The 144,179-nt window shown below is 38.8% G+C and overlaps 2 protein-coding genes, 1 long non-coding RNA gene and 1 pseudogene across 6 annotated transcripts; 2 read left to right on the forward strand and 2 right to left on the reverse strand.

The window, feature by feature from the left end:
* Window positions 1–37,173: 37,173 nt before the first annotated feature.
* On the reverse strand, window positions 37,174–107,944 carry Prrx1 (paired related homeobox 1). Of its 2 annotated transcripts, XM_021244676.2 has the most exons (5): window positions 107,499–107,944; window positions 54,277–54,452; window positions 49,588–49,769; window positions 45,604–45,675; window positions 37,174–40,472 (listed from the first exon to the last, which is right to left on the reverse strand). In XM_021244676.2, exons 1-4 carry the CDS (start codon window positions 107,737–107,739, stop codon window positions 45,621–45,623), a joined length of 654 nt encoding a protein of 217 aa, XP_021100335.1. In that variant the 5' UTR covers window positions 107,740–107,944; the 3' UTR covers window positions 37,174–40,472; window positions 45,604–45,620. The 2 variants fall into 2 exon arrangements, with proteins under 2 accessions (XP_021100335.1, XP_004865301.1); XM_004865244.3 differs by lacking the exon at window positions 45,604–45,675 and having other exon boundaries at window positions 107,499–107,926.
* A 1,458-nt stretch (window positions 107,945–109,402) lies between these two features.
* Window positions 109,403–112,731, forward strand: LOC110345860 (uncharacterized). Of its 3 annotated transcripts, none has more exons than XM_021244712.2 (5): window positions 109,403–109,532; window positions 110,257–110,399; window positions 111,136–111,296; window positions 111,789–111,922; window positions 112,575–112,731. In XM_021244712.2, exons 2-5 carry the CDS (start codon window positions 110,258–110,260, stop codon window positions 112,675–112,677), a joined length of 540 nt encoding a protein of 179 aa, XP_021100371.2. In that variant the 5' UTR covers window positions 109,403–109,532; window position 110,257; the 3' UTR covers window positions 112,678–112,731. The 3 variants fall into 3 exon arrangements, with proteins under 3 accessions (XP_021100371.2, XP_087063056.1, XP_087063055.1); XM_087206930.1 differs by lacking the exon at window positions 109,403–109,532 and adding an exon at window positions 109,705–110,107; XM_087206929.1 differs by lacking the exon at window positions 109,403–109,532 and having other exon boundaries at window positions 109,705–110,399.
* Window positions 112,732–130,153: 17,422 nt separating this feature from the next.
* Window positions 130,154–131,974, reverse strand: LOC101718776 (uncharacterized; annotated as a pseudogene).
* A 1,622-nt stretch (window positions 131,975–133,596) lies between these two features.
* On the forward strand, window positions 133,597–134,377 carry LOC110345882 (uncharacterized). The gene is made up of 3 exons (XR_002389521.2): window positions 133,597–133,808; window positions 133,899–134,012; window positions 134,202–134,377. It is a non-coding gene; the product is annotated as an uncharacterized LOC110345882 (long non-coding RNA).
* The last annotated feature ends 9,802 nt before the right edge of the window (window positions 134,378–144,179 follow it).

Raw genomic sequence — 144,179 nt, forward strand, 5'->3', positions numbered from 1 at the left:
TCAAAATATATCATGTACTTTAAAACCTCCTTAGGCAGAAATCTTATAAAGTAGCTCAGTAGCCAGCCATGATTCCATGTCGAAAAAAAAATGTCAGATACCACCTCTCATCAGCTAATGTTTGTCATGGCATTTTTCATCTGAAAATGTGCTTTGTATGTGTGAATGCCCAATAAATGCTAGTTGATAGTGACAATGAGAACTGATGAACTGAAATCACCTTTGGCATTGACATTGTCAGCATTCACATAAGTAGCATATAATAAAGAATGCTTCCCGAGCATTTGGGGTCTATAACAGTCACTTTTGAACCCATTATGATTGGGGCCCAAGAGCTGATAGCACAAGGCCATATACACACATGCCAGTCATTCCAATGAAAACTGAAAAATTCAGTCAATCATCTGAGGTTTTATTCACATGACACCAAACATCTGGTGACTGAGCGTTCCCAGTTTTCACTCAGATGGTGCCATGGAGATGCTTATGGCTACTCTTAGAGACCATAATGTTGCAAGACAAATAAGCTTTTACATAGCATGCCATGATTGGGACACAAGTATATTTCATTCATTCATTCATTCTGTCAGTAATGTTTGTAAGAGGGAGTGCTCTGTATTGTGTTGGCAATAACTCTTTTGGTTTAAGAGAACAAATACACACAGAAGCACTCGCAGCCCATAGCCTAGTAGAGAAGACAGTGATGCTAATGCAAGGTTAGAAAGTTTATCGTAGAGGTACAAACAAAATGCCAAGGGAATGCAAAGCAAAAAGGATACTATCACTTACTATCACTGCCTAAGAGAGTTTGAAAAGCTTCAAAGAAGAGCTGATATCTGAACAAAAGCTTATGACGACTAGACAGAGTAGATATAATGTTCTAGGTGAAAAAAATTAGAGTGGATCTTATACAAATACAGAGATCATCAAAAACACTTTGTAGGGGAAAAGAAGAAAGTGAGATGAAATGGAACAGAAGTATGGTAGCAGCATCTATCTTGACCTTGTGGGTTAGAAAGCCAGGCTTCAGCAGCTCCCCTCCAGCTGGTTGCTTTCCAAAGAACAGGAAGACCATGGCCAAGAGAAATGGCTTACTCGGAGCCAAGAACTCACCCTTCCCAGACCCATCTGGCTTCTTGGGATCCAGAATTCCCTGCCCACTTGGCTTCAGTTGAGTGTGACACAGGCTTTTCCCCAAAGTCTGTGCTCTCAAAGGCAGATCATACTGATGTGAACACCTCTATAGGGTATGAATGAGTCAGAATGTGTGAGCTGGAGTCGACAGCATATGTATGGGGCCCTCACACTGCAGGTTGAGGATTATAGGAAGAGGGCAAGCAGGCTGCTGCCAAACTGACATGAAAGCCAGCTATCCTGATCCCACCACTCAAGAATAGACTCCCCGGAGTCCTAGAATTGTAGATCGTTAAACAGGGAGAATTACCAACCTGGGGATAATGCAGTATGTGTATTTCCATGTGTTACCTTGTTTTACAGCTTTTAAATATTTAAATGTGTGGCACATGAGTCTCCATTGATACTCTTAACCAGGTTTTGTAAACATTAGGAACAGTTCTATATTTAGAGAGACTTGTAAGAGATGAAGCTGGCAAAAGGTTGAAACTAGACCCAGAGGGGTTTCTTTTACATGACAGGGTTAGCAGGCATACTTTTAAAAATAGATACATGAGCTATTTAATGGCTCAGGTCCTTTACTTTCACATTTCCTTCAAGTCTTCTTGCCTTCACTTGTCTTTTTTTTCTAAACTATTATACCTATTACCTACAATACATAACTTTTCTATAGAATATATAATTGCTTAATACTATCAATCATATCTCCCCAATCTGACTATAACCTTTAATCTTTGGATTGGGACTAGCTTGTTCTTCAAGAATTCCACAGACAAGCAAATATTTCTAATAAATTTTAACTTAATAAATGAGTGGTCTTGTAATACAAATAGTACATGATGCTGAAGGCCATATGATCACAACTGAGCCAATGGTTCTCTCTCACTGCAAGACTGGTGGGTGATCATCTCCCAATAGCAAGAGGTTATGGAGGAGATGTCATCTGCAAAGGCAGAGGAGAAAAAGGCAGAGGAATCCTTCACTTCAAATGAGATAAGGGAGTTGTGTAAAATATGAAAAACAGTGCCAAATTTTGTAGAAAAGCACCACTTGAATAAGGCTGTAGCAGTGTGAATAATGAATCTGTTTAATGACAATGCAATATCACATTTCCACAAAATTCTCAAAAGGAGGCAAAAGCAAGTGTCATTGGATAGGTTCCTTGTTAAAGTTGCATGAAAAGAAAAAGATTCCATTGAGCCAACAGATAGCAGTGATTCCATTAGTGATAGTGAAAGTCATCCTACACAATAAACTTCTTCACTCTTGCCTCCCTCATACCAGTCATGAAGAGTTTTCAAAGGTAAATGCAGGTTAATTTGTTTATTTTTCTTTATATTTTGTATTCTCTTTATAATTTTGTATTATAGTATTGTAATCATTTTTATATGAATGTTTTTGAGTTGTAGAACGAATCATTTGAGTTTTTGTTATTTCTTATAGGAAAATTCACTTTGATATACAAATGTTTTGGATTACCAGCATGTTTCCAGAATGAATTATGGTCACAAACCAAGATTTTACTGTATTTCCTTTTTATCTTCCATGGATATCGTGCATAGTTTTAAGGTGGTAGCTTCACAAATAACTGCTTAGTGATTCATTTTTTTAAAAAACTGTTGATGAAAACAAATTTCCATGTCACAACTGAGCCATGTTGTGTTACCAATCCTTTTATATTTCTGCACCCCTTAAGGACTGACTATATAATTTGCAGGACCTGATTAAAAATGAAAAGGTGAAGCCTCTTGGTCAAAAATTAAGAATTTCAAGAAGGTGACAGCAGAACATTAGCAAAGCATGGGTCCTTCTGAGTGTGGGGCCATGTGTGACTGCAGAGGCCTGCTTCTCTTTACTCACGGAAGACAAGATGCCTTTCCTGCAGGCCTATTTAGTGCGGCCGTGAAAAGATTCTTTTTACATATTCCAAAAGTATGGTCCGGTGGTAAATGAGATGATTTTAGATGGTACACAGATGGATATTTGTTTAGAGTTGTTATTATGTACCAGTGTGTTATGATATATGTAATAGTTATGTAAATGCACTTTAAGGAAATATAATTTGCACATCAATCAATAATTTATGTTTATTATTGTTTGAGACAAGGCTGTTAAAAATGGGCCAAATTAAAGAAAAATATTAAGTAAATAAGAATACAGGTGGTATGCAGATGTAGCAGAAAATATAAAATGGTACTTAAATGACTGAAGTTTGGAAATAGTGGAAAAATTGGATGGTTAAGGTGACCTGATGACCTTTAAAGTATTTGGTAGAATTCTTTGGCCATACCTGACCTTTTCTTTTCTGTTCTAGCTGATCTTTTTTATGTTTTCCCGTTAGGATAGTAAAAGATTTTTGGTTTTGAAGAAAGGCCATTGACTCTGGAACCTACTTGGAGGCAGTCACCATTATTCTGGATCTCAAAGTTCATGCTCCACATTCCCCACACCCTTTCTTGACCCTATCTTGTAGACCAGGAAGACCTTTTGTAAGAGACAGCATACTATACTTGGAACCAACCACAAAGCCATTCCTATCAATTTTTCAGCCAGCTTTAAAGTACTTCTAACATTGTTTACACTCTTTACTCAATATTGTTGATGTCTAAAACCTGTTTGTTTAAAAAGTAATATTTTAAATAGTTATTCCAATTATTGTTCTTCTCATACTTATACATGGGTACACAAAGTTTAGCAAAGATTATATGAGATAATTACCTGAATTTATATCCCTTATTTATCTATAATGAATTAAATGGTATAAAGAATAAGTTCTAATCTTATTTGATCATGTCAATGATCCAGTAAATATTAGTATTTCCATATTGTATGAGTCTCAGAAAGCCAGGTGGCCTGTGAAAGGCCACCTGGAGGTCAAGACCCTGAAGGAAGGTTTATTTTCAGGTCTTTTGATTCCCAAGTTCAAAACATTTTCACCATTCAAAGGCTCAGGCACTTAACACAAATGCCCCAGTATTCCATTCTAGAATAATATTTCTTCTTAAATACACCAAGACTACTGCTCCAGATTCTGAAAGGTGTTAATCTTTTAGATTTAGAGAACAACAAATCAGAATTTCTGGGAATTCACAATAATTCTAAAAGTCTTAAATTATTCTGAAGTACGTCCAACTTTATATTCTTTACTCATTATTATGGTCTAAAACATATTTGTTTAATAAATTATATTTACTATTAACATACATTATTAATAAATAATAAATGTTACTTGGCACTAAAAAACATAACCTACAGTTAATATTCAAACACTGGAAAGTATCAGAAAACAAATTGGGTAAAATATAAATAAGATAGCATTTAGATTATCTAACAAGATCAATAGCAGTACAGAGGATCGCAGAGTGATATTACCAGTTTAAGGATCTATTTTGCTTCCAAATTCCATTATTTCTTGAAGTACTGCTAAGGGAATTTGTGTGAAATATTCCATATGATTAGGCCTACTAACATTTATTTTTTTTGCAAGAATGACTCGTGCTTAACTGCAGAGATGGCTATAAGTAGACATTGATATCATGGAAGCAGCTCCAAGCAAAACTGACTGATCACACTATAATCCTGTCATCATTTCCTGAGACTTCTTTGACTCTGTAAACTCTCTTTATTAAGTTTAATTCTCTCAGCAGACACTACTTTTTCATGTTCTCCAAGTTTCTCAGCTAGTTTTCCCTGATATTCAGGATTAGAAAAGCATATTACAATTAAAGAAATGGAAACATTACCTAGGACAGGCAGCCATCTGGGATCATGAGCACTTGGGTGGAACAATTAGGTCAAATTATTTGTGTTCCAAAAAAGAAGGGCAACAAATAATGTTTGTAACAGCACTTCCTCTTTTTTGAAGTAAAGGAACTTTTTAAAGCTTATATTAGGTAATGAGTTTTCTGCATGGAATTAAAGTTCACTATCTTCCAAGAACTATTATTGAGGAGTTGATTGCTAGTTGCTTGTTTAGACTTTCTGTGGCTGTCAGATTATTGCTGAGTGGGGGCCTCATAAACAAGAAGCTCCCTAGCATGTCCTCTCCAGACCAAACAGACATGTGTTTCCCATTTAAACATTTCATTGCCCCAACTGAAAACAAATCAGCTGTGTCTTTGGGATATTAAGGGGAGAAGGTTGGGATTTATTCCTGGACAAGCCTGAGGAAAACATTACCCTAATGGATGAAATATGTTTGTACTAAAGACTTCTTTAAGAGAGTTGAATTGGTCTTTCCCAACTTGATCTCCTCTTTCTTAAAAAGGGAGAAAATGCAGAAAAGCCCATTAGTATTATCTGGCTTTGTCCATAAATGAAGAGTAATGGATAAACCTTGCTTTGGTTTAGATAAGCATCAAAAGCAGTCACTGTCTTTAGGGATAATTCACACACCTTCAACCATGTGGTCTAGAAGTCTCATTCTGTCTTGGCTGTATATAGCAATAGAAACCCACTTCCTGTTTTCTCAAGCCAAATTCCTTCACCAATTCAACTTTTCCCAAGAAAGCTCTCCCCGATTTCTCAATGCTCAATGTGGTCAGCAAGAAAATTGGTTCTGGAAAAAATATTTCCCTTTCTGCATTGAAAATAATGGTCTTTTTAAGATTGCAAGCCCACTGTGGAGGAATTTTGGCTTCTTTTATGTTTGTACCCTAATGGAGCACAGGAAATAGGAAAAATAGATTATTTTCCTTGGCAAAACTGAGATATGCTTGGTTTAGCAATTTGACAATTTTTAAGAGTTCAAGCTGAGCAAAACAACGTGAAACCACTCTCAAAACTGTAGGCCAGTTTCTGAAGCATAATGAGGAAAATTCAACCTCACTAATGATACTACTCTGAATTCTATGTGATAGGGCTGCAGAGTAAGCTGAATCTCTCTCTCTCTCTCTCTCTCTCTCTCTCTCTCTCTCTCTCTCTCTCTCTCTCTCTCTCTCTCATATTTTGCCTAAGAAGGTTTAGAAACTCAAAGAACTTTGAGAGTTGCAAAGTTCGCAGTGTGCCTAAAGAACAGCACTGTGTTAAGCTGTCAGAAGCTGTCAACCTGACATACCACTTAGGCTTGAAAAAATATAAAAATAGTGTATAAAAGGGCATTTAAACATTATTCTTATACAGATATGTGATTTGAATCTAGAATGAGATATAGAAATCACTTTTCCATCACTCAAATTTGTGACCCTCTATCTGGAGAGTCTGACATGTAACCTTCTTATTTGAGGTTTGCCCCTAGAACCAAGTAGAATTGTATCACCTAGCAGAGAAAGTTTTAGCAGAATCACTTGAAGTTAGCCTGTGGTTTCATCTAAAGTATTTTTCAGCTTTGATATTCCATAGTATGAAGTCTACCTTTTTCTTTTAATTTTTAATGACTTTAGATTTTCCTCATAATTGTCATTCTGTGATTCAGACTGATACCTTACATGACAATATAATTCACAGTAGTGTGAAATGGCTGCATATTATCTCATATTCAAAAATATATTCAGTTTGCATTTAGCACCAAACTATTGTCTTCCAATAGGAGACTGCGTGCTTATATTTCGGGAAATTTCAAAATGAACTTATCGATACATTATTCCCAAATATAAATATATATATGAATATTATATATTCAGATATAATAATTACTGTCATAATAATGCTTGTTATTTCTTGTTTCAGACCTTAGTCAATGTCCTTTAAGCCTCGAGAGCAATTCTGAACATATATTTCCTGAAATTAATTAACATATACCAAGAATTTACAGTTCAAGCCATTGGTCAACAACTTCTACTCCCTAGGTTTCAGTTTCTACAATTCACAACTTTTCTCTCAGGGTCATTCATAGAGCTTCTACAATATACTTTATTGATCTATCTTCCATTTTTCTCAGAGTTTTAAAATCACACTGTTTTTAAACCAACTTTATTGAGGCATAATTTTGTAAATCAAAACCATGGGTTTGCCCATCCTTAGATGGAAAATACATAGAAATTGTGTTTGTACTATCATTGTCTAAACAAAACAGCATAACAGCTACTTTTGATTTACACTATTTATTATATTAGAAATATTTTAAAAATATAAAGAAGAATGTGGTTGTGTTATATCAAATATGACAGCATTTTATGAAACCTAAGTATTAATAGATTTTGATGTCTGCCAAGGGGCCTGGAAACATTACCCCATGAACACCAAAGGATGATTTTATAAGGAAATGTGAATATTTTATGAGTACAGTTAGATGAGCTCTGACCAATGTGTGTGGTCAAGTAAACCACCACCAAAGTCAAGACTGAGAACAATTCCAACACCCTAGGAGGATCCTGTGATCCTTGTAATCAGTTCTCCAGCCACAGCCTCAGGCAACCTCCTGAATTTCTTTTTATTTCTCTACATTATATCTGCCTTTTCCAGACTCTCATTTAATGGACTCAAACACATGTACTTTTTTGCTTCTATCTACTTATACTGAACATAACATCTTAAAACTCAATTAAATTCATACTTCCAAGCAAGTATCCCATTGTATGCATATACCACAAATATGTTTACTTACTCACCTGCTGTGATTACTAAGGTAATTTCTATTGGGGCTGTTATGACCAAAAGTGCTATAAACCCTGGGTGTAAGTCTTTATATAGACAAATGTTTTTCATTTCTCTTGAATAAATACTTAGTAGAATTTCTTAGTCCTGTGCTAATCATTTTCAGCTAAATAAGAAATGGCACACTGCTCTCCAAATAATTGAATAATTTTTCATTCCCACAAGCAGTGTATAATATTTCTAGTTGTTCCACTTTCTCACAAATAGTTGGGAGTACCAATCTCTAATTTTTCTCATTCCAGTGGGTATCGAGTAGAAATTAGGCTAGTAGAGTGTTTTCTTTTTCCCACTTTTTTTCCAGGACATATTGGTTATATATATATATATATATATATATATATATACCAATGGGTTTCATTTTACCAGATATGCACAGCACATAACGTATTTTTATTATTCCCCCACCTTGCCTACCTTGTCCTTAGTTTCACCTTGACAGAGATTTCAAGGTGTATAGTAATGTGTTTTGATCATGTTCATGCCCCTCCCACTCTTCCCTTTCTCTTGTTTAGTAATAGTCTTCTTTCTATTTTCTTGTCATCTTTTTTAGATTCCACATATTAGGGCTAACATGCAATATTTGTTTTTCTGCACCTGGTTTATTTCACTCAGCGTGATAATCTCCAGTGCCCTCCATTTTTCTGCAAATGACAAATTTTTATTCTTTTTTTATGGCCGAGTAATACTCCATGTGAATATGTATCACACAGTCTTTATTCATCTGTTGATGGGCACCAAGGCTAGTTCCATACCTTGGCTATTGTATAATTATACCACAATAAACATGAGTGTATAGGTATTCCTGTGATATGCTGAGTTTAATTTTTTGAGGTATATACCAAGAAGTTATATAGCTGGATCAAATGGTAGTTCTATTTTTAATTATTTGATGTACCTCCATATTAATTTCTGTGTAATGTTAATGTGGTTTAATTAATTTGTATTCCCATTAGTAGTGTAGAAAGGTTCCTTTCTTCCACCCATCCTATTTCTAGTATTCATTGTTTATTGTATTCTTGATGACAACCATTCTGACTGGAGTAAGAAGGAATCACAATGAAGTTTTGATTCATATTTCCTTAATTGCTAAAGATGTTGAACATTTTTTTCTTATACTAACAGGCTATTTATACTTTTTTTTAGAAGTATCTCTTCAATCCTTTGCCTATCTATTGATTGGACTATTTTAAGTTTTTGATGTTGATTTTTTAGTTCTTTATATAGACTAGATGTTTGTCCTGCCAGAAGCATTGCTGATGAAGACTTTCACCCATTCTGTAGACTGACTCTTCACTGTTGTTTCCCTTGCCATGCAGAAACTTTTTAGTTTGATGCAGTTTCATTTGTTGATTCTTGCTGTTGTTTCTTATGCTATTGGAGACCTTTTCAAGAAGTCTTTGCCTCCCAGCCTATGCCTATGGCTTCAATTGTTTCCCATATGTTTTCTTTTAAAAGTTTCAACGTTTCAGGTTTTATACTAGGTTTTTGATTCATGTAGAATCAATTTTTGGGAGAGAGATAGAGATATAGTTTCAATCTTCTTCAAGTGGATATTAGGTTTTCCCAGCACCATTTGTTAAAGAGGTTGTCTTTTCTACGATGTTATATTTTTGGCTTCTTTGCCCAGAATCAGATGGTTGTAGTTGCATGAGTTTGTTTTTGTGTCCTCTAACCTATTCTATTTGTCTTTGTGTCTACGTTGCACCAGTACCATGCTGTTTTTGTTACTACAGCTTTGCAGTATAATTTTAAATTGAGTATTGTGATACCTCCAGCCTTGCTCTTGTTGTTTAGGATTGCTTTGGTGATTCTGTTTTGTGTTTCCAATAATTTTATGGGGTTTTTTTCTAGTTTTGTGAAGAATGTCATTGATATTTTATTGAAGATTGCATGGAATCTGTAGATTGATTTTGGTAACATGGCAATTTTAACAATATTAATTCTCCCAGTCCTTGACCATGGGAGGTGTTTCAGTCTTCTAGTGTCTTCTTCAATTTCTTTCTTCAGTGTTCTGAAATTTTCAGTGTAGAGGTCTTTCCTTTCTTTGATTATTTTATCTCTAGGTATTTTTAAGCTATTGTGAATGGGATTGCTTTCTTGATTTTTTTTAACAGGTAATCCAGTATTGGCATACAGAAAAGCTACTATTTCTTGTGTTTATTTTATATCATATACTTGGCTGAATTTGTTTATCAGTTCTAAAAGTCTTTTGGTGGAATCTTTAGGATCTTCTAAGTATAAGATCATATCATCTACAAACAAGGGTAATTTGACTTCTTCTCCCATTGTATCTCTCTTATTGGTACCTCTTGCCTAATAACTGTGGCTAAAATTTCAAGAAATACATTGAATGGGAGTGGTAAGAAAGTGCTTGCCTCATTCCTGATTTTGGAGGAAATGCTTTCAGTTTTTCCCCATTTAGAATTATGTTGGTTTTGAGTTTGTCATATTTGGCCTTTACTACTACATTGAGGAATTATCTTTCAATACCTAATTTCTTCAGTGCATTCCTTACATGAAGGGATGATTAATTTTCACAAATGCTTTTTCTGCATTGATTGAGATGCTCATGTGATTTTTATCCTTAATTCACTTATTTGGTGTGCTATGTTTATTAATTTGAAAATTTTGAATGATCCTTTTATCTATGGAATTAAGTCAAGTTGATCATGGTGAATGATCTTTTTAATGTGTTGTTGAATTCAGTTTGCAAGTATTTTGCTAAAGATTTTTGCATCTGTATTTGTCAAGGAAATTGATCTGTAGTCTTTTGTTGTTGTGTCCATGTTCAGTTTTGTTGTCAGGCTGAGTGTGGCCTCATAGAACAACTTTGGAAGAATTAAATCTCTTTCTATTTTATGGAGTAATTAGAGGAGCACTGGTGTTAGTCCTTCTTTAAAGATCTAATAAAATCCAGCAACCAACCCCTCTGATCTTTGTTGGAGACTTCTTATTATTGCTTTCATCTCATTGCTTGTTATTGATCTGTTTAGGTTTTTTATATCCTCTTGGTTGAGTTTTGGTAGGTCATGTATCTAGAAATTTATCCATTTCTTCTGATTTCTCCAATTGATTGGTATACAGGTTCTTAAAGTAGTCCTCAATAATCCTCTAAATTGTAGTGGTATCTCTTGTAATATCTTCCATTTATCTCTAATTGTATTGATTTTGATCTTCTCTCTCTTTCTTTTGGTTAGTTTGGCTAAGGGTTTATCAGTCTTGTCTTTTCAATGAAACTGTTCAGTTGATTCTGTGTATTATTCTTTTAGTTTATATCTCATTAATTTCAGCTCTAATTTTTTGGGGGGGTACCAGGGATCGAACTCAGGACCTTGTGCTTGCAAGACAGGCACTAGAACCACTGAGCTAAATCCCCAGTCCCCTTCAGCTCTAATCTTTATTATTTCATTGCTTCTGTTGGGTCTGGTTTTCATTTGTTCTTTTTTTTTCAGGACCTTGAGACACAGCGGTAGATTATTTATTTGAGATTTCTCTATGATATTTTGATATAGGGACTCATAGATTTAGACTTCCATCTTGAAATTGCCTTTGCTGTATCCCAGAGATTCTGGTATGTTATATTTCCATTTTCATTTAATTCAGAAATTTTAAAATTTCCTCTCTGATTTCTTCAGTGACTCACTAATCATTCAAAAGTGAATTGTTCAATCTCCATGTGGTTGTATAGTTCCTGTGGTTTCTCTTGCTGCAGATTTCTAGTTTCATTCCATTATGATATGATAAGATATAAGAAAATATTTCAATTTTTTGTATTGATAAAGCTTACCTTATGACCCCAAATATGACCTATTTTGAAGAACATTTCATGAGCTGCTTAGAAGAATATGTATTCTGTAGTTGTTAGATGAAATATTCTGTAGATATCTGTTAAGTCCATTTGACTACAGTGGACTTTAATGTTTCTTTCTTTCTTTTTTTTGTTGGTGACTTAACTTTTGATGAGAGTGCAATATTGAAGTCATCCATTGTTGATGTATTGGCACCTGACCATCTCTCCGTATTGAGTAGTATTTGTTTTCTGGAATTGGACACATTCATGTTTGGTGCATATATATTTACAAATGCTATATCTTCTTGGTGAATTGTTGTCTTTACCAATATATACCAATGCCCTTTTTGTCTCATCTGACTAATTTTATCATGAGGTCTGCTTTGTCAGATATGGGTATAGCTACTCCTACTTGCTTTTGAGTTCCATTTGCATGGAATATTTTCCCCATTCTTTCACTTTTAATACATGTAAATGTTTGCCAGTGAGGTATGTTTCTTGCAAGCAACAATGAAATGAGTCTTATTGACCAGTCAGTATCTTTTAATTGGAAATAAGACCACTTATATTTAGAGTTATTATCAAAAGATATGTACACTATGTACTAATTCCTGTCATTTTGTTATTTTTTTGATGTTTGATTCTTTCCTTATTCTCAATAGCCTGTCTACTTTTCCTATTATTTGGGTAAGATTCCTTTATATATTTTCTGCAATGTCATAATGGTCATGAATTTGTTTAGTTTATTCTTATCTTGGAAGGTCTTTATTTCTCCTTCAATTTATGAATGGTAGCCTTGCTGGATATACTATTGTGGGTGACCAGTTTTCTTTTAGGGATTGAAATACAGTATTGTCTAACCTCCTGTCCTTTAGGGTTTCTGGAGAGAAGTCTGCAGTTATTCTGATGTGTTTGCCTCTGAATGGAGTGATGTGGTATTTCTTCCTTGCTGCTTTCAATATCCATGTTTTATATTCTTGTCATTTTAACTGTCATGTGATGTGGAAATTTTTTTTCTTGTCATGGCTGTTTTGGGGCTCTGAATCCCTCCTGTACTTGTATGTCTATATTGCTCCCAAGATTTTGGAACTTTTATCTTATTATTTCATTAAACACATTTCCTATGCCATTAGTCTGAACTTTGGTGCCCTCCTCTACACACAAAAAATTCGTAAATCTGATCTTTTAACAATGTTCCAATGTTCTTAGGTGTTTTGTCCTTAATTTCTCATTTTTTTCTTTATTAGTTTCTGCATGCAATAGCTCCTCAACCTTATTTCATGTTCTGAAATTATGTCTTCTTCTTGGTCCTGTCTATTCATGAGGCTTTCCACTGAGACTTTATTTGACTTATCATGTATTTGATTTCCAGGATTTCAGTTTAGTTCTTCCATTGAATCTCTATGTCTTTGTTGAATTGCTCCTTCATATTCTTCATTGTCTTCCTTAATTCATTCAGCTGTCCGTTTATATATTTACAGTCATCAATTGTTTTATACATCAGCCTTTTGAATTCTTTGGCATTTAATCCACTTTCATGTCTTTCATTAAGTTAAATGAAGGGATGGGGAAAAGGAAAATGGAAGAAGAAAAATTTGCAAAAGACAGAAGAGGAAGATGAGAAGGAAGAGAAGATAAAAATGTGTTTAAAAATCCAAATGAAGAATAAGAAAGTAAATGGAATTAGGTAAAAGTAACAGAAAAAACAAATAAGATAAAAAGGAAGACAGAGGAAAAAACAAACAAATTAAAAAAGAGAAAGAAATGAGTCCAAAATATTCCTCCTCACCTAAGTATTTGAATGGATGGTTGCTTTCCAGGGCCTGCAGTATCAGAATCCACCAGATAAGGGTGAAATAGTGGGCTTGGGCTTGTTGAGTTTTCACACTACTTTTTGTTGTATGAGTACTGAGTCCTGCTCCACCTTTCCCATGGGGTGGGGTCAGTCAGTGGTATGATGTCTACCTCTGGGATGTACTCACTCCAGGGGGTTTTAGTGTTTGTTTGTGTTCTTATGTGTGCCCCAAGCCATTGCTATTCCTGACCAACTTTGCAGATAATGGGCTAGTCATGTGCCTGACTTCTTTTCCCATCTATACATTCTGGAATGTGACAAATGTCCAAGCTGTGACATATCCCTGCTCACATTGGCAGATGGAGAAAGCAAAGAGACTGCTGAGTTCTGTTCTGGAAATAGGCAGTGAGGGGAGCCAAACAGTCCACTGGATTCAATCCCAGCCCCCTCCTAAAACCACACAGAACTAGCCAAGCTTCTCCCTTCAGAGGATGAGATCACCATATCCTCCATAGCCTGAACTCACTGCTCCTCAGACTTCTCAGAGTGTCTGGAACTAGCCCTCCCCCTCTCTGCAATTGTCCCTTGTGGCTGTCTCCTACCAAGTCACTCCAGTAGGGTGACCCCAGAGATCTTGATGTGTAGTCATTCACTAATTCTGAATCCCAGAGTAGTTCAATATTAAACAATAAGCCCCTCTCAAAATGACTGCTGATTATAGCACTCCTAAATATGGTAGGTGCTGCACAGGATTTCTTCTCCAATGCTAGCATACCATGTGTAGGGAGTCGCTGTAAGGGTAAATGCCCACACTGAAACTTATAATGACCATGGATTTTTCCTGGGACTAGCACTGCAAATCTGTTGTTTATCGCTTGGGCTACTGACCACCTTCAGGCTTACCTTGTGTTTGTGGAGTCAAGTTAACTTCCCTGAGCATTGGATTTAGCATTCCATACTGTTCCTTTCCCTGTGTTGTCTTTAGATTCTCTATGATTTTTAGTATTCCCACTGCCTCTTTTCTGATTCCCAGAATTATTCTTCTCTTTCTCTTTGCTAAGTTGTTATTTTCCAGGTGTCTCAATCCAAGGTCTTAGAGAGGCTGTGATTTGCTTCAAGAGTCTACTATACCATCTTCAAGATTATTTCTCCAGGTAGGGTTTTCCCTCCTGGGATTAGGATGCCACTAACCCATTATCTGATATGTATTTAAAATGAGGAACATCTTGAAACTAATCCTATAATTTTATTACATTAGGAATTATTTCAGAGCTTTGAGTCATTCAAAATTTTGGTAAGCCTGGAATTTTCATGTTTATATGAATAATGGATTAAAATATTGAGCAACAGTAGACCTATAACAAAGCCATAAAGAATGCTAATGAAGAAACATAATTTTGGATATGCTATTCAGCTAGTTAAAAATTTCTAGTCCAGTTCTTTTTCATTTCTTTCTATTAGGAAATGAGAAAAATATTCAAAAATCCTTTTGGATATTTAAGTCTCTAGCTACCAGATTGAGGATAAAACTAGCAAGTAGAAGAATAAAGAAGTACTGCCTCAAAAAGTTTCCTAAATTTTCACTGGCCTCCAAAAATGAAGATGAGCATTGTTCTTTACAGTCTCCTAACTACTGATTTACCCTACTAATTTAAAAAAAGTATCATAAAGATATCCTATTCTCGGGGCCGGGGATTTAGGTCAGTGGTTTCGCTGCCTGCTGCATGAGCGCAAGGACCCAAATTCAATTCCTGGTACCAAAAACAAAAAAAAAAGATATTCTCTTGTCCCCATATTCCTTTCTATCATCTTTCTCTTCCTTAAAAACCATCCTCACAACAGTTTTCTGGGAAGCAAAATGAAACATGATTGAACAAATTTCAGTAGAGGGCTTGGGTTTTCCAAAAGACCAAACAGACATTGCTTCAGTAAGTTGAACTTCACTGACTTTTCTAATGGGTCCTTAGAAAATTAGTGCTGTCAGGATACATAGTACATTTTTTAGGACATACAGATGGACAAATCTCCACACCCCACAGCCCTGTACAATTTTACATTATAAAGTCTAAGTGAATGAGGGTCACATTAGCTTTCAGGGAGCCCAGTTGCTAAATTTCCTCAAGTTGACATAACAAAAGACCAGAGGAGACATGACCATAGTGAATCTGAATCTCAGATCATCAAACTATTATATAATACCCTACATGATTACTACTTATAGTTCAGTGTAGTACACTCAAGCATCTTTTTCAACCTCTGTGGGCCAACATAAGAAACTTGCTCTTACCCTTACATAATAATCTCTGTTATCCCTAACAGGGAACTTTGCCTTAAAGTCTATATTATCTGTCATTAATATGAATATGTTAGCTGCTAGGAGGAATATACATGGCTAAGCACCTGTGCTCACGGGTAGAATTTGCTGCCCTTTTAAGTATTCCTAACATCACTTTATGTTTTATGTTTGCTTGTTGTTTGTTTGTTTCAAATAAGATCCTCCAGACAAATGCATAAGGAACAGGCAAAATCACTCAATTACTCGTCTAGTAACTGAGGGGTACTCCTAGTAACTCAAGGGTAAAGTTTGCTCATTATACTCTCGTTACAATGCTAAACTCTCTGCCCTTGGGCATTCCCACCTACCTTTTTTGGATATGTGATGTATAAAGAATCATGATTTCAAAGTCAGCATGTGCAGGAATGTGGCCACCTCTATATAGCCAGATGAGTCTTTCCAATATGCACGAATTCTCTAGTAAAATCTTCTTGTTCCTGTGTTAGAGGAGACACCACTTTGGCAGTTATCCTTAGTGTTTTCCTTGCTTCTTGAAGTAATAAATCTTTCTTCACTATTTTATCTTGTGGTCATGCTTATTGGCTTTGCATTCATTAAGTGGCAACTGCATTGTGTTTGATTAAAGATAGATCAAGTTCCTTTTGCCCTGTATTCCACTGATAAATATTTTCTCATATTTTTAATCTTCAAAATTCTGTCTTTGTGTTTTATACAACTACTGACAACAGAATACTTGCACAATTTAAAAAACTCCAAGACAGGCAGGTCTGCAGAGGTCATGGCAACATCTCAAGTCGGGAGGAACACGCCAAATCAACCCGCTGCAGACAGGCAGGTCTGCGGACACCATAGCAATGTTGTGAGTCACTGGGAACACGCCCAATCAGCCCGTGCCCTGGCAGCAATCCACTGGACAACCCCCCACCCCCGCTCCTCTGTACAGCCACCTGGTTCCACACTACAAAGATGCAGAGGACACCGGACCACCAGACCACTGTACTGGGTAAGTTGGAGTCATCTTCACCTCCCATCAGGACCAGGACTATCTTCAAGGGAAGAGCAGCTGGAACCTGCAATACAACTTTGCAGAGTTCAACCCTACAGGAGGACAGGGAGCTCAACTTGGGACTTGCAGCCAGAAATCTGCCTGAATCTCACGGGTCTGCGACTAGCTTGCTGAGACTCATTGACTTATATCTGCACACTGCTACCCACATTGTCTATTGTGACAGCAGAGACATACCCTGAAAGAGGCCCTTCATATTCATTTTTTTTTATTCCCAAAATTAGTATTATTAGTTTGGGTTTTTTTTCTCTTTTCTTTTCTTTTGGTCCTCTTATCTTTAATTATTTTTCCTACTCTTTGCAAATATTTGTTTTTCCTCTCCTTTTCTTTTCTTCTTTCTTTTCTCTTTCCTTTCTCTTTCTCTTACACTCACTCTCTTGTTCTCCCACATTGTTCATCTTCCCTTTTTGTCCCTATTTTGGTGCTCATTTGGAGTTCTTCTTTATTTTCCTATTATTCTCTTTTTCCTTCTCACCTGTGTCCTCTGGCCACACTGCTAACCTTCCCCTGTCCTTCTTCCCATTTCTCCCTCCCTCCCCAACCCCTTCTAACTCCCCATCTCAAAGGGTAAAGTTGTTATATTGAAGAGTTTATTCACTGTATGTTGAGTTGGTCCTCGATCTTGATTTAATTCACACAGCTAAAGGTGATAGATTACTAACTACCACAAAATGTCATTTTCAAAGATGTACTTGATGCAATGGTGTTGCTGCTTGTATCACTTGGGCTAAGGTGTTGTTATTGATCTAGTCAATGAACCTTCCTAGTATAAGGAAAATGAGATAGCCTCAGAGTCATTAGAGACTCAAAACTTAAAGACCAGCTATGTCTGGAAGACATCTCTGAGGAGCAATCATTCCATAAGGGCTCTAATTACAAGCAACAAAGATACCTACAATAAGCAATTTCAAACTATCCAGGAGTTAAACCAAGGACAGTACCAAAAACATTTAAGCAAGGCACAAACTCAGACTTTCACCTCACCAAGGGTAAATCCTGGGGGAAATAAGATGGAAAAGTCCCATAACCAACCACCTGGATACCCTGAACTGATAGCACAGGAAGTAACAAAACAGATGAATGAGGCTCTAGAAAAATTCAAAGCAGAAATAATCTCTCAGATATCCACAGAGATGGTGAGCAGAGTGAAAGACATGATTAGAGGATCTAGAACAGAAACAGATAAAAAAATAGATGAGCTCAGAAACATGCTGGAAGCCATGAATACCCAGCATAAGAAAGAAATGGAAACCATAATCGCCCAACATAAGAAAGAAATGGAATCCATGAAACAGATTCAAACAGATATTCAGGAGATCAAAAACTCCATTGAAAGTATCCACAGCAGATTAAGGGAATCTGAAGATAGAATATCAGATATAGAAGACAGGATCGCAGTTAGAGACCATGAAAAGAGAGATTTCTTAAAAATAGTAAGGGAGCACAAGAAATCAATCCAACAACTGCTAGACGATGCAAAGAAGAATAACATAAGACTGATAGGAGTCCATGAAAAAACAGGAGAAAGCACAATTGACATAAAAAAACTGTTCACAGAAGTAATAGTGGAAAACTTCCAGACAGAGGTAGAGAATTGGACATACAGATAAATAAGGCATATAGAACTCCAACTAGCCATGATCAAAAACAATCTACATCTAGACATATAATACTCAAGATCCCAGAAACCCAACAGAAAAACAAAATCTTACAAGCAGTTAGAGAATAGAAATAAATCACCTACAAAAGAAAGCCAATCAGAATCAAAGCAGACTTCTCAACACAAACTCTCAAATCAAGGAGAGCCTAGAGTGAAGTATTTCAAGCCCTAAAAGAAAATAACTTCCAACCTAGACTGTTGTATCCTACAAAATTATCTTTCAAAATTGATGGGGAAATTAGATACTTCCATGACAAAGAACACCTGAGAAATTTCATGAACACCAAATCAGCACTACAAGCAATTCTAAACAATATCCTAGAAAAAAAGCAATGAAGGTCACAACTCCATGAGGCCCAACAGAGGGAAGCCACCAGGCAAGGTAAGACACTAAAGGGAAAGGAGGAAAAATAAGAAATAAAAGAGCCAACAAAAGTAAAACATCATGACAAGGATAAATCAATATGTACCAATTATAACCCTCAATGTTAATGGCCTCAGTTCACCAATCAAAAGAAATAGACTGGCAGAATGGATTAAAAAGGAAAATCGAACAATATGCTGTATACAAGAAACACACCTAACTCAAAAAGAAACTCATAGACTGAAAGTAAAAGGATGGAAAACAGTTCTCCATGCCACAGGAACCCAGAAGAAAGCAGGGGTAGCAATCTTATTTGCAGACAAAGTAGATTTCAAACCAAAACTAATTAAGAGAAACAAATTTGGTCATTCCATCCTTGTGAAGGGACCAATTCAAGAGGAAGAGATGACAATCCTAAATATATATGCACCAAATACAAATGCCCCCAACTATACAAAACAAATATTAGTAGACATGAAAAACCAAATAAACACTAACACAATTGTAGAGGGGGACCTCAATACCCCACTATCACAAATAGATAGATCATCTAGACAAAAAATTAACAAGGAAATTCTAGAACTGAACAAAGCTATAGGACAAATGGACTTAATAGATGTTTATAGAGTGTTCCACCCCACAAAATCGGAATACACATTATTTTCAGCTGCACACAGGTCATTCTCCAGAATAGACCACATGCTAGCTCATAGGACATATCTAAGTAAATGTAAAAGAATTGAAGTTACCTCCTGTATATTATCAGACCATAGTGCAATAAAATTGGAGATCAATAACATAAGAAACCAGAAAACCCCAACAAACACATGGAAACTGAATAGCACCCTCTTGAACAACCCATGGGTCACAGAAGTAATTGAAGAAAATAAACAGTTTCTACAAGTAAATGAAAATGTCAGTACAACATACAGGAATCTATGGGACACAATGAAAGAAGTTCTATATGGGAAATTCATAACAGTGAATGCCCATATTAGGAAAACAGAGAAAACTCAGATAAGTAACCTAATGCAGAACCTCAAGCTCCTAGAAAAAGAAGAGCATAACGAATCCAAAGTTCATACAAGAGGGGAAATTATAAAGATTAGGGCAGAAATCAATGCAATGGAAAATAAAAGAAAAATAACAAAAAAAATCAATGAATCAAAGAGTTGGTTTTTTGAAAGAATAAATAAAATCAATAAACCTTTAGCCAAGCTTATCAAAAGGAAAGAAAAGGCACAAATACATGCAATTAAGAATGAAAAAGGTGAAGTCACAACAGATCCAACAGAAATCCAGAGGATCATCAATACCTACTTTGAGAACCTCTAATCCGATAAAATGGAAAACACAGAAGAAATGGGCAGATTCCTAGATACATACAAATTGCCAAAGTTAAACAAAGAAGATATAGAAATTCTAAACACCCCAATTACAATGAATGAAATTGAAAATGTAATAAAATATTTACCAACAAAGAAAAGCCCAGGTCCTGATGGCTTCACTGCTGAATTTTACAAGACATTTAAAGAAGAACTAATGCCATTACTCTTTAAACTCATCAAGGAAATTGAAAGGGAAGCAATACTTCCAAATTCATTCCTGGAAGCAAGTGTTACTTTGATTGTAAAACCTGGGAAAGACCCAACCCAAAAAGAGAACTACAGGACAATCTCCCTAATGAACATAGATGCAGAAAATCCTCAACAAGATACTGGCAAACAGAATACAGAGGGTCGTCAAGATGATCATACAACCTGACCAAGTTGGAGTTATCCCAGCGATGAAAGGATGGTTCAACATTCATAAATCAATAAATGTAATACACCATATTAACAGAGTCAAGGACAAAAACCATATGATCATCTCAGTAGATGCAGAAAAAGCATTCAACAAAATCCAGCACCCATTCATGATAAAAAAAACTCTACAGAAAATTGGAATAGAAGGGCTTTATCTTAACCTGATTAAGGCTACCTATGAAAAACCAACAGCCAACATCATACTAAATGGTCAAAAACTGAAAACTTTCATGCTAAAATCAGGAACAAGACAAGGATGGCCACTATCACCACTCCTGTTCAATATAGTTCTGGAAACATTAGCCACAGCAATTAGAAAAGAGAAAGAAATAAAAAGAATAAAGATAGGAAAAGAAGAAGTTAAACTGTCATTATTTGCTGACAATATGATACTTTACATAGAAGACCCAAAAAACTCCGCCAAAAGACTTCTAGACTTAATTGACAGATTCAGTAGAGTAGCTGGACACAAGGTCAACACTCAAAAAACAATAGCCTTCTTGTACACAAATAACAGACTCACTGAGAGAGAAATTAGGGAAACAATTCCTTTTACAATAGCATCCAAAAAAAAGAAATGTCTAGGAATCAATCTAACAAAAGAAGCAAAAGACCTCTACACTGAAAACTACAGCACTCTGAAAAAAGAGATTGAAGAGGACACAAGAAAATGGAAAGACATCCCTTGCTCCTGGGTAGGAAGAACCAATATAGTGAAAGTGGCCATACTTCCAAAACTACTATATAGATTCAATGCAATGCCAATTGAAATTCCAGCAATATACTTCACAGAACTAGAGAAAACAATCCAAAAATTCATTTGGAACCAGAAGAGACCTAGAATAGATAAAGCAATTCTAAGCAACAGAGACATGGCTGGGGGTATCACAATCCCCAACTTGGAAGTCTACTACAAAGCTACTGTGATAAAATCAACATGGTACTGGCAAAGGAACAGACCTGAGGATTAGTGGAATAGATTAGAAGATGCAGAAACAACTCCAGACATGCTCAGCCACCTCATTTTTGACAAAGGAGCCAAACACCCTCATTGGAGGAAAGATAGCCTATTTAATAAATGTTGTTGGAAAAACTGGATTTCAACCTGCCAAAGATTGAAACTAGACCCATACCTATCACCGTGCACTGAACTAAGATCGAAGTGGATTAAAGATCTAAATATTAAGACAGAAACACTAAACTTGCTGGAAGATAAGTTAGGTAGAACTCTTGAAGACATTGGCATAGGAAAAGACTTCAGGAACCAAACCTCAGCAGCATGGGAACTAGCAGAAAGAATCAACAACTGGGATCTCATCTTATTAAAAAGCTTCTGCACTGCAAAAGAAACCAACAGAGCTAACAGACAACCTACAATATGGGAAAAAATTTTAGCAGCTTTACCTCAGACAAAGGACTACTATCTAGAATATATAAAGAATTAAAAAAAATCAGACCCCCGCAAATTTAAAGACTCAACTCAAAAATGGGGATCTGAAATGAAGAGACATTTCTCAGACAAGGAAGTAAAAGCAGCAAACAAATATATGAAAAAATGTTCAACATGACTGGTCATTCGAGAGATGCAGATGAAAACAACACTGAGATTCCACCTCACCCCACAAAGAATGGCTGCTATCAAGAAATCAGCCAATAACAAATTTTGGCAGGATTGTGGAGAGAAAGGAACCCTTCTCCATTGGTTGGGGTGCAGACTGGTACATTGTGGAAATCAGTATGGAGATACCTCAAAGAACTAGGACTAGAGGTCCCATTTGACCCAGCTATTTCCCTGCTTGGTATCTTCCCAAAGAATTAAAGAATCATACCACAGCAATATATGTGCACCCATGTTTATAGGAGCGCAGTTTGTAATAGTGAAAGCTTGGAAACACCACAAATACCCATTAACTGGAAACTGGATAAAGATATGTTTTTTTATAAAATGGAATACTACTCAGCCATAATGAATGAAAAACTAGAGTCATTTATAGCTAAATGGATGCACATCGAGACCATACTCTTAAGTGAAATTAATAGGACACACATGTGTAAATACCGAATAGTTTCTCTAGTGTGAGAAACTGATAGTGTAAACAAGGTTTAAAATGATTAAAATGAATAATTGATAATTTGAAATAGGAAAAATGGTCCAAAGACAAAGGAGTGAAGGGAGGGGAAGGGGAAAGGAAAAGAGGGAAAGGAAAAACTATGAGAAAAGAAAAAAATGGAAATGAAATCTATGTAAATAGGAAAGGGCAGAGGGGGTGAAGGGTTCACAGGTAATGAGGAAAAAAAAATAAGAACCAAGATAAATCATGTACCGGTACAAACACCCAATGATAAATGTAAACGAATTGTATACCTAAAATGTACCAATAAAAAAACTAAAAAAAACTCCATCTGACCACTGGTAGTTCCTTTATGTTGGATGTGATGGATAAGGAGTCGCATTCTTTTCCTGGGAAGTCAAGAATTGAGTTAGGTGCTTTGTGATACAAACAGAAGGGGCTGATGGGAGCCAATCCAGATACACATTTTCTTAGTCTCAGAGAAGGACAATTGCATACTCACTTGTAAGCCTACAAGGATTTTTTTTCTTCCTTGATAAGAAAACCATTTATTTCGAGTAGATCCTTTGAAAACTCACTTGAAGTTAAAAGGGCATGAAGTAGGCCAGGAGAAGTAGGGATTTCTCTCCCAGATGAGGATAGTTCTCTGCTGACCACTTTCTAACACTTAATCTCTGACAAGATGAAGCATTGTACAGAAAAGAAACAGCAGGTAGAAGGCATTGAAACAAAACAATTCCAGGGATTCGTCTTCACTCAAAAGTTAACTCTGTGCTTCACTGGGGTTTTGGCACTAGGGTTTGGACTAGGCTATTTTGTTCCTAAAGTAAAAAAGAAATTCTTCAGAGGTCTCCTCAGTTACTGTTGTGCAGAATTTCCACTGGGCTGGGAAAGGGGACTTTGAAACTTCTGAATCCCATTTTTGTACTATAAGAAAAAAACCCAAACCCTGAATTTTAAGAGTAGCTACGCAACAGGGAAAGAAACTCTTGTAAATACTTCTGGAAAGAGCCCGGCAATCCCACACATTCCATCCATTCCCTCTTTTCCTTTCTGCATTTTCTTTCCTCCTCTTGCTGCCACACTTCCCTTACTTTGGATTTCTTCTGCTGTGATGCCACATAGACAGCCTGGGTCTCCTGACCTCCAGCATAGGCTCCTGCTAGCATATCTGAGTTGAGCCTTGGTAGTATGGAAAGAAAAGTGTACCTAAGTGCCATATGGGTAGTGTGTTAATGTTTTGTCTCATTTAATCCTCCTACCAATTTATGATGTAGTTCTCATTTTACAAAATAAAGAGCAAGACTGGGAGGATAAGCAACTTACCCAAGATTGGACTGAAAGGGACTGAAGTCCGTTATTTTCCCGTTACATCATGTCATTCCCAGAAATATTCCCCCTGTGGAGTTCCCATTAATATTTGCAATTCTGCAGTAGGATTCCCATGCTACATGATTGCCTTCAACTATCTCGTGCAGCAAAACTATGTCCTATTAGTTTAAGTCCAAGCAGTCGTGAAAGTAGCTAATAGTCATCTCAAGCCATGGATCAGCTCAAGCCACTTACACAGCAGAGCTAATGGGAGACTTCTAGAAACTGTAGTAGAGGCAGAAATGAATCTCTGCTGGTGAGAATTTAGATACAGAAGTCAACTGAGGGAGTTATTTTTGGTAGAAATCTTTCAGAGATACTGACTCCTTTATGCCATGATTAGATGTGTTAAGTTATATGCAAAATATTTCTTGGACTTCTGAAAAGTGTATTATAATATCCCACCTCTCTGCTTGGCTAGAGCAAAGCTGAAGATTACACAAACACATCCACCCCAACTCCACCTCCACAGCTCCCCTGCCAAAGTTGAAAATGTATATGCCTGCTTTTTTTCTACATTTACATTTGAAATATAACAAGCGCTGACAAATACAGAGATTAATATAAAGAACATGATGTACTCATTATTCAACTATTGTTGAACATTAATATTTGGTCATGTATGCTTCTCACATTTTTAAAAAAATAAATGTATTTGAAGAAACCAGAATGTGTCAGTCCTATCCCCTGCCTTCTTTTTATAAATTAAGTTCATTGGTACATTTTAGGTATACATTATGATCACATACATCATTAGGAATTTGTACCTGTACACGATATCTCTTAGTTGTTGTTTTTCCCCATTCCTCTGCCCTCCCTTCCACCCCTCCACCCCTCGCTATTTACAAAAGCTTTGTTTCTGTTTTTTCTTTTCTCATATTTTTTCTTTCCCTTCTTTCCTTTCCCCTACCCCCTTCCTTCCCCTTTAAATATTTACTTCCTATTTCACACTATCTATTACATATTTTGGTCTTCATTTAGTTTCAGTTTCTCACACCAGAGAGACAATTTGGTATTTACACATCTTTGTCTTATTTATTTCACTTAAGAGTATTACCTCAATATTCATACATTTAGCTATAAATGTCTCTAGTTTATTATTATTTATGGCTGAGTAGTACTCCACTTTATATAAAAAATAAACTCCACATCTTCTTTATCAAGTCATCAGTTGATGGGCAGTTGGGTTGTTCCAAGATTTAGCTATTACAAATTGTGCCACTATAAACATGGATGCACATATATCACTGTGGTATGATGCTTTTAATTCTTTTGGGAAGATACCAGCAGGGGAATAGCTGGATCAAATGGGACCTCTAATCCTAGTTCTTTAAGGAATCTCCACACTGATTTTCACAGTGGTTGCACCAATCTACACTCCCACCAACAGTGGATAAGGGTTTCTTTTTCCCCACAGCCCCGTCAGCATATTTTGTTATTGGTTATTGGTTGATTTCTTGATAGCAGCCATTCTTTCTGGAGTGAGGCGGAACCTCAGCATTGTTTTCATTTGCATCTATCGAATGACCAGTGATGTTGAGCATTTTTTCATATATTTATTTGCTGCATCTATTTCTTCATCAGAGAAATGTCTGTTCATTTCAGATGCCCATTTTTAGATTGGATCTTTAAATTTGGAGGGGTCTGATTTTTTTTTAAGTTCTTTATATATTCTAGATAGTAGACCTTTGCCTGAGGAACAGCTGTTAAAAATTTTTTCCCACATTGTGGGTTGTCTCTTCACTCTGTTGGTGGTTTCTCTTGTTGTGCAGAAGCTTTTTAATAAGATGAGATCCCAGTTGTTGATTCTTTGTGCTAGTTCACATGCAATTGAGGTTTTGTTCATGAAGTCTTTTCCTATGCCTATGCCTTCAAGAATTCTACCTAACCTATCTTCTAGCAGGTTTAGTGTTTCTGTTTTAATATTTAGATTTTTGATCCATTTGATTTTAGTTTAATGCATGATGAGAGATACAGGTCTAATTTTAATCTTTGTCAAGTTGAAACCCATTTCTTCCAGCACCGTTTATTAAAGAGGTTATCTTTTCTCCAGTGAGGATGTTTGACTCCTTTGTCAAATATGAGGTGGCTGAGTATGTCTGGAGTTATTTCTGGATCTTCTAACCTGTTCCATTGATTCTTGGGTCTGTTTCTTTGCCAGTACTATGCTGTTTTTCTCACAGTAGCTTTGTAGTATAGTTTCAAGTTGGGGGATGTGAGACTCCCTGCCTTGTCTTTGTTGCCTACAATTGCTTTTGATATTCTAGGTCTCTTCTGATTCCAAATAAATTATTGGATTATTTTCTCTAGTTCTGTGAAAAATACTTTTGAAATTTCAGTCAGGATTGCATCAAATCTATATAGCAGTTTTGGAAGCATGGCCATTTTTACTATATTGGTTCTTCTTACCCAAGAACAAGGGATATCTTTCCATTTTCTGATATCCTCTTCAATCTCTTTTTTCAGAACACTGTAGTTTTCAAAGTAGAGATCTTCTACTTTCTTCATTAGACTGATTTCTATATTCATATTTTTGGGTGCTATTGTGAATGAATTTTTCCCCTACTTCTCTCTCATGAGTCTGTTGTTCATGTACAAAAAGGCTATTGATGTTTGAGTGTTACCCTTATATCCAGCTACTCTACTGAATCTGGTTATTAAGTCTAGAAGTCTTTTGGTGGAGTTTTGGGGATCTTCTATATAGAGTATTACATCATATGCAAATAATGACAGTTTAACATCTTCATTTCCTGTCAGTAATCCTTTTATGTTTTTCTCTTGTCTAATTGCTGTGGCTAATGTTTCCAGAATTATATTGAACAGGAATGGTGATAGTAAACATCCTTGTCTTGTTTCTGATTTTAGTGTGAAAGTTTTCACTTTTCAACCATTTAGTATGATGTTGGCTGTTGGTTTTTCATAGATGGCTTTTATCAGGTTGAGATAAAGACCATCTATTCCAATTTTCTGTAGCTTTTTAAAATCATGAATGGGTGTTGGATTTTTCTGCAACTATTGAGATGATCATATGGTTTTTGTCCTTGGCTCTATTAATATAGTGTATTACATTTATTGATTTATGTATGTTGAACCATCCTTGCATCCCTGGGATAAATCCAACTTGGTCAGGGTGTATGATTTTCTTGATGATCTTCTGCACTGTTTGCGAGTATCTTACTGATGATTCTTGCATCCATATTCATTAGGAAAATTGGCTTATAGTTCTCTTTTTTGGATGGGTCTTTCTTGGCTTTTGGAATCAAGGTAATGATTGCTTCCAGAAATGAATTTGGGAGTATTGTTTCCCTTTCAATTTCATTAAAGAGTTTGAGAAGTAGTGGCATTAGCTCTTCTCTGAATTTCATGTAGAATTCAGCAGCGAAGCCATCAGGACCTGGACTTTTCTTTGTTGGAAGTTTTTAATTACATTTTCAATTTCATTGGTTGATATTGGGTTGTTTAGAATTTTTATATCTTCTTGGTTCAACTTTGGTAATTTATATCTATCTAGGAATCTGTCCATTTCTTTTGTGTTTTCCATCTTATTGGAATACAGGTTTTCAGAATAGGTATTGATGATCCTCTAGATGTCTACTGGATCTGTTGTAATTTTACCTTTTTCATTCCTAATTGCATGGATTTGAGCCTTTTTCTTTCCTTTTTTTTGATAAGGTTGGCTAAGGGTTTGTCAATTTTGTTTATTCTTTCAAAGAACCATTTCTTTGCTTCATTGATTTTTTGTATCATTCTCTTAGTCTCCATTGCATTGATTTCTGCTCTGATCTTTATAAATTCCTCCCTTGAACAAGCTTTGGGTTTGTCTTGCTCTTCTTTTTTTAGAAGCTTGAGGTTCAGCATTAGGTTGTTTATTTGAACTCGCTCTGTTTTCCTAATATGGCTGTCACTGCCATGAATTTCCCTCATAGGACTATTTTCCTTGTGTCCCACTAATTCCAGTATGCTGTATTGACATTGTCATTTAATTGTAGAAACTGTCTAATTTCTCCTTTAATTTCCTCTGTGACCCATTGGTTGTTTAGTAATGTGTTATTCAATTTCTACATGTTTATGAGGTTCTTATGGTTTCTTTTTCTATTGATCTCCAATTTCATTGCACTATGATCTGATAGTGTACAAGGGATAATTTCAATTCCTTTGCATTTACTTAGGCATGTTCTATGAGCTAGCATGTGGTCTATTTTGGAGAATGACCCATGTGCAGCTGAGAAGAATGTATTCTGATTCTGATTTTGGGGACTGGAACACTCTGTAGACATCTATTAAGTCCATTTGTTTAAAAGTTTGGTCAGATCTAGTATTTCATTGTTGATGTTTTTGTCTAGTTGATCAATCTATTTATGACAGTGGGGTATTGAGGTCTCCTGATACTATTGTATTAGTGAGTATTTGATTTTTCATGTCCATTAATATTCATTTTATATAGTTGGGTGTATTAGTATTTGGTGCATATATGTTTATGATTGTCATCTCTTCCCCTTGGATTGTTCCCTTCACAAGGATGTAGTGACCTTCTCTGTGTCTCTTAATTAGTCTTGGTTTGAAATCCATTTTATCTGCAAATAGGATAGCTATCCGTGCTTTCTTTCAGGTTCCTGTTGCATAGAGTATTGTTTTCCACCCTTTGACTTTCAGTCTATGAGTTTCTTTTTGAATTAAGTGTGTTTCTTGTATGAAGCATATTGTTGCATCTTGCTTCTTGATCCATTCTGCCAGTCTATTTCTTTTGATTGGTGAATTGAGACCATTATCTTTGATGGTTACAACTGATATGCATTGACCTATCCTTGTCATGATCTTTTCCTGTTGGATTTTTTTTCCCTCCCTTTGCATTTAATTTCTTGTCTTGCTTGCCTGATGGCTTCATTCTGTTGTGCTTCATGGAGTTGTGGCCCTCATTGTCATTTCCTGGGATATTGTTTAGAATTTTTTGAAGCATTGGTTTGGTATTCATGAAGTTTCTAAGTTGTTCTTTGTCGTGAAAGTATCTTGTTTCTTCATTGATTGTGAAAGATAGTTTTGCAGGATACATCAATCTGGGTTGGAGGGTTTTTCTTTTAGAGCTTGAAATATTTCACTCTAGGCTCTCCTTGACTTAAGGGTTTGTATTGAAAAGTCTTCTGTGATTCTGATTGGCTTTCCTTTGTATGTGATTTGTTTCTTTTCTCTAACTGCTTTTAATATTTTGTTCTTGTGTTGGATTTCTGTAATCTTGACTATTATATGGGTAGGTATAGAATTTTTATCACAAGTAGTTGGAGTTCTATATGCCTCACTTGTCTTTATATAAAATTCTTTTTCCCTGTTTGCAAAGATTTTTGCGATTATTTCTGTGAAAAGTTTATGTCTCTTGTGCTGTCTCCTACTTTTTCAGTGACTCCAGTCAACCTTAATTCATTCTTCTTTGCATCATCTAGTAGCTGTTGGATTGATTTCTGATGGTTCCTTGCTATTTTCAAGAAATCTTTGTTTTCATGGTTTTTAGCCATAATCTCTTCTGTGTTTGAAATTCTGTTGTCACATTCACTTATTCTACTGTGGAAACTTTCACTGGAATTTTTAGTTTTCTGGATATCTGCTTGGATGTGATTTATGCTTCCCAATTCTTTCCTATGCTGGGTATTCATGGTTTTAATCATTTTTCTCAGCTCCTCTATTTTTTTGTCTGTGTCTGCTCTAGAATTATTAATAATGTCTTTTATTATGGTCACCATCTCTATTGTCATCTGAGAAATTATTTCTAATTTCATTTTTTCCAGATCCTCTTGCATTGCCAGTGCAGGGAATCCAGATGGTTGAATTTCGGATTTTTCCAGCTTGTTACCTCTTGGGTTTGCCTTTGGTGATCTGGAAGTCTGGTTTTGAGTCTTCTTTAGGTATCTTCTCATTTCTATTTTTGTTGTTGTTGTTGATGTTTTGGCTTGTAATTTGCTTATTGCAAGTATGTTTATTGATAGTATTTAGAACCCTTAAGGAATGGCTACTTCTTAGATTATCTTCCAGGTTTGGTTGGCCTTTGGGTTTTGAGTCTATAATGGCCCTTAGGCAATCTCAGTCTTGTTTTACTAGGAAGGACAACCAATTAGAACAATCATATCACCTTGGCTAAAGTAATACAATCAGCATCAACAACAGCATCAAATACAGCCTAGAAAATGACAAACTGTAGTAACTATCAGTCTACCAACTGCATGAACTAGACTTGGTGTCTCTCTTTTTTTGTACTGGGGATCAAACTTGGGATCTTGGGCTTTTGAGGCAGGCAGCAGAACCACTGAGCTAAATCCTCAGCCCTTGCATGAATTAGACTTGTGGTTGTATATCAAAATCTAGAAGTAACCAGAAATATATTTGCAGTAAATAAGCTCTTCAATGAAGCAAATTTGCCCTCTGGGGAGATTTAGAAGGAGTTGGAGTTATAGAGAAATAGAAGGAGAAGGAAGGGTTAGAAGTAAAGATAAAGGTCACAGGAAGAATATTCAAGCTTTGGGAAACTGAAGACAGAAGGAAAAGAGAGAAGGAAAGGACAAAAACAAGAACAGAACAAACTAACAGAAACAGGAAAACTAAGAACCATATTTGCATTCCTACAAAACAATTGAGAAAAAACAGGACAAACACAGGAACAAGAGAGGTGAGAGATGGAGGAGAAAAGAAAAGAAGAAAAAAATGTTCCCTTCAAAGTGTATCTCTGTTGTCACTGGAGGACAATGTGGGTAATGTACAGATCTGTGTTGACTGATCTCAGCAACCCAGCAGTAGTCCACTGAAGTTCAGGCTTGTTTCTGGCTGCAAGGTTGGAACTGAGCTCCTGGATCTCCTTTGGGTTTGAACTCTGCCTAGTTCTACTGCAGATTTAGGCTACACTTCCACCCCAAGTCTGGTCCCAGTAGGAGGTGTTGACCCCAACAACTCACCATCCAGTACAGTCTGCTGTGTCTTTACTGAGGTGACTCTCTTTGTTCTCCCAGTGGTCTCCAATTCTCTACAAGCCTCAGAGAGGCCTTCTCCTGCTTCTCACCACAACACCATCTTCCTGGGCTCAGAATGATGGCCTTCTGAATTTCTATGCTGTGCTACTATCCCAATGGGGCTCTGGCTGGGGCCTGCAAGCCCACAGCACTGGTGTTCCAGTGGGCCTCACCCCTGCCTTCTTGTTCAGAAGTTACTTTTGGTATAATTATTTCTGAAATAATTCAGAAATTTTCTAACATAATTTCTCATTCCTGTACTCTTTTTGTATTTTGACATGTGTTCACAAACAATAAATGATTATAGCCTATGTTTTTAGCTTTATGTACAATGTTGCAAACTCTGCAACATGTCCCTCCTTCAAAGTTATGTACTTGAGAAGTACCCAAATGAGGCTGTGTAGTTGTGGTTCATTCATTATTTCTAAATATTTCACTGTATGAACATATAACATTTTATTTTTTCTCTCATTGATGGACATTTTGTTTATTTCCAATATTGTGTTATTGCAAACTATGAACATTTTTGTTCATGTCCTTCTGTCTACATGTGTAAATTTTTCTAGCTGTCCAGGTTTACTAGCCTTATTTTACCTCTGCCCAACTAAATGACACTAAGCAAATAACTATGTGAGTCTAGGAAATAGCTTTCAGATGCTTTCAATTTGTGATGATCTGGCTATCTTCCTCTTAGGAATGCTGTCTTTTTATAGCTAGAATAATATTTTGATATATATTCCAGGAACTCCAGAATGTCAACATTCACTTCTTGAAGGTGTCATTTGGTTTATTCATTTACTATAACATTCTATTACTTTAGTAAGTTATAATCCAAAGGGGACAAGATGCCACATAAGTATGTTATATTTTCAAGTGTTTAATGTGAGTGAGTAATTTTTCCTGGTTGTTAAGAACTCTAAGTCTATGAGCTATAAAAGTAACTAAGCTATGATCCCTGGTACCCCCCCCCAAAAAGTAACTAAGCTTAAATATTGGTTGTTGTAGGGATGTAAGGAAGGAATAAAGGAAAGGAGGGAAGATGGAAAATGGAAAGACAGAAGACAAGGGAAGGAGGTATATTAGGGATAGTGGAGCTATAGTAATAAATAGCCCTTGTCATGTATGGTTCAACAGAATCAAACTTTATTTTTCTGTCATATAACACTTTAGGATGGTTCAAGGCCATCAAGTTTGCAACTTCTCTTCCTACACTTTTCTTGGTCCCAAGTTGACTGCTGCTTTATCTCTGTTAATGCGTGACTCCCAAAGTTGATTAGAGGTTGTCATCTCAATCAGCCAGATGGCAGAAATAGCAAAGAAAAGTGCAAATAGGAGGCCTGAGCCAGGACTAAAATTGTCAAATACCACTTCTGCCTACTATATTCTGTAGGATGGAAATTAGCCATGAGATCACATCTAACTGCAAGTGATACTGGGAAATGAAAGCTACCTGTGTGCCCAGAAAGAAGAGTAAAGGCACTTTCTTGAAATACTACTTCTGTCTTGCATAAGAAAGACAAAAGAGTTGATATGGTTTTAATTGAAGTATTTGCAGCAGTATTTTCCAGCATGAGAAAGAAGAAAGGTTAATACCACCTGAGCTGGAAAGTAACTTACGTGGCATAATCAAAACCTGCAGTGAATGTTTAAAAATTTTTTAAATTATAATAAAAGACACATTATCATTAATTCCCTTCTCTTCAAACACACTTATCCCATCTTTTTTGCCACTTTCTGAAGCAGTGCTGGAAGTCCTCTTTCACAGTGTCTTCAGTGGTGCTGTTATAACTGCCTTGATGTCTGGAATTGATTGAAAACATTTATCTTGCATGGTTATTTTGAATTTGCAAGTAATTGCAAATAGATGCACAATGCCAGATCCAGTGAATAAAGTGGATGAAGATATATCCTAATGTTTTCAAGAGCCTGCCTTTCTGTTGGATGGCACTTAGCAACAGCATTCATCATATTTTTATAAAGACAGTCATGAAATAGATTTCCAGAATGGCTTCAGAAAATGGCAAGATCAGTGGGGTAACTGGTTGAAGTGAGAAGAGGTATTTAGGAGGTTATTAATGGTATTATATTTTTTACTTTTAACATATTTTAAACAGTCACCATATGTTTTGATCACACTGCATATAATTAAAAATCTGCTCTCTCGCTCTCTGTCTCTCTCTTTCTCTCTCTCCCTTTTTTCTTTCTCAGGTGAATCTGTGCTATTTTGTATGCTTATATTTCATTCCCTCATGCTCCTGATAACAATAAATTCTCATCGCTCAATCAGCATAGTTTAGAGAGGATGCCTCAGGTAAAAGAAAACAGAGTCTTACCTTAGCCTGGGTCTCCCAAAAATCAGAGTTGGAGGTAATGGTTAATATGTATTTCATTGTAAAATGATTCCACCGAGCAGAAATGAAGGCCTGAGGGATCAGCATAGGTTAAAAAAAGAGAGAGAGACATTACCAAGGTGTTCGCCAGTGCTATGGGGACTGCCCATAAGGGATAGTAAGGGCATTTACCTACTAGTTCATTTGAGGTTTGGTCTTCAAAATGAGTGGAAATATCTTAGGGCTTGGGTGCTGTAACAGTGACTGGGCTACAAAATGGGGATTAGAGGACTTGCACTGGTGTTCATACCATGTCTGATAGTGACAAGCAACCCTGGGCTGGCTACTTGGTATACTTCCACCTCCAGAACTTAGGAATTAAATAAGAATTGAGTCCTCTCTCCAAACTTGAATATATGTAAATCTGAAAGTTCCATGCCCACTTTCCATACGACAAGGAGAAAAACTTCCTGCAAAATCAGGAGACAGACAGAGTGGTGGTGATGTCAAGTGTTAGTTTTAGTACCTGAAGTTCTCAGAGTCACCCTGATTCTTCCTCTCATTCTGTGGCACCCCTCCAATCCATCTAATAAATCATGTGATTAAATATTTGAGTCTAATTTGACTTGGGTTTCTGCCCCTGCAACTGAACAGAAATGTAGAGATTGAGAGGAGAAAGCAGAATGTTACTAACTATATTTCTTCAAATCTGAAAGTGGATGACTTATAGTCATGAGACCAAGTCCACAGCCACTCTCCAATACAAGGGGTCAGACTCAGCATCAGAATCTGCCCTTGACAATAATGTTCCTTGGCTAGTCCATCTACCTGCTCTCTGCTAGTTTAACCTTTGTTCTTCATCGTTTTCCCTCCCTGGCCAGATCTGGGGGGAAGGATCCCATGATAGCTGTCCTACTCCAGCAGAGAGGATCCTTTAAGATCTGGCTTTACTGCCTTTTGATTCAATTTCCAGAGATTCCATAACTAGTCACTAATCCCAGAATATTGCCAAGTCATCTGAATCTGAACTAAACCTGCTCATCCCTAGTACCTTCATTTAAAGGCTCCATTCTGATTTTCGGTCACTGGACACAATACACAGTTCTGGGGCCACACAAATCTACCCTGTCCTCCCAGAAGATTGTGACTTACAGTGGGCAGTGGTGGTGGTTGTTGAAACAGGCCTGTGTGGAGTAGGGACAGAAGAAGAGGTTTGGGAAAGAGCTGAGAAAAGAGACTAACTCCACTTAAACCTCAATTCTTTCCCTGATGCTGGAATTCTTTGGCTGTTTGGAATTCCTTCCCAGAACATGGCAGCATGGAGAGGATCAGACCCTAGCCCTGTGCTTGTGGTCTACTCTCCTCTCTTTTCACCCCAGCCCCATCATGCACCAAGTATGGATATGTGCAAATGTGGGTGGTGAGTGTAGCATGCACATCCCAAGTCCATCAGCACACTTCCACCTCCACAGTGACCCCTTGGCCATCCCTCAAATATCTAAACCAAGAGAAGTGGTCTATGCCATCCCTAAGGTAGGCATGGGATAATTTGATCAGCAATTCCAAATCTCAAGGGCCTGAGATGTGGTCTAGAAGTGGGTGTGCAGGTTCCATGTGGGCTTCCTTAGGAGGCCTTGCACTGTGCTAAGGCAGAAGCACAGTCAGAGGAGAGTAGGTGGGCACATGGCAGAGTGTACAGCCTCATTAGGTTTACAGGTATGACTCCCATGTTTGTGTTCCCACCAATTCATATACTAAAATCCTAACCCCCAATAGAATGATACGAGGAGGTGCGGCCTTTGGGAAGTAACAGGGTTTAGAACAGGCCATGAGTGTGGAGCCTCTATGATGAGATTATCTTTATAAGAAGAAAAGGAGATAAGGACTCACTTTTTCCATCCTGTGAGGCTACAAGCAGCAGACAGCCATCCCAGGAATACCATCACCAGATCCCACTAGCATCCAGCCTCGATAACTTGAGAAAGAAATGTCTGCTGTTTAAGGTACTGAATGGGTAGTGTCTGCCTGAGCAGAATAGAACAAAGTGTGGGACCCACCTGGGGTCTAGGATCCGTGGTGCCACACAGACTAGTAGAACTTCCAGGCTGGTTGAGCTAGCCTCCAAATAAAGCCTTTTTGTGACTACTTTGATCAATTTCTGCTACTTACAACTGAAGGAGTCCTTATTAATATACACTGCTTCCATTTTTGAAAAGCACTTCTTCCTACTATAACTTGCTAATTCAACCGTTCTTCCTCTAACACTGTAGTAAACAGTACTCTTGAAGCCATAATGGTGTTTCCTTCATCTTCAATTAGCTGGTCTTTTCCACAACATGTGAGTACATTAAATATTCCTTATTACTGAAAGCCTGTCTTTTTAAACTCTGGAATAATAAGTTGATTATCTTCCTATTTCTCAAATAGTTCCTTTTCAGTAGACTTCTATAGCCCTTGCCCCAACTGTCTATATTCTTCAAAGCTCAACCTTCCTCTTTGGGCTGAAACCTTCTAAAAGCCATTTGCTGGAATTAATTATTTGATTTGCAATAATAATCTCTTATCTTGAAGAACTCATCCATTCTTATACTTCAAAGTATCAACATCCTAAAAATTAACCTCAAACTTCTATGTCTACCCTTGATGGAAATCCTACTTTCAGGACTTTGCCTACTGGGTGCTTACATTTATAGATTTTGGGTTCAATAATATATCTACACTTGATCTTAGCCATCAATTAGATGAATAATACATCTAATAATAATATATCAATAAAGCTGCAATTATCTTGTGTAATTGGGTGTATCCTGTTTTTGTCAGTTTTATCAGTGATTCTTTCTCCTAGACTTTAAACCAGTATTATCTTTTACTCTGTCCATTTTGTCCTTCTTGCCACGATGTCGTACTAAATCTGTCCTTCCAAGATGTTTCTTGTTCATCCATTTTTTGTTCCCCCTCAGAAATCTCTAACTGATCTGTTTTCAGTTTCTATTCTGCTATAGTTTATCTTCATTATTTTATAATAAAAGTTCTTCTAAGATAGAAAGTTTTTCATGACATGTTTTTTCTGGCTTGAAATCTTCCAGTGGATCTCTATGGCCTGAGGAAAAGTCTAAACTCCTTCCTCTTGAGAGTAGGGCTCAGCATTAATCTTCCACTCTCTACAACCCACCCAGGCTCATCTAATCATATTTCCCAAAGCAAATTCCTCATTCCTGTATCCCTGCCTTTATCCCTCTTCTCCATTCTACATCACCCCCCTCTCTACCTGTCAAATTATTGCTGATAAATTTCAAATCCTGGTTCCCGTATAAAAAGTTCACAGTGTTTTCTTCCTTTCTTTTCTCCAATCCTTCTGTCTGGTCTATTTGTTTGACACTTATTAATTTATTGTCTTGCACTGTTGCAAAAATTTGTGGCCATTTAAACTAGATTTTAAATGGTATGAAAACAGAACCTATGTTTCACAATGTGGTTTTTTTTATTATCTTCATTATTACACATTCTATGCTGTGCATGATGGGTAACTTATGGTTTTTTATTTTGCTATTTCTTTATTTTAAAGTAAAAAGTTGTGCTTTACATGAAGTCTTTTTTGTGGTCATAGAGTATCTAGTATTGTGGATGCTGTTGGTGGTAAAAACAAGTTGCTAAAAAACTCATGGAAATTTCACTCTACATTATTAATAAATATCTTCCTTCTTCACACCATTGTCTTTGTTTTTGAAGAACAATAGATTATTTTCCTTTTATAAGAAATAATATCATATTCTGATAAAAAGTTCTCTTGTTTATAAACCTTTTTTACTTTATTGTTCTCTGTGTAATCTTGGATCCTAGCAAAGCTGTGCTTTTGAAGTTTAAAGAGAAAAGAATTAGCAGACACAAATGTACATAACAAAAGACATTATAGTATCCTTCTTTCATTTTATTGAAAAGGAATCATTTCTATTCTAGCGCAAACAATGTATTTTACATCATAAAGCAAGATATAATTTACATATTACACTTCTTATGAGACCTTTATATCATTATGTCATTCCCTTTTTTATTAGGTCACCTCTTCTGGTTTAACTTAATTGCCAAGTGTCCTACAAATCAGCATCTTCTTTTAGGAGGGCCTGGAGACACAGATAATTCACATTGTTCATTTGCATCTGGGTGAATGATGGAACAGAAGTGTGCCCCAAAGTTGATGGTACTGAGACTCTCCTCTGACAGCTGGCTCAAGAGCCAGAATGCTATTCCTCCAAATCACATATCAAAGTTGAACTTTAAAAAAAATCAATAATAAAAGAACAAAACTGAGTGCTTGCTGCCACTATATGTATATTCTTTGATCAAGTGCTCAAATAATAGATGTTTGTAGAATTAGTTAACCAGCAATGAACATTCAGATGACTGATCAGCACTGGTTATTCTGTGTAATACTCAGACACTTCTTACCTAAGGCACTGGATAAAACCCCGTGATTTCCCCTACTATTCACATTTATGGGGTCAGACTTTTCTCTTGGCCATGGAAGTTGATGTATGGATAAAGATTTCAAAGGACTTTGATATGATCCTCTAGCTCTATGATTCTCCCCTTCTAAGATTGTCTTCTAACTTTATCTCCTTCTTAGCAAAACCTTTTTGGGTGTGATTTCTGTTCCTTTCCTATGATACAAATTCTCTTTGAGCTGCACCCTTCCAACTTCACACCCCCAAAGTCAGCAGTCTCTTGCATTAGATTCACTTCCAAATCAAAGAACACCTCAGTTTGTAAGGACATGCTGTTCCTTTGAAACCCAATGGTCCAAAGGAATTAAATGGGACAAAATAATAAGTTGAGAGACTCCTCAGAATCAAGTAGTGTGTGCTGTTCAGCCAGCCTACATGAACCATTCCTAAGAAACATTTTAATAGTGTGTTACAAGAAGAGGGAATCAATTGTTGAAGGCAAAATACATAAGATGGGATTCCTTCTCACTACTGGAAGAAACAGAAACTCAACACATGAAATATATTTTCAAATGGCTTTTTGACTGAAAAAAAAATACCAGCCTTAGCTCAATCTGATATACCAAGGGAAATGCAAATGTGTGTTAAAAGTGCACTTTACACCCTAAATTCCTTGCCCATCACTCAGTACAAAGTTGGTACATTTGGCTAAAATCAATCTAAAGCTTTTTAATCATTGGTAACTAAAATTATTAGAACCAAGTAGGTCAGGCTAAGAATATAAGTTAAAAATGTCTATTCTGTGTGTTTTAAATTATTCTTTGGTCAAATGTTGTGATTTTTGAGATATCTGAAAATATATACCTATATCTCATTTCCAAATACAAGGTTATAAGTATGTACAGCAAGGTAGCATTTCCTTGCAAGAAACAAAGCATCTGGGTGCCATATGATTTCATTGACATTGTACATTTTCATAGTTCCTTTCCTCCCATGGCCACAGAATGCTAGACATACCAAGAACACAGGAAATAATGAAGGAGCAATGAATAGAGCCTCACAACACCCCTGTGAGGTAGGTAAGTATTGTCAAACCCATTTTTAAATAGGTAAACTGAGGCACCACATGGTAATGTAGTTTGGTCAAGTCCACCTGGCAAGTTACAAACATATGTCTGGGAACAAAGAGATAGAAACAAAGAAATATATGTTTTGAATCCCAGCCCTAGATGCTAAGCTTTATTTCAAAATACTAAAAAATAAAATTTCATAATTGCCTTTAAAATTTTGAGAATTTAGACAAACCTTTGTGTATTCCACTTAAACATATGTTTTGCCTTTTATATTTCTGTAGAGTGAAGACAGAGCAGATGACTAAACATCTTTCTCTCACCTAAGTGTAATTCCCATGATAGATCAGAATAGAATTCAGGCTCCAAATTCAGAGACACCTTTATAGTCTCTAACACTTTCTAATTCATTTTAAAGCCCCAATGTGAAAATGAGACCTATTCTTAAACACCTGCCCTGCCAATTGCTCTGTGGCCTTAATGAAAATTTTGTGTAGAATAAAAAAAGAAGCAAGATACCTAATTAACATTTTATCACTGTTGAGATAAAGATAGTAGTGATGAAGTGAAATTTGCTTTTTGTAGTGTTTGAGAAACTGCAATCTCAAGCTTGCAATATTTTATATATATAATATATAAATATATACAGTATTTATATATAAGTGTGCATCTGACTACTCTTAAGGCACCAAAAAGATGTAGCTCATGCCTTTTACAATTCAGTCTTTGTCTTCCTAGAGAAATTTCTCTCCCTCTCTTGAGTGAAAAGTATTTCCTCTATCAAGTTGCCTGTGACAGCAAATTGTTTAAAGATAACAAGTATCTTTAATTTAAGATGGCCAATTGGATAAGGATATAGAGTGGTGTTGATGGTGATATAATAATATATAGCTTAAATCCTAAGTCCATAGTTTATATCTAGAGCTTAGAATTAGCCAGACACAGCCAATCACATTGATTAACAAGCTAGTGACCAGAAATTATACACAATTCTTTTTTTCCAGTAGCTGATGAAAAGCCTTACCATGTCCAACAGACATTGAAATGAGAAGGGGAATCATACTGGGTACACAGTCTTCAACAGACTTTGGCTTTTCAAAAGCTCCTAAAGAGAACTTGGAAGATGACAGAGTAAGGCACTGGGGTTCAAACAGGTTGATGAGGTGACTACAGGTATTTGTTCTGAATATATATGTAATTTCTTTGGCTGCTGAAGATTTTCTGAAAATCTCATACAATTATGGGATGAGTGGGCTGAACCTAACTGAAGATGCTTGGAGTATATTAAGCAATGCATGAATAGAAGGAAAAACAAAATAAACACATACAGAAACAAATGATGTGATATCCCAGAGGGAGGAGGAACATTTCTTAACTAATTTTCATTTTGCTCCACTCCTGCTTTTTTCTGCCATGGTCCCAATATTTTGGTTCTGTTTTGTTTGTTTGTTTGTTTGTTTTTACTTTTTTTCCAGCGGAAGAAGAAATGACAGAGCAGGATAGGTGTCTTATTGTTTTTGATTTCTTCTTAGGCCTGTTTAATTATTGTTTTTCCTCAGTTGACTGTTGGCACCTGGTTCCTCTGTAAACTATATTCCTTGGCCTTCAGTCTCAGGTTGGCAATGCTGTTGGCCATGTTCACACCCTGTGCAGGGCTATTGTTGGCACATGTGGCAGAATAAGTAGCCATGGCGCTGTAGGGACAAAGGAGAAAGCAGGGAGAATAACAGGCATTAGTTTCACAAAGCTGTGAGTCTGTGCCCCAGATGGTTGTACTCTCAGGAAGGGGGCAGGCAGGGGCAGGGTGCTGGACAAGATGACCTTCACGGCCTCTGACAGCTCCAGCTTCCTGTTACTCTAAGGCTTTTGGGAAAGGGTAGCCATGTTTTGCAGGGCAGGAGAAAGCAGAGGAGAATGAGACAGGAGAGGGAGAGGTATTTGCTAATGTTGAACACAGTGAGTAATGATTTATTTCCAGGGTGACAGAAGAAAATTGCTCAAGTTGAAAAGCAGGTGCGTCTTCATATGGCTAACACAATGCATAATCTCTCTTTCTGCCTACATCAACCAGCCTGTAGGTGAGGAAGAAAAGCAAGCAGTTGATAAACTAAAGAGGATTTTGCTTCTTCATTCTGTATAGCTGACCTTAATTTTAACACTTGTTAGATAATCTATAAATACCATAATAAATAATGTGCTTAGAAAATCAGTTAAAAATAACCAACATAACTTCTCTGCCATTCTTTATTCACTGGTTCATAGTACAAAGGACTGCCAAATTAAGAAATTCCTATCAACCAGGCTTGATTTTCTAATTTCTCCTCAAAAGTACTTTAGAAGTACACATTGCATTTTGGGTCAGTTATTTTGAAAAAGTTAAAAATTTCTAAATAAACTTCAAAAGTCCAAAACTCACACTTCTGACCTCAGAGGCAACTGTTTTTCACTGTCCTTATTGCTCAGAAAATCCTGAAGTTGGCCTGGGGATTTAGCTCAGTGGTTTCAACGCCTGCTATGCAAGCGCTAGGACCCGAGTTTGATCCCTGGTACCAAAAAAAAAAAAAAAAGAAAAGAAAAACCTGAAGTTGTTTTTCATTATCAGAAATTATACTTAAAGCCTAAGAAAACAACTGAGCAGAGATGTATCACTGATAGATTTCTGTTAATTGACAGGAGACTCTTATAAAGGAAAAAGAAATGAGGTTGTAGACTTGGCTAAAAATTATTATTTTATACTAAATAGTTAAAAGGAGGTTCATTTGAACTAAATGAAAATGTTTGTAGTTGTTTCTAAGATTAGCAAAATCTCTTTGAACTGAGGGCTGGAATGAGATAGAGTTGAAAATGGAATCACATGTACTTTTCTCTTGTCTTCATTCCAGTGGAATTTTGTCAGCTACATAACAGTTTGTGGTTTTGGAGATCAAGTGACAAGATCAGAAAGAGAAAACTAAAGCTACTCTAAGTGGAGAGAATATATTATTGACAGTTATCTGGGGCACCGCATGATTAGACTCATACTTGCATATTTCAGCTCAGTTACTAGCAATTAACCCGGGAAAATTAAATTAAAGAAATATAATTAGTTCCAGATTACTCTATCTTTCCAGAAATAGTCTTAAAGCATTGGTGTAAATGTGTGGGTGATTTCATGAGAAAGAGAGAGACAGTGTGTGTGTGTGTGTGTGTGTGTGTGAGAGAGAGAGAGAGAGAGAGATAGCAGAAAGACAGAGGCAGAAGAGCACACAGTTAAGGCAAATTTAAATTAGGAGTGAGCTAAAGGGCCAGATAAATTATTGAGGTAGAAAACATTTTTGATTTTTTTAGAGTGCAACAAGAACTGACATTTACAGTATGTTCAAAACTCACATATATATCATCAAGTTCCTAGATGAACTATATGCGTCCATTCAAGACTACTAGAAATATATGTATCCATCAAGCCTATAGGCAAGAAATTTCTAGGATATATCAAGAATCCAAAGAACTAATAGCTAAGAAAAGACATAATTGTATTTAATAAATGCACTTAAGTCATTGATTATTATAAGATCAACCAAGTTAGCCTTTCTCAACCAGGTGTCTGTGAGAGAAGCCCAAAAGACTGTACACACTCATTATCATTTTAAACACATAGGAGACAAGCTGGAATTATGAGATATCAGTATTATTTGATAAGAACTGAGAATAAAATTCAATGGATAAAACTTCATGACAGATCATAAAGAAAAAATTCTCTGGTGATAAATTACAGATTATCATGGTGTATTGTGCTTTTAAGTACTTGACCTAATTTCCTGAGAGATGTTTTTACCATTCTTTGAGATTCTGGACAAGCAAGGTTGTATTTAACAGAAACTCACCCTTTTTTTCATAACCAAAATATGTTTCACATTCTTAGCAAAGGAAATTGGAACTTTAGGATATTATTTTAGTTTACTGAAATTGTTGTTACTATTTTCCAGAAGTGTCTACTATATTGTGATTGCAGTTTTGTCTACAAGATTCATGCTGTAGTCACTGCATCGTCTACTGACTGTATCATCAGATAGTCTAGCCTGGGGACTTATTATTATAACACATTTCTTAGAAATATTGAAGTTTTTCTTTTTAATGAAGGCCAGACAATAATATCTGAAGAGATGAATGTTGATCTATTTTCTTACTTAAAAACAAATAAATGGGAGTGAGGATCACATGTTCCACAGAAGATTGGATATTCTCCAAGACATTTTTCACTTACTGCATTTCCACAGTGGGGAACTGTTTCCTTGTCCAATTATGTGGTGGTGCTGGTATATGAACATCATGGTAGTACTATAATGAGTCTGGGACAATGTTCTATAGGAACCTCTCAACTTAATGGAATGTGAGGATCACAGAGGAATTGATATGAATGCATAACTTTTCCAACTTCCTAAGTGCTCCATAAGTGATTCTGTTTTCACTTGATGTATTTGTAAACTTTCACTTGTTATGTTAATAAACTTTCAAAACCTTGATCTACTTATTCCAGCATTACATGACCCTGGTATGTAGCATAAAAAAACAGAAGCCATCTTAATTTACTGCCTCTCAACAAATGTCTAGAATATACGAGAAACTACAAATAGGGATTTTAATGATATTTTGTGCACATACAAAAAAATTATGTCTATTTTCCTCCAGTAATTGACATGGGTCTAGTTTTGTGACTTGAGCTAAATGTGCCGTATAGGCAATCAGTGGGCAGTCCTTGGATATGCCAGCAACAAACAAGACCAGTTACAGGTCAGAAAAGATAGAATTAATGAGTGACCCCTGTAAGAATAGCTTAGTCATGCTTTAAACATGGCATTAGAAGATGGCAAGGACTTGCTTCCTAAAATGATAACACATGCCAGAAAGCCTTAAATAGCTACCAATCTGAGAAAATATCCATGACCATCTGTTTTCTACATCATGGAAATTTCTTAAGTTCTGTTTCAGGGAAAGAAAGAGAACCTTGAAGTGTCTTGCTACAAGACAGAAATCTACCAGGGCAATTAGCTGTTTCCAACCTATTTATGGAACCATTCAGACTGTGTAAAGTGACTATTCCTTCCTATTCAGGATTAAACTCCCTGGGATAAATAAGACTAAAACTAAGTGATTTTTGTAGGTTAAGTATAGTACAACAACCAAAAGCCTGCTTAATGACAGGAGCCATGTTTTCCTGTCAGCAGGGTGCAGATAGGAACTGAGTCCTAAGGCTGAGTTTATAGAGTTGGCTAAAGCACCATTTTTATTTAATTTTTAGTGAAGCTCCTATATCTGAAACCAAAAATTTACAGTAAGTGCATTGAGACATTAGAGATGAAAATGAAATGCTTGCACCATGTCTGCTGACTCAGCAAGCCTACCCTGGGACTTCCCCAGAGTTTAAGTAAGCTTGAGATCTTTCCATGTCCTTATTTGGAGATTCCTAGCAGATGCAGCTCAGCCACAGAGAGCAGAATGCTGACCCCACCCAAGAGTGGGAGTGCTGTTCTCACAGGTGACAAATCATTTACAATCAATTCAACCTACTCTGAGAGGTTGTAGTGAGGAGGAAATGTGTTAAAATAACTGCCAAATGCTAAATAAGTTCAGAAACGACTATTCATGGCATGATTTTAAAGCCAGAAAACTTAGGGACATCTGTCTCTCTGATTTCAAGTCACCCATGGTGTGAATATTATAAATCACATACAGTTGAGGATGGCTTGAGAAACAAAGTCATTAGCTCAGTTTTCAATTTTAATGTTATTTTCTATTTGTCCTTTTTCATCAAATGATGACAACCTCTTTAAAGTTTCGCTCCAATGATAAATCTGTCCACCCACGAAGTCTGTGGGGTCTTCCTAAGAATAGGAGTTTGATCAGCTCAAGCTTTTTTCAAAGGCTACCGTTTCTGTAATGTGTAGAAGTTGGAGTCCATCTCTTTGGTTTATTCTTTGGTCAATGCAAGAAAATTGGAAGTATTCTTGCTTTGCCCAAGGAAATTCAATACCAGTTTTCCTAGGGAAAATTAAAGTGAGATATCATGAATCATTGTGGAAGTGATTTGGTGTGATTTAAATAGTCATTTCTAACTTTGGTTTTTGAAATTCTGAAGTTAATTTTAATATATATTTAGTTCTTATATGCAGACACACTTAGACCACATCCATAAGCGTTCTATTTGCACTACACATTAAGCAATTCTTCAGCAATGTTTAACTTTTCTTTCTAGAAATGTTTTCATATATACAAAACCTCTTGACACAAAGCCTTTTATTGCCACAAAATTTTGTATTTCTTTTTTTAAATGCACAGTACTTATCTATGGGTTCCAAACACACTTGTGAGATATGTCATTGGAAACTATTACGAGCTCAATTGCAGAAACAAAGAGTACACAAGAAATCAGTGAGCTGACTAGCCTGAGAAAAAATAAGGGCAAGGACAAAAACACAGTTCTGATCCCTGCCTCATACCCTCCAGTCATCTAAAACCTCACTATTCAGTGTGTACTGAGTGTGAACAGGTTTTAGCATCACCTTGGAAAGAAGCCCACCCTAGACCTAGTGAATTGCAGTCAGCCTGAACATAGCCCCAGGTGATAACATGCGCAGCCATCTTTGAGGGGCTCTGCTCTTGACTCTCAATACTACTCTTAATTTTATGAACACATTTTCTTGTAGCTCTGTCTTCTTCCGATATTCCCCAATCAAGGACCTCACTGCTTACATTTCTAGGATTTCACCCCCCCCTTTCTTAAACATACTTAATTCCCCCTTAATCCCTACCCCCAGCAGCCACCCTTCTCCCCCTCTGACAAGTTACCTTTTCAGTGTCTTCCGTTAGAATCCGTTATGAAGCCCCTCGTGTAAACAACATCTTGGGAGGGACGAGGATCTATTTTTGAAAGTGTGAAAGGGAGAAATGAGCCAAATGCGTTCAGCAGATGTCAGGCAGCACCATGACCATGACCAAATCAGGAGGGGAGGAGGAGGAGGTGGAGGAGGAGGAAGAGGGAGGGAGGGAAACTGGACAAGGACAGTCAGCCTCTCTTTCACTTGTCACCAGTTTTCTTTTAAGTCCAGCTCTCCCTGTGGAAATAGTACTGAAGACTAACGCTGCAGAGCCAGCCCATTGGTTATCTACCTTTCCCAGGAAGAGAAATGACTTGAGGAAAGCTTTCTGGGCTACTTCTTTTCAAATAATAGTCAAAAGTCTAAGCCTTGTGTAAGGCTTAACTGCTATCCAAGAGACAAAACACTAGAAGATTAGCAATTCCAGGGATGTGTGTGGTTTATTCTCATAATCTGCTTCAGGAAAATCATTTAGGACTAAGCAGTGGGTGTGCATTCCAAAAGAAATCTTCCTTCAACAAGCCACAGGTAAAGAAGACACCTGGTAGGACAGTAGCATCCCCACTGGGGAATGCTTTGCTGCTCTGGTGACTCAGTTGCTTGCCTGACATCATCATCTGCAACATGCTCAAGAAAATACATGCGGTAATGACATGCTATAATTAGAGTGAACTGTACGTTCAGTTTGTGAGGGACAGTCCTAGCTTATAACCGTTGTCCTAATATAATTATTAATATTACTTCCCTCTCAAAAATATCAGTTTGGGTGATAAATTATACAGCCACCAGTCTGAATGTAAGACACCCAGAAAAAAATGTGTTGGCTATTTCCCAGCTCATAATTCTTAGCATGCACAAATAACTGCTTTTGTTCTTTGGTTTCCATCTTCCAGGGAACAGCTGAGAAAGTCAGCAAGTTGTCCTGTCTGACAGACTTTCTACTCACTCTCTCTGGGCTGCATGACCAACCTACACCCAGCAGTCATCCCAATGGGATGCCCCCATGCCCAGAGTATAGCTCTCAGGCATGCCTCACTGATGGGAGACACACCTTGAATCAAAAAGGGATGCTTAGGTAGTTTTCCAATATTACCACTTTTCCTTACCCCAACAGAATGGAATATTTAATTGGAATGAAAAATATGGTCATTGACCTAATATGTTGGACAGAAACAGGGACCACAAGAACTAGTTCTAATTCTACTTGCTGAAGACTTAAAATTGTGCAAGTGTTCAGTCTTCTCTTCTTTGGAAGTGGAGCAAGAATAGAGCTATCACACAGCAATGTTCCCAAGATTAATCAAGAGAAATGCCTTTTAATGAATGTCACATGTGAAGTAACTAACTTGACATTATAATACCAACAAGAATAGCAAGTTAATTTTCCACAACACAAAAGGTGTATCATTTCCTTTGCTTTTCACCACTTGCTTTACTTAACAATAGTTATATTTCCTAGCACTCTTCAAAGTGGACATCATAATATAATTGATTCTAAACACAGCAGAAAAACCTGCATATAACAGAATAGTGCTTTGTCACTTTTAGCAATTAACCAAAATATAAACACTTGAGCAAACACTGGATTGATTAAATTACCACTTTAAATCATGGCTTTTCTACTTATACTTGGAGATTAATTTATTCTTATTACAGAATATGAACAGTTTCTATGATATTGCTTTAATTAGTTTTTACAAACTCTGAATCTAAGAGAAATTATATATATTTATACCATGAATATAGGCAAAACATAATAGGTTATATGATTTTAAGTGGAAAGAGCAGAATACAAAATAATATGTACACTAAGGCTAAACTTATATAAAATATAGAATTCTAGTCCCGAAAAAGAACAAACTCTTTATGTTAAGATGTGGAATCATGGACATTTTTGAAAATGATTCTAAAACTTCTATATAATCTTTTCAATTAAAAGAGAATATTTCCCCAAAAGGCACACATAGGTTGCCATGTTAATAATTTCAATTAGATGCCCATATATGAAGTACAGACGATGCAGTATGGAGGTTGGATTTCTGCTTTGGTCCAGGTTATATGGCCTGATACTAATTCAGGAAAGACTTCGTGCCCATTTGTGCAGTATGCTATGCTCAGCCTCCTACTGTAAGGACCATGTGGCAGCCGTCTGGACAGTTTACAGCTGGTGTGAAAAGTTCCTAAGGAGTACCAAGCAAAAAAAAAAGAAGTATTCCTTTCTAGTTCTGAGAAAATTCAAACCAGAGATCTTGAAGCATCAGGCTTTGAACTATATCCATTCCATTAGCCATTCAATGAGTCGATAGACTACTGATATTTGTGAGAGAAACAAAGAAGTCTTCTGCTTTTTAAAATATTTAACAATATATGACTTCACAATGGGCTGCAGAATGTGTTTTTAGTACATCCTATGGAAGAAGAGGTCACAGAGATTCAACTAATCTTTAAAACATTAACTAGGACACACATATAAAACTAATCTTTCAAAATGAACAAGGCTGAGGACAAAGTGGGTCCAGAACAAGGCTTTCCTGGGGTGTCCGTATCATATACCAAGACCAAAATTCAGGCTAACTTTACAGCAAGGAATATGAAAGAAGTTCCTAATGCATTTATGGTGTTTCTCTCAGAAACTGATTTGGAACAGAAGGAACAGTTAGGGGGAACTTTGAGCTTGAATTAGAACTATCAACTTTTAGAAAATATTTAAGTATTTGCATTTCACAAATGTGCTTTTTCATGGCCGGGGATATATCTCAGTGACGTAGCACCTGCCTGACAAGTGTGAGACCCTGAGTTTGATTTATGGTACCAAAAAATAAAAATAAAAAACAAAAATGTGCTTTTCACATCAAGGTTCAGCTTCAGCTAGGATATAATCTCCTGTGATTAGTTTAAAATTTGTTCAGACAATAATTAACCTTAATAAAAAGGTAAATAAAAGCATAATAAATGAACTTGCGAATACTTCTTCCAGTGAAATCATCCAGAGAGAGAGAGCTTGTAGCCATGACTTGTTTTCCTAGAGTGCTCAGGGATAAGTTTAAAGAAAGGCACTTGAAGCAATCACAACTTGTTGAGCATGCATGTCTCAGCTTCCCTACTGGTATCACCATGTGTTTTCTGAATAGCATAATAAATGGAGGTTAAGTTTCTCAATGAGATTGAAATATTGCTCTGTTGTTTTCTTCTTCAAAACAGTTCACCTTCTTATATAAAAGTTTAGTGTAAATTATGCATTTGTATTTAAAAGACACACACACCCACGCACACACTGACCCCCAAAGAAATCTCAGGAAGGTAGGTAAGAGTTATCAATAAAATATGAAGGCATTTGGGATTATAAGAAATCCTCACTAACAAAGAAATGAAGTCATGTAAATGATCAGAATGACTTTAGGTTTTCTTTCCTACTCTCTCTCTCTCTCTCTCTCTCTCTCTCTCTCTCACCTTTTCCTTCCCTTTCTCTGCCTTCTGCCCCCCTTTCTTTCTTTTTGTTTTAATTCAAAATCAAATTTACTGTGAAGTTTGCCTTTGATCTTAAACTTAGAGCCTTACATGTCAGTTCCCTGCTTGAGCATTTTAAAACAAATCTATCTTAAATTTGGAAGCGGGGTAGTTCTATCCTGGAATGCTTGCAAGAGGGACACTGGGCACAGCTATTATTAAGTGATCTTTTCTTTGGGATTCTTCCCAATCTTTGAAACCTTCGCAAGAGTTCCTGAGTCCAAGAGGAGATTGCTGATGGCCTGCCCCTCTCTCTTCTGCCCCAAACCCTGCTCCTGGGGCAACTAGGAATCTCCTGTGAAAATGTGGGAATGTCAGCAAGTTGAGTGTCTCTGCAGAGGTTAACCCAGTAGGAAGTTGTCAGCCAGCTGCAGGAGCAGCTTCGAATGTGGCTGACTGCTGAGGAGCATGTGGAAGCGGAGCGAGGGACAGTGAGCCAGTCATTCACCTGTACGGAGAAGCTGTCCCCCAGGAGAGATAATCGGTGGGCCTGGGAGCAGGACGAGGTACGATGGGCTGCTCCACAGCAGTCACATCTCCTGAGTAGGATTTGAGGAGGGAAGCGTTTTTATTGGCCAGCATGGCTCTTTCATTCCTGCGGAACTTGGCTCTTCGGTTCTGAAACCACACCTGAAGATCATTGGGAAGGGAGAAGGGCATGAGGAGAGAGGAAAAACAGAGAAGAGGTTACAGGCATGAAATCCTGGTTGATTTGACTCCTAATATTTTCCTGAGGAGGACACAAGATAGGTATAGAATTCTTCTTAGAATAATAGAAATATGCCATCATTCCTTCACAGCAGGCCCTGCTACAGAGCTCTTACGGGTTAAGACTACATGGGGCAGGGGTGTAGCTCAGTGGCACAGTGTGTGCAACAGTGCGTGCATGGAACCCTGGGTTCAACTCCCAGAACCACAAAACAAAAAGGATCAAGAAGTGCTTCCAGTAATCCAGACTCAGAGACTGGGTTTGTGATGAATCCACAGGACAGCAAAATATGAGTTAAAATCTCCTTTGTAACTATAATCAAGAAAAAGAGGAAAAATCTCATTAGACTTCTCTTAAAAGTCTTAATGATTTTTCTGAAAGTTTTTACAAAATCTTCAAAATGTGAAAACTTTATCTTTCATAATACTCATTAAATATTTTAAGAAACACTTCCATCTTTCCAAAAGTAGACTCTCTGACAAGGACTTAAAAAAAATGATTTATTTGGAAGGTGAAAAAAACACCATGAAGGGAGTACAGGAGCAACAGAAGAAAAGCAACCACCAAACTGTTCCCTGAAACCAGCTACCCCTTGAGGCACAATCCTGCAGGAACTCAGAACACTACGACTGTGGACAGAAGACAAATTCTCAAAGGTATTCCTCTGGAGCGGTGAGGAAACTGAGTATTTGTACACAGGCTTCTATCAATCATTGGTTACTAATGCTCAGTGCTTTGGAAATTCCAAACCTAGGCAGGGAAGTCTCCTGAAGTTCTAGAAAGAAACTACTGGCAGAGAAATGCAGATGCTAAAGGTCAGCAGTTGACTGGACTACATACATTTGTAGGGCTCATGGGAGATGAGTAGCATAAAGAGCATCCACAACAGCTAATAATAAACTTACCATTCATTAAGGGCTACAAGGATTAGGAATTTAGGTAGGCATATGATATACATTATTTATAGTCATCATGACAGTTCCATTTATCAGTTTTTATTATTTCTATTTTAGAAGTGAGGAAACAGTTTCAATGAGATTAAGCTGTTGAAATTTACATAAATAAATGGTTGAGATCGTTGACACAAGAATGTCCAATTTATAACTATATAGCTCTTCTATATATGACATTTTATCCACTCATTTACTCGTTCTGAAATTCTTTACAGAGTGAGTATCCAATGTGGTCCAGACCCTGCTCTAAATGTTGGGAAGAGAGATGAGAAAGACTTATTGTCTGCTCTTAAGCAGCTCACAGTTTATTAAAGAAATACACGTACATTTGAAAAATCTGCAAAGCAAATATGCTAGGAGCAATTATAGAAATGTACAACAAGGTACATGGGAGAAACAGTGTGGAGTGAGATCACTGCCCCATCACGATCAGGCAGCAGGAAAGGCCTGAGCGATTCTGGAGGTCTCTGCCCTGGGTTCCGAGACACCAGCTCCTTTGTTCTCAATTAGAGCTATCATTTTAAATATAAATATAACTGTATCAGTGCCCTGCTTGATATCATCCACTGGCTTCCCATTACCAAATAAAATGAAAATGTCTTACAATAGAACAAAGGCAATTCAGGAATTAACTGTGTCCATCAAAGAGCTACACAACTGACCTCCTACACTGGTACTCATCCTTCTCACTCCCACCCTAGACTCGAGTCTTCCTGAGTTCTGCCAAATGGATCCAGTTACTTTCCACCAACACATAATCACACCAGATGCTCCTTCTGCCTATCACATTCTTCCTCTTAGATTTTTGAGATTTGACTTTAATATCACCGCTCTGTCAAGTGTTATACTGGAAGGAACATGACTGTAAGGTCTCACAGAATTGGACAGAAACACTGGCTATACTACTTTAAAGATTTATCCTTGGGTAATTCTTTAGTTTTTATGTCCCATTGCTTCTCAGCCAATTGAGATAATGATACCCACTTACAGGTTGGTGAAGAGAGGTGGACCAGAGTAGCTGCTTAATAAATAGCCCATACCCTTTCCCCCAGGCAGACAGTGCCATTCCTTCTTCTGCTCTGACACTAATTCTTGAATGTTACTTTCACGTAGGAATCATCTTACATATCATAACTTCATGGTTTACACATCCACCTTCTCTGCCTCAGACATACTATCCTTAAGGAGAGGGTTTATATCTTATTCACCCCCAACAAACTCAAAACAGTCTCTCAATAAATATTTGAGGGAAAAAAAGGGGAAAAGGGAGGAAAATGAATCTTGCAAAGATAAATAAAGCCTGGGCACCACCCAAGAGATCTTTGTCATCCAGCAGGGAAGTTTAGCCCACAAACTACTCAGTGTATTACATGTCATGTGTTGATGAATATTTTAAATATAAATAAGCCCCAACCCAGAATGGATTGGTTCAGACTGGGAAAGGGTAGGACTGAATGGAAAATGAATAAAGTCATGGAGGGACTATTCTATCCTACTCACAAATATTCACAGTACCAAAAGTCTTTAGTGCATTAGTCATTAGTAGGGAAGGGGGAAGAAAAAATAATTTCAACACATATATTTTAGTATAATATCTATTTATCATTACATATAATTATTCTACTATATTTAATTTTTATATTATATCAACATCTATTTATTAGATATTAAATATATTGATATATAATAGGTGGGTATATAAATGTATATTTTTGATATATAGCAACTTATCTCTACATGTATATATTATAAAATAAAGGCATTTGCCTGTTATGATAGGACCAAGACGGTCCTCCGATCCAAAAAGTACTCTCATATTTTTCACTTCTACCTTTTCACTATCCAGGTTTTCTTCTTTAGGTTTCAGATCACCTTGATAAAAGTGGTACTTTACAGTACTGTGGCTTACTAGTGGTCTAAGGTTATGCACTGCACTGTGACTGAGGTTGGGGATAAGAGTTATGGGGAGTTTCAGGAGACCAGGATGGACTCAGAAGCTTAGGAGTGGGGTGTGAAAAGTAGCTTGGGAGAAGACGTCTGCCCTGGTGGAGTGGAAAGGAGAGGGTTGAGCTCTTTCCCTGTGGATCTCTTGCCTGAGCTTTAGGTGCTGCCACCCTGACTCACACTTCCTTCTCATCTCTCCTCAGGGACCCCAGGGGAACCAGAGAGCTTTCCTCTTTTGTCACTGGCAGTTTTCCTCCTGTCTCTTGGGGAACACTTTTAGGTTTCACCATGTTCTTTCATGGGGAAACATCTGTCGCTCTTCCTCTTCAGGCTGAAGGGTCCTCTAGGACCTCCCATCAACTCAAGGAATGTCCCTCATGGTGCGCTGCACCTTGTGACTCCAAAGTCCTGCCCTAGTCAAGATCCTTGTATTAGCTTGATTCCCAGTCAGTCTATAGAGTGATCATTTCCAGAAAGAAATCCCCCCAAACACCAAATGACAGAAATACAAACAATACTTTCTTTAGGAAGACAAGACAGATTTAACCACCCTCCTTATCAAAACAGCAGTTGACCATTGGTGATATGGAAGACAAGATCTTTCTGCAGAGATAACAGCACTTCTTGAGAAAGCATTTGGCCAGAAGCCTCATTTATTCAAAGTCTATTGTGTTGGGTCTTCACATCTGCATTTAAATCCTATTTCTACCACTTCCTAGCAGTATAACTTTGTGTCAAATACTTTAACCTTTCTGTGCTTCAGTTTCCTCATCTGCAGGATGAAACATCATTGAATTGATGTCAGGATAAATGACTTAGCTATGTGAAGAACGTGACTTGAGACATAAGGACTCAAATAGTGTTAGTTACTGTGCTGTTATCACCATTGTTAACGGTAATCACAGTTTGTATTATTTTCAAAATGTCTATCTTGCACTGGATGTGTCATGGCAGGGATGTTAGAGAGGACTGTTACTCTCTCTTCACCTTATCTTGCATGTTTTTACCCTTTTTCACTTCAAACATTCTGAGGATATACAAAGTCATCTGCTGGAATGCGCTCCTGACTCAGTTTCTCAGTATTCATCTCCCACTTCCACTGGCATTGACAATCATGTATGCCTACCACAAGTTTCTGGAAAGGCTGCACATCTCCAAGGGCTAGACAAGAAGACTGAGGTGGGGAATAGTTACTCTCTTTGGTCACCACACAGCTCAAGTTGAAAGCTGGGGATGCAAAGTCAAATCCTCAGATGAATGATCCATAAAACATAAATCTGGAAGGGGAAAATCGATGGGGAGGAGGTGGAGCAAGGAATGTTCTGTCCTCTCTACAGACATTCAATTTGATTTTTAAAATAGTATGCAGCCCATAAAGTACAGTTGGAAATGAGGCTGTCCTTGTGCTGTCCATTTGTAACCTGCATTAGGACCGCCTCCAGCCTGAAACCTACAACTAGTCTTTTTAAAGTCTTCCGAGATGCACTTCTGTGAAGGAAATGCTCGGTGCCTGCCACTCAGCGCAAGTTACCTGCACTCTGGCCTCAGTGAGGTTCACCCGGCGGGCAAGATCTTCTCGCACAAAAGCATCAGGGTAGTGTGTCCGCTCAAAGACACGCTCCAAAGCCTGCAGCTGACTGCTGTTGAAGGTTGTCCTGTTCCTTCGTTGCTTTCTCTTCTTTTTCTCCTCTGAGTTCAGCTGATCATCTGGAGTAGAAGAAATGGGTAAGAAGCCAACTCACTTTAGAGAGCCCACTGAATACATTTTTGTGCAATTATCTATAGTTGCTCACATCTATCTAAAGATGCTCACATATTTATCAAAGTACTAAGGCCAAGTGCCACTTCTCTTGTGCACATGTTGGCATTGATGCTCACAAGAAACCCCAGGAGTTCTGATGATTGTTGCTCCTAAAAACAAGACCAGGCAGGAATGGATTGTCAGAGAGACACTACTTTCATGTTCCTTTGAGGCCTGTTCTGTCAAAAGAGCTAAAGGAGACTCTAGCTCTGCATATGTTTTCTGGATTTGGATGTTGGTAGTGATGGAGGAAGGAGAGTAGATTGCTTTGTACCTTATGTCTCAGACAATTTTATGTTCACTTGCATAGTTGCGTAATGAAGCAGATCGGCTATTTCCTGGTTCTTTCTCCTCAACATATACTCATGAACACAATGCACAGTTATAGAGAAGAAGCCATACTCAAACCAAATCCGAGGAGTCTTTGTCTTACCCGGCATTCTCCCAGAGGCACTGAGTGCTCCCTGCTGTTGCTAAGACAGGCTCCTGGGGGCTGCAGTTTAGATCAGGGCTAGTGCCACAGCACCACCTACTCAAGCTAACATTAGCTTGCAACTCGCCCTATAAGAGCCCAAGAACAAGGAACAAGATGCTGAGATCTCTCAGCTGGTTTCACTCAAACTTGAGTTCTAGGGTCCTGACAACTTAGGGACCTCTAGAGAATCACAACCCCAAGTTTTTAACCTGTCAGAGTCTCCTCCCACTTCCCGATTTGCCCTGAGTTCTCTTGAAGACATTTTGGCAAGCTAATCATTCAGCCAGCCCCAGGCAGCGAGGCAGTCAGAGAGTAACATGCCCCCATCCTCCCCTGGACAAGAGTGATGGATTGTGCGGCTGAGTGGAACACCAGCTGTGTTAACACCACCAACAAACCATCACCTAAAGTCCAGAGTCGCCCCAGAGCCTGTGTAGCTTGCAGAGATTTACAGCAATGAGCTGCCCAGGTCACGGCAGAGGGTCTCTCAGATGAACTGAACTTATATTTCTAACAGTTTCTCCCCAGAAAGGCTCAGCCCAAACCAAATTATAAGGAGCTAAAGTGAGGATGGGGGAAGGAGAACTTGGCCTCTTGCTCCATATTCAAAAGAAAGTAGCTGTTAGGGTTTTATTTCTAATACAGTACGTAGGGTTTCCTAATCTTCTGTGATCATAAATGAATATACAATATATTCAACAAAGCTACTAGCACAAAGCAGGATGTCCTGAGAATAACAGCACGTACCTTAGCTATAATATTACACATTAGAGCATGTTCTAGATTTATGTATGGACTCAAAATGCAGCTTAAGTCCAGAAACTTGTAAGCCAGATCTCTCGGTGCTTGACAGCTGAGATCTCTTGAGTCTTTCTGCTCTAGACCCCTTCCCCCTCGGCGCTGCTACATCAAACCCAGGGAGCCCAGGACAGAGACAGCACATTTACTTTTGGTAATCGAACCACCAAGGTCCAGTAAGTGCCTGTAGAGTTCGTTTTCCCAGGAAACATGAAACTTTTCTTGTCCTTAGAAGACTGTTTCTGTAGAAAAAAATTCATACGTTGCCCCCTATATTTCTCCAGCCAAGAAGCTCCTGTCAGTCATTATCTCTGCTTTGTTTCTGTGCTCAGTTGACCACCTCTTTGATTTTTCATATCTTTTGTACCTCAGCTAGGAGCCGTGCTTTGATGGCACTTCTGTCACGTTCTCAATAAGAATGTCACATCACCCACATCTTGAGAATGAAGCCAATTTAATAATTTCTGGGGTCTCTCCAAGCCCAGAATATTCCAACCCACACACTGGTCATACCCCTATTCAGCTATTAGCAAAATTAGTTTACAATAATGTTGACATCAGAATTCAAACACCTAGGATTGAGTACCTCTTGGCAGTTATCTTGCATTTGTATTATCCTCACTATTTAAATATTTGAAAGCATTTATCTTGTTTCAGTTCTTTTTTCTGAATCTTTTTATCCACAGTTCCTCATGTTTTGCATGTCAGATTTTTCTGGGTTTTCCAGGCCTTTGAGACAGTGCCATAAACTGAGGTTCTTGTCCCCATTAAACAGAAATCTTCAAGAATAAATCTTTAACTTCCATACTTTTGTCAAACTGAGACTATTTAGGCCTCCAGGCTATTACTTTTAATCAAATAAAGGAAATCCCTTATTAAGCTAATCTCATGATTTGTTTGCTTCTCTCAAAGAAAATTCTTTCTCAGGTATAACCACAAATTTTAAATCCTTTATGCTGTTTCATAAGCCTATTTCTTCTTGGACAGGCAAACTATGATCAAGACCAAGAATATTTTATGTTCTGTTCTTAGTGCTACAACCTGCTACATAATCTCCCAGTAGTTTTTTTGAAATCTTCCACTGTTAATTCAAATTCCTCTGACTGTCCACCATAAACCACCAACTCCCCTGATGTGGCAATAAGGGAAATGGAGAATTATAGTTTATGACAGGGAATAAATAGCTATGATGACCTGAAATGATTCCAGAAAAAGTTTCCCAGTGAATGTTCTTGTTGTTTTTAACAAATGAAAACATCAGTCCAGATCATGTTGAAGGTGAGAAAAGACACTCAAATAACAGGGGTCCCAGGAGTCTGGGTCTGGCAAATGTCCTTCAAAGTGCAGTGTAATAGAAAGAGACAATGAGTGGGCAGCAGAGACAGCTTGAGCAGCAGCCCTCTACCTTGTCTGTCTTTGCTCACTGATCATACACTGCGAGCTCCCTGTTTTCCCCTTGAACGCAAAAGAACAGGACCAGCTCAATATCTTCAGCAGCATAAACACTGTGGAAGTTCACTAATGCAGGGCATCTGAAAGACCTGCGATAAACACATTTATCAGATTCTGGGCCCTGGTTGAACACAAAGGAAAGAAACCAGTGTACTTTTATCACTGCAGGAAGATCATCATTCTTATTAAAACAGCTACAGTGACATTTGATTTTGAAACATGCTGTCCAAGGACACTATGTCCAATCAGACATTAGGCTGCATGTTGTTATCCTTTGGTTAGGGTTCATCAAGCAGCACAGCAACTATGTATTATGAATGGATTTTTATCCATTTATACTTCATCTAAGGTACATAGGGATTTTATAATTATATTGGCTTAAATAACTTGCAAGTATCCAGTTATTGCCACTCTTTTAGCAAAAATAGGCAAATGGCCTTATGAACAGGTGTGGTCTCACTTGGAATCATGTGTCATAAAATATTAGCACTAAATAGGAGCCAACATGTTGTCTAATCTAACCCTTTTATTTTACAGCTGAGGTAAATGAGAGCTAGAAAGATAATGTGACTTGCTGGACAATGAAAGTTTGGGACTTCTAGCCAGAATTAAAAGCCAGAAAACCTAATTCCATTCCATTCTTAAGTGCAAATGACAATATCCATGCCATGTAAGAAACAAACAATAAAACATCAGAAATATAAACAAGAACCACTACCCAGGGAAAATATTTGTAGGAAAGTCAGCTTTTTCCATACTAGCTATTAAAAAGAGGACCTAAGAAAGAGGACTGATGTATATCACATGTTGTTCCCACTAGAATAGCCAATACAAGTGCATCAGCCCTCATAGAGAATATCTGTTTTGATCCAGATGCTCTTGCTTTTTCTTTTCAACTGCCTCTGTAAGTCTGTGTGGGGTTACTTTAGCACTGTAGTGTCCCCTGTCTTTCACCTTTTCCACACAACTCTGACATTTCTCGTTCATTTCAAGATACAGTTCAAAATCTGTTTCCCAAGACACATCTCAAACCTTTCCTCCTCTATCAAACTTTGCTGATAACTCCAGGCAACATTGATCTGTCCCTTCTCCAATGTGTGTGTGTGTGTGTGTGTGTGTGTGTGTGTGTGTGTGTTGTGTGTGTGTGTGTGTGTGTTTATCCTATCAAATACTTCTTACAATTATGGTCCAACCCTTTCTATGTAAATGTTTTGTCAGCTAAATGTATTCGGGTATTCCTATAGGAAAGAGAAAGGTTCCTTGATAAATTAAGTTACAATAAAAGTTGGAAGAGTTAAACAGTACTTTTGTGGAATAGGAATCCCAGAATATTACAACTTTAGTGCTTCATCTGCAGTCCTAAAGGGCTGAGCGATTTCTGAATTCCAATTATTCTTTTTAATAATGCAAAGCAAATAATTAAGTCATTTTATTTTGGGCTCTAGTTAATTTTAACTGCAGAGGAAAACATAAACATTTTATAGGGTTTCTTTTTCAGAGAGATTGGTCCTCACATGTAAAGAGGGAAAAAGAGCTCCACAGTCTCACTGCTTTGAAAATGTGGGAATGATCCTGTATTTTTATCACTTACATGAAAAACAGCTCCAGGACGAAGGAATAATTTAAAGAAACAGGAACACATACAAGGGAGAGATGTTAAAGAGAATGCTGTTTCCAGTGGGTCAGGATGTTAGCAAACACCCAAAGCATTTCTCAAAGAGAGGCCCTAAGCCCAAGGTGGGATGTCCATGTGCATTCAAATATGACTTAGACATAAGTGGTTGCACATTGAGGCAATACTCTTAGGTGAAATAAATAGGACAAAAATGTGTAAATACCGAATAGTTTCTCTGGTGTGAGAAACTGAAAGTGTAAATAAGGACTAAATGTATAATAGGTAATGTGAAATAGGAAGAAAAGGGGCAAAGGGGAAGGAAGTGGGAGGGCTAGGGGAAAGGATAGAAGGGAATGGGATTAATATGAGAAAATGGAAAAATAGGAACAAAATCTTTGTAAATAGGGAGGACTGGAGGGGTTGAAGGGAGGGCTGGGCAAGGGTGAGAAATAAGAACCAAGAGAGATTATGTAAAGGTGCAAATTTCCAATGATGAATGTCATTATATTGTATACCTAAAATGTACCAATCATTAGAATGAATAATCGATAATGTAAAATAGGAAGAAAAGGTCCAAAGGGGTAGGGGTAGTGGGAGGGGCAGGGGAAAGGAAAGAAGGGAAAGGAAAAATGATGAGAAATGGAAAAAATGGAAATAAAGTCTTTGTCAATAGGGAAGGGTGGAGGGCATGAAGGGAGGGCTAGGAATGGGGAAAAAAATAAGAACCAAGATGCATTATGTAAAGGTACAATTACCAATGAGAAATTAATTGTGTTGTATACCTACAATGTACCAATAAAAGAATTTAATACAAAAAAAGTGCAAAAAAAATATGACTTAGACAACCCCAGCCCTGCCCCTGGCTCTAGGATAGGCTTGCTCTGGACTTCTAATGCCTGCTGAAGGTGCATTAGCACAAAGTGACACTTCCAGCATGCAGACCAGGCTATATCGTGATCCTTACTCACTAAGGCTTCAGTTAGCAAGAGAAGTCCCTAACCCCCTCCTGCTCTACATTCTGTGGGAGGAACCTTGGCAATCCCAAATCAATAGTCAGGCAGTTATAATTTAAAGGTACAGTAAAGACAAAGTTTAGGAATAAAATCAGGAGAAAAAAGTTTCCTCTGCCTGAATCACATCAATTTGGGAAGAAGTCTGGTGCAAGAAGATAAAATGCCAGCTTCAGTAGCAGAAACCAACCACCACATCAAAGCTTGTCATCTGCCTTTTGGTTGAAAACATGGCAGGCGAGCAGATCTAAAGTGCAGCCCACTGATCACTTTATGGGCATTGAAGAATGTTTTCAAAGGAACTTATGTTGCACAACAGCCACTTATTTTAATGGGATTTGTGTGGTTCAGGGCCCGTAACCTTTGGAAAATTGAAAGGAAGTATAATTGCAAAAGCCACTAAAAACTATTTAGCTTTTATCGCAAGGCCTGTGAAAAGCAGCAAGACACAGCTATGGCATTCATTTGTGTTTCTTTGGTTACACTTAGCTTTAACTGAGATTAGTACTTCATCCTTTTAATATATGTCCTAATAAATGGCACACAGGTCACTAACTGGGAAGCCTGTTGCTGCATAAATGGAGCTCAGCACATCACAACGACCAAAGCTGAGTTCAGCAGCACATGCAAGCCTGCTCAACAGCATAGTCCAAGGGTCCTCTTTCTCTGTGTGACAGATCTCTGCCAACACATACACCCAGTGCAGCTATTGTTCACTGCATGCCACGTCATCACATTATAATCGCCAGGCCTGAACTTTGTATGGTGCCATTAGATGTGTGGGTGCATTCTCTCCTTTATTGTGAACTCAGCATAGATTTGGCTTATTTTTAGTCAGGTCTCCATCTAAAATTTGGAAAATTCCATCAAAACACCTTAAATGTAACCTGGGGGATGACAAATGCGTTGTTGGGGAGAATAAAATGCCTTCAAAGGTATTTTTAAAAAACAACATTATCTTGAATGGTTGTGACCAACAAGATGAACCAGTGGCCCTCTGCGAAGTTTCTGTGGCTCTGTACAGACACTGCTCACGGTTTGGCTCTGTCATTATAGCCATCCTTTCTTGAAAGCAGAAAACACTAAAGAATGTGAAGTTCTTTAGTCCTTGGTATGATTTGTACTGCGTTTGACTTCTTCACCTCATATATTTCTTTTCAAATTCTTTAGGGAAAATACATTGCCATGGAGCTAAAAATGTTAACACAATTCCTATCATTGTATCTGCTTTAATTATCCAAAGACTTTTTCTCCAAAGATTAATGATCAGAACCCCCGAAGACTCCCAGCATACAGCAGGTCCTCCCATGCACCCCGGCATCAGAGCTCTAGGTCTCTTCTTCTGTGGCAGTGTTGATGGTTTCTCCCATGCTGGTATTTTCCCCATGACTGAGAGTCTGTAACTCCAGAGCACAACATTTGTGTTTATATTTAATGGAAACTCTTCTCAATGTTGAGTAAATATAAACTCATAATCAGGTATGCAGCAGTCATACATTACTATTCTTGTGGTAGGAGTTGAGTTATTGGATAGAATACCTTGTCTTTGATAAACACATAAAATCTTGACTTCACACAGAATTCACCATGGGTAAATCATTTATTTATTTTTTAAATCACTACGGGATGCAAAAAAAGTAGAAAAATTAGAATCTTTATTGGATCCAATTAACTGTAATAGGAAAGGATCCAACTAACTATAATAGGAGAGGAAACAGTGCAACAGAGAAGTACAAACTAAACCAGCTTAAAAATTAGGATAACCTCTGTTCTTATATCCCCTGGCCTCAGACAATATACTTTGTTTCTGAGCCTCAGTTTTCTTCTCTTTTCTTTCTTTCTTTTTCTCCCCCACCTTCTTCTCCTCCTTCTTCTTCTATAATGGAGACTGAACTCAAGATTGTTCCACTTAGCTACTTTCCCTACAGTTTTTTTCCTTATATTTCAAGACAGAATCTTACTAAATTGCTAAATTTTCCAAGCTGGGCCTGGATTTGAGATCCTCCTGCCTCAGTCTCCCAAGAGTGCTGGAATTAGCAGGCACACACCATCATACCTAGCTGAGCCTCAAATGCCAAAACAATAAAATAAGCTTACTTACTTCTAAGGGTCATTTGAGGATTTAATGAACACATCATAGGCTCATAGTCTGGCACAGAGTAAGCATTGGTAAGTGTGGAAATTACCACTGTTGCTGTAATTTCTCCTTGGAAATGTACTAGCTAAAATCATTGCTACTCTTCCTTTTTTCTTTAGCTCACTACTATGTTATCTCTGAATAACTGGAGAGAAAGCAAGAAAGCCATTCAAATATATTAGCATATCCTCGCCAGGTTTGATGGAGATCCTTACTGAGAACTAGGGAGCTGGTAAGTGAGTAAAGGTTTAAAAATCAGCAGGAACTGAGGTAAGGTGGCAGACTGTAAATTGTATAAAGAAATCACACATAGATGTTTGTCCCAAAAGCTCCATTTGGGATACTTTTCTGCTATTAGTCAACTCCTGGCTTTCTACCAAGCCAGTTTTTTGTTCTAAATTTAAATTTTGAGAAGAAATATTCAGAAAGCAAGTAGATTCTAGCATTCGGATGTGTAGAAATTGATACATTTAACAACCTCACTAGAAATTAACTTTTGTTTTTAAACATAGGAAAAGGTAGAAGGCAGCCAGTGTTAAAGACAAGCTATGAATATTCAATTATTTCCCCATCCTATTTGCTTTGAATGAACTAATTTGGTTGCCACATGTCTAAAACCATAAAAGTTAGATTACATTACTCAATATTTTCTAGTGACTTTTAAAAATGTCTGAGCTTTTGGGAAATTCCAAAAAATAAAAAGAAACCAAAGAAGACAAAGTTCAGGGAAAAAATGAATTCTGAGTGAGATTTGAAAAGCTTTCTAAACTTGCAATATTTCAGAGTGTGTGGTCCCCTTGGAAGTGTGTGGTTTTTGACTTGGGTAGCAAATGAAGTTCTGGATAAGGTGTATGCTTGACCCTTCTTCTGGTGATATGTTTTTCTTTGTTGTAAAAATATCATCACATTGTAAGAGACAACATTGATTACGACATTACCAGTAGAGACTGGCATCTTATGTGAAGCAACTACCAGATGTTATTTTTAAAAAATTATTCCTTTATTTCAGTTATAATTTTAATGTTATAAAAAATTACATAAAAATATGTTTTTTAAAAAACATTCCTGGGAGCAGACAGCAGTAAAGGAGATGTACGTAATTAATGAGTAAGCTTGGCTTTTGGAAGGACAGGAGTAATGGAAAAGGCTGGGCTCTTCTGCCTGGATAAAATAACAGTAATTACGAGGCATTTAAACTCTTGAGACTAGATGAATAACCTGTATTTCTTCATAATTTTTTACTCTTATGTTAAAAAGACAACATGCCTGGAATAAAAATACCACAGGGAATAGGAATTACCTTTCTTTTATTACAATAAGAGATAGAAGCAAGGATAATTTTCTAACACATGGAAATGAATGGCAAGGTGTAAAGAGAAAGGGAAACTTTCTCTCTGTTGTTACTCTTATCTTGGACACCTAAACAATCTGAAGACAGAAACACACTAATGTTATCAACATAAGAAGCTTGTCATTCAAAAATACTATTTAGGTAAAAGAAAATTAAAATTCTCTTTAAAGAGCAAGAGAAGCCAAAATGTAAATAGTGGCTTAAAGTGTGAACTTTGGGGTGGGAGGTACTATTTTGCAATATCTCTGTGAAATGAGTTGGTGTCTTAATGAGCTTAGGCTCCAATTTTTAAAATGCTATAGATTGGGTAGTTTAAGCAACAGAAATTGCTTTCTCACAGTTTGGAAGCTGGGAAGTCTTAGGATTTGGGTGCTGACTTATTTGGTTCCTGGTGAGGATTCTTTCCTGGCTTGCAAACAACTGTCTTCTTAATGTGTCCTCACATGGCACACACACAAACACACACAGCAGGTGGGGTGGGGGATAGAGTTCTGTTCTCTTCTTATGAGGGCACTAATTCCATCATGAAAACCCCACCCTCATGACCTCATTTAAACCTAATTACTTTCCAAATGTCTCACTTTCACATAACATCACATTGACGGTCATGGCTTCAACCCATGACATTTGGGAGAATACAAACATTCACTTTATGACAATTGAGTGAAGATACAAATAATATGTATATTTTTAAATGATACAAATTATAGCAACTGGTTATACAGATTTCCTTTTACTTGATTTAAAGCATATTTTATATCAGGTATTACAGAATAGTTGTGGAAATGTCTATGGCTTGGGAAACAAGAGGTTCAGATTCTAATTCAGAGGAGTTACTGAGCAACTCTGAGATGTTAGCCCTGTGTCCTGAATGATGTACAATCATAGATTAGACTTTGTTATTAAGATCTCTTTCAAATCCAGCATTGTGCAGTTTTTTCATTGATTGTTTTTTCATTTCCAGTATCTAGCCCAATAGAAAACTTCCAGTAATTATGTTTTAAATTATGTCCTTTTGGTGGTGGTGGGTTTTATTTTTTGGTTTTGTATGTTTATTTTTTGTTTTAAAACCTTGGCTACATTACAAATTGGATAAAGACTGTGCTATAATTACCATATCTTAGGTGATTGACATATTCCTCCATTTCCAAAGCCCTCTTCAGTTGACTGAAATTAATATGAACTATTTTATGAAAAGTTTGTTTACCTAAAATTATAGTCTAGAGAAAGAAGAAGCCTAAGAAGCTTCTAAGAGTCAGTTATTTAATCCCCTAAATTAATTTAAAAAAAGAAAACATAATGACATTGTTCTTTTTTCTTCTACCATCCTCGACCTCCTAATCTCAGGTTGATTAGCCTTGCTGCAAACATGTCCATATCAGCCATTTTTGCCTAATCTCCAAATTGGTGTCATTGTCAGCGTTCAAAACCTGACCTTCACATCCTCCCACTACTGCCTTATCAACTCATTTGCACAAATGTCTGTTGAGCACCTACTGGGTGCCAGGCAAGGAGGTGCTCTAAATACAGAGGAATCTTACATGGAGTCTGCTTTCCAAGGACTTTATAATTTATTTGGGAAAAGAAGTCACAAGCACTTGCCAAGTAAAGAAACAGTAGAGAAAATATAATCCAGTAAACTTGGTGGCCATCAGAGCTAGTCCTGGGCCAGGGAGAAGGAAATATCAAGCAAGTGGTAGATCAGAGGATGACCAGCCTGAGCCTGTCCCTTCACACTTGAAGTTCTTTGCCCCTTTCTTAGTTGCACTATTACTTATCACTTCGTTCACCCCACTCTAGTGGCAATGGTGACAAAAACACACTTTCCTTTTCTTTCATTCATATTCTTCTTTGACCTTGCTTTCTTTGGTCTAATAATACACTCCTAGCCTTACCCCTATCTACTGACTCTATATTGATGGTTTCTTCTCTTCCAAGTCTCAGCTTACCTGTCAGCTCTTTCCAGGAACCTTCTCTGACCAACAACCAGGAGTGGCCTTGTGCTCATTATTCTGCATCCAGCATCTTAGCCTGCTTCACAACACAACAATCTGTAGTTGTTTATGTCGAGGACCCACATACTTGACTATAGCTTCAGGAGGGCAGGCACCTTGTCCAACTTGTTGATGCGGTATTCTAGCATCTGGCATTGGTGGCTGCCATATCTTAGGTCCTTTTCTTATGATAATTCAATGATACATTAAGCTTTGCTCAGTGAAAATGTCCATTCTGTGTGCCGTGGTCAGTTCACACTGAGCTACAAAACCTGACAACTTCAGGGCTCAGTTTCTTCCTGAGGGTCTTGATACACAAATTTCGCAGTGATGAAGGCTTATTATGGTCTCTTTAAGGCATGCAAAGTGCAGACTTAACTGTTATCCAGGTTTTCCATGTACTTATTTTGTGCATGACTTCACAACAGTAATCACCCAATTACATCAGTAATTATTCCCAATTAGAATGTAACCCTTGAAGGTAGGTAAGCAAAGTGTGCAGCCCAGAGACCTGACTTCTTAGGAGCTTTCATTGCATGTTTGACTTTGGTAATGGCAACAAAGATTGAATTATTGACCACTGTATTCCCAGTAAAGACAAAGGAAGTCTCAGGAAGACATGACCTGGTACAGTTATTTCTGTGTTCATAAAAAATATGTTTGGCTTTAGGTTTATTTCCTTCTACTTAATCATTTAATCACTGTACTTTCTGTTCCCTTTCACTGGCAAAGGAGCTTGGGCAAAAGCCCAGCTAATTCATTCTCCATCACACAGGGACATTACTGCCTGTCAACCACACCTAAGCCTTAATTACATGGTGATTGCTTCTCCAGGGATATGTGACCGTTTTAACTAGTTGATGCACTAAAGTCATCTGAGGAAAAAAAGTTAAATCTGGGCACAGTATCCAAAAATCCATGTGGAGTAATCTTATTCCACTGAATCATGTCCCCTGCTGTAGGGCAGGCCCGAAGAAGTCCTCGTCAGTAGGTGAGTCCGTCTGCTGGAGTGGAAACCCAAGTCATCTGGTGTCACTGTGACTCATGTCACGACCACCATCATCTGAAAGTTGGCAAAGGATTCAGATTGCCCAATGCATAACAAGAAGAAGCCAGGATAGTGGAAAGACCTAGTAAAGATCGTGATTATACAGAAAATAATAACTAGAAGGAAGAGCAACCTAGGATAAGGACAGAGCCCTTTGGGTCTCCACCTGGGCCATTCTTTCCCTTGCATATGTTTCCAATGTGCCTTCAATGCCAGTTACAGGCATTCTTCTTCCCCCTTCCTTACATCTTTTGTTTTTTATGTTTCTTTCATTTTTTCATTTTTCCCAACTTTTCAATTGCTTTATAGAGAGGACCTTGATGGTGACAGGTTGAAATCAGAGCAGGGACAATCTGGGACAGGCTGGTGTTTAATTCCACTACAAAACCATTCTCCAGCCATTGACAGAATTTTCATTTCATTTGCCAGCTTTCTTATTTCTTTTTTTACCCCTCTGCATTCTGATTAAAATGGCACAGGGTTGAATGATGCATTTAACTGACTCAGAAGTCAGCATCTTTAAAATTAAATAAACTTGGAGATTTTATGAAGTCAGAGGACTCTTACAAAACATGTAATACTGATTATGTGAGTAAATGTGAGAAAGGATTTTAGAAAAACAGTTTTTATAAAGATAGTCTTTGTCATAAATCAGTTGAAGAAAATGTGTGTGTGTGTGTGTGTGTGTGTGAGAGAGAGAGAGAGAGAGAGGTATAACTGATTTGGACAAAAGTGAGAATGTATTAAGCTACATTCATTTCATTTTTACCTAACTGAAGAGAAACATAAAATATTTAAGAGAAAAATCTTCTCTTTCCTTGACATTTAGCCATGTTCTGCAGTCCCCTGCTGGGCTTCTCCACTTTGATGTGTGGTTGCTTCTATGCAGGGGCTTTCTAGCAGTAGTGGTCATGTGTTCCTTGATAACATTCATGAAACCTCTTCCTTTACTGTAGATCTGTTAGTTTGAAGGGAAGGTTCCTAGATATAATTATAATGATTTTCCTTCCTGGAGACTTCTAGTTGTGCACTAGTCTCAGGTCTTCCCCAGGCTAAGTGGCACTAAGTTTTCCTGGCCATTAATCCTAAATGGCCACCAAGCAATAACAGTACAGTTAACTTCTTGATCAAAGAGAGCCTATATTTATATCAAAGCTTATCTCTAACTAGTCATAGCTCCACACTTGTTTTACACAATTGTGATTTTCTACTTTTTTCCATATTTTCAGTAATCCAATATTGGTAAAAAAATTTTTTCATAGAAATGTATGAGAAAGCCAACTTTATATGGGGAGGGGGCACTCCAGTGGATTAGAATCCAGGCAACCTGAGTTATCACCCTGTCTCTGCCCTAAAAATGTCATGTGACCTTCAGAATATAACTTCAGCAATCTTGGTTTCTCTCCCTATTGCTATCCAAAAAGGGCAACCATGGTTATTTGTTTTTAATAACTTTCCAATTAAATTTTAAATTTCTCTTCAAGTGCTTGACCAATAGATAAATCTGTTCCCTCAAAGACATATATGGTAAATAATGTATTCATTTATTAATTATCACCAACTTTAGAATCTATGAATTTAACAATGGATGACTAGATACTGTATAATTTCATGGATATAACTTTCTGTAGTCTCATCTTTAATGTCTTTGATCTTGAAATAACACTAGTGATAATCTTTGAAGATACTAGAGTTATTTCAAAATTGCATGGATGCTTATTTTCTTTAATTTTTAAAGAAAATGAAAACATTTAGTAGGTATTAAGACATTTAAAAAGAATAGAACAAAGGTGAAAAATATTTTGCAAAGTTATAGAGTTTTTAAATACTCTAACATTTAAAGGTGAGGAACATTATTTAGTGTGTGTGTGTGTGTGTGTGGGTGTGTCTACATGAGTGTATGTATGACTCAGCTTAGAGAACCTTTAGTAGAAGTGGTAACAACAGTTCTACAAACATGAGAACTAAAAGTAGATCAAATGGCCCTCTGGAATGGATCAGCTGTACTGTGAAAGATTTATTTGTTTAGGCTCTTTACATAGCCCCTAAAACTACTGAGACTTGTCATCATCACCTAATCCAATACTAACTATATCTGGTAACTCACTTTGACATATTAGTTTCTGATGGGAGCTCCTAGACAATAGCTCATATATCACCACCAGATAGACTAAGCTATAAACAAAAGAAAACTTAAATAGATATTTCATATGTTTAAAATTTAAATAAATCCAAGCAGAGTATGTATGATTCCAAGTGAAGCCAATTGCCAGGTCATTTTGGTTGGCATAACCCAGTACTACACCAATGAGATCTTAAATCACTGCATAATTCCAACATAGAAAGGAAGGGAGAGTGAAGGAGACAGTAATGGAATGCATTAAAGATGGGTCACTAAAGATATTCTTCCATTAAACTCTGAGAGTTTATATGTTGAGGCCATCCCACTAGAATGCAGTAATATATGTACCTTTGGAACCATTTGCAGTGTAAGTTTCAAAGTCCAGACCAAAACCACTATGTAAGTTTTATGGGTCCCTCCAGAAAAAGTTTCTTGTCAGGACTGAAAAAATAATGGCACAAAGCATCCAGTTACAATAGAATCTAGAGAGATTCCAAACTGATGTGTCTTCCAAAAGGAGATACTCCAGAAAAACAATTCATTCCCCAGACTGAGTGTGAATGTCTGATATTTAAGATTCGAGAAAGTTTGTTGTATACAATATATAGGGGGAAACCTGTTTACCACTGTACTTCTTCCAGTAAAGACTATCAAGAAGGTGAGTTGCTCCAGGATCCAAGCTAAGAACAAGGAGACAGGAAGATGTATATCCCTGGCTTTCCAAGGTATGTCTTGCTTCTCAAAGTTCTTCTAATAATATATTCCAGCTAAGAAGGCCAGTTTGTATACAGTCCTACATGATGACTATAGTGACCACTGGCCAATAAATCAATTTCACTGCTTATTCCCTACTTCACCTATAGATATGATGAATTTGGAGTGTGTTTTTTGTAGTCTCAAGCCAAAAGTTAACCACAGCCTACAGATTTTTGAATCTCAGAATAATAACTAAAAATTTATGTTTCTCATTTTATTATCAGTGCAATTGAAAGGAACAAAATTCCATCAGAGAGAGCTAATGTAATTGTATTCACAATTTTGCAGGGTTGAGAGATTGCATTCATATAATACCTTTCTTCCAAAGGTCATAAAACACTTCACATATGTTATTTCATTTATTTTCCAAATATCTTTATAGTATAAGAGAAGAGCACTTAATACAATTTTAACTAAAAAAGCATTAATAATTTAATATATTTAAGCAAAACTAAGCAAGTCATGCTTATCCAATTGCATATGTAAGGGAAACCAATGTTTATTAATACTTCTGAGTAAAAAATACTAAATTCACTATTTCTACCTTTAAAATTTTTAATTTTTATTTCCCTTTATCCAGATATTCTAGGCCACATTAATTATTTTCTCAACTCTGAGCTAGTGCTAGATTCACATAATTTAGCATGTTGTTGTATGTTTTCATATTTATTTGTTGTTGTTTTCTATTTATTTTAGTCTCAAACAGCCACTAGCTATTCAGTGAATTGGAAATTATATTAGAGAGATGCCAGAGAGCCAGAGTGACTCTGTTACTCCCTCTCTTTCTGGAAACTCATCCTTCCTGAGCCCCGGTTCCTTGTCTAACAAATGAAGAAAAAGAAATGCTAAGTGTCTTAAAGAATTGTCTTAAGTTTCAAATAAAATGATTTTCTAGAAATAATGTAGTTGTAAGTAAGAAAAATTATAAACTCCACGAAGGCAGAGAATCTTTCATGCCTTTCTTAAAGACCTTGCAAGATCTAATGAGACGTTGGGTCAATGTGATTTCCCACATATTTAATAAATATTTCTCAATAATAAACAATTATTGAGTACTTTGCTAAGAACCATTGTAGAGTGCTTTTCATGATCTCTTTCACCTTTTGCCGCCCTAGGAGGTCACATTACTACTATCTCTGCACTGAAAATGAAAAATCAAAGCCTAGAGAGTTGAGGAGGCAGGCCAAGGGCACAGAGCTAATACCTGATAGTTTGCTTGCAGAGTCCTAAAATGCTTTACTGTACTAGACATTCAAAAAACCAATGATGCTGAAAGAACTCAGAGGTTATAAAATTTTATTCCAAAAGCTATTGAAAGTAGAAGAAATTTTAAGACATGGATAAGAATTTGTGAGCATGTGTTGGGTATAATTTTTTTTTTTTTTTTTTTTTTTTTTTTTGGTACCAGGGATCAAACTCGGGTCCTTGCGCTTGCGCAGCAGGCGGCGAAACCACTGAGCTAAATCCCCAGCCCGAGTATAACTTTAACCCAGAAATTTAAATACATAAATACAACTTCTTGAAATGATTGGGTTGAGGTCATATGACCTTTCATAAGAGGTATTTTTTTCAGAGAAATGCTTCTGCGCATTTGGTTTGTCGTTGAGAATTGAAGTTCTAGCCTGTAAGATATTTCTATTCTTTGCCTGGTCCACCAGTTACAAATCCTCTGGGTCATGGGAGCATAAATCTGATTGTGCACAAGGCCAATGGCAACAAGATAATTGCATAGACCTAGTACCCCATAATTACACCCAGCTCCATAAATCACTGAACTGCCACAACCTCAGCTTTCTGGAATTCTCAAGTTGTTTGAAATACTCCGCTGTTGCCATTTATGAGAAAGCCATATTATACTGCCTTTGTCTTAAGTATATAAAAGCAAAATTAAAAATTTGAGCGTTTACCCTTCAGTGAGTACTCATGGGACAGAATGGTGGAAAAAAAGAAGAAACAGGGGCCCGGGATTTAGCTCAGTGGTTTCACCGCCTGCTGCACAAGCACAAGGACCCAAGTTTGATCCCCGGTACAAAAAAAAAAAAAAGAAGAAGAAACAAATTAAAATGTGGTATCTTCTTACATGAACAGCGGCAAAAGTTTTAATCTAAGGAACTAGTTCACCCCACACTTAAAACTAGGTTGGATGGGTCTCTGCTTTGTGCTTTTGGGTTGGAAATTACTTTTCTTAGCAGAAATTCAGATCTGCTCCCCCCACCATCCACCACACAGTGCCACGAACTCCACAGGAGGAGCCTGACAAATCCACTTTTCCACCTCTTAAAAGTTCTTCCACTTAATAGTTTTGGGAAAGAAATTTTATAACCTTTGAAATTGTAACTCTTGAACAAAACAAGCAAAGCATTTGGCCTGAATAGAGATAAAGTGATCAGATACCCACAAATTAAATTGAGTTCATGCCCAAGACATATATGCATTTAAGCCATGGACTCCAAATTAAGATGCAACAACAGATCCCAATTTAGATTTCCTGTCTTGTATTTTCTTTTTATTTGATGTAACTTATGGTTATTGAACAACTCCCAGGGGTGCTAAATATGAAAGGTCGAACCCCATAAGGAACTCACAATTTAGTGAGAAAAATAGATACATGAGCCAGTAACTTCAAAAGGGCTAAGTATAAGGATGGAGGGTGCATATTGCAAAGCTGTAGCACAAGGGAGGGAGCAACTGTACCTTACCAAAGGAGATAAAATATGAAGATAGAGTCACAGAAAAAGAGGAAGTACGGCTGGGGATTTAGCTCACAAGTGCAAGGTCCTGAGTTCCATCCCCAGTACCAAAAGAAAAAAAAGAGGAAGTAATAAATTTTGAAGAAAAAATACACGACCAATGGGAAAGACTAAGTGTAGCAGGATCAGCTGGCTGACAAAAGGCAGTGTTACCCACCTCTCCTCCTGTACCCAGGATGGACTGAACCCAGGGTCTTCACACTGAGCTATACTGCCAACTCTCTCTCTCTCTCTCTCTCTCTCTCTCTCTCTCTCTCTCTCTCTCCCCTCTCTCTCTCTCTCTCTCTCTCTCTCTCTCTCTCTCTCTATATATATATATATATATATATATATATATATATATTTTTTTTTTTTTTTTTTTTTTTTTTTAAGACAGATTTCACTGTGCTGCCCAGGCTGGACTCAAACTTATGATCCTCCTGCATCGGCTTCTCAGAGTGCTGGGAATGCAGTCATGCACCATCATACCCATCTAATAAAACCTTATTCATTATTAATAGTGGATTTTAAACCTCATTCATTCCTGACAATAGCCCTGAGAAGGGTGTCATTATCCTAATTCTAGGTTTAGAAAATTAAACTTCTCAAGAATGCTGTGGTGGTCAGTGACATGACCATGATCTTTCTGGGTTGCATCACTGAGCATCTGAGAGCTTTTGGGAAAAAAAAAAAAAATGAAGCTATTTTGAAATAGGGAAAGCAAGGCCAGAAGGCAAAGGGCCTTCTACAATATGCTAAGGCTTTTTGACTTCATCCTCTAAGGAGGGCAAGTCAGTAATGGGTTTTCAGCCTGGAAGTGAGGAATAGGGATGTTTTTGTCTTTCAGATGACATCCTGGTGATTGCGTGATGCTTGATTTTAGCTATTCCTGAGATAGACATCTACACTTTACAGATTCAGAAGGTCTGGACTAGTAGTAAAGCCTGTCCTGCTACTTGGTCAGGACACACAAGCCTCTCTTGTTCCTAAATTTCTGCCACAGTGTCTCTCCCTTATTCCCTGTCTAGCCCTGTTTTTAATTCTCCTGATACTCTTTCTTTTCATCCACAAAGTACACATATATCCTAGTTACTAAAGAAATGAAATATGAGCCAGGCATGGTGTGTGCAAACCTGTAATCCCAGCACTCTGGGAGACTGAGATAGCAGGATCACAAGTTTGAGCCCAGCCTGGGCAACTTAGCAATTTAAGAAGACTCTGTATAAAAAAAAAATAACAAGCAAACAAAAACTTAAAAAGGGCTAAAAATAAGCTTAGTGCAAAGTCCTGGAGTTCAATCCCAGTGTTGAACAACAAAAGAGAAAAAGAAAGAAAAAATATAAGTTCAAGACATGATGGTATTAGGTATATAATTCTTTAATAAAAGCAAGAGTCTGAAGGACTTCCCAAGTGGAAAAAGTGAATCAAATTTATCTCCTAAAGATTCGTGCAACCCTCTGTAAGGAAACTGAAATAACACAATTCAGCAAAGGCAGGGGGTTAGGGTGAGGTGCCTCCACCCTTCCCCATTTCACCAAGGACCTGGCAAAGGTTCGGGGATCCTAGAGAGCACCACTTCAAGCAATCTGATTCATAATTTAAAAAATTAATAATTTCCAAAAGCATAAAATGAAATATGGCAATTTCTTTGCTTAAAAATGACCACAGGAAGTATTTAAGTTGCTAACTTCACTGACATTGAAATACAAGTGTATACATAAGTATGAAAGCACTAAAAACCAACCACTGTGCTTTGTGGGACACTGGTACTTCGCACTGTATTTTTGTGTTGCTTTGTTTCATTTCTCCTGGTAGTAATGTCAGTTTAGACAGACAGAAAGTCTGTCTCCTTTTGAACCACCATAACTCCATATCTCTCCTTATTCTCCAGTTACTGTTTACTGTCCCTTCCCCTTAATCAGGAGGTGGAGGCCATTGGGGAACCTTCCCCAATCTCACTGTGCATCCTGAAGTTATCTGTGGGCTGACTGGGAAGCCACCTTCCTGCCAGTTGTGTGGAGGAGCCTCCTGTAAATGAGAGCTCCTGACAGGACCGGGAAAGAAGTGGGTCACATTGAAAAACTCAAAGGAAGGAACCAAACATTTACTCCTCCGAAAGGGTTTTGTAAAAGAGTAAAAACTAAAAAACAAAAACAAAACTTTAATAATGTTTTCTGGAGAAAAAAAAAATTGTCTTTTTCACAAGAAAAGTCCCTTCTGTACTGAAACTGGCAGCAAGACAGCCGGAGCATTTCTCTCCTACACAGAAAGCGCTCTGTCCGTCCGGCAAGCTGCGATGAACAATAAGCTGAAAAACACAGCACAGACTTCCACTGTGTTTTATTTGGCAGAGAGGAATTATTTCTCAGTACAAAGTATTTGCAACTGGCATTGGTTAGACAAGAAATTATAACTTTTAAAAGCTCTATTTATCATTAGCTGTGAAAGTGCAGACTTCACTGTCAGTCACACTCACAAAGGATTACAGACCATCAACACCGCACACAGGATAACAACACTCTTGACCTTCCTGGGAGGGAAAAGAGGGGGAATAGCAAGGGGCTCCTTCTCCAGGGCCCCTCTGGCCCCTCCCCCCCCCTCGGTCTCTCTCTCTCGGTCTCTCTCTCCCTCCCTCTCCTCTCTCTCCCCTTCCCCTCTCCCTTCCCCTCCCCTCTATCTCTCTCCCCCATTCTCCATCCCTGCACTTCCCCAGAGGACACTGGTGGACCAGCAAGCTTGCTGCAGCACTCATTGACCAAATCCAATCAGCAGCAACTTTACTCTGAATGTGTTCTGTTGATAAAAATTACAAGATGGAGTTCTGAAAGCTAAAGAAATAATGTGGTGTTATTCCTTTCAGTTGCTTCCAGAGGCTGAATAGTCAGGAAAAAATAGTGGATTTTCATCTGCAAAAGGCCGCTACTGTGATTGGTTCTAAAACAATCTACCAAGCCTTGAATGGTGCCTATGTATTCTTGGAAGGGACTTTTATGAATTGCACTGAGGTATTAACCCATCTTTAAGTGATTTCATTCCTCAGGAACAGAAAAACAAAGAGATGCTTTGTTTTCCACTCTTTCAATTTAGAAAGAAAAAAAATTGGTTTTTTTCCCTCAAGTGTTATATAATGTTAGGAGATTTCTCTCAAGAAAAGCAGATAGGTATACATCCTTATTTAGCTGTAATTTTCCAAAAAAGCACACAGCCATTATCAGTGTTACTGTCACCTTGTTGCTAGCTTTTTGGTTTGTTTTTTTTTTTGGTACTGGGGATCAAACTCGGGACCTTGTGCTTGTGAGGCAGGTGGTGGAACCACTGAGCTAAATCCCAGTCCTGTTGCCAGTTAAATTAGTTTAACAGTCTTGAAGTTTCTCTCAGAGGAGCAAGGCTTACAGGTTAATATTATTCTCTTCAATAGCTTTGTTTATATTGGCCATGTTTATCTCAGTATACAAGCATTAATATGTATATTAAGTATACAAACTTTAATTTTTCATGAGGATGAAAGAAGATAACACAATATATTTAAATCACTTACATATAATTTAACAAATGTTTAACAAATGATAACGGCAATGATCTTGAAGGGATACTGATGAAGACAAAGATAATGATAATGGGCAGGGAAACAGATAATACTAAAACCTATGTTTATAAAGGTTTTTTAATCACATGTATGATAAAACAATACTGTATTCAGCAAAAGACACTGGATGAAAATAAATCAAAATGTTATAAGTGTATTCACTTCTTAATGATGCAATAATGGGTATTCTTTCCTCTTCTTTTTATTAAGTGCAATCAAATAGTATGATGAATTTAAATATTTTTTAAATACATCACAGTAAAAGATACAGTGTCATCAATCCCCTTCAAAATACTCCCCTTCTCTTTGAATATATTTATACTATCATTCTTGCTACTCTCTGAAGCAGATCTGGAAGTCCTTGTTTGTGAGTGTCTTTCGTTGGGCTGTTGTGACTGCCCTCATGTCCTGAATCAATTCAAAATGTTTTCCTTTCATGGTCCTTTTGACTTTAAGGAAAAGCCAGAAGTTGCATGGTGCCAGATCCACTGAGTAAGGTGAAGGTTTTTACAACCCTGCCTTTTTGTTGGCTTGCATGCGACAGCACCATTCACATATTTTTGATCACACCATGTAAAGAGACTCACAAAAGAGGACTTCTGGAACCAGTTCACAATGTGGCAAGAACAATGAGATAAGTGTGTTAGAATCAACCGGGACTGTTTTGAGGGGAATTAATGGCAATGTGTCTTGTGCTGTAATTTTTAAATTTAAACATTCACTGTACATTTCCATCATACCTGGTATATTCTCTAATTTTCCATGATAAGTTTATGTTACATTTATCATTAGAAGAAAATAGAAAAGGTCAATGCCAGCAAGGAACACAATCAAAATTAAAATATTGTAACTGTAAGGTGATTATCAAGGGATAACTTTTTACATGTACATTATCACAACTTTTCAAGGAAGATCATTGTTCCCATTTTACAATAAAGTGACTGAAGTTCCAAGAGATTGAGTACTTTGCCCAGTGGAAGCCAGCTCTGCCTCCCAGCCCGTGCTATGTCTGGCAGATCTCTGTCCAGGCCTTATTTCTCCTGGCTGTCCCCTGGCCTGATAAGTGTAGGCATGTATGAGCACTCTACCTTCACTGCCTCATTCACATTCCATATCTTTTCACACTAATGTGTATTCAAGAAGTTGATCCATTCATGTTTGTAGCCTCTAAGCTCTCCAGATTAAAGAATGTTCTTTCACATTTGGCCTGTTGTGTTCACAAAAACTATCACAGGGCTATCGCTTGTGGTTGACCTTTTCTAAAAATCCCCGGAGTTTGGATAGCTTTATTTAGCTCTATGAAGTTCAAAGAGTGTGCATCCAGACTCGCAGTCCAAAAGTAATCTCCCTTTATTGGTGCTCTAAATTAACTCATGAAGGAGTGAGCCAAGCTAAATTAAACCTTTCATACAGCAAGATCCAGGGATTTTTACTGAGTGGTAAACATTTTCTCTCTGTGGAAACTTTACTGTTTCCTTCCTCTAAGAGTGTCTGTGCTTAGAAGCTAAAGCAGATCTGTGAGAATTCATTTTATTTGACAAAGACTCAGTGAAAGCCCCTAGCGTGGAATATTTAAAATTTTATAGGTTTTCCTAGCTTCTAAAGTAATTTGCATATACATAAAGTGATAAATGAATAATCTCTAGAACAAATGGCAAAATAGGTTCACTGCCTCTTTAGGAAATGACAGCCAGTGAATTTTCAAAAAGCCAAAGACCAGGATTCCTGGTGCCTGATGCTCTGTGGCCCTAGGACTTCATAAGTCCCTCTCTCCTCTGCTGTTGTCTGCTTTGCGTCTCCAATAATGCCCAGTGCAAGGGGCCAGAGATTTAGCTCAGTGGTTCCACTGCCTGCCTCGCAAGCAAAAGGTCCTGAGTTCAATCCCTGGTACCAAAAAAATAGTAATAATAATAATGCCCAGTGCAGATGTGAGGCACATATGGCTTCTCCCTGTCTCTCTTTCTGCACTGCTTTTGGACATGTCCATCACCACTGATGTCAGAAACTAAGATGTCAAGGCATTTCTGTTGAAGTTTAGAGAAAAGCATGCTTATCTTTTATCTCTTTACACTGGATATCTATAATAATCCAGAAAAATTATTCTAGTTGCACTAAGCATTTGCTATAACTTCAACTGAAATTCCAGTAAAGATCCCACAGAAGGGAGCTAAAAAGCATTTTACTCAGTACAGAAGTGAACAGAGAAAGTAGGGCTCGGCATAGTGAGGGGAAAGATGCAAGTTCGCCTGCATGTGAGAGAGGAGAGCATGCACCCAGAGGCCTCTGAAGATTTCTCATTGATAGGAGAAGTTGGAACTAATAAGAAATATAATTAAATGGGAATTAATATGTCCCAGTGGAAAACACTCAAGGCTAGCAGTATAAAAACTTTGGGTCTTGAGTCTAAAGATGAGAATGCTTTCCTCTGTCTCACTGTGGCTGAGCAGCTCCCATTTCCTCAGCATAAGAGAGTGTCCTTTCCTTCTAAGAATACTTACTCCTACCAAGTGTTTATGAAAAGCAGGATGAGATTAGCACCATTTGTTCCATAAAGGTTTTGGTAAAAGGAAAAGCAAACCAACATCAGCTTGTCCAAGTATGCAGTATTTATGTGGCACCTTGTTTTGAGCAGCCATGACTATAGTGCAGCTACAGGAAAGCCCTTGGTGGGATACGACCCACAGGCATGAATGGGAGCTCAGGTTGCAGTTAGTTCTGCAACTACCTAGTTGATCTGCAAATCTCCTAGTTGATCTCCACTTCAGCTTCCTCATTTTCCAAACAAAATGTGTGGAAGGACACCCTCTCTCATTTCTTCTTGCTTGGAAGTCTATACGGCACAGTAATTGCACTGAATCATGTTAAAATCAGTTACATTGTACATCAGGCCTCCAGAGCTATCCAGCAAACTTTCCCTACCATTGCCGGAGAAAGAGACTCTGCTATTCCAAGTTCTCACAGCCACATATAAGGTCAGACTATCTCAGCATCCATCCAGCTTGCCAGATTCTGCCTGTTTCCTACCTTATTCTAAAGCCGGATGACAAATTAGAACTGATGCCTTCAGCCCCCTCTTAATTCCTAAGTCTAATGTTATTGTAACAACACAAAAATCCTTAGATGTTATCACATTTGATTTCTATCTATAGGAACCCTTCAAGTACAGGTGTTACTCATTAGATGCCAGTGGCTGAAAGCATTTGGTTACTACAGGAAAAGGAAAAAAGAAAATCAGTAAAGTTTTATTTACGATCTGCTTTCATTGATCTGGCAATGAAGTAGCAATTCTGAATTAATAAAAAGATGTGCTTTGTACTAAAAACATGAACAAATCTTTTTTTTTTTTTTTTGGTACTAAAGATTGAATCCAGGGCTTTCACACTTAGCTACATCCCAAGTCCTCCCCCTGCCCCTTAAAAATTTTTAATGCTGAAATGGTCTCACTAAGTCACTATGTTCCCAAGGCCGGGCTCAAACTTGTGATTCACCTGCCTCAGCCTCCCAAAATGCGAGGATTACAGATAAATATGCTTTTTTTAAAACAGCAGTAAATACTGTGAACGTATTTCCCTGGTTTTAAGAACCATCTCAATTCTTACTTTCCCCATGGATCACACATACTTCTCTGCCCTTTTGACTAGCTTTTGAATAAGAAAACATGGTTATGTAGGGTACATGCGTCTCTTAAATGGGCATATACATTTTGCATCCATATGCATGCACATACCCAGAACTTTCATAACAATAATTTTCACCCTACCTCTCAGAGATGAGATTGTGTGCTCTCTAGCTGAAAACCTTTCACCTTTCAGAGGCTGTGGCCGATCTGAGAGACACAAACAAACTCTTCTTACCTGTTATTAAAGGTAACACATGAACTGCAACCTCCACAGGGTAAAGCAAGGCTGGATTCTGTCCGCCAAGAATACCAGAAAAGGAATTTCATCTCCCAGAATAGGTTGATTTGATCACTTATAAATTCTTTTTCAACTTTGAATTCTGTAAGTTATAATTTTTTCTTAAAATCATTCAAAAAATTGATTCAGCCCATTCTCCTGCATTTCATATGTTGGCAGGTACTATAACAAATGCAAGTGAGAAAATGAAATCTTACAGTGCTGACATTTGGATATATTTGTGAATGGGGTTTGGACACACTTGTACCTGGAAACCCAACTATGTAGTACTAAAGTCCTTTGTGGCAGCAATTTTCCTCCAAGAAAACTACAGAGTTTCTTTAGAAAATTAAAGCTCTCTTTGCTTCACGGAATATCTATATGGCAAAAATAGTATTGTCATTTCTCACAGAAAACATGAAAATTAAGAACAAAATATACGTAAGAAAGATGAAAGTATTGCTCCCAACTATTTTTATTAGTGTACATTTGCAATATATAATAGTGCTGTTCATTTTGGGGAAATGGAATATGCGTCTCATATATCTGCATCATTTTTTTTCCTTTATTTCCAATTATTGCACTTTGTAAGCCCAAAACCCACCCAAATTTCACACTGTGTTGTCTTCTCACATCTCATCTCCCCCCACTCAGATCAGATGTCTCAGAGAAGAAATTTTCCTTGATCCTCCATCTCATAAATTTTGAGGTCTGAGTGTTTTATCTTCTTTATCCCATTTCCAAAGAAATTGTTAAGTACTAAAATTGCTGTATCAACCCTATTATCCACCTTCCATACTATTATGAAATTCCTTATTCCTAAAAGGTTTTCTTTTAAGACACTGGCTGAAACACATTTTACCCAACACATACTTTCAAGTTCTTTATAATGGTGATAGTTGAATTTAGCAGGGGTCAGTGATAAGGGGGACCACAGCTCAGCAAGAAAGTCAACTGTTATTCTTTTCTGGACCCCTTATAAGTAAGGCAATGCTGCCATATCAAATATCCTGTTTCCTGAAAGCCTGCTTCTGAGATTGGTGTGTGCAGGAAATTACATCATAGGAGAATTCAGTCACATTGACCCTAATGCACCCCCATTCCAGCATTTGCCCTCTGACCCCTCCTCCCTAATCACATTTGCATTCTGTCTCCACTCTTCATAGTATATTTAGAACCTTTCTACAGCATATTCTATGTTACAAGTCATTTATCAATGCTAATTCATCTCTTCTCACCGTCATTCCTTTGAGGTAGAGCTCTGTGATTAGTAATCATAACAAAACCATACTATTTGGCTTTTCTATAGCTTCTGTCTCCTGAGAATGCTACACATATTAACAGCACACATAGCAGAATGGCTCAGGTCACAGAGGAGTGGGGAGGAATGCCACGACCAGCCTGAATGGAATAAATTGAAGGTTGGGTTGGAACTGAATCAAGACTCTGGTGTTAACATGCTGAACTATTTAGGAAAAGTTCCAGGATCACTTAATGATGAAAAGCAATAAGGCTGTCAAAATTTGCCTGGAATATATGTAGGATTAGGCCAGCTTCTAAAATTCCCCAAAGTACCTCTGGGTCAAGGGCTTTCTGCAGAAGGTAAGCATTTCTGATGATGTAAAAATTGCAAAAGTCTCAGTTGCAGAAAAATGTGAAAAAGTAAATGTGTGTGTGTGTATGTATGTGTGACAGAGAGAGAGAGAGAGAGAGAGAGAGAGAGAGAGAGAGAGAGATCATTCATTTATTTCCATGAAGGTATTCTATGGTATCCATTTCAATCTTCAATATTTGTCATAGATTATCACTTCGTATCTTGAAAAGAAAAGATTCTCCAACTAGGAGACTCAAATTCTTAAACAAAATAAGAATTCTAGTGGTCTGAAATAAAATACAGCTCAGTTGTTTATCAAATACACTCAGCAATTTAATAATAACGTTAAGGTCAAAAAAAATTAAAGTGATCTTTTACAAGGGAAAGTTAGCTACATCCTAAAATATAATTCAGTAGTGAATCAGAGAAGGATATTGCATCAAGCTTACCAATCACATTTATTAAAAAATTTTAGAGCCTTCTAAGAAACTCTTCAAATTGAGAATTCAATCAAAAGTGTTGAAACTGTAAAAAAATGAAGAAATTGGATTCTAAACCTGTAAAATTTATATCTGTTACTAGGAAAGGCTTTTTAACCCTGGACATTGTTAATATAAATGGATATTCTTTCCTAGAAAAAGTAAGCATGAATAGATCTTACTCCAATTTTAGACTGCCAAGAACAAAATACAACTCTTGTGTTATGTAATTTGTTTTTCTCAGACCATCACTTTCCACTTGATATTATATTTACTTTTTTCTATATTAGAGTCTAGATTCTAGACCCATCTATAAACCTTAAGTTTCTTAAAGGACAATGAACTCTGTATCCCTCCCTTTGAGTGATTAATACAGTAGCAAATACACAGTAATTGCACATTAAGTGTTTCCTGAATAAATGTTATAATAAAGCAGATTAAAGAATGCCACCCCCAACAGCAGGAACACCCCCATAGTCCCCCAAAACCTGCTACTGAGACTTTCAATCACCACAGCACAAGGCTAGTATTTTTGTACTTTACCTTAAACCTTTGGGACTATGCTCCTTTATTTTATTTATTTATTTATTTATTTATTTATTTATTTATTTTCAATACTATCTTTGTCACAACATACAATAGTAGAAGAGGAAGAAGGGGAAGAGTTAAACAGAGAGGAAAAAAGAAAGGAGAAAGAGAAGAAAGAATAGAACTGAAGAAATCAATTAACAATAATATATCAGAAAAATATGAAAAAAAAGATGAAAGCAGGGAGGAAGAGAAGGAAGAAGGAAGAAAGGAAAGAAGAGAGAAAGGGAGGGAGTGAAAGAAATTTTTCCCAGTGATGTCAGAATCCGAGTGGCAAGTCTCTAAAAGCAAGTTGGTTCTCATTATTTATTTAAGTTTGACTTGATTAAAGCTGTCAACAGTCTCTGAAAGACATTACTTTATATTTCATTCCTGGGTTGGCTAATAAACATTTCTGATCTGATTTTTGTTTGCCTGCCAACAGCCAACCCATCTTTTGTAGTTCATTTTATTCATTCAGCAAACACTATTTGAGCAACAATTGTCCAGGCACTGGAAAACTGGCAGTGGATAAAAAATGACTCTCACTTGAAAGGCTTACCCTGCTCTCAGCCTTGCTACTTGGGGCCCATATTCGTGCTGTTATCCAACCTAAATTTTGTCAAGTACCTTTTCCCCACAATTGGATCTTTTCTAAGAAATTCATGAATTTCCATCTAACCAATTCACGCATTTCCTTGTTCTAACATCCGACAGTGCTTGCAAAAAGCTAAGGTCCTGTTCCATTTTCAAATTTTCTCAAAATTTCACCTCCCAGTATAACTTATAAATTTCATTTATTCATACTCTTCCCAGAGTTACACTTCCAAGACATCGCCAGTATATATTCCAGTTGCCCATATTTAAGCTATCCTAACCCAATAAAACCATTTGAATATTAAAGTCCAATTTAGGGGGGAAGAAGGGAGGGGAAGGGGGTGAAAAAGGATTAACAAATGTTACATGCATGTACCAACTCCCCATGAGGAATGTAATCATTATGTACTGCAAACATGCACTAATACAAATTAAATTTTAATAAAAATAAAGTCCAATTTATACTATAATTACTCATCACACAAATGTTCACATATGGGTGAAATTTGGGGAAGTTGAGTTTTACCAGATATGTATTTCCTCACATTTTAAAATTTTAAAAACCAGACTACTAATGGTAACTCCTGATTGTGCTTATGAGTATGACTATGCATAAGGGCTAAGACCCAAGCCACTTTTCTCATACACACCCCACATGGGGGTAATGTCTTTCAGAACACACCCTGCTCCCAGTCTAAGTGATGAAAACCTGGCTCAAAGTTTCGATCTCCCGTGAAGTTTTTCTTTGCCCATTCAGCTAACAACTCCACCCTTGTGACCCTTCTTCTCTCTGCCTTGGTCCCAACTACATCCTGGAGATAATGCAAGTGACTGATACAGGGTTTATACGTAGGTCTGCCTCTTCTACAGTATGAGCTGCTTGGCAGCATGGACCAGACTTTTTGAGCAGTATTTCCAGTGCTTACTTCAGTGCATGGGACATTGTAGGTGTCTGGTAAATGCAGTGTGAATGGTACAGGAAGGAACAAGGACCTTATATCGAATGAAATGCTGATCAAAATGGCAGGCAGTATCTAGAGATTTTCCAAGTGAAGTATGAAATCTATGTGAACAGTATTTCATAAAGATGAGGGATGCCAACCTAATGCTTCTTAGTCAAAATGTAACAAAACCCTTACCAAGTTTTCTCTCAACCCCCCCCCCCCCCCTTAAATCTGATCAGCTGCTCTCCAGACCTCCACTTTCTCCCAATGCCACAATCCAAGCTCTGGGCCCTGCACACCCCACATCTCACCTCATATCGCCACCTGGTGCCCAAAGCAAGAAAAAAATCTAAGAAATGAAAATGATCTTTTTAAGATTATAAATATTTGGACCCTGGAACCATACACTGAAAGTTTTATTTTTTAACGTGTTTCTTAGCCGATGGCCACAAACAAGATTAAATATATAAATCCACCTCAATACACAGCCTTATTTCCACTCACATCTTTACTAAGAATGCTCTCAATCTTTTCAGCCCTGTGAAATAGCCTCCCCTTGCAGATTCCATTTCAAAGCCTTTTGTAGTAAATAAAGTACACTTTGTCACTTGCATTATGTAAACTCAGAATTGCCACCTATGATACCATATAGCCTGTGATAGCCAAGAATGAGTCATTCATTCAGCTCTTTAATGTTTTGTCCACTATGTTCTAAGAACTGTACAAAGATATGTGCTAATGAAGTGTAACTTCAAATCAGGAAAATTTCTCAAATATCTACTTTTCACCCAGATTATATTCATCTAGTTTTAAATGGTCCATCAGATTGGAGGCATACTGGTAAATTATATTGTCAGTAGGAACCAAAAGATGCATAAAGTATAATAGAAATTTTTATTTTAATTTGAGTTACCATAAAATCACCAACTGAGTTTCAGTAATGAAGTTAGTGACTATATAATTAAGATATTGGGTGGTGGGGAATAATATCTTAATCAGAGATTCTAAGCAAACAATTCTCAGAACAATAACAGAGTTTTCAAGTTTCATAATAAAATGAGGGGAAATAAGCACATCATAGTAAACTTTTCCATAAGTTAAATACACTCATTTATTTTATTTTGAGAGTATGGTCATTTTATTACTTTGAGGCTATAAGGGCCTTGCCTTTATGAAACTAACAGTAGATAGTAGGAAGCTTATCTAAATGTATTTTACTTAGCTATAATAAGGATTCTCACCTTTTAAAAATAAATTTGCTGCTGAGTAAATTTCTAATGTCTAGATAAACTTTTTTCTTGAATTAATTCTTGAAATTAATTTTCTTTTTTTGAAATTAATTTTCAATAAAAATTAAAAGTTGGAAACTTGAAAATATTTTATTTAATGCTATCTTTAAAAGTAAATTTAAAATGTCCCATTGATTTTTCAAGTGGATTGGTTAAATAAAAGAAATTTTTAAGAAAAACAGAAAAAAGATCAGATACCTTAGTTTTCCACCCTAATATAGTCCAATTTCAGCAATAAATATTAACACTATGTAACATTACCCTTTTCGGATCCGCATTATACTTTAAGTATGTTTCTTTAAGTTTTTATTTTCACTACTTTCTGGGTCCAAAGTCAATAGGAAGCTCTAGGATTTATTTTATCTTCCAAGATCCTTAGGTTAACAGAAAGATAATGACACTAGTTTTGAGAAGTATAACAGTGACTTTAGAAGTTACACAGGAATTAAATGCCTGTATAGCCTAGATTCTTTGTCTTCTAAATTATAGAGTAAGCAACATTTTGTTCTCAGTGGTCAAAATACTCTTGTTGCTTAGCTTTAAGCAAAATCTATTTATCATTCCTATTTCTTCCTCTTTCTTTTTTCCTTTTCCCCCACCACAAAGCTTTTTGGATTGAGTAGAAGTATTTGGTCACTTGCTCTTTGACCTCAGAGTCTTCTGAGACTATATATTCATTTTGAGAATGACTCCCTTTAGTTACCTAAAGTGTCCTCAGACTAAATTGTTTCCAGATGTTTACAAATATTTCAAGAAACTATCCAGAGCTTCTATGCCTGAGTGATAAAGGATTCCACTGTGTCTGTTCAATTGTAAAAAAAAGTACCGGTATTTATTATAAAATAATTTTGATTTGACAAAGATTTGCTACAGACCACGCACAATGCTAAGGATAGTCAGTGCATTATCTCATGTGACGCTCATTAAGAGGCTCTAAGGAAAGTTATAATCGTCTTCTTGGAAAAAAGGAAAGTGAAGCTCGGACAGCAACTTCATAAACAATGAGATTTAAGGAAAGGACGCTGCACCAGGCCCACAGTCTGCATCCGTGTGTTCTGCGGCACTCAGGGCAGAGCTCTTCCACTGTGGTTTTGGACAGGAAAGAAAGGAAGAATTCACAGATGCTGTGGGCCATTCCTGAGTATCCACAAAGATCGCCTCTAAGAAATGCAGAGCCCAGGATTCCTCCTTCAGTTTCCACAAGTAGGTGCTTCCAGTGGACTTGCTCATTAATTCACTTTCAACAGGCTGCAACTGTGCAATGCTGCAATTTTCTTATTGTAAAAGCAGCTCTACCGTATGAGGTTTGAAATTTTCCTGTCTAGTGTTTGTATTATTTTTCCCTCACAGTATTCCAACTTATAAAATGAAAGAAAAAAGAGAAAGAGAGGGGGAAGGAGGGAGGGAGGGAGGGTGAAAGAGATGAAGAGAGAAAGAAAAATCCTAAATGATTAAGGTGACTGTTTTTTTAAAAAGTTCTTATTGTCATAGAAATCATGTTTTGTTTTGTTTTGCTGTTTAAAGCGTGGTTCTCTGGGGGGGGAAAAAAGCAATGAGTGTGTTGATAAAAAACTTAAATGATTTGCATTTAGTGTGGAGGTGGGGAAGTGGGAGAAGCAAAGCATAACCCTTCACGGGACACTCAGTGAATGTTCATTCCATCCTCAGAGCAGGATAGTAAAAAAAAAAACAGTCTTGTGCATTTATGCTTGCAAAACTTCAAATAGTTTTTCATTTTTATTTATCTGGGAGTACATTTCTAACCAGTTTTGCCTAGGTATAGTTTCCACTTTGATTCTCAAAGTGCAGGCCAATAATGAAGTGAAGGAACTATGGTGTGTGCAAGTCGAGGTATCAACTGCAGACTTTGAAATGAATCCATGAAGTGGGAAATCCACATGTAGGCAATGAAGAGGTGGCTCTGTTTGTTCTGGAAATGTCTCTAAAGGCATTGGTTGCACAAGCCACTCTGGCCCTGCTTCTGCCAATGTTAAATGTCATCTATTCATTGCCACTTCTTCTGCTGTTCTCATCAAACTGCCATCCCCACCCCCCTCAAGGCTAGAATTTGCATCAGTGTCAGAAACCACTGACCTTGGCAAGTCACATTTTTCTCAGTCCCACTCCCCAAGGCACTACAGAACTCTCAGACTTTTGACCTTGCTGAAAACCATGAGATTGTTTGAACGAGAAGTTCTCTTTTCCACTTCCCTCCTGGCTCCCCCACTCTCCAGAGCTGCCACAGATTCTCTAAAGAAAAAGTTGGGCTATAAACAGACCTGCTGCTTTTGCCCCTGAGGTTTTTGGGCTTCTTGGCCAGTGTTTCTTCCAAGCTGCCATTCTCCACTCACCAAATCATATTCTTTTGTACCCCTAAGTAAAAATCTACCCAGCTTTTTAAAATTTAATGCTGTTTCAAATTATTATTAAGTTGAGTTTAATGCTGGTGAAAAGTTCCAGATTGACAGCCTTGGACACAGAGGGTCTATATTTTTTTACCTACAACAGAGTGAAGCAGTGTCAGCTTCTGCCAAGGAAATTCACCAGCCTGACCCTTCAGCCCTGGGAGGGCTCTTGTGGAACTGAACAGGTTCCTGTTCCATTGAATTTGCTGTAGTGTTCACCCTGTACTTAACACACAGTACTCTGACTGGTAATACAGAAGGAACATTCTCCTACAGTTAGGCCTCAAATGCTGCATCCACCTTTTGCACCCTGCCAAATATGAAAAATCTAACCTTTGAAGCCACAGCGATTTGTTACCCTCTCATTATACTAGGGGTTTGTAGAATGTTCATCAGACCTCAAGCCATGTACATTGTTTCCTTCATATTGTGTTCTCTCTAGAGCCTAGTACTTAAATGACAAGCAGGCATTGTCACCTCCACTTTCAGGATAGGCTGCAGAGGCCAGGGATGGCACACATAGGCAGAAACGTAAGAGTGGAATCTAGATTTTCTGACTCCAAATTCTAAGTTCTCTTCATCTCCATCTATCCAATTGAACAGTTTTTAAACATCCAATACTGGATGAAAGCACTTTATCGCCCAGTCATCTCCCCTCTGACAGGCCTGCAAATTGTCTCAAAGAGCCTGTGGTTTCAAGTCAGCCTTCTTAGGATGCTGAAATGTTCCCTAGTCAGCTGCAAGTCCAGGCTTGAGTCACCCTCTGACAGAACTTCCCAAGTCGGAGCTCAGTGGCCTGTCAGGCTGCAGGCCCAACCCGCCTCACACTGTCCTGTGTCTTTCTGCATCGGGAGATGAGCAGGGCTGGGTCCAGCCACAGTTAGTGCACACTGGTTTATCCTGACCCAATTTCCTCTGTTCCTTTTTTCACTAATGAAGACATCTGCAAGAGCTCAGAGGAAGAGATGAACCTCAGATAACCACAAATAAACCCTGATTTAAACCAATATTTCAGCCACAGGAAAAATATTGATCAAATTTCCTGTGCTGAAGGGCTCTAAATTGGAAATCTACATTTGGAAATCAGGTGACTATCATCTTGTTCCACAGTTCCATTTATATGACATCCAATTTTACTTTTCCACTGAATTTTTCTGCATAAATCTGCTGAATCAGTTTGCATACCAGTTTGTTCTAACTATAACTTATAATTTGCCAATTGCTTTTATAATAATGGAAAGTATACTGGCTTTGTTGGAAGGTTCAGAAAGCTGAGAAAGATGACATAATGCAGCATTTTTTAACTCTGTCATGATACCCCACGTTGCAGAGTGCCTGAGATATCTGGGGTTCAAAATCGTCTTTAAAAGCTAGACAAATAGCTCATTTGATAGTTTGCAAATAGTGGTTTCTTACAGGTTTGAAATATCCAACCTGGAATCACTTTGGGGTCACAGACAGTTCCATGTATAAGATCTATAAGAAAAGTTGTGAGCAAGCCACTGTGAAACAACTTGTCTTCCCTGGGAAAGGAGGGTGGACCTGAGAAGCAGATCATTAGAGAATGGCAATAGCAAGGAGCCCAGGTTGCTGCTGAAGTTTTGAACTGGACACAGCTAGGAGTTAGAGGTAGCACTAAAAGATAGAGCATTGGATAGACAGTAGGTTGTGGGGGAACAGTGATCTCAGGATTAGAAATGTTACATTAGGCTGAGTGGTAGCTATGTGAGGCACAACATTAGCTTCATCTCACCAATTAGATGACAGAGGCTATGTCATAATTCTTTCATCTGCTTCCAAGAGCTTGGCATGGTGCTAAATACAATAAATATTTGTTAGCAGAATGGCCAGTGGTAGCCAAAATTATCTGGTTTCAGCTCATTTGACTATAATTTTGATTTCACTATTTAGAGAAAAGATCTGGTTTCTGAACCTTGGCTCCATTAGCACATGCACCTTAAAGAGGAGGGGCTCAAACCCAGGAACAGGGATACTTCTTACGACATTTTGGGTACACAAGTTTTCACATCTCTGAATTGTAGTCCTTAGCAATGCTACTTTGTCATATTTTGCTAAATTACAAAGAGGCTGCTTTGGCAAAATTTAAACAGAATCCTTCCTTTCTGGGAAAATTACAGGCAATACCTGAATTATAGGCTGGAAATTTTTAAATAAAGAACTAAAGAACAAATCACTCCCATTTCACGCCCTGCTGCACATAGCCACTCTCTCCTCTGCCAGCTGTTCCCAGGGAACTCCCCATAGAAAGTCCTGGACATTTGAGAGAGACTGGGTTCAGAAGAATAGAAAAGAAGAGGCTAAAAGTTGGGTGCCATGAGTCAGTCCTCCAGGCCATCTGCCCAGCTCACCTGAACCCGTCAGTCTTCTGAGTCCCTAAGGTGAGCCCCTGGGTACTACCACTGCTGCCCAGGATACCATCTGTATAGCTGGCTCACGATGCCACCATTTCTCATGTAACTTTTGCAATAACCTAATTGTTTCCTCTTCCTTCTCAAACGTCCACTCTCCATACAGCAGTCAAGTTCTACAGTTGAAATTTCTCCAATGGCCCCTCATTGCCATCACACTTAGAATATAGACCTACCTCCTTTGATCTACCATCTTTCCCTTGCGTATCTCTCTGCCCTTGTCTTCTAACTCCACCATTTATTATCTTCCTGGCATACTGGCCGTCATTCTGTTCTTGGATATACCCAGCTTGTTCCTTACTCAGTGTTTTTGTGTTAGTTGTTCATTCCCTCTGGCTGAGAGTCTCTTCACCCCCGCATGCTTAGCTCCCTTTTTCATTCAGATCCTTCCTCAAATAAGCCTGTTTCATTTCCTCCATAGAACCTATCTATAATCATAATTGAATTGTTGACCTAGGTGTCCGCTCATTTGCTTATTTGCTGCCTCTCTTTCTCAAGGGAATGTAAGGTTTATGAGAAAAAACATTTTGTTTCCTTTGTTCACTGCTATATTCCCGGCACCTAGAATAAGTATATAGTAGCTACTACATATGTATTTTTTTAATTTAAAAAAAAATTAGTGAGAGAAAGAGAAAGACAGTGGGAAGGGAGTCTGCTCTGCAAACACAACAGACATAAACCCAGGTTTGTTATATCAGCAAGTCTCAGGGTGTCCATGGTTTGCTGAGTGACCAAATGACAATAGTTCAGTTCAGTATTGCAGCTATGTGTTTATCTTTCTCACAGGGGACTCTATAGAAGAAGGGTGAGAACCATGATTGAGGCAACAAAGCCTCCTTGGTGTTCTTAAAGAAGCCAGGTGTGAGATGGTGTTCTAAAGGGCAAGGCAAGCGCAGCGGAGGAGCGCCTAACCCAGACGCTGGTGGCTGAGGGAGAGTGTGGGAGAAGGCTGCTAGGAGATGAAAACCATGCAGTTCTACACTTGGCCTATCACTGACCCTACACCAATATAGAGGAAAGGGCTGTAACTGTTTTCCTCCTCACCTTGAGGCGCAAAGTTACTTCCTTCAGGTTGCAATGCCCCAACTGCTTCATCAACCCTGCAGCTCCACTGTGTCATACATTACAGTCATTTGCAGGCTTCTTGGGTACCTAATTACCACCTAATCACATTGCATTTGGATAAATTTCCAGTTCCAAACAGCTGAATAGAAGTGGCTATCTGAATTTTTTGAATAAAATCCGATTCATGACTCTGGAAAAAAACTTCCTTCCTACAGCAAGAAATAACATAACCAGGAATTTTGGAATTTTTTCCCCACATATATCTGATTTAATCTTCAATAGATTGGTCAAGAAGATATTTCTATTTCTTAGGCTCAGAGCTCATCAACTTTGGTGGTATATTCAAGGTCATACTGTTGGCAAGAGCTATGGTCAACATCAACCCCTTTTCCCCCTTTCAGGAAAGTTCTCTAACTCACTCCTGTTTCTTCCCTAACACTATCTTTCAACCCACTCCTCAATGAAGTTCACTGAGACCTGTAAATAACCTCAGTTTTGCCCTAGATATCAAAGTATTTAGTGTCATTAGGGAATTTTCTTTGCAAAGAAGTCATTCTCTCCAGGATATTTTGCCTTTTAAAATCTGTAATCCCAATACACAGTATGATTCTGCAGTTACAATAACTCTATATTTACTTAATAATGTCACAGGAACATAACTTCATATCCTTCCAAATTTTCTAGCCACCAGATGATAAGTGAGAAAATAATGGAATACAATGGACCAGAAGGATCAATACAAGTTCTGATTTTGTTAATAACTGACTGAGGCTTCGAGAAAGTTGTTCAGCCTCTTGAAACCCCCATATATAAGCCCTATAAATAAACTGAGGGTGATAATATCTACCACTCGTCATTCTTGTGAAAATGTTAATAACCTAGTTGGTATAAATTACCCAGCCCTGTACCTAGCCCATGATGGATATGCAATAAATTTCATTTCTTTCTTTTACTCCCTGTATCCTACTGAGAGATTCAAATGTATTCATTAAATGAAATAATTTCTGAGCTAGAGTCAGAAGCAAAGAAATACAGAGGGATATCCAGAGTCCACTCACTTACTCAGAAACTTCTTTGTTGTCTCATCCATACCTTTTGGGTTTTCATGGGTCAAAAGGAATAGAACCATGCTTCACAGTGACTTTATGGAAGCCAGTCTCACATGGAGAATTATATTTCTATGGAAGCATTCTGCTTGCTCCTAAGAAAACCATTTTTAATCTGGGAGCTGCCTTTGGTAACTGCTCCCTCCAAAGAAAAACTCATTGAGAAGGTAAGTCGCCAGGATAACTTTCAGGACAATCACACCAAGACCAGCATCTGCAAGGCCTAAAAGGGGTGGGTGATATGATACTTGGTGAATGACTTCTGACATGTTCAAGTATGTAACAAGAAGATTTGCAGGGGCATAACCACATGGCTCCCTTGGGTATGCAGCCAGCGTGCTACACAAATGATTAAATGTAAAATAAACAAGAGTGAACTGTGAATTATGGAGTTGTAATTCCATGGAGGGGGTTCCAGTGATGTCATAAACCACTAGAGCAAAGTTCGTGTCACCAAAGGATCCCAGATGGGCTTAGAGGTCTGGAATTCAGTAGTTGTCTCTGCTTCAGACATAGCTTCAAGAAAACCTTCACTTTTTGTTTTGACCCTTCCCTTCCTGCAAGGGCCCTCTTTTCTTGTTCTCCTCCTCTGAACTTGCTAAAATCACACTCCTCTTCTTTTTCTAAATGTAGTTCCTTCTAATCAGTCCAGTGGTCTACTAGTTAAGACAGGCCAACAGATTACCCTTTGGACAGTGATCTGCGAGTATATGTACTTCATTAGAAAAACAAAGCCTGATATTTAGTGCAAAATCCACTGAGGACAAGAGCCCTGGGTCACACTTAAAAGGGGACAGTGGAGTCACAACTTTAGTATCTCCCAAACCCGGCATATGCCATTAATGAAATAAATTTAGTTGTCATTAAACAAGGCACATTTTAAAAAGTCATGGTGAAAATTCACCTACAGCTTTCTCCAAAGTCAGCATCTGAAGAAGGGGTAAATTAAAACTTTGCTTTATCAGACCACATAGAAGATAAGTAACCAAATTTCAAAATATGGTTGTGCTTTTATCAACCATCTGAAGGAAGGAAGTACTCTTAAGAAGGAGAAGATAAAAAAATATTGTAATTTAATTTCCTAAGTGGTATACTGAAAACTTACTTATATTTAGAACTATTTTGTAGACATTAGTATCCACATGATAAATGGCCACCTTTTAAGACATGCTTTTTCTTCCAAAACAAGGGCAGAGATAATGACTATCTAATATGAGCTTTAAGATTTTTACATTCCCTAATAGTTGCCTCAAATTGTTGAAGTCCCAGACACCTATAAGAGCTGTATGTGTGCTCTTTAGTTCTCACTTCTTTGTTCATATATTTTTTATCAAAAAACTGCTTGTAACCCATTCATAGCAGGAGAACCACCATGATCAGTGCTGTAAGGTATGAAACATCTGAGTCCCCACCCTTGTCCTCAAAACTGCACCTGGTTGACGAGTCAGGCCCGATACTCGGGAAGAGTAGCAATAACACATACAAGATGCCATCAGTGTCACAAGGAATTACAGTATTCACTACCACTGGCCATGGGAGAAAGTGGTCAGAGTTATTGTTCTCAGACTTCATGGTATATAAAAATCACTTGGGATATTTAACATGCATATGTTGCAGAGATCCCGAGTCCCTGGGTGTGTGCGGGCCCTGGAATTTGCATACTAAGATGTCTTATTTCATTCCAGTGCAAAAGAGCCGGGCATACTCTGCAGATGTACAGGACTAGGGTGTAAGCATATTAGGACATAAAAATACGATGCTTTGTTCTCGCTCTTTATCTCTTTTCTGTCCATCATTTGAGGTAAACTGTGTATGGAAGAGTCATAGAAGAAAGAAATGCAGAAAACAAGGACTGAGGGAAACTTTCTGGAGAAGGAAGGACTCCATGGTTTCCAAACAAGAATAGTAACCAAGAGCTACCTTCCTCCCAAAGTAGACTCTACATGATGTAGTAAAGTAAGGACAGTATTTCTATACTATACACACTTTTCTCTATATCAGAATTGCTATTTCCAATAGAGCTGTGCACATAATCTTTGCCTAATATCCAATTAGTGTGTTTAGGGCATTACCTGTGTAGATTTTAGCGTAAGGCTCATGGTGAGCTGCTTCTGCAGACCAGGAGCACAAAAACCTGGCAATAAACTGTTGTCAGAATGCCTTAACCACGGAGACTGGCTTTCCCCCACATGTACCACAGCTGTTAGCCGTGCTGATGTATTGCCCAAGAATGCCAGGGAGATTTTATTGTTAACTGCTTGGTAAAAAGAAAAAAATACAGTCTTAGATACTTCATGGTACAGAAATGCAGTCTATGTGTCTTTCAGGCTTATCAGATTTCAAAGCAATGTGTATGAAAACAGGTCACATATCAAATCGAGGAAGCGTTTATCTTCTTCAACTGTTTAGGATATGTAAGTTGGAAAAAGAATAGCAACTTTATATATGACTGCAGTTATCATGGTATTATTCAAGTACAAAAAAACAGTAAGCAAAAGTCACAAAAATCTCAGTGGAGGTATACATTAGTGCTATGCCGGAGGCATTATCCTACTGAGCACATGTAACATGGTTGGTCTCCTGGAAACTTACTGGCTTTGTTAGGTTTGAGATAAGGAGTCTTGATACCTCGTATCCTAAGCATGTATCCCATAGTCTCCATAAAATTCAGAGGCTAAGCAGAAAGAAGGGATTTGCCTTCCTCTGTCTGTGTAAAGTCCACAGTGATGGCTGGAGCAAGCAGGACCAGAAAAGGTTGGAGCCATGTGAAGTACCAAAAACTCTATATGAGTGTTGCATGCTGCAGAGAGGAAAGATGGATTGAGAGAGAGGATGATATCAGGAAGTTCTAAGCCAAACCCCGGCTCTGCCTAGTGCTCATGATTGGGCTGCATGAGCGTGAGGAAAGTCTTGAGGCCTCAGTTTCTAACTATAGATTAAGAACTGATGTCTCCTTAGCTAAGCCATGAGTGACTTGCCATAAGAGTGTAACTTTTACAGTATGGGAATATTCTAACTTTGGGTAGTATTAAATGGCTTCCAACATTGATTGGGAAACCACATTGTGTGGAAAAATATATATATATCTGCCTGGAAAAGTGTTGTCAGAGATGTCACAGAAGTGGAGAAAAAGTAAAAGGGCAAGCATTTATTTGAATGCTTTCAATGGAAAGGATGTAGGGTGTTAGCCACTTTGCATTCATTATTTCCTTATTCCAAATAATGAACCTGTGTATCAGATATTAATATGCCATTTTTAGAGATGAGGACAGTGAGATCTAAAGATGTGTCTAAAATCAACTGACAAGTAAATAGTAGGACTGTAAATTAATATCAAATTCTCTAAAGCCAAAGTAAAATACATGAAAACTCATAATGTCTATAAATCTAAATGATTTTGTACTATGTGTGTGCACATGTATATGTGTGTGCATGTGTATGTGACTGAGGTTTGAATCCAGGACCTCATGCATCCTAAGCACATGCTCTGCCACTGAACTACACCCCCACCTCCCAAAGATTTCTCACTTTTTGAGGGTTTGCTATAAATCTAATGAAATGCATTTTTTTTTATTTTTCCTTGGTAACATTGTAGCAAATTCTCCATACACATACATTTAGCTCTTTGTTTTTGAAGTATTTCCACAGGCACAATCTTTGGGCCTATTGCATCCCATGAGGAAGACAGCACAGCAGTTGCCGTCCACTTTATAGAGAAGAATAGGAAAAGGATTTAGAAATATTTGTGCAGCGTGTCAATGTATTGTGAAATGTCATGCTAGACTCTGCCTTCCAGACCCGCATCATTTCATGAGACAATAAAGCCTTTAAAAGAATCTGACTGACATCAAAGGTAGTGGGATGCAATTCAAAAATTAAAATGGGATCATAAGAGCAAGATTCAAGTCACTTCATAATAGCTCGCTATAATCTCCATGCTGCAGTGTTCTTATCTGTGAAATAAAAGTATGCAAAAAAGAGAAAATAATTATGCTACCTCTATCTGCTTCTCATTGGCACTGTAAAATGTAAATTGGCTTTGTATATATGTTTTATAGTGTGTTAAGTACTTCCATATTTTATCTCACTTTAACTTTCATGTGATCAATAATTTATGACAAAGTCAGTCCAGTTTATACAAGTAATCTGGGAAATGAATTAAGTAAAACAGCAATTTGGGTATATTAATTCAGCTAAAATGACTGTACTTCCAGGCCTATCCCAACAAAGGCTAAATTCCCTGCCTGTCCAAGGTAGTCCTGAATCTTCAAACTGAAATAACCAAAGCAGTGTAGAAAACATATTCTCACTACCTCAGGAAAGGAGAATGTTGGGGTAGGGAGAGAAAGAAAGGGGAGATAAAAATTTAAATAGCAGTCTATATATTCTGAGTAAAAATGATCACACTTGGAAAAATCTCATCTTCCCTGAGGGAAGTTGAGAACAGACTGTAACAGTCAAATGTGCAGTGGTATTATTTTCTGTTTCTCTTGTCAGAAGGGATTCAGTCTTTGAAATATGTCTAGCAAAACTGCAGATTTCTGTCCCATGATTAATGAACTAAATTACGTTTTATTTCTTAAATGTGTTGAGGATTCATCCTGTGGCCTTCCCCCGATCTTGAGGATTAGAGCTGCTGAGCAGCACATCTGGTTATAGGCACGGAGCTCTTTGGGTGGTTCCTTTTCCTTCCTCCCTTAGAAAGAGGCAATGTGGAGAAACGCAAAAACTTTTATTGGGCAAGAGTGGTTTTTAATTCTCAAAAACTGGTGATTACTCTTTCCCTCTTTCTCATAAAAAAGAGAAAGATTTTAAGATATATATATTTCTAGTTATAATTTTTAAACTTTGACATAAATTTTATATCACATGTTAATACTTCCTCTAAAATAGCTGGATTCAAATATTTTAATGCCATATTGCCTGAGAATTATTTTAAATAGACTTCCTAATAATTTGTATCTGTCTTATAATTATCACTTTAAATAAAAGTTCATGTCCGGATAAAAATACATTATTTTTGATTTTCTAGGTGCTTCTCTCTCTGTCAAAACATACTACCATGTCTTGAAATATGCCTCTTTCACACCTAGTATAGAGAAATAAATGCCATTTTCCTCCTTATTGTTCTACAAAAGCACGTATGAGTCTCAGGACATTTAATAAAAGAAATTTCAAGATCCAGGGATTGACAATGAGAGAAAAACTTTCAGTTCCCTATGGTATGTCCTGCCCCACTGTGCTCATTTTGTAAGCTCTTCCTTAGAATATAAAAACTTGTGAATAGTAGTTCTCTAAATGTGGCCTAGGAATATCCTTTAGGTATTAGGGGGGCTTTTCCAATTTCAAAAGCAGATGTCTTCTATCTAGCAAAGATTCCCAGCTAGAACAAGCAGAAGAAAAAAATAAGAAAGGAAAGAAAGAAGAAAGGAAGAAGAGAAGAAAGAAAGAAGAAAGAAAGAAAGAGAGAGAGAGAGAGAGAAAGAAAATCTGTTTAGTTGGAAGCTTGAAAGGACTTTAGGGTTGCCAATGTATCCACTAGAACCTGAGACAGCTGAGAATTAATTGTAATTCTCAGCTCACATAACCCTTAGGAAAGCTTTGTATGTTGTTTTGTGTTTGTTTAATTTTTGTAATGAGAACAAGTAGGTTAAATGATTTTTTTTAATTTGGAGAAAGCATGAATTTTGAAAATAGAATTTAAAATTCTTCCACTGATTACAGAAAAATCAGTAATCAAGAATAGTAAAACATTATAACCTCAAATTATGTACAAAATTAAAAAGAAAATATTTTAACACCAAAATATTAACTATATCTACATTTAAGGTAATGAAATATAGGTTATTTTACTTTTAACTTGAATATTTAATGTAAAATCATGTATTTTTTATAAGATGAGCACATGTCATACTTTGACATCTTTTTTTTTTTTTGGTCAGTTCTGAGGATTGAACCAAGGGCCTTCACAATGAGCTACTTCCCCAGCCCTTCTTTTACTTTTTATTTTGGGACAGGACCTAGCTAACTCCCTAAATTGCCCAAACTGGGCTCCAATTTTAATCCTTCTGCCTCAGTCTCCCAGAATCACGGGATAACAGGCATGCGCCACTACACCTAGCAATTCTTTTTTTCTTTTCTTTTTTTTTTTACACCTAGCAATTCTTACAATTTAAAAAGTTACCTGCACATAGAGCACAAAGACAGTAGAACCAGACTATTGAAAAAAAGACCAACTTAATATATTTGCTCACTGCAGCTGTGCCATACACTGTGAAATATTTTCTGCCCCAAAGTCTCTAGCCTTAAAATTCTCCAGGTAAATTAATAATTGTGAAATATTTAGAAAACAATTAAGCAATACTTGGGGAGGCACTGGTCATTTCCAGAGTATGCACTGAGGAAAGGGCTGTGAAGGGTCTGGAATTCGGCAGTCAAAGAAGGTATGATGGGGGCAGAAACCTGGAGCCTAGCATGGGAAGACACAGAGCAGGGACATTTCAGAAAAAGATGTCACAGAAGCAGAAATTACGCTAAGCACACAGGTACACATACTAACTTCAGTAGCATAGCAGGAGAGAAACAATTCCCATCTCCACTCATGTGTGTGAACAGGCAAGTAGCTGGAGCAGGGATGGAAATATCAGACTAAAAGAATGACTTTCAGAAGACAGGATAAACAATGCCGTCTTGATGTAGAAAAGAATAAAAACAATGGCGAGTTCTAAACAAGGAGGTATGATTTTTAAATAATGTGCTTGTTGAATAAACTAATTTATCACTCAAATCATTCAATAAAATGCTTTGAAGGTTGATTACATCCTCTCGGTTCATCGCTTGCACACACAGGAAGACAAGCATGGATACAGGAGAGCCACTCCTGCGGGGTTGGAGAGGGGGTAAAACAGTGCAGGTGAAATGTGTTAGAGATTTTAAGAGTAGGTGGTTTCCAGTGAGTTTAGAAAGTGAACTTGCTGGGAATATGAGCTGTGTTGTGCAAAGGCATAAGGAGAGGAGGGACAAGGACTGGTCTGAAGTGTCTGAGTTTTGCACGCACATGTTAAGACATAGAGGGAAATCTGTAAGAGGGTCACAATGGGGAAATGGAGCTCATTAGTTCCATGTTTTGTTGCTTTTGAAATTGAAGCCCTTTTAAGATATTCAAATGAAAAATATCACACTTGGATCCTGCAGTTCCAATGGGGAAGTCTTAAAGCTATTACATGGGGGTCATTAGTATATAGATGGTTATTGAACTGGCAGGCTCAGAGGCAAAGAGAATTGAGCATGCGAGAGGACAAAAAAAGTCTAGTGCTTTGGCTGGATTAGAAAGGTAACTAGATTGGCTGAAAAAGAGGAGCTCATTCTATTACTTAAAAAGCATTAATGAACACAGGCAATATTTTGACAGCTGTCCTGGTGTTACACAGCTGCTACAGTCCACATCAGTATTTACAGCAGTGGCACTGGTAGCAAATGGAAAGTAAAGACAAAGCATACATAATCATGAAATGTTACCTCCCAGTCTGGGTTAATGGTGATACATGAAAGTGGTAATGTATAAAAGGTTTCACTGCAAGTTATAGATATAGATTCAATACCTACTCCATTAGAACTTTAAATGTCATATATTTATGAGTAACCTCAAAAAAGAAGAGAATGATAACCAATCCCCCAATCATAATCCCCAAGAAGTCTCCAAGCAGGTTGTTTTAAAATAAGTTAGCTGAGAGGAAAAAATACCTATAAGATGTCTGGCACATTTCATATAATCAACCTCGCAGACCTCTCTTTTTCTGAGGATTCAAGAGAATGATCTAGGGGGCCCTCTAGAGCTCTAAGTCCCAGGTTTTCCTGCAGAGCACAGATCCTGGACTGAATGCAAGGGCAGAGGGGGCATGGAAAAGAAAACGGACACAGACCAGGATGGACCGCTGACTACCTCACGACCCTCCAGACCCAACCAGTTCTGCCAAGGCCTTGGCAGAACAAGGGCTGAATTCCTTTAAAGATATGTCAAACCCTGAGAAACTGAGCATCTCTCCATGTACCCAACGTGCTGGTTAGGCCTTAATACATTGCCAGAGTCAAGATCATTAAACTGAGCACATCCTGGCCCAAAGTTTGATTAAATTGGCCCCCTTGGCCTTTAAGTTGTATATCTTAAGTCCTCTTTGAAAAAAATTGGCATATATATATATATATATATATATATATATATATATATGCACACGTTTAGGGTACTGGGACAGCACCCATCTGTTTTTATGCTCATTTATAACTACACCACCTTTCAGCACTATGAGGTCCTTTACAATATAATGACATGACTGATGATGAGAAATTAAGTGAATGGGGTGAATGTTCTTATTCTCAGACAAACGTCTGTGGTAAGGCAATTTCCCTTGGAGTTCTGGCTTCGTGCTTCTGTTTCTCGCACACACTGCTGCTCGAATTATTATGAAATGTATGTATTAACCAGCATCCACGCTGAGAAGACAATATCTTCATTCAGCCAGTTTGTCGCCTCCTCTTGTTCACCCCAAGTCGGGGTAAGAAGAGAAGCTAAAAGAAAAATTACAAACTTTACGGAGGGGGCTGAGAATTTATTCCTTTCTGTTCTGTAAAATTCTTGAAATTGTTTTCCATAAAGGATCACTGGGAGGCCAAGAGTCAGATACAGGGATTGCGAGTGGCTGAGAGACCTGCAAGTCTCAGGCTCATACAAGATTTGGAGATAGTTATTGTTCGTCCTCTGGAAGAAAGAAGGTTTCCCTAACCCGGGGTCTAACTCAAAGGGGCCAGACTGTCTGCCCTACCTGCAGCGTCCGGGTGCTCTGAGGGTTTCTGGGGCCGATTTGCAGCAACTCTAACACAACACGGGCCAGGTCTCCATCTCTCAAATCTGCCCCCTTCCTCCGGTTCCCTCAAATACCAGCAGTTCAAATACACAGAAATCGAGCCAGTTTCCCAGGGTCAAACCCTCTTTCCTACGGAGCCCGGGCACCAGTTCTCTTGCCAAAAGGCTCCAGCTGTGTTCCCCCGGCCCATCCTCCTCCTGCCTCTCCTTGGAGCCCTGGGAATCCTGAGCACTTCCTTGAAAAGGACGAGGCCTGCTGCTGTCCCATGTGCGTGACATGTATGTGCACAACCCCGTGAATGTGTATTCACGCTATTAACGCTATTGATCGCTCCCACGTTTTGCTACCCTTTGTGAGACTTCTTCCAGCCTTTCTCCCGCCTGAGGCCAGGGGTTTTGAAGGCAGGTGTCCCAGCGCGGCCCGGGATGGTGCGCCCCCTTTCGGCGGGAGAAAGCAGGAGGAGCGCAGCGCCCGGCCGTCCATGCTGCGGAGTTGCTAGGCGCCTCCTCCAAACCTGCAGGCTTAGGCCGGGTTCGGGTGGGAGTTTGCACCTTTGCCTGGGCAGACACCCAGACCATTAAAACCCAAAATACTGTGGGTTCTGTGTAAGGTGAAAAACCTTCATTGAATTAATTCGTCTTCTACCTGCTTCGTGCCTACTCCCCGGGCAAAGGTAAGGCAAGCCCGCTGTTCAGGCCTTGGTGTGCGCTCCATTCCCGCATCTGAGTTTCGGTGTATTTCCCTCCTCCTGGCCCACTCATTAAGAAAACATCCAATTCCTTGTAAATAACTCCACAAAAGCAGAAACAAAACATGCACAGGACCTGCCCTTGCCTTTCTCATAACTCGGATCTCAGAGATTCAAATTAACACACATATTCGAAACTTATTCCTCATCTGAAGCTAAGCCTACCTGATATTTCTCAATAATCTTAAAAATAAGCCTCAAACTTCTTGGGAATTAGAGCTTCCACATCATGTGGTGTAGCAGAGGGGCTGGATATATCTAGTGGCCAAAGAATGTATTCTGATCATAACTGAGACTTTATTCCTGAACCAATCCTGATTGTCCTAAGCCTCTTCTGAAATGGCACTTGTGTATGATTGATTTGTTGATCTGACAGGCTTTTTGCTTCCTTTCACAAAATTTCCTGGACTAAGCACCATTTGTGCCATAATTCCCTCCCTTGTATTAAAGTGCTATCAGCTTCACATTTTTTCACTAAGAAAAGTGACCTCAGGGGGCAAAGAAATATAATAATCTTTTTACATCTTAAGCTTAACATTGATAGCCCATCATTGTATGACTATTACCTCAGGATTCCACACTAGATCAGATTATACCAAGTATTACCGGTACTTAGACCACAGTTGCCACGCCGAGCTCAGCAACTTTACAACAAACCTGCTAACCCAGAAAGGCTGCTGACTGTTGGTCCTGTTTTCTCTGCAGTGTATTTCCTCATGTACTGGTTTAGTAAAAAAAAAAAAAAAAAAAAAAGCAAAAAACAGCAATTTAAAAAAAGAAGATTGCGATGCTTTGTTGATATTTTTATTACTGTTTGAGAGTGCTAGTTTTTAACTGAGTGTTGTTAACCAGCACAACACGATATTCGATTTTTCAGTGTTAAAAATTCAACACTGGTGACATAGGCGTCCTCTTTATCTTGTAGAATAGAGAGCTGAAGCACACCCAAGCCCCGGGAGTGGTAAATGGCTGCATCAAAGTGAAATACAGAATTGGACAAGCAGTATCCAGTCCGACTGTCACACGGTACATTCACGGGTAAATGAATTCAGAATGGTCACAGAGTTGGTCCCTTATCCAATTTTTGTTTGTGTTTTGTAAATGTCTATCTTTAGCTTTGAGGTTCCTATTGATTAAACTTACAAAGACTTGGCTAGAGGATGCTGAGCCTCTGGATTTTACTTTTTCTTTGGGGAAGGGTACTCTTCCCCCAAAAACCCTCCTCTGTCATCTGCAGTAATAACAACAGCAGCACACACGCATTTAGCCTTATCTCCTTCTCTACAAATGCTCTAGATTTCAAAGCGGTATCATTCATATAGCTTCTGCTGGTTCCAAATCTTCTGAAGATTAAAAAACGCATATGCAGGGGCCGGGGATTTAGCTCAGTGGAACCGAGCCTGCCTCTTGCAAGGGCAAGGTCCTGAGTTCGATCCCAGGTACCAAAAAAAATGCATATTCAAGAGCCGTAAAAAGTGGACACCAGCAGGAGCTGGAGACAGAGGTCGCAGCGTGGGCACAGACTTTTGCACAATTTTGCAACAACCGGGTACGCCGGCCCTAGTGCTTCGGCCAAGGAGAGAGGCTCTCCAGGGCCCTGCTTTGGGAGTGGCCGGCTCCATGAAGCAAGCCAGTAGGCAAGGGATAGCAGAATTGTAAAAGTGCCTTTCCATTTGCAATTTTAAAAATCAAATTGGTCTAAGGACCCTCATAGTTGAAAATCTACGGCTGTCATTTAGTGCAAAGGGGTCCGGGAGGTGAACAATAGTAATCTATACTGGAAACTCTCGGAACCCAGCAAATCCGTGTGGGAAGAATAGAGAGAGAGGCGTTTCTGCTTCTGCTCCTGAAAGGCCTCTTCTCGCCAGGGGCGTGAGGAGGGTGACATCCTGTTGGTTTAGAGTTGATTTATTCACTAGCGTTGTAAAGTCTAAAATGACGCCCCTGGGAAGACAAAGGAACTCCGAGGACCCTGTGATCCCCGCTGCCTGCCGCGGGTGCCGGGAAAGTGACTGGAGCCCAGCGGGTGAAGTCGCCAGACGCCCAGGCGCTGCGGGGGGCGGGGGGCGGGGGGGCTGCACCACGAAGGGGGCGGCGGGGCGCGAACCCCGACCTGGAGCTGGAGAGCCCGAGCCCCAGGGAGGATTCTCGGGCGGCCCCAGCTTCGGCCTCCACAGGCGCCTCCCGGACACCTCCGAGTCCAAGTCCTCCTCCTCTGCCCCAGGCCCAGCGGGGGTCACCGGACCGATCGTTTCTCCAAAATTTAAGCGGAGGCCACTCACCCCCTGCTCTCTGATTGCCAAATAAACAGAAGTCGCTACTGTCTTCACGTTAGGCTTTGGGGACTCAGGCATCGCCCCAGACTTGGGGTTTTTACCTCTACCCGTCTGAAGTGAAAATTTTCCAGGCTATCCTTAAAACGATATATTTTATTGGCTCCTCGGTTGAATTCAGGTAATTGAAGCTCGAATTCAAATTCGGAAGCCTGCAAGGACGGGAGTCCCAGGCCGGTGGCGCCGGAGACGCTTCTGGCCCCGTCCGGGTGACTGGGCAGCGCCCTAGAAATTGGGTCGCGGCGGCGAAGCGGAGGTGGGAGATGGGTCGAGAGCGTGGCCGGTGGGCTGGGCGGCTAGCTGACTGCGCTTGCCCCTCTCCTTTTCTGGCAAATCCATCTCCCGCGCGCTGCTCTGCGCTCCAGTCCGCCTTGCCGGCGCGCGCCCGCGTGTCTAATTGACTTTCCGTCTACCTTTTTATGACTACATGTGTTTCCAACAAGAGGCCTTATTAGGACAATCTGGTTTCACTAATTTAGAGGTTGGGGATGTGGAAGGCAGGAGTTGTTTTTGGTTTTGGTTTTGTTTTTTTTCTTCAGAAGTTGAGATCAAGAAATGGCAGGGAGACGCACTGTCCTCCTAGAAGTAGGCTTGTCTGTGTTTATGACCTGTTCCTCTCTTCTCTCCCGAGCTGCCCCTGTCCTGCCGTCACCCCCATTCACATTCCACTTTCCCACTTAGCCACTGGATTGCTAATAGGGTTAAAGAACCCCCGTAAGTTTGAGAAATTTACTGGGTTGGAAGAATCAGCAGAGAAGGGGAGAGATTCTTCTATAGAAAGGAAAATACACTGGGTATCAATGAAGAGGAGGGAGACTAGATTGCTGAAGGATGTAGGAAGGTCAGCAGGAAGTCCTTCTCACTTTGCACAATGCCTAGCTCCTCTTTGTTACACTTAGAACACTGAAATTCAAAATGTTACGAAATTGAGAATCCAGTCTTGGAGGGAGAACAGGTAGTAGAACCTGTTTTGCTAATTTCCTCTAACAGAAAACTTAAACAGGACAAAGATGTTCTGGACAGCTGGCAAAGGCCAAGGCGGCTTTTCACTGTCCGCCCTCTCAGACACTCTTTCCTGCCTTGCAGTGCTCCCTCAGCTGGCCTCAGGGTGCATCCTATCCGGGTGAGGCCTTTCAGTCCCTTGCTTCACTCCTGCTGTAACCCCAGTCCTTCCCTCTTCCCTGCTTCCCACTGGCTGGAGGCCCAGCTGGACCCCACAGGTCTGAACTTCCAAGTAGCTCATAACAAAAACTTCCTTGGAAACTCCTGGTGGGAACCCAAGAACTCAGAGCATTGGTCCTCTGGCCCCTGGCTGTTACCAGACTTCTCATTCTCTCTGCATTCTCTTCTTGGAGAAGAGGAAGGAGATGGAGGAAACATTGCTTATAAAATCAACAAACTGTCACAATAACCCCCAAGCCACCTCTCTGGGAAGAAAGGCCTGCAACCCTAGGTGCACCACCTTGTTCTGCATTCTGTGACTTCTCCTGAACCTATTTATTGACTATGTTTTGTGGTGTGCTGTCTCCCTAACTAGCCTTCAGAGCCTCAGTTTCCTTTAGGTGAGCTACCCCCACAAGGCCTCTCTACTCCTGGTAAGTAGGAGGTGAGCTCCTGTATAAGGGAACCAGTTTCTCAGAGTCCTGGCCCCAACTTTGTCTACAACCTTGAGCCCCTCCTCACAAGCCTCAGCTGATGCCTCAGTGGATGCCTCAGCACCAGGCCCACCCAGGTCTCCCAGGAGCCACTTCGAAGAAGTCCTAGGTAGCCTCCTAGCCACCAGCCACCACGCCAGCCAGCTTCCAGATCTGCACCTGTGCTCTGCAGCCATCCATCTTCCTCTGCTCAGCTTTTACTCGCTACATGCCCTTGACAAGTCCAGAGCTCCTTCTCTGGCATCCATTGGAAGAAGCAAAACAACTAGTCCTGCCCTGCAGTGTCCAGTGCTCTTACCGTGGCCTGCCTGGGCCCTGAGGCTTGCTGAGGGTACCTGATTTCCCATCCTCCTACCTTCTCTTGGGGCAAAGAAGCACTGTCTTGTTTCTCTGCCCCACCCTGGCCTACACAGCAGTTTCTTCAAAGTCCTATTTTCTGCTGGGAGTCCAGCCTTCAGTTCTCCAAACAGTGATAAATATTGTGATTAGTAATTAGGCACAGCAAGACTGGAACATCAGAATTGCAGAATCTATGAAGCCAGTTTGCGAATACCATCCTTGTATATTTTATGTTTTCCCTAGTAAAATGTCCAAAAGAACGACAGTATTTCGAATTGCATTTTGTTAGCTAACAGTGCCTAGGATTCACTTTAGAAATGCTGCTGAACCTTACAGCAGGAGCTTCCAAAGCACTGAAACCCTAAACAGAATCCCTCTGCCTCTGAACCAACCCTTAAACAGGACTTGGGGACACTGACTCTTCATTTGTCAAGATTGGCTGCCTTTCTCTGCTGAAAGGCCAAGTCAGCCTGCTCCAGCATCCGCTCTGCACCAGTGAGTGGGCATGGGGTGGAGTGGGCCCAATCGCCTCTGGGTAGAAATCTCTCAGCCTGGCCAAAGCTGAGCTGACGAATCAGGGAAAGGAAGGGGCAAGAGCCCCCAGGCTTCTCTTTCATCTGCTCTGTAGTGCCGAGGGCCCCCACCAAGGTGGCCAGGCCCTTTCCAGCTGTTCCTGAGCCCAGTTTGCTTTTTTACAGCCTATTTTTTGAAAGTCTGAGACGGATAATGTTTTGTGAAAATCACAGAACATTGGGAGCTCTCAAAGTTTCCAAATTTCATAAAATAGCAATAATGGTACGGAATGCAATCATTTATGAACTTCAGGCCAAGTTCAGATCCTGCAGTCTGAAGAGAAGGGACTGTCTGTGTGGCTCAGGTAACAGAACTGTGATGCATTTGGGGACTCTGGGATGCACTCGCAGTCACATTTTAAAGACAAAGTTAATAAAGAGGCAGCTTTTCCTGAGATGGATCGGTAGGTGGGGACAGGAGGGAAGCTTGTATTTGGACTTTTCTGCAGGTCTCCGCCAACAGGCAGAGAGCGCCTGCAGCATGACACTGGCCCCAGCTCTGAAGCCCGTGACTCCCTCGTGTCTGCGGCTGGTGCGGGATCACGCGGGGCTAGGTCGCGGGCGCCACCTCTAAGAACATTCCCGTTGCTTCTCCTGAGTGCGCAAGCGTCAACAGGGCTTTTCTCTGGGCCTCAGACCCCTTCGCAGGTGGAGGCGACAGAGGGGGCACAGGGCAGCGTGGGGACCAGGACCAGGGCGCTGGCCTGGCGGCCCCGTCCCCGCGCCGCGCTGCCCCCGCCCACGTGCTGCCCACTCTGCTCCACTCGTGTAACCAGGCTGTCCAGATCGCGCCCGGGCGGGACCCGTCCCAGCCCCCGGGTGTCCAGCCCGCCGACGTTCAGGCGACGACGCTGGCCGAAAGGCGGATGCAGCTGTGACCCCAGCCGGAGCGCCAGGCCCGGGGCGCCTCTGCGCCCGCCTCGGCCGAGCCCTCCCGGAAACCCCGAGCTCGCCCCGCGGCCGCCCCTCCCGGCCCTGCGCCCGGGCCCGGGACACTCACTGTCCTGCTGCGGGGTGTCGCTGCCGCTGGTGAGACCCGGAGACTCCAGCAGGCTCCGGCCCGCCTCGCCCACGCTCTCGTCTGCCTGCGCCGCCACCATGTCCCCGGCCTCCTCCAGGTCTAGCAGGTGACTGACGGAGAAGTTCTTTTTGGCCTGCAGGGTGTCGAGGTTGCCCGGGCTGTCCAAGCGGCTGCCCAGCGCCGGCTGCCGCTCCAGAACGTGCCCGTAGCTGGAGGTCATGGTCCCCCTCGATCCCACCCACCCCCTCTTCCCGCTGGAATCAACACCAAAGGCTGTGGGCGCAAGGGGGGAGTGGAGGCGAGTGGGGAAGAGAGGGGGAGTGGAGAGAGAGAGAGAGGGAGAGAGAGGGAGAGGGAGAGAGAGAGAGAGGGAGAGGGAGGGAGAGAGGGAGGGAGAGAGAGAGGGAGAGAGAGAGGGAGAGGGAGGGAGAGAGAGGGAGGGAGGGAGGGAGAGAGAGAGAGAGAGAGAGAGAGAGAGAGAGAGAGAGAGAGAGAGAGAGAGAGAGAGAGAGAGAGGAGGGCGGGGGACCTCTTCTGCAGAGCAGAGCGCTCCGCACCCGCAGCTTCCCGCAGCCTTGGTTGCTTTCCTGAAGCCAAGTCCGGCGCGGTCCAAAGAGAGATAATCCACACCAAAAAAATAAAATTTAAAAAGTTACCCTGTTTAGGTCAGGAGGAAAAGAAAAAATCCAATTCTCAAAAAGCGTCCGCACCAGGCGCGCACACACTAAAAATAATAATAAGGGGGAGAAAGGAAGAGGGGAGGCCAGCAGGGTGGGGGAGTTAGTCAAGCAGAAGAGGAGGGAACGGGTGGGAGTGAAGAATCAAAGTGGGTTTTAAAAAAAATTTTTTTTAAAGTTATTCCCCGGCAAGAGTTCAAGCATCAACGGAAGAAGGCTTGTTCCAGCTTTAAAACATCTTCAAGAAAGCGCGTTCCCCTCTCTGCACTCCTGTGGATTCTCAGGAGTAACTAAGGTTTCAGGAGGAGAGGGTGATGTCTTGCAGATGTATTAGAGAGCAGGATTCTCACTTTACGTTTCCTAAGGAGTAAAAAAGTAAAAACCAGGGCTCCAAGAGTCCGGAGGAGGGCGGCGGTGGGTCCCCCTTTCCCTTCTCGCTCTCCCCCTCTTCTCGCTGAGCTCCTTTTTCCTTCTCAGTTGGATCAAGAAGCTCTCTGGCACTTCAAAAGGCACAAACTGGCATGCGGAGGAGACTTTGTAGGGAATACAAGAAAATTGGAGACCCCTGGGAGGGCAGATCTCGACTTAATAGGAGCCTGTAATTACGTGGCAAAGCCTTTGTGCCGCGCCTGACGTTTTACAGACCCCCTTTCTCCATCGCAATCTCCTTCTTCCTCCTTTCCCTCGGACCAAAAAAACACTCTGATTAAGAAAACCCCCTTTGCCAACATCAGAGCGCGAGCGAAAGAGAGAGGGAGGGAGCCAGAGAGGGCGAGGGCGAGCGGGAGGAGGGAGAGAGGGAGGGGAGAGAAGCGGAGCCCTTCGGATTTTAAAGTAAAGGTCTAATTATCCTCCCCCTGCCACAGTATCGCGGGGAGAAAAGGCAAACTGAAACCCGCAGTCACTTCAAACGGGCTGATTGTTTTGCTTCGGCATTAACTCCTCCAGATTTGTTTAAGATCCCGTTAGAAAATCTCATTTGCATGTTTTTATAACAGCTACAGGGAAACTTGTTGCAAACAAACAATAAAAAAATCCACAACTATCACAATCAACCCCCCGGCCGGCCGTTTCCTGCTGTTCTAGCGGTTCTTTGGGGGGAGCGCAGGGCCAGACCGAGAGAAGAGCAGGAGAGCAGGCAGGTCGAGGCAGCCTTTGGCTCCGCCGCCAGCCCATTAAAGGATGCCGTAAAACAACCAGCACGAAAATCGCGGGTGGCGCTCCCACGCCTCTGCTGCGGACTGAGGACTGCTGCGGGGATCCAGAAAGCACCACGTCCATCCGAAGCGCTGCTTGGCTTCCGCAGTCCCGGGGTCGGCAGCAGTAGAAACTTCACGTACGTATTAGGCAGCTGGAAAGAACGGAAGGCGTGGATCGATCATCGCCGTCCCGCACGAAGCTAATCGTGTGACCTCTTCCGCGTGGCCAAGGTCGCTTCCCCGGGGCGCAGAGGGACCCGAGCGCCGGGGGGCGAGAGGCGGGGACCCCAGCGCGGACCAGGAGCCCCCCTCGCGGTGCCCCCAGGGCTCTGTCGCTTGCCCAGCAGCTTTTCTCATGGAATTATTAACTATTTTAATAGTCTCATTAGGAATGAGTTACTATATGAGGAATAAATAAAATAAGGGTTTGGTTCTTTAAACACGCACACACATACGCACTCCCTCGCTCCCTTGTTGGATTTTTTTTTTTTCTGATATAGCCGAGAGGCTCGATTGAAGGGAAAGAAAGGCTCCGCGCCGGAGTGGATGATTTCTGGGCTCCAAAGGGCCACAGTTAGCCCAGAACTTCCAGCCCCGATCTGGGAAAAGAACATTTGATGCCATCAAAGGGCTGCAGATTGAAACCAGATGTGCTCGCCTCGCTCTTTCCATGCATTCAATTAAGGAGCCAGGACGAGGAGGCTTTTTCACCGTTAGTCCGTCCACCCCCTCGCCCGCCCGCGTGCAGATTTCAGCCGCTTCGCCGCTCCCCGCGCGGGCCAGCCCCGGGCAGCTTCTGCCCTCCCGTCCTCTCCTCCTGTCGCGACGCTCATCATCAGTGTTTCTTTCCTCTCTGGCCAGAATGCCCTTCGCGACAAGGGTCTGGCCCCTGGCACCCGTTTGCCCTGAAGACCAGGGAGCCCCGTCAGTGGGGGAGGAAGTGGCCTTGTCCCTGCAGTCAGCACGGTTGGCGACGACGCGGGACCGTGACGGGGTGGGCACAGGTGAGCACGCATGGTCAGGCGTCTCCACTGAGTCCACCGTTCCCCGAGGGGGCCAGGCGCGCTTACAAAGTCACCTATGTGCCGTTGGTGTTAGGGTTCACCAGTGGCACCCGTACAGCCAGGATGCTGATGGCTTCAGGGAAAACTTAGGCCTATTTGCTGAGTATCTGTCCACCAAATATATCTATATATGACATAATTTCCTATGCGAAACGTTTCTTGGACAGAAAGTTTAAACCCAAGCGCACGGAGCCCAGGGAGCCTTGAGGGCTGGAGACGACGGGGTGGCCTTGAAGATTTCGGGACACAGAGCAACTGTCCTCGGAGCCCTCGGGGCAGGAACTCGGGGGAGGGAGGGGCCGGCCCTGGAGGAGGGGGAGGGCGCCGGCCGGACCCTGCCCAGGCTGGGTGGGTTTCGGAATCCTGCTGGCTCTCGAGGCCTTCCCAGAACTTACCCCAGGCCTTGGCTGTGTTCCCCCGGGACGGGGACCCGACGTCACCGCAGGGAGTCGGGCAGAGGGAGGGCGAGGCGCTAAAGTCCCCTAGGGAGCAAATCCTCCGGGGCAAGCAGCACCCTGCAAAAATTGGTCCTGTCCACCCCTCTCCCTCTTTTTCTCTTCCTTTTTTTTTTTTTAGGTCTTATTATGTCTGGTTTTTAAAAAAAGTAATAATTAAAAATGGGATGAATCTATACTCTTTATAAATGTTTACACACAACATTTGTAATTTTTTTCAGATTATGAATTATCATTTTTAAAAGTCAGGACGACACTACAGGGAAACTCAGGACAAGACAGAGAGCAGCGCATTTACTCCAGAAAGGACAGAAGGGCTGAAGGAGGCCTTCACAGCACGCTGGGAGCCAGCACTGCCACCAGTGTACTGGCTTTCGACTGGGTAGACTCTTCCTGCAGCGCCAAAGTCACCCTACCTCTCAGCTTCTGACGCCTAGATTTTAGGCCTTCCTGGAGAGAGGGATGGAACAAGGGGGAAATTGGCCACCAAAGTTCTCGGCTTGGTTGCACTTACTAGGAGAGCCAGCACCTCTGGACCATCTGGCAGAGAGATGTCAGGATAGGACCTGAGAAGCAGAATGCTTGCTCCTTTCCCAAGCAGGCTGCCAGGTCTGGCTTGGGAACTAAGAAAACTCTAGAGAAAAGTGGCCTGCTGTTGCCCCTCTAGTTCCTTAATCACTATTTTGCTTTCCCTACATGACTTCCTTTTAGGAAGAGTTGGAAGGAAAGCATTTCTAACTCAAAATCTTTAAACATATGTAGGCCTTCCTTTGGTTTTAGCTTTGACTTCCATCCATCAATCAAAATCTATTAAAGTTTGAAGCCTTGGATAATGTAACTAATCAGAACTTTCTCTTCTTCGTGACCCATCCAGCATCTGAAGGTAGCTTTCCAACCATTCGTTCTGCCTACTCCCTTTTTAAAAATCTCCCATTTGGGGATTCCTCCCCAAGAAAGTAGAAGCAAAGCTGGGACCAACAAGGAAAGTTGCCAAGAGATGAGACCAAGGTAGGAAGAAGGTTGGGTCCACAGCCACATGTTCCTGGGTGGTCTATTCACAGGTGTGTTATGGACTACTATCCAGGGTTTCCTGGCAGTGGGAACTGGCAGGACTCTGCCTCATCTGGCTAGCAGGATGTCCCCCACCCTAACCAGGTTCCCTTCTGAACTAGAAGCTAGCAGTTGCTTCCTGGCATGTTAGTAAGCTGACAGATAACCATACATGGCAAGTCACAAGTTCCATGATGCATAAAGAAAACAGTATCATGCTAATGCAAACAACATGCCGAATGGAGTAGAAATGCCTTCCTGCCCATGGTTGACCATCTAGTACAAATTCATTAACAGAGAAATACAGGGAAAGAGTGAAATGCAAGATGGATTCTACAGAGTGCCCATAGGTTAATGTTTCTGAGAAGGGGAGGTTGTGCCAGACTTCTCCTTTGCCCTTCCAATTCTGCTTCTGATAACCTTAAGTGGCATGTCAGAAACATTCCTCCTATGCATGGGCAAACGCTTTCCACATACACCCCCCCCAACTCTATCCTCCCAACTCTATCCAGTAGCCCTATCAAATTATTTTGAATTTGTAATAGTAAAGGAAATAAGACTAGAAACAAGTTTCCAAATAGTGAATTGGTACTATGTTCTTCTATTACAGGCTGGGAGGCCCAGCGCATGAAGTTGGGTGCTGTTTTCATTTCACTGGGCCTATTTGCTCCTTAAATCCCTGGAGACTGCATGAACCATTGAAACAGCTTTAGCTAAAGATACAGTGACCTGCACACTGACTCGCAATAAATGCTCCTCAGACCTTATTCTGCTAAATGTCTCTGTATAACTGATAATACCTGTAATGATCACTCTCTTTGAAATTTCTTCTCCTATTAACTGACCAGTTCCTTTCTGTCTTCATTGAGGATTTCTTTCTCTCAACTGATGATATTCTCCAGGGTTCTGTCTACCATCCTCATTGTCCTTCAGAATAAATAGGTTGTTTTTAGAAGAGCTCATATATATACATGGGTAAACGACTGCTTGTTTATCAATGAGTCTAAAACCTAAATCTTAAGCTTGGTCACCTACTTACTCTGCCACCTTGAACAAACTGAACAAATTATGTCTTTCCATTTAATCATCTTTCAAATAAGCCTGTCAAAGCACCTATCTTATATAGCATATTTGTGAAAATTAAATCAAAACATATGCAATCTGTTTAGCATCATACTGAATATATAGAAAACCCTGCACATAAAAAGACAGCTATTTCTTTGCTGGATACGCACTTTTACTGAGAAAACCTAACCCTAACATGTCCAAAACTGAACTCACTATCTTCTCCCACACTCCTGTTTCCCAAATAGGAAAAAATTCTTCCCTCTTTGATACCCCTTCCAGTTTATTCAGTTCATCACTAGGGTCTACCTATTTGTCTAGCTGTCACTGATCCTGTCACAGAAGAGTCAACAAGTAGAACTGGAACTGGTGATTAAGTAATAACGGAGTAGTGGGTGAATGGGCAAGGATACTATAATGTAGGCATTGTGTGTATAATAGCAGGGAGCTTATATTATGTAAACATGACAACAATTAGTAGTCAAGGTGCCTTGCCAAAGGCACTCAGAGGAAACATACGTGCAGGCACCATAGCTTCTCTACCTGGAGAAGCCCAAGCCTCACCCATCAGAATCATTCAGGTGTACCACAAGTGGCTGTTGGGAGGATGAAAAAAGAAAATGAAGGGAAAGTCCCTTTTCATACTCAGTATTCGACAGCTGTTAATTCCCTTCCTCTGTGTTTTCCTTTATGCCCAGATGGCCCTGGTCCTAGGCTCTTTCGGGCTGCACAGTGAAATAGGTGGCTCAATTCTTGCTAGCTCTGTGTATTTTAGAAAAATCCTTTAAGGAGGAGCATATGAATGTAAGCAAAATGATTCAAAGTGGTAATAGTTTTAGGCAAGGAGCTGCACACGGAGATGCTGGGGAAACCACTGCTGACTCGAGCCCCTGCAGGAAGAGAACTCCTGCTTGGTGGGCTTTGTGTGTCTCATTCTGGAAATCCAAAGATCTGAGTGCTCACTGGATCTTGGCCCTGTGTAAGACACCTGAGCTGAGGCCCCAGGCTCAACTTTGGAGCCCAAGCCCAAATTCTGGGCCCTGGAGCTCTGTTTATGGCCCCCCAGAAGTGCGACGGGGTCTTACAGGGTAAGTGCAAAATGCTTTGGGCCTAGGTATGTTTGGCTGGTTTGAAACCTATAAGGTCCTTGAGCCAATCTTCGTGATTATTTATGCCATATTCAGTGAGGTTCCCACGTTGAATAAACTTCCCGTAAATCTGGAACCAATCACAGCCACTTCTCTCCTTTCCTCCTGAAATCTTTCTGAATCTTGCCACACATCTTTACTTCTCTGAGCAGCCCTTCCTCATCTTTTTTCCCCTGTCTCATTTTTCCTATAATGCTAGCTCTTAAATAAGCAACAAAGCTGGTTGCAATTTCTTGTCTGGTTACACATGTTAGGTAAAGTATATATTTTTATCCTCTTTTTATGCTTTTCTCCTGTGAAACAAACTTGAATTTGTTGGACTTAAGTTTCACTACGGAGTATACAGTAGTAACGAAATTTCAGAGACCTTGCTTCAAGGGCGCTGTAACCTGTACAGAACTTAGCATGAGAGGCATGACTGTTTATAGACTAATTGCAGTTTATCGTTACCTCAAGTTATCTTTTCATATCATTCTTCTCTTGCCTTTTATTGCTTCAAATAAAAGGGGGAACATGCAAGTAAGAGTTGAAAATACTGATTTTAAAAAATGTAAAATACTTTGTTAGTTTAACACTTTGGAGATGACAAATCTATTATTTCTAAGCCTTAAGTCACTATTCGTCTCTTCTTTAGAATCTGTACCTCTTCCTTTTATAAATCTGGTACTCAGCACTGCATTTAAGACCTCAGAAATACATCCTTCACTCCTCTTCCCCTTCTACTACAAAACAAAATGTTCTTTTTGCTACTTACCCATTTGTCCTTCTCTTTTTCTTGACTTGTTCTTTTGGGCATCTTGTGGAAACTAGAAACTCAAATTACTTTCTTCAAAATTTGAAGGGTGAGATTTAGTGATCTCTCTAATATTCATTACTGTTGTCTTTTCCAGTACTCTGGGAGGCTGAGGCAGGAAGACTGCAAGTTCCAGCCCAGTCTGGGAAATTTAGGGGTTTAGGAAGACCTTATCTCAAAATTAAAAAAAAAAAAAAGGTCTGGGGATGTAGCTCAATGTGAAGGTCCTATCTTCAATCTCCAGTTACACAAAAATAAATAACAGAACATTAAATATTGAAATTTAAATTAAATTTTGGATCAAATTACATAGAAGTTCATCATTAATCTTTAGCCACTAACAGATAGTTCACTGTGTCACACTTTCAGCTTTAGTGTGATAGGGAAAGCCTTGGAAGTTTTTTTTATTTGTGCATGTTTACAATCCATAATGTTTACATTCTTTGTGTAGAGTTGGTACATGTGCAAAATACATCTTAATGCTTTTTTTGTACCCTTCCTGTCCCCTCCCTCTCATGACCCACTTCCCATTTGAGAAAGATCTAGCTGAAGCTTATTCCTTGGTTCTACTTCTTGAAAGAAATTTTCAGCCAGTTACTTTGTCCTTGTGAACTTCCCACTCTGGGCCTTAAATGTTCAAACTATACTGAAGAACAACAACAAAAACAGTAAGATAACAGGTAAAGATCTAAAACAATGCCTGGCAAATACTAAGTGATACAAATATTTTAGGTTTTCTAGTTGCTCTTGTATGGAGCTTTGCTGTCTTGCTATTAAGAAACAAGGGAATCAATACACAACAGAAATAGGTGGTCCAGATTTGGGAGGTAGCAGACCTGGACTTAAAAAAACTATAATACAATCCAAGTTTAAATGATCAGCTGATAATTTCACCAAAACTTGAAATCAAAAGAATGAAATGGAATTTCTAGAACTGAAAAACACAAAAAGTAAACTTAAGAAACCAATAGATGTGGATATTTGACACAGTTGAAAAAAGAGTTGGTAAGCTGGAAAATAAGTCCCAAGAAAATATCCAGAGTGATGAATGGAGAACAAACATATTGGAAAGTATAGAAAGAAGAAGAAGAGACATATGAGATGTGTATAATAAAGTATAGACATATAGACAAGATCTACCACATCAATTAGTTGCACCAAGAGGCCACCTTAAGTGATCTATTTATTCCATCTAGGCTTGTCTAAGTCTACACTATGACTTTTGTACAATGATAGAATCAACTGATGTTTCACTTTTCAGAATGTAACCTCTTTGTCAAGTGACACATGATTACATATGAGTAAGTGTATTAAACATACACCAATGAAAATGTCATGCTGCTACAGTCTCCTCAAAGAGACACTCTTTAAAAATAAAGTCAAGGAGCTGGGGATGGTGGTGGACACTTGTAATTCCAGCTACTTAGGAGGAGAGACAGGAAGATTGCAAATTTGAGCCTAGCCTGGGTAATTTAGAAACATAGGGAGACACTATCTTAAAAAAATAAAGGATGGAGATATAGCTCAGTGCAAAGGGATCAGATCCATTTTTCAGTACAAACAAACAAAAATCATGGAGAACTTGTATGCAAACAAATGAAAAGGACATTGCATGTAAGCACTATCAAAAAAGATTTTAGTGTTTGACAATACAAGTTTTAAAATAAGCATTTTAAGGATGAAGAAGGATATTTAGTAAGTACAAATAAAATCAAGAGGAAGATATAATTTAAATATGTATGCAACTATTAATGTGGCTTCTAAAGTAAATATCAGAAATTGGATGAAGAGGAAAAATATACAAAATTGTAACCATAGAAGAGATTTAATGTTTCTCTGCATATCAGAGAGTGAAAGAAAAAAATGCATTAACAAGAGAAATCTGAAAAACTTGACCTAACTGACAAATATAAACTACTGGCAAGCACTACTCTGCTACAAAGGATAAATTTGTGTCATTTGTAAGAAAATGGATGCATCTTAAGACAATATTAAGTGAAATAAAGACACACGAGCTTAAATGTCACATAGTTTCTCTTGGAGGAGGAGCTCAAAGTATAAATGAAGAGCAAAATAAAATAGCTAATAGGAAACAGGGGGATAGATATTTTGCAAATGAGAAGGGAATGAAGAGATGGAGGGAGGGGAGGTAAAGGAGGGGAAGAGGTTGTAAAAAGAATTAAGATGTGTTAGGTACAGGTACCAACTCCCTGTAATGAAAGCAATCATTATGTACTGCAAACATGCAATAACAAAAATTAAAATTTTTTAAAAATTTAAAAAATACTGGAGACAGATTATGTCATAAATACTGTTATTCAAACCATTAATGACTGCATTTTGAGCCCTTAAACAAGACTCAAAATTACTGAAACTAGTCAATTAAGTCATCAAGCTAGAATTCAAATGGAATGAAGCTATGATCCAATAAAAACAGAACAATAAGATCCCTGAATGCTCGGAAATTAAGGTATTTGATTCCATAAACCAATTGTCAAAGGTGAAATTAAGGTAGAAATCGAAAACATTTTTGACCAAACAACAATGAATACTTGATATATCCAACATATAGAATGCAGCTAAGGGTAGGCTTAAAGAGGATTTTATAGGCTTAAGATACATTAGAAAAAAGAACTAAAAACATGTGGTCCAAGCATCTATTTCAAAAAAACATTAAAACCTCCAGATTTAACACTAAGAGAGTAGAAGGAAAGAAGCAATAAAGATAAGAGTTGAAAGCTAATAACAGAAAAAGTAAGGTATAATGGAGAAAATTCACAAAGCAGAAAGTACATACTTTGAATAGATCAAGAATATCAATAAATTCTTGGCTAGCCTGAGAAAGCATAAAAAAGGACAACAAATTACTGATATTGAAGTAATAAAAGGGAATATCAATATGAATCTCTAGCTAGCAAATAAGCTTTTTTTTTGGTGGGACCGACTTGGGATTAAAACCAGGGCTTCGTGCCTGAGATGAAAGTGCTCTAACACTGAGCTACACCATCAGTCCCTATGGTGGCTTAACTAATGGGCAACTTGTAATACCCAGCTGAACTGAATCAGCTGATCTGGGCATGGAAGAGCCACCTGACGATTGTTGCCAATAGCTATAAAAAGAGAAATGGAGGGGAAAGATCATGGGTTGTTGATTTTCTGGGAGAAGCTTGCTGTACATGGTTTTCCTGATTTGAAGTAGGCTGTTCTCCTTGGAGGAGGAGCTCGGGCCTTGGTGTCACTGGGAATGGTTGCTGTTCTCATCAGGGGAGCTCTTATCTTCAGCGTGAGCATCACTTCCTGGCTCCAATGTGGATCCCTCAGCCTGATGGCACAAATCCTTCATCTCACTGGCATAGGTTTTTTGCCTTCCACCACTGGCCTTTGGGGCTTCCAGGTGCAGATCCTCAATAGAACAAGCATGAGACATTGGTGTGGGCTCTAGGCCTCTGGCTGGACTCATGGAGAACATTGCCTTGGACTCTAAGCCTTTAGCTGGACTTGTGTGGAACATTGGTATGGGATCCAGGCCCTTGGCTGGGTTCTTTGGGCCTCTAGTGTGTGGTTAATCTCTTGCACTCCTTTGGATTTGACTTTTTGGGTAAATATCATAAAATAATCCTATATATTATATGTCCTGTATTAAATGTATTCCTTTGCCAAAACCCTGACTAGAACAGTCCCTCAAATAAATCTTAAGACAGTATTCTTTTCTATTAGTACATGTTTGAGGTACATAGTGATTACATTCATCTTAGGGATGGGCCGGAGATTTTGCACAGTGGTTCCACTGCCTGGCTCGAAAGCACAAGGTCCTGAGTTCCATCCCTGGTACCAAAAAAAAAAAAAAAAAAAAGAATGAATTAATCATCTTAGAAGTTGATAATTTACATATTGCATGGATCATTTTTATTCCTCCTGCTCCTCTCGTATCTCTCCTTCCTTCTCCAATTCCCTTCCCATCTACCTTCCTGATTCTTTTTTTTTTTTGGTACTGGGGATCGAACTTGGGTCCTTGCACTTGCACAGCAGGTGGAACCACTGAGCTAAATCCCCTGGCCCTACCTCCCTGATTCTTAACATGACTCTTTATTTTGCCCTTTAAATTGTTTATCTTTTGAGTGTCTCATATTAGAGAGACCATGTGATATTTACAGTATGGTCTCAAGATCCATAAATGTGTCTATTCCAATCATTTCAAAGTTCATAAGAAATGGACAACTTCCTAGAAAAAAACACAACTTATCAAAATTGACACAGCAATAATTAGAAAATATAAATAATCTTACATTTTAAAGAAATTGACCTTGTACTTTTCTTCACAAAAATACCTTCAAGCTAAGGTGGAAATGATGGTCAATTCTTCCAATAATACATAAAAGAAATGAAGGTATCATTATAAAAACTCTTATGAGGAATAAAGAACACTTATTTTATGAAACAAATGTAAGCGTGACAACAAAACTAAAAGGGAACATTATAGAAAAGGAATATCACCCCCCCAAATAGAAAAATTACAAGCTAATATAACCAAACATATAAAACTTCCATATAAAAATTGGCAAGTCAAATCAAGGAATATACAAAAAGCCCAATGTTTCACAATCAATTGAGTTTCTTCCAGTAATACAAGGTTGGTTTAATATTAAAAAATCAACCAATGTGATTTTGCTATATAATAAAGAGAATATAAGAGAAAACTTACAAATTTACCTTAAATAATAAAAAAATTGGATAAAATTCAGTGTCTATAATAAAAGTTCTTAATGAACTATGGTTAGAAAGAAATTTCCTCAGTTTGATAAACAGCATCTATGTACATAATACTTGATGGTAAAATGTTCAACATTTTCCCGCTGAGACATGGACACCTAATAATAATACTTTTTACTCAACATTATCTGTTGGCCCTAGGCAATGCAATACAAAAGGAAAAATGTTAAATATAAAAATTGGAAAGCAAGAAATAAAGCTCTTTTATGTGAAAATGAGACAGTGATGTGCCTACTGTGAAGTCACATTAAGATACCACCATTCAGTCACTGAAATGGCTAAGTGAAGGAGATAGTACATACACGGTCTCAGAAAAATTATAGGACCACTGTCATCCACTAGAACACTTGTACCCTGCTGGTAAATTGGTACAACCAACTGGAACTATCATACAGTGTAGCAAGGAATGTAAATTGATACAACTGGAAAACTGGTGATATGTAAAGAGTCAAATATATACCATGCCCCAGACATTCTGTTCCCAAGTAAATATCCAAAGAAATACATCTATACATGCACCTAAAGAAACTATAACAGTATTACTTTTAACAGACCCAAACTGCAAATAACACAAATAGCCAACATTAGTGTTGAGAATAAAATTTTTGGTGTATTAATATAATTAAGGACTAGCATGCCAACATGAAACAATATGGCTAGATCTCACAAAGATAATGTTGCCTGAGAAGTGTCAGACACCAAGAGAATAGTTTTTAGATTTCATTTATTTAAGAAAAGACACGCCAGGCATAGTGGTTCAGCACTCGGGAGGCTGAGGCAGGAGGATTCCTGCAAGTTTGAGGCCAGCCCGGGCTACATAGTGAGTTCAAGGCTGGTCTGAACTACATAGTGAGACCCTGTTTCAAAATAAATAAATAGATAAATAAATAAATAAATCCATCCCAATTTAAAAAGACAATTTCCTCCATATTTCACTTCTTAAGATGAAAACATTCCGTATGTTTCTTCTGAAAATGTAATTCAAGAAGGAAATTGGAGGTCCAGTTTTTGCCATTAATCCAAAATTGATCTATTACAAGGATTTCTACAAGGAAGAGTTGGAGGATATGAATAAAGTGCTTAACAGCTAATGTTAATTGGTCTAGTGAGCATCAAATATTTCCATGAACTGCCTTCTGATATTTTGCAGGATTTTAACCATATTTTTGTGTGTCTAGCAAAATAATGTGGTAGCTCTGCAGTATTCCCACAGACTCTGAGACACATAAGGTCATGGTACTTTCCTCCCAGGTATGCAGTTGTTCACACTGACCTTAGCTTCCTAACTAAGGAACTGCAACCATGGTTACCATGATGCCAAACACTGCGCTAAGTGTTTTAGAGCCACCATTTCATTTAATCTTCACAATAACCACAGAAGGTAGATTTTTATCCTCCTTTACAGATTAAAGAAACAACTTAAGTGACTTTCCCAAGGGGTCATCAAGGCAGGATTCTAGGGTAGTTCCCTCTGAAGATCCGGTGTGCATGCATAATCATCGCTTTGCAAGGTGGGGCACCACCAAGAAGATAGGTGTCAGCAATGAAAAGAAACACTAATTCAGTGGCAAGAAAATGTAAATGTGAGATTTTGAATAATCCGGCCCTAGGACTGTCTCCCTTTCCTTAGTCACTACTTCACCCTCACTTGACCCTCTTGGGTCATTTAGCAATATAGTAACAATCAAAAAAGTAGAAATAACATCAATAGAAACAACAGAAATATCATGAGGAGGAACAGAGCTTTGATAACTTTGTTCATCTCACAAAGGGTTCCTATCCCGAAACAGGGTTACTGTTGAGTGCTTTAGACTTGTCTAGCCTGGCTCCTCCTCCCAAGGATGGAGAGAAGAGGGAAGTTAAATTGCCAGCACTCAGATTTAATGTTTTTGTCTCTGTGGTAGAACAATGGGAAAAAACATTTTGAATTACAAAATGTATACTTGGGCTATAAATCAGAGAATACTTGAATATTTAGATTGCTATATTTTTTTGAACTCAGGATTGAACTCAGAGCCTTTGCACTGAGTTATACCTTGGATTTTTTTTTTAAGACAAGTTCTAGTTAAATGGCCTAGGCTAGGCTTAGGGCTCAAACTTGTAATCCTCCTGCCTCAGCCTCTCAAGAGTGTTGGGCTTGAGCTATCACAACCTGCTGCGAACACTCTTTATGAAAAACAGTGATCCTTGGTTTTAATTTAAAAACTTCTTTCCCAGGGCCAGGGATTTAGCTCAGTGGTTCTGCTACCTGCCTCTCAAGCACAAGGTCCTGAATTCAATCCCTGGTACTAAACAAAAAAAAATTTCTTTTCCATGTGTCAGAGAGGTGCAAACTGTCACAAACATGTTCCTCAGCTGCCAAAAAGCAGCTTCCTGTTCTTAGACAAAAGGGAAGATTTTTGATTGAAAATAAATTTGTACCTACACAAGTTGAACAATTTCAGCTACTGCATCCTGCTGCAGCAAGCAGACTAATAAAAACTTTGAACCAATTACTCATGTATAAGAACAAAGAGAGCTTTACTGAAGATCAAATAAAAAGTATAAATACTGAGCCAGTAAGGATTCCAATCTTTTTAATGCCCCTACTACTTATAATGACAATAAAAGGCATTTGAGGTTGGAGATTAAAGGTTAATGAGAATTGAACACAATGACCCTTGTAAGCTTGATTTTTCTATAGTTGCAGATTCTATTTCCCTCTTAACCCAGAACTTTGATGCCTGACAAGATGTTCATTTTCATTGTATTTTTCATGTTTGTTTGTCTCAAAACCTAACCACGAAAATGTGGGCTTTTAAAGCAATCCCTCAGCCCCTTCTGAATTCTATACATATGCCTACTAACCCTGAAGACTAAAAATGAATTCAGCCTTGTGTATCACGTGCTCCCTGGCCTAGGAGAGAGAAAAACAAATTGCTATTTATAAAATGGTCTGTACAGCAGGGCCACTGGTTGTACAGTATATTTCACAAATCTTTTTTAAAAAGCAATTTCCTTAATTTCTATAACTGATCTTCTCCTAGCCCATCCTGCAGCAAAGCCAAGGAAATCAATGATATTTCAGACCCTTGGGAACTGAATAGTCTTTCAGCAATGACTCAGTGGCCTTGGGATGTTGATGCTGACTCAGTTCTCTCTTGCTTCCTTCCCCACCTCTGGCTTTCCACTGGGTTGGTGTCATAGCACTGCACAGTCTCAGTCTCACAGAGGCTGGGAGGGGCCACCTAAGACTCATGAAGTTCTGAGTTGACTTCTAGGTCCTCTGTAATGAGGTGTTTTGTCTAGACCGATTACAGGGCTGCTTTTTGCAGTTATCGCTGATGAGTGTGTATTTTTCTTCACTTAGTTGGGTTAAGTCATATGGCTCTTCTGGGGCTCATAAGCTCCAGTTCGGGCTCTATCAGGGTCCCACACCCCTCTCAGCCAGCTGGCATCAGCTTCTGGGGAGCAGCATCCTTGCCGAAGTCCTCTCATTCCTTGCAAAGAAATCCCAAACAGATCCAGGGGCTCAACTCAGTTACTTTGTACCACGGGGCATGCACAATTTTGGGACTCCCATGTGCTAGAGGGGATGAAGACGTCTTTCAAGGACTAACTTGGGCCTTCAAAACAAGCCAGGTCTTTCTTCTACCTCCTACTGATAGAGCACTGTGCCCTATGAGGACCCTTATTTCCAGAGATCCAAGTAAGAAGTAAGGAAACACTCCTGGAGGTGGAAGAGGATTGGGATCAGGAGCCTGCCTGGGGCACCAGGGCCATCCACTTTCTCCTATCTCATTTTCTCTTTTTCTTCTCAGCAGCCATTAGGCCAGCAGTGTGTCTCCTCCCTTTCCTGCATGGCAAGGACTTATGCCTTATGATTTTTCTCTAACCATGGGGAATTTGATATTGAAACTAATCTCTCCTAAGTTCTAAATATTTTAAAGGGAGTAAAAAAATGAAATTTGTTTTCTCTTTCCAAAATGCTTGGCTTCTAAGAATGATGTCTTAAATGTGGCTCAAAAGTCCCATTTTTAGTAGTCAATAGTTGAGTATCAACTACTGTACTTTTTTTTTCATTTCTATTTATTATTTCAGGTACATAAATATTTCTGAATAACTAGAGTTACATGTATATAAATACTTCAAATGTATACTTTTAAATATTTATTGTATATTTTGATACATTTATCTTATGATATTTAAGATATGTTACATATGTTTCAACACAAATGTTCAAGTCAAGGAGAGCCTGGAGACAAGTATTTCAAGCCCTAAAAGAAAATAACTTCCAACCTAGACTGTTGTATCCTGCAAAATTATCTTTCAAAATTGATGGAGAAATTAGATACTTTCATGACAAAGAACACCTGAGAAATCTCATGAACACCAAACCAGCACTCCAAACAATCCTAAGCAATATCCTAGAAAAAGACAATGAAGATCACAACTCCATGAGGCCCAACAGAGGGAAGCCACCGGGCAAGGAAAGAAACTAAAGGGAAAGGAAAAAAAAAAAAAAAAGAAATAAAAAGAACCACCAATAGTAAAACATCATGACAAGGATGAGTCAATATCTATCAATTATAACTATCAATGTTAATGGTCTCAATTCACCAATCAAAAAAAATAGACTGACAGAATGGATTAAGAAGCAAAATCCAACAATATGCTGTATATAAGAAACACACCTAACTCAAAAAGAAATATATAGACTGAAAGTAAAAGGATGGAAAATAGTTTTCCATGCCACAGGAACCCAGAAAAAAGCAGAGGTACCAATTCTATTTGCAGTCAAACTAGGTTTCAAACCAAAATTAATTAAGAGAGACAAAGATGGTCACTATATCCTTGTGAAGGGGACAGTCCAAGAGGAAGAGATGACAATCATAAATATATATGCATCAAATATGAATGCCCCCAACTATACAAAACAAATATTAATGGACATGAAAAACCAAATAACCACTAATACAATTGTAGTGGGGGATCTCAATATCCCTTTATCACAACTAGACAGGTCATCTAGACAAAAAATTAACAACAAAATTCTAGAACTGAACCAAACTATTGAACAAATGGACTTAATAGATGTTTACAGTGTTCCACCCCACAAAATCAGAATACACATTCTTTTTGGGTGCACATGGGTCATTTTCTAAAATAGACCACATGCTAGCTCATAGGACATGTCTAAGTAAATGTAAAAGAATTGAAGTTACCACCTGTATATTATCAGACCATAGTGCAATAAAATTGGAGACCAATGACATAAGAAACCACAAAACTCCCACAAACACATGGAAATTAAATAACACCCTCCTGAAAAACCAATGGGTCACAAAAGAAATTAAAGAAGAAATTAGATAGTTCCTACAAGTAAATAATACTGCCAGTACAACATACAGGAATCCATGGCACACAATGAAAGCAGTTCTACACGGGAAATTCATACCAGTCAATGCCCATATTAGGAAAACAGAGAGAACTCAAATAAATAACCTAATGCAGAACCTCAAGCTCCTAGAAAAAGAAGAGCATGACAAACTCAAAGCTCATATAAGAAAGGAAATTATAAAGATCAGAGCAGAAATCAATGCAATGGAGACTAAGAGGATGATATAAAAATTAATGAATCAGAGTTGGTTTTTTGAAAGAATAAATAAAATTGATAAATCCTTAGCCAACCTTATCAGCAAAAGGAAAGAAAAGGCTCAAATCCATGCTGTCAAGAATGGAAAAGATGAAGTCACAACAGATCCAGGAGAAATCCAAAGCATCATCAATACCTACTTTGAGAACCTGTACTGTAATGAAATGGAAAACACAGAAGAAATGGACAGATTCCTAGATACATACAAATTACCAAAGTTAAATGAAAAAAATATAGAAATTCTAAACACCCCAATTACAATGAATGAAATTGAAAATGTAATAAAAAATGTACCAACAAAGAAAAGCCCAGGTCCTCATGGCTTCATTGCTGAATTCTACAAGACATTTAAAGAAGAACTAATGCCATTACTCGTTAAACTCATCAAGGAAATTGAAAGGGAAGCAAAGCTTCCAAATTCATTCCTGGAAGCGAGTATTTCTTTGATTCCAAAACCAGGGAAAGACCCAACCCCAAAACAGAACTACAGGCCAATCTCCCTAATGAATATTGATGCAAAAATCCTCAATAAGACACTGGCAAACAGAAAACAAAGGGTCATCAAGAAGATCATACACCCTGACCAAGTTGGATTTATCACAGGGATGCAAGGATGGTTCAACATTCGTAAATCAATAAATGTAATACATTATATTAACAGAGTCAAGGACAAAAACCATATGATCATCTCAATAGATGCAGAAAAGACATTTGACAAAATCCAACACCCATTCATGATAAAAACCCTACAGAAAATTGGAATAGGAGGTCTTTATCTCAACTTGATTAAAGCTATCTATGAAAAACCAACAACCAACATCATACTAAATTGTCAAAAACTGAAAACTTTCATGCTAAAATCAGAAACAAGACAAGGATGCCCACTATCACCACTCCTGTTTAATATTGTTCTTGAAACATTAGCCAGAGCAATCAGAAAAGAGAAAGAAATAAAAAGAATAAAAATAGAAAAGAAATAAGTTAAACTGTCATTATTTGCTGATGATATGATACTTTATGTAGAAGACCCAAAATACTCTGCCAAAAGACTTCTAGACTTAATTGACAGATTCAGTAGAGTAGCTGGATATAAAATCAACATTCAAAAAACACTAGCCTTTTTATATACAAGTAATAGACTCACTGAGAGAGAAATTAGGGAGACAATTCCTTTTACAATACCATTCAAAAAAAAAATGAAATATCTAGGAGTCAATCTAACAAAGGAAGTAAAAGACCTCTACACTGAAAACTATAGCACTTTGAAAAAGGAGATCGAGGAGGATATAAGAAAATGGAAAGACATCCCTTGTTCCTGGATAGGAAGAACCAATATAGTGAAAATGGCCATACTTCCAAAACTATTATATAGGTTTAATGTAATGCTGATTGAAATTCCAATAATATATTTCACAGAACTAGAGAAAACAATCCAAAAATCATTTGGAACCAGAAGAGACTTAGAATAGCAAAAGCAATTTTAGGCAACAGAGACATGGCTGGGGGTATCACAATCCCCAACTTGAAACTATACTACAAAGCTGCTGTGATAAAAACAGCATGGTACTGGCAAAGGAACAGACCTGAGGATCAGTGGAATAGATTAGAAGATGCAGAAACAACTCCAGACACACTCAGCCACCTCATCTTTGACAAAGGAGCCAACCACCATCATTGGAGGAAAGATGGCCTATTTAATAAATGGTGTTAGAAAAACTAGATTTCAACCTGCCAAATATGATAGACCCATACCTATCACCATGCACTAAGCTAAAATCAAAGTGGATTAAAAATCTAAATATTAAAACAGAAACACTAAACTTTCTGGAAGATAAGTTAGGTAGAACTCTTGAAGACATTGGCATAGGAAAAGACTTTATGAACAAAACATCAGTAGCACAGGAGCTACCACAAAGAATCAACAACTGGGATCTCATCTTATTAAAAAGCTTCTGCACTGCAAAAGAAACCACCAACAGAGCTAACAGACAACCTACAATGTGGGAAAAGTTTTTTAGCAGCTGTACCTCAGACAAAGGGCTACTATCTAGAATATATAAAGAACTGAAAAAAATCAGACCTCCCAAATTCAAAGACCCAATTCAAAAATGGGCATCTGAAATGAACAGACATTTCTCAAAGAAGTAAAAGCAGCAACTAAACATATGAAAAAATGTTCAATAACCCTGGTCATTTGAGAGATGCAGATGAACACAACACTGAGATTCCACCTCACCCCAGGAAGAATGGCTGCTATCAAGAAATCAAGCAATAACAAATGCTGGTGGGGGTGTGGAGAGAAAGGAATCCTTCTCCATTGTTGGTGGGAGTGCAGGCTGGTGCAACCTCTATGGAAATCAGTGTGGAGATACCTCAAAGAACTAGGGCTGGAGGTCCCATTTGACCCAGCTACTCCCATGCTGGGTATCTTCCCGAAAGAATTAAAAGAACCATACCACAGTGATATATGTGCACCCATGTTTATAGCAGCACAGTTTGTAATAGCTAAAGCTTGAAAACAGCCTAAATGCCCATCAACTGGAAACTAGATAAAGAAGACAAGGTTTTTTTTTTTTTTTATAAAATGAAGTACTACTCAGCCATAAAGAATGAGAAACTAGAATCATTTATAGCTAAATGGATGCATATTGAGGTCATACTCTTAAGTGAAATAAATAGGACACACATGTGAAAATACTGAAGTTTCTCTACTGTGAGAAACTGAGAGTGTAAATAAGGATTAAAAGTATTAATAACTAATAATTGATACTTTGAAATAGGAAAAGGTCCAGAGGGGTAGTGGTGGTGGGAGGAAATGGGGAATGAAAGAATGGAAAGGAAAAATTATGAGAAAAGAAAAAAAATGGAAACGGAGTGTAAGTAAATTGGGAAGGGTGGAAGGGTGAAGGGCACACAGGTAATGGGGAAAAAATAATAACCAAGATATATCATGTAGAGGTACAAGCACCCAATGATAAATGTAAACGTATTGTATACCTAAAATGTACCAATAAAAGAATTTAAGCAAAAAAAACCCCACAGAAAATCAGAAATAAAATAGGCTTTTTCTGACAAGAAGCCAATATAGTTAGAAATTATTTTATGTTATTTAACTTACTTTATTTTTTTCTGGTACTGGGGATCAAACTCAGGACCTTGCACTTGCAAAGCAGGCATGCTACCACTGAGCTCAATCCTCAGCCCTAGAAATTATTTTATTAAATATGAACAATAAATTATAATTAATAGGAAGTTAAAATTTAAAATTCATAAAACATAGAAGCCTAATAATAATTAAAGATATAATTACAAAAATATGCACAAAATTGTGAAAGGTTTCTAGTAAGTGTGGAAGGTTGAGAAGACAAACCTAAAACCAAAGAAATGAATTTCTAGAGTCAGAAAGGAGGTCTCAAAGAAGTCTCATGAAAATTAGCCTCCTCCTCCTTCTTGTCATATATTGTACCTCTTTATCTCTGTGTTGTATTTTTAATTACTTTCTCAGACCTAATTTCCAATTTATTAATTCTCTTTTCAGCAGGATCTGGTCTACTGTTCAATCTATCTACTGAATTATTTTATTTCAAGGACGATTAGAATTAATTGACTTTTTCATTCTCTAATGTTACTAGCACTTTTTTTATTCTTTAATTCTTTGAATATATTTAATCAATCTCTTTATGTTTATTTATTATCATTTTAAGATAAAAATTTCCCCTTTGTATATTCAGTGATTTTCCCTTAAGGTAGTTTATTCATTTGAGATGTTTGTAATTTTTATAAGTAACTTTAAAACACTCAAATGAGGTACTTAAAATCAAACTTGATCCAAAAGTTGAGCAAAAATGACATGGTAAACAAAGGGTGGAATTAAATAGTTCTAAGGCCTTTGTATTCCTGTCTTTAGAAGGAAGAAAAAATTAATGTTACAGTCTCTTAAATTAAGATAAATTAAGTTTGTATGTTACAAGTTTGAGGTTAACCACCAAAAGAATATAAATAAAACGTATAATTTCAAAACCATAGGGGAAAATAAAGAATTTTAAAAAATCAATAAAGTCAAGAGTAAGAAGAAAACAAGAAAATAGAGATGCACACTAAATATAAAACGCAAATCCAAGTGTTTTAGCACTCACAATATTACACACAGATTAAGCTCATCATTTAAAGTCATAGTTGGTCAGTGAAATTGAAAGGGAAAAATTCAGCATAATGATACCAAAAATCAAACAAACAAACAAAAAACCACCAATCAAAGCAAAGTGACATCTAAAGACTGAAAAATAGGGGGAAGGAATTTAATAATGGAAGGGATTTAAAAAATTCTGATTCAGTCACATGATAGAGTGCTATACAGCAGCTAGAGATAAATGATCTCTCCATAAGAATTGGTATACATATACACACTGATACTGTATATGAGCCCATTAGCATACTTTTTGAAAATGGCATTGAATATAAAAGATTCAGAAGTACACATCAGTATAGTAGTGTTTGTGTGATACTTTAAAAACATACAAAACAATAGTGAATCCTGTTCATGGGTTTGTAGGCCTTTAACACTAAAAATATAGAATTGACAGATTCACACCAAATTCATGAAAGTAGTTTCCTTTCATAAAAAGGAAAAAACAAAGATAATTTCAACTTTATACAGTTTTATTTTTACCAAAAAGGAATGAATAATATTAATAAAGCAGTAATAATACTAATAGGTACATTACTGGGTGAATTTCCCATAATGCTGCATTAATTTAATTTGAAGGACCAGTTTTTATTCTTAAGTATTTTGTAGATAGGGGTCATTAGAAATTTATGAATGTAGTGTTTATTTGCACAGTGAATAATATTAAAAATTGCCATCATATCAATTTCTCAAACTTATTTGAATCCTGAAGTTTTAAAGCTTTAAAATCATTGAATAGGACTTGGCCTTGGTTGTCACATCAAGTATCATTTTTTACTCATTATTTTGAAATGCATTCCTCCCATGTATTTCATGGTTTTGGCTAAGTGATGATTTATAGCTGAAGAATTTCCCACATTCATTACATTCATAAGGTTTCTATTCAGTGATGTCTTTGGTGTTTCTTCAAGAATGAATCATGCCTGTAAGCTTTTCCACAGTGATCTCACTCATAGACGTTCACTCCTGTATGAACAGTTTTATGGTTGTTAAAGTGTATCCTCTGCCTAAAAGCTTTTCCATGGTCTTTATATTTGTAAAGTCTCTCCTCACTATGGAGTGTCTGGTGGTGAGCTAGATATGTTCTATGTCTAAAAGTTTTACAACATGCAGTGCATCCATTCCTTCTTCCTAGTTTGAATTCTTACATGTTCACTAAGGTGCCTAGTCTATGGGAAGGTTTTCCCACATTCATTTATAAGTAAAGGATTTCTCTCTAGAATGAGTCCTCAAACATTAGGCCAAGCTAGTGTTCTGGCTGAAGGCTTTCTAACATTTATCACACACCTAAGGACCAGAGTGAGTTCTGTGATGCTGAATAAGTGCTGACTGATGTGTGAAGGTTTTGCCACATTCCTCACTTTCAAAGAGTTTCTCACAGGTATGGATTCTCTGGTGTACATTAAGAGATGCACTTTGACTAAAGGCCCTTCCACATTCCTTACACCTGAAAGGTTCTCACCAGTATGAATTCTCATGTGTTCAGTAAGGTTAATGGTTTGTTTGAACATTTTTTCATATATATTACATTCATAGAATTTGTTCTTATGCAACTTATTGGATGTTTAATTAAATTTAATTTGTACTTACTCCTCTTTCCATCATAATGCCATGATATAAGTGTTCCTGGATGCCATGATATAAGTGTTTCTGGGATATGTCATTCTTTGCAATTGACTTCCTGGTTTCTGTTTTACTTCTCACGTCTGTTCTGGGATCTTCTAGGACTTCTCTCTCACTCGTGGTTCTCCTTTCTCCAACAGGGGAATCTCATTAGCCTTGGAAAGTTGATATCCTGCCAGTGACATCAGGTTCTAGTAGTTCTCCAGCATCTCCTCCTGGCATAGATTCCAGTGAGCAGGGGTCAGGAGCCCCCACTCCTCCTGGGTGAAGTCCACAGGTGTGTCCTTGAAGTTTAACAGTTCCTGCCATTCTGCTGTCAGGTGGCCGGGCACCACTCCATCCTCTAAACTCTCTCCCTGGGACTCATCAGCATTCCAAGATACAGCCTTCCCTTCAAACACGTTAGTCACATCTTCCCACAGGGTGCCCCCTGCTGAGCCTTGCATGAGTGGTGCAACTTGCAACTTTACCCTTGTGCTGGCCAGTTGGGCAGTGACCAGGAGCTGCTGCTGTGGCTTGAGGATGCCTGCTGACCAGGCCAGTCCTCTTCTGCTGAGGGAATTGCTGCCACCTCTGAAGAAGACTTCTTCAGCTCACCACCTCCTGCCCTCAGGAGTTTGGCATGTCCCTGCAGCACAAGGACCTGGTGGCTCCTATAGGTCAGTGTGACTTTTAATAACTGAAAACCAGGCTGTTGCTCTGGGAGGTGAGTTGGTTTAAGTACAAGCTTCTGTACTCTTCTAGAGAAGGAATGGCAGGAAAAGAGGGATCCAGAAGTTCCTCTGTCCATAACTCCAGAACCTGCAGACATAGATCAGCCTCAGACACAGGACAAGCAGAGACAGCACACTGTCAGCAGAAGTTCCTTTAGAGGGCCAGTTACAGAGTCTACTCTCTGCTGGCCTTTTATGGACAGATCACAGAGCCCGGCACTCATATAGACTTCCCTCAGAAGCCAGAGGATGCCTGGTCTCCACACTGGGTCAGGGTCTTTTCCAAATTTTGATCCAGGGCCCACCAGGGAGGGCTGGAGGGGCACCCTGACCTGTCTGCTGCCTGCCTCTGTCTCCCAGATGCACCCTCCCGACCACCACCCCAAGTGGTCTATGTTGACGCTGCCCAGTGGCTCGGCTTCCCCAACATTAACAGGTACATTTAAAGAGCATATTAAGCCGAGTGTGGTGGTGCATGCCTGTAGTACTGGCTACTCAGGAGGCTGAGGCAGGAGGATCACAAGTTCAAGGCCAGCCTGGACAACTTAGCAAGACTGTCTCAAAATAAACATATAAGATTAAATAAATAAAAGGATGGGTATGTAGCTCACTGGTAGGGTGCTTGCCTAACATGTGCAAGGACCTGGGTTCAAATCCTCTGTACCAGAAAAAAAAGAACACATTTGATGTGCATATGTATCTACAAACTGGCAGAGAAGGCAATAATATCCCCACCTGGAGATGTGGCCAAAGCTGCACTTAAATCTATAAACGAGGCATAGTGGTGCACACCTGTAATCCCAGCACTGGGGACGCTGAAGCAGAAGGATTGGCACAATTTCAAGGCTAGCCTGGGCTACTTACTGAGTTCAAGGCCTGCCTCAACTACATAGCTAGACCTTGTCTCAGCGTCCCCATACTATAGTCTTAAATGCTTTTACATTCAGTAGCTAGAAAACTGAAATCAAACAAAGGGAAGGAATACAAAAGGATAGATCTACAAAAGCAGAACTTCCAGAATTTAATAATTTTAAAAAGTGAGAAAATAAATAAATCCAAGAATTAACTTCACTTAAGAACAAAAAAGAGATGGAGTACTAATTTGAATTATTTAATAGCATCAGTAAATCAGTAGCTACAAGAAATGACGACCATATCTGGGAGTGGCGGCACACGCCTGAAATCCAGCGCCCTGGGAGGCTGAGAGACTGCAAGTTGCAGTCCAGTCTGGCTGAGCTAGCAGCTCAGCAAGACCTTGTCTCAAAATGAAAAGGGCTGGAGGTGTGGCTCAGTTCCACAACCGTGGGTTCAATCCCTAGTGGCAGGGAAAGTGGGAGTTGGAGGTCAAAAGAAAGGTTGAATTAATTCACATCTCCGCCCTCGGCCACGCACTATCCTGTGAGGCAGCTGCACGACCCTTTGAGAGGATTTAAATTGTTTACGGCCTAGGATTCCCAAGTGTCTGGGTTTTAGTTCATGTTTTTAAAGAAGGCACTGCCTTAATCTCTGCTCGCCACCTCTGACCTGGAGGTACCTGTAGCCTTTGCGACACCGAGCCTTTCCTTCTCCACAGTCGAGACGCTACTGACCACACTCCTGAGCCACACACTCCGGCGGCCCCAACAGCCAGACACAAAGCAGCCAACGCGCAGATGCGGAAACGCTGCTCACGCAAGGCCGCTGGTGGCTGTGACGCAGAGATACCCGCTGCGCTCCTCACTGTCTAGTTATCAGTGTCTGAGAGGGCGCGCAAGATGCTTCTTCCGCACTTAACGCTTTTCTGGAGCAGAAAACAAGAGCTATAACAGCTGTGTGGTGTTTGGTTGTTTTGGTGGAGACAGAGGCCAAAGAAACCACAGAGCAGTCTAAGTTGTAGTTCTTCTCTCCCTTATATAAAGTTCACAGAAACAGGTGCACAGTGTTTGTTTCCTCTGGGTATACAATAAAGCCTCTTTGTTTCTGTGCTAATACTTATTATTTAATCACTTCTGTTTCATTCAGAATAACGCCGGGACTTAAGCTCTGAATGAAGTTACTCTGGCCTTGATGGGACTCAGCGCTGGAAAACTGTGCTATCCGGTGAGACTGGAGCCCTTGCACAGTGTTGGTAGAAATGTAAGTATAACCATGGAGGTTCTTCAAAACACCAAGTATAGAGCTGTCAGGATCCAGCGGTCTCACTGCTGGGCTCACACCTCAAGGATACGAAATCAGGACACTGAGGAGCTCTCTGTGTTGCCCTACTCTTAAGAGCCTTATTCCCAAGAGCCAAGATATGGAGTCAACTTGAGTGTTTATCCACAGGTGACTGGATAAAGAAAACATGGCATTTACCCAATGCAGTATTATTCAGCCTGCAGAAAAGAACATTGTCATTTGCAACATGGATGATCCTGGAGGACATGAAGCCAGGCACAGAAAAACAAATGTCACATGATCTCGCTTATATATGAAGTGAAAAATAAATCACAGAAACAGAGGCTGAAGTGGTGGAAAGATTAAGAATATGTTGGTGGAAGGAGGGAAAAATTTAAGAGATATAGTGTACATCATGGTTACTACAGTTAAGAAGCCAGGTGGGATGGTGCACTCAACAATTCCAGGACTCTGAGAGGCTGAGGCAGGAGAATCCCAAATTTGAGCTCAGCCTGGGCAACTCAGTGACTTAGCAGGACTCTGTCTCACAATAAAATACAAAAAGGGCTGGGGATGTGGCTCAATGAGAACACCTTGGGTTCAATCCCCAGTACCATAAAAATACATGATATATTTATACAATATATAAATATATTATATCTCAATATATTGTATAAATATGTTATGCATGTATAATATACATATTATACATGAAAATTGCTGAGAGTAGATATTAAGCATTCTCACCATTAAAAGATGATATGTGAAGTAAAGCATATATTAAATGGCTTGACTTAGCCATATATATATATATCACACCAAAATATATATGATTTTACTCATCAATTAAAAATGACACTGAAACACTAATTCACAAGCAGCCTGTAACTATTGTTCTGTGTACAGCCCAAGGGCTGACTTGGCTGTGTTAAAAGAACTGCTTTAAAAGACATCCCCCCGGTCCGTCTCTGCCCTGCTTATTTGAGCCGTATCAGCATCATTATCTGTAATCTCGCATTTGTGCACCCACTAAGTGAAAGGTTACAGTGATCTGCAGTAGGTGAATTCTCTGTTAAACTGAAATCTTCATTTTAAACATTCTAAATTCCAAAAGGGTCAAACAGCAAACATTTGATGTTTTGGGGATTATGGCATTACTCAATATTAGTGTATTTGACCCTTCTGAGCACCTTATTTTCTGTCATTTTTTCTTCTTTCTCTTGAGGTTCTGCAGTTTTACACTGTGTTAATTTAAACTGGGTCTAATCCAAAGTAGGCTCTGCAGCAATAAAGTCTATTTTACTGAAGATTTCCATGTTCATCTCTTCCAGATTATGCGAAGATGATAAACTCTGCTAAAAGAGGCTCAGAAAACAATTTTCCAAAATCATTTGAATGCTAGCCTTGTTTTTAAATAAGAGCATAAGGATGTAATAAAAATGTGACCATGTCTACAATTTAGGTCAAAAAGAAGTGTTGTGGCCTTCCCACTAAATCAATGTAACTCATATTTGAAGACCTCCAATTTACAAGGCAAAACCTGTAAGCATGTATTGTTTCTGGAGTTCCCATCTTTGGGGATAGCATGGTCCTTAGATTTAACAGAGGGTGAAGATGTAGGGCTAGGCATCTTGTCTTCAGTCTTTCTGCCACGTGGACAGGCATTGGGTGTCTTTGTCCTGATGAATCTTTCAGTGCCAGTGGATTCCTACCGCTTTTGGACATGTTTGGAATACAAGACTTTTCCATCCATCCATGCTTCCATTTATCTGAGAACTGCTCAGCCATTTCCTCTTGAAGGCCTTAGTATGTTCCATGTGGTGAATGCAGGATGAGTCGGACATAGGTCTCTTCTGTTCCAAGAAAGGGGGCTGGGTGATATTCAATCTAATGGAAATCATTTTCCATTTTGTCCATACTACTTAATATCTTTTCTACCTCTTCAGCCAACTCTAAAACCAATGAATTCTCCTATATCTTGAGCTTTTAGGAAACACTAAACGGATTAACTTTAATCTGTTTATGCTTCTTTCCCCATCCTGTGTCATCTTACTGGAAATGAAAGCAGGACTTAAAGTCTTCAATATAAAGAAAAGGCAATGGAGATAGAGAAAAAGGTGTTAATATAACAAAATAGTATTCCAGACACACAATTAAGGTGCAAGTGTTCTCCAATCAGTTATACGCAGTTCATATACAGCAACTGACGATCAAGACTCATACCATGCAAGGAGACAATATTCAGAGTTAACCAGTACTGTAACTTCTTATCTTGCTGGATGGGGGGTGGACCCAGTGAAATCTGGCCTAATGAAAACTTTTTAACAGCTATTGTCATCTTCTGAGAATAGTGTGAGCCAAACCACTTAAACTTAGAATCTGGTGACTGGAAATTGTAGTTTCCCTCCAAACCCTATGTACTTCGGTCTACAATGTAGTCACACTCTCTGGAAGATTTTCCTATCAAAAATAAAAACTTTAAGGAAGTGATGCCAGCTTTATAGGAACCACTCCATTTCAACCATACTTTTTCCCCACCACAGGTAGGCACTCCTGCCGCTTCACCATCTACTGGAAAGACTTATCCTGTGGAATTTGACTTACCAGAATAAGAACTTTTTTCTAGGTTGTGAAGAAGCTACTGACTTTAAAATACACATTCCAACACTGCAATGAGTAAAAGCATTGTTGCTAAAAAGCAATACTCATTTGACATCACAGAACCAGAATTAAGCAAAAAATGATAGATAACATTGGGATATTATTTATTCACCTCTCACAAACAATGGCATCTAGGCCCAGAAGGACAAATACACGCTCCCTATTATCTTAGAGGACAAACAGCAAACAGCAACAGGTGTGTATTTATAATTTTTTATATCACAAACTACACTTCTGGTCTCTGGTCCAGCATGTGAAGAACTTAGAAAATGACACTCCCATTCTCAAAACAAAAAGGAAAGAAGGCTTTAAAATTCAAAACAACAACTCTTTTTGTGTCCATCAGAGCTCATTTGAGAGGAACTTCAATGCTGGACTCAAGGATCTGGCTTACCACAATCGTAAGAGTATGGGAAGTGAGTCAACAAAATCTATGTAAGGAACAAAATAGTGGAGATGGCAAAGGTTAGTAATGGACTACATTTTCAGGAAGCACAGAATATAAAAACATGTAATATTCAAGGTCAAATGTCATACAAATGATTGTATCTGGGGCCAAAGAAAGATAACAGACAAAAAGCACGGCATGAGTGGCACCAAGAATAGAGTTGAAGGGAAGCCAAGAAACGGTGTTGTCATGTGGCTTTTTGGTGGATAGGGCTGATGTAAGGAATGGAGATGGGACATGTCATTCTACACAGTGGCCTATAAATAATTTAAGGAGAAGGCATAGAGAGAGAAGTTATTTTAAGGCACACAGTATTTGTCAAAGAATTGGTACCTAGAATATGTTAAAAACTCCTTGTCATGAAGTAAAACAACCTGGTGGGGAAAAGCAGGAGGGATATGAACAGGAAAATTAAAGAAAAGGAAATCAATATTAGTATAATCAAAGAAATGCGAAGTTAAACAGCAAAATAAAATGTACAATAAAAATTTAAAATAATAGTAAACTATCATTACATGGTACTCCTTGACCCCAAACACGTGTAAATAAACATGTTCTAGTGATTAAACTGGATATACATATGACAACTTTGAGAAGTGTTAAAAACTTTGAGGAAGGGTAAAAACACATAGAAAAAAAGTTTTAAAATACCACTTAGGCAAAGTTTTGAAATGTGCCCACAATACTATGTAATAATTTTTGATACAATTACATATAATAAAATATTAAAACAACAAATTCCACACCAATTCTAGGTTGCCCTTGTGCAGAGAGAAGAGCAAACTGAATTGCTGGGAGAATGGTGTTCCACAGTAGGCTATGTTTTCTTTGTTACAAAGAATTAGACTTAAGGTAAAATGGCAATATATGAAGGTGTTGAAATACAGCTAGTGATGGTACCATTTTCAAAATGAAATATTTCATCAATTTTTTAAAATGTTAGAGACAAAAACCATATGGAATAGTAACATTGAATTCCTATGTTCTGGATAATTGGGGAAAGCCACTTGTTTGGATCTGGAAGGGAGACATCTGTCCTTCCTCAGTCTGGATCGTATTCTCTTTTCCTAGACTTTTTTCTGTGTCTAATGAAGGTCTTGACCCATACCTTATAATTTAAATGTTTACTTCCATACATCAGAAAATTCTTGGTTTCTGTACTTTAAATATTCAAAGTTCATATGGTAAATTTAGGATTTTGATGAGGTTGTTTTTAACCAGCTATTTTTATAAATAGATTCTTAAAAAATACTAAGTGTACAAATCTGCTTTATCTTTTAGTTTTCAATCTTGTGGTGAGAGATGGATTTTTATTCCTTAACTCTGTGGAGAAAAATACCTCTTAGTTTGGGTAAGATCTGAAAAATGGCTCATTCACTGTGTGAAAATGGTACACTGCTTGATATTTCACTTCTAAAGTTACTTAAAATCTAATTCCTATTGATCAGCAGCATTCTAGGATACAAGTACGGTATTAGTTCACCATAGAGCCACACTGACTACACATGAACCCTGAGAGTCAGTGGCCTGGAGTCTTATGAAAGAGGTACCATTCTTCCCTGACTTAATACATCACCTTGCAGAAATTAGGTTGTAGCCAAGAGTAGATGTAGTCTGGACGCCTCTGGGCGTCCTAGAGGTGACTGCACACGTGGCCCCTGAAACCTCCCCGTTGGCGACCCAGATTCTCCACAACTCCAAATGAAGGTCACAGTCGAGTACAACCGCGGGGATCTGTGAAACATCTTAGCCTGGGAGTGGATCCTGGAACAGCTCTCGGGCCTCCCCGACTCCCAGGAAGGGACGATCCCCAAGCTGGAGTCTGGCATGGACGAGCTCCCGGACAGGGTAAGTGACCATACTCGGGCTTCCAGGGTTGAAGTGCTGCTGGTGGATTGTTACAAACCCACTGAGCCCTTCACCTCTGCCTGCTGGACAAATACAAGTATGCAGAAGCTGAGCATATCCCAGGAGAAGTAAGGGTCCCTGCCCCAGCTGAATGATGGCCCCCATGGGACAATCACCTCCTAGCAACAGCAATAAGAGGGACCCTGCAGCCAGGCCTGGCACATGAACAGGGCTCCCCATGTCCCTGGCCTAGTCTTTTCCCTTGCCTCCACAGTTTTCAGTTATAAGGGTTAATTTTTTTTTTAAATCTTTATTAAACCGATGGGACTTTTTGTGTTTTTATATTGATTTTATGGCATAGACCCTTTCATAAAGCTAGAATATGCATTTGTACTACTAAAAACAGACAAAGAAGCAAAAAAAAGTAAATCTTGTGCACATTAAATGCAAAGTCAGATACCTCAGAATTAAAAGTCAGTTCATTCTTTCCCTGTCCTTATACTTAATGCTGTAATAGTAACGGTAATTTGGACATTTCTTTCAATACAATTTCTCTTGAGTTATTACTACCAAAGTTTGATTTCCTCCTAGAAATCATATTCTTACCAAGCACTCACGCTTCAGAAGAAGCTCTAACCTTTGGTCAGGGCAACTTGAGCCTTGCTTTCTGCCATGCACACTGGAATGCACAACTCCCAACGATTTCCAGATAGATCTGTTCCCTTCCTGTCTAGGACACTGCATTGCCATGTGACCTTTGCCAAGTCATTCTCTCTGTTCTGCTGTAACATAAGGTTGTAATTATGATGCTCTCCTTCTTAGCAATGTGATGAGAAGCTATTCATAACAAAGACTGTAAAAATTGCAAATACGACGAGAGAGGCAGATATGAAATCTTGTAAATTGAATACACTTCCTCCCTAGCGCCACATGCCCTTAAAATTTACCTGTAAAGACAATACCAGGAGTTCAAGATTAGGATCTTTTGATAATGTGGCCCCATACATGATCTTGATTTTCACATAAATGACCTGTGTGGGGGCGATGGTCAATTTTTCATTGTTCTTTTATTAGACACGTGGACTTCTTTTTTTTTTTCTTTCCCAAGGAAAATGTGGTCCCTTTGTAGATTTTAAACTGGCATTGCAATCTTGTCGAGGCCAGCCATGTGCATGTTCTAGTAGCTGCCTGGGATCATATTCCCTTCATTCCCCAGTACGTGTTCCAAACACTTGTGAGTGCTCTGGAGTGCAGAAGCTCAAAGGGGTGAGCCTAGGCCAGGCTGGCACCCACCCTGCAGGTCTTGAGAACAGCGTCACACTTCAGAGTGGTGAAAGGGAGTGACTGACAATCCACCAGGCTTGCTCATGGTCGGTGGAAGGACAAGAGGGAAACATAAGCTGTCTCATTGCATTTTTTCAGGTTTCTATTTATCTCCCATCTGTAGGCTCTGTAAGCTGCCTTCCTATTTGGATGTGGACATTGAAGTATTGCTGACCAATGCCAGAGCCACAGGAAGATCCTGCTGTGCTTTTGATCTTCCCATATGACTGAATTTCCTGCATCCTCATGTTACTGTGTGTGTGCACACATGTGCACACGTGAATCTTCTGGCACATCTCCCAGAAGTGCTAGCTGTGGGACAAAGGGCCCATTGGTGCTTTCAGAATGCAATATTGATCACTTTGGCTTTCCTTGGCTCTGAGCCAGATACTTTGTCTTTCACTATGCAAGATGGCTGCCAAGTCCATAGGTTGTCTTCTCCCGACAGACTTTGTTGGCACTGCTTCCTGAAGAGCAGAGTAAATTTTTAGAAGTCTTGAAAAATGTCATTTAAAAATGGAACTTCATGTTTTACCAACTATGGGCAGGAATGCAGTTCTTGTCTTTTTAACCCTTAAGGTCTGTGGTGTATTCTGTATTTGGTTACATGATACTTTCCAATATTCGGTGGAACAGGAAAGCCAATGACAGAGAATAACTCACTAAGGGTTTTTCCCCCTCTATGTTTTTTGCACAATTTTCTGTCTAGAACCAATCTTAGTCAAAAAACATAATTTAGGCTTTGAACTTAATGGCAGTTCAAAGGTCAAATTCACAAGAATGAGGGGAAGAAATCCCCCAAGCTTTTAAAATGTACTTTTTATGTATGCTATTATCAAAATTATAAAAGAAAGTGATTCAGAAAAGGCCTTATTGCCAATGTTTCATCTTTAAAATGATACAAATCATTAGTGACCACTAGAATAGAATAAAAACAGCCTGATTATCTTCAGGAAGACACCTTTCAAATCAAGAACATAGTGATAGCTACAAACTTCAGGCTATTCCAAGTGTCCTCTACCCAAAGGAGGGGGGACCACCAGAATGCCCTTTTCTCCTCTTCCCTGTGTACAGTGTCTAGGGCTTGACCTAAGCAGATGGTAAAATGGACAGTGTTCTTTAACTTTCTCTCTGACTTTCCATTTTGCTTTTTAGCCTCATTGCCTTCTATACAACAAAAATGTATTTACAACCTTTTATACAACAAAAATGTATTTATAACCTTTCTTCTCAGAAGAAAGCAGATCTGAATAGTCACAAGTCACCTGAGTGTGCATTTATTTTAGGTATAATTTTCTACCTTCTAGGTAAATAGTGTTGTTTATTTGTTTAAGGGGGTCATAGGAAGGACCAGTCATAGACTTTCAGAGATCATGGCGTGTCTCAAGGAATGGCCAAGCATAGGGCTTTCAATTGTGCCATGATTTTTATACCAACTGTGACAGTCTATCCCTTGCTAGTAAGGTGTGCTGTGCTTTGTTAAGAAATGAATCAGCTGTTTTCATTATCCTGTATTTTATTTGACTTCTGAAAGATGCCTATAGCAGGTCTTTAATCCAGGCCAAAATGAAAGTTAACCTGAATTCCAGACATTCCAGCTGTAATGGAAAGAGCACATGTTTTTGGAATGAGTGAGACCTGGGTGAGCCTCCTTGTCCTGTCACTTGCCAGCTGTGTGATCTTGGGGAAGGGATTTAACCTCCTCAAATTTTAAATTGCTCATGTATGGAATAAAGTGAATACTGTTTAGCTCATGGGGTTACTGTGAGGCTAAATGAGATAATGGATATTAAAGGCCTAGCCCAGTATGTGACACAGCTGATTCTTCAATAAAATAAATTTCTTTCATCACGTGCCCTTGTTAGTAGTCTCTAGCAAACCCGGTGGGGCTCACTTCTTAATGACAATTTAGCAATCTGAAATCTCAGCTGTGATATTAAATATATATATATATATATATATATATATATATATATATACCATAGTTACGATATCACCAGTGTCAAATATAAACTTGCGATGACAGCACAATTGTGACCTCACTGGGTGTCATATCCTTTGGGAGAAGTCCTGGAGAAGATTGCTGCTTTTGGCATTTTTGGACACACTTGTGAGATTCTTGAATTTCCAGACACAAAAGGGGTGATTGTGTCTCATTCATTTGCTCTGAAGAACATACTTCAAATCCTTTCTTTTAAAGTAGAGAGATTACAAATAAATTTGTAGTATTATTACATACTCTATATTCCTATCATGTATATAAGTGGACCCAATACTCTGATGTTAATAAGTCTATTTTGAAATTCGTATTTTCAAACTTGAAGAGAGAAATATATTTTAAAGATTAAAATTAGAACATAAAATGATATGCATTCTTAAGCCTAAAATAGTTGTTGACCCAATAGAATGACACTTTATTATTGTTTTTAGAATAATAATAATATAACAAAAGCAGCCTGGAAAGTCTAGACATTAATATTTTCACCCAGGAAATCATTCTCTCTCTCCACTCCTAAGGAAACACAGTGTTTTGATAAAATTGTTACACAGTATACCTATCATTGTTTATTTCCCTGTACTTTGATGTTATCAAGAAAAACTAAAAGTAAGTTATAATTAAGAACAGGGCTCAGGTTAATACAGAGAGCAGCAGAGGGAGGATCAGAACCCATTCAGGGATTAAGTGGGCATGCAATTCAAGACCAATTCCTTCTCTCTCTTATTTTGAAAGTATATTTCAGTTATCACCTCAGGCAATCACTTTTTCAGTGTTATAATATTCACACTCTGCACTTTAAAACATAGGACTATGATATCATTGTTTTTTTTCCCTACAAGTGCCTCTTTAAGAAGCATGGAAAATAGAGAAGAATAAAAAAAATTCATTGTTTTGAGTTTGTCCCCAAACTACACCTTAGAAGTAGAGTGTAATCTATGAAATCTTTAAATCCACATAGTTGAGATAAAAGTTTCTATCTTCTTTACTAAGCAGGATTCATGACCCAGCTAATTCTGCCATAGAAAATTTAGACAGCTTAGGTACTGAAAATATTCTAATCTTGCAAACAGCACATACATGCGCATCTTACTTAACTCCACTAAAATCAATATCAGGGAACTTCATTTTCATGATACCATGACTCATCCTTCTTACATTTTCAACTGCCACATTAGCAATTTCCTTTACCTGAGTACTATTTAAAAAGATCAATGATTCATTAGTTTCTGCCAGAGGCACCGAGGGTTGTCTTCCTTCATTCCAGAAATATACATTAAATATCCTGTGTATACTTTACGCTGTACTTGGAAACTTGGACAACACCAAACTAAGAAGAGGACTTGCCTCTTTCTCCTAGGAGCTCACCTAAAGAAAAAGCAAGATAGTTTCCTTCAATAACACAGAATTTAAAAGTTAGAGATGTCCGTCTATCATCCAAAGCACCATCTACTCCATACATCATAACCTACAATCCCTAAGATTGAATTTAACCTCCAAGCACATTGGATTTGGCTCACACAATATTCACAAAACAATTTAACAAATGGGAAGATGTTACATAAAATTCTGGATTTATGATTTGTCTTGAAAAAATGTAGAGATGTGGTAACATTAAGTCTTCCCACTTGGCAATAACTGGATGGGATCCCTCAATTTTTCACAATACTCACTACTGTCCTATTGTATTCTCCCAGTTACAATATGTTCTACAGAACATAGTGAGACATTCATTTCTGGGAAAGAAGTAACTTCAATGTAGCTTGTTTTTTATCTTCTTTCAACTCTAATCTGCTTTCTGGCTGACAAAACTACTAAAGCTGATTGACATATACTCATGAGCTAGTGAAACAGAGCTCCGTGAGACACT

This window comes from Heterocephalus glaber, unplaced genomic scaffold (assembly GCF_053883595.1).
Source record: "Heterocephalus glaber isolate CG9 unplaced genomic scaffold, H.glaber_assembly_v1.0 deba00000738, whole genome shotgun sequence".
NCBI lineage: Eukaryota > Metazoa > Chordata > Mammalia > Rodentia > Bathyergidae > Heterocephalus > Heterocephalus glaber.

Excerpts from the sequence above, each read along its gene's own strand:
- Prrx1 (XM_004865244.3), bottom strand. The coding sequence starts at position 107,739 with ATGACCTCCAGCTACGGGCACGTTCTGGAGCGGCAGCCGGCGCTGGGC. Across the intron at positions 54,453-107,498 it reads CGACACCCCGCAGCAGGACA|ATGATCAGCTGAACTCAGAG; the intron begins GTGAGTGTCCCG and ends CTTCTACTCCAG. Across the intron at positions 40,473-49,587 it reads GGGACAGCTTCTCCGTACAG|CGCCATGGCTACTTATTCTG; the intron begins GTGAATGACTGG and ends TTGTCCCTACAG.
- LOC110345860 (XM_087206929.1), top strand. The coding sequence starts at position 110,066 with ATGCATTCAATTAAGGAGCCAGGACGAGGAGGCTTTTTCACCGTTAGT. Across the intron at positions 110,400-111,135 it reads CCGTGACGGGGTGGGCACAG|ATTATGAATTATCATTTTTA; the intron begins GTGAGCACGCAT and ends AATTTTTTTCAG. Across the intron at positions 111,297-111,788 it reads GTGTACTGGCTTTCGACTGG|CATCTGAAGGTAGCTTTCCA; the intron begins GTAGACTCTTCC and ends TGACCCATCCAG.